General features: G+C 43.4%; 3 protein-coding genes across 5 annotated transcripts; all 3 read left to right on the top strand.

Annotated features, from left to right (window-relative positions):
- The first annotated feature begins 442 nt into the window (after positions 1–442).
- On the top strand, positions 443–5,753 carry cpb1 (carboxypeptidase B1 (tissue)). The gene is made up of 11 exons (XM_062521060.1): positions 443–507; positions 693–768; positions 1,881–2,005; positions 2,184–2,286; positions 2,470–2,571; positions 3,439–3,543; positions 3,643–3,753; positions 3,852–3,942; positions 4,167–4,369; positions 4,578–4,662; positions 5,385–5,753. Exons 1-11 carry the CDS (start codon positions 443–445, stop codon positions 5,570–5,572), a joined length of 1,254 nt encoding a protein of 417 aa, XP_062377044.1. The 3' UTR covers positions 5,573–5,753.
- A 29,938-nt stretch (positions 5,754–35,691) lies between these two features.
- si:ch73-206p6.1 (phospholipid scramblase 1) lies at positions 35,692–63,309 on the top strand. Its single transcript, XM_062521721.1, has 7 exons — positions 35,692–35,776; positions 36,193–36,278; positions 36,424–36,466; positions 37,351–37,571; positions 38,146–38,307; positions 61,421–61,579; positions 62,056–63,309. The coding sequence occupies exons 2-7, from the start codon at positions 36,210–36,212 to the stop codon at positions 62,086–62,088; spliced, it is 687 nt and encodes a 228-aa protein (XP_062377705.1). The 5' UTR covers positions 35,692–35,776; positions 36,193–36,209; the 3' UTR covers positions 62,089–63,309.
- Positions 63,310–73,133: 9,824 nt separating this feature from the next.
- Positions 73,134–110,759, top strand: plod2 (procollagen-lysine, 2-oxoglutarate 5-dioxygenase 2). 3 transcript variants are annotated; one of them, XM_062521233.1, is made up of 20 exons: positions 73,134–73,450; positions 86,109–86,200; positions 86,457–86,593; positions 88,391–88,554; positions 92,728–92,840; positions 93,149–93,212; positions 93,453–93,550; positions 95,759–95,860; positions 97,842–97,967; positions 98,136–98,257; positions 99,441–99,545; positions 100,934–101,059; positions 101,794–101,935; positions 102,968–103,030; positions 104,702–104,815; positions 105,062–105,127; positions 105,824–105,928; positions 106,642–106,788; positions 108,964–109,089; positions 109,624–110,759. In XM_062521233.1, exons 1-20 carry the CDS (start codon positions 73,357–73,359, stop codon positions 109,777–109,779), a joined length of 2,262 nt encoding a protein of 753 aa, XP_062377217.1. In that variant the 5' UTR covers positions 73,134–73,356; the 3' UTR covers positions 109,780–110,759. The 3 variants fall into 3 exon arrangements, 2 of the variants coding, with proteins under 2 accessions (XP_062377217.1, XP_062377218.1); XR_009936363.1 differs by lacking the exon at positions 109,624–110,759 and having other exon boundaries at positions 105,834–105,928; positions 108,964–109,087; XM_062521234.1 differs by lacking the exon at positions 102,968–103,030.
- The last annotated feature ends 25,906 nt before the right edge of the window (positions 110,760–136,665 follow it).

Raw genomic sequence — 136,665 nt, 5'->3', positions numbered from 1 at the left:
TAAAAAAAAAAAAGAAGTCTACAAAATATTTTATATATGTCTGTGTCTTTTTGTATGTGTACAGTTCATATGGAAATATGTATAAAAAGCAGTATATGAATAAAAGACTAAATATATAACAAACATGCATCATGCATAATGTTCCTTCCTTGTGCATGAACTGGTGTAAACCAAAATGTCAAACCTTGCGGCCTTGAGTTAAGGCTTTATTCTTAGGGGGACATGCTGAAATATCAGCAGTTAATCATTGAAGCTTTATCATTTCATACACTCACTCTCCACCCGTTAGAAACACCTAAAAATATATCACGTTTGGTTCACGCATATGCTACTCCAGATGACACATAACAAGCATGTGACTCATTCTTCTGGATTGGACAGCCTGAACTACACTGGGATTATAAAAGCTGGTGAGAAGTAACAAACCAGTCACGCAGCAAACATGAAGGTCCTTCTGCTTTTCGGATTGGTGGCTGTCGCTCTGGCCGAGCTGACCAGATTTGAGGGGTAAAAAGATTATACTTCTCTCTTGAATTTTCCCTTGGGGATCAATAAAGTATCTATCTACCTATCTATCTATCAGTGGTCACCCAACCGCAGTGTCCAGTGCTCTCTATGTTCCGATGACAAGTATGTAGCTCAGGTGTAGTGAGTGTTCCCTCTCTCTCTCTTTCTCTCCCTCTGTGCATCAGGGAAAAGGTCTTCCGTCTGAAACCCACCACTGACGAACATGTGACCCTCATCAAGGATCTGGCCCGCAACATGAAGGTAAAGTGCACGCCACACGCCAGTGGGAGCTAGAAGTCTAGTCCTTTTTTAGGGAACATTTATCTCCTACATGCAAGGAAGATCAACACACACACACAGACATTGTGAGTGTAGCCTTCTCAGGAAATGCTTTCGATACTGATTTATCATCAAGTTTACAGGAAACAGGCAACACATTTACAGATTTACGTCATAGAATATATTGCTGCTGTCTTTTGTGCCATTTACATAATCTATTTATTCATTCAACATGAAACAATAAAGCCAATTTTACCAAGGTCACTGTCCACAGCACTATTATAATTCAAACAAATTCCTCCACGTCACTGATTAAAATCAATTGAGCAATAAAACATATATATAAAAAAAAACATTATTCTCCAGTATGCAGGGATCCTACCTCATATTTTAACAAACATTTGGAGTAATGAGTCACCCATTAAAAAAAAAAACTAACCAGAAAGTGATTCTCTTTGAGGCCTGTGTACAAAGTGACTGTTTCCAATAAAAATGTATTTGTACAATGACACATGATGTTATAACTATTACCAATCTGAATATCCCTTGTTGAAGTTGGTCTAAACGCACAAATAGATCCTTTCACAAAAATACATGAAAAAAGAAAACAATGTTATTCAATGAGACCTTTTAACTGACCGATGAAAACGCATTTAAAGAAGTGTGTCGTGTTTTAGGATTTGAGAATGTATATTCACAGTTTTACCACATATGAGTAATACAACCTCTGTAGACATGGATTTGATTAGGTCTGAATGTCTCTTTTAAAAGTGCTGAACTAGTCACTATAACTGTCTGTGTGTACATGTTTGTGTTTGTTTCTGGTTATGGATTACGGTGCATATATGCTTGTTTATATGATTTACAGTACGTGTAGATATAATATGAACAAATCAGCCAGTGTGTTTGCGTTTGCTCATGCTTGCCCATGTCAGAGATCTGATTCAGAATTGTGTGTGATGTCTGTACTATTCAGAGTGTGTATCAGTACAGCATGTTTGTACCTGTGCCAGTGTGGGAGAGAAGCATATGTTCAGGTGAGGTTCACTTTGGAGTGTGTCTTTGTAAAAGTTTGAGTCTGGCGCCCTCTGCAGGTGGACTTCTGGAGACCCGAGAGTCCTGAGCTGGTGACCATCGACATTGATGTGGACATCCACATTCCCGTCGCCCACACCTCCATGGTCTACACCATCCTGAACCAGAGTGACATGGAACACGAGTAAGGCAATCCTGTTTGTCATCAGAGTTCAATCATCCTTATCTGTGCCCACTAATACACACAATTATTTGTATTTCACATTATATACCAACAAAGAGTTCAAATGGTGCATGCAAATAGTAAACCGTAAACTACACCACTAGTAGAGTTTGTACAGAAAGTTCATGCTTCCCTGCAGGATTCTGATTGAGGATCTCCAGGCCCAGATTGAGGCTCAGATGGACGGACCTAAGGTCAGCCCCAGGGCCCACACCTACACCAAGTACAACAGCTGGGACACGGTGAGCTTCTCTTTATGCATTTGCGTTCAGCGTCAATTTCATCCTTTATTTCGTTATGTCTTCTACATCTTCAAGCTGACTCTTCCACCATCTTGCTCTTCACCTACACGATTTGCATCATCCTCTCATCATCTTCTGCATCTGCTGGATGGCTGACATCTTCCCCTGTCAATCTCTCCACAGATCCAGTCCTGGATCGCCTCCGTGTCCTCTGCCAACTCTGCTCTGATGAGCAGACAGACGATCGGAAACACCTACGAGGGCCGTCCCATGAATTTGCTGAAGGTACAGACACTGTCCACTAGAGGTCTCTCTTCTCCTTATCACACCACTACAGATGGCGTATACTCTTCACTCGCTGTCAAAATGGTGCTCTAATACATTCAGCTCTGAATATGGGAATGTATTTTCATTTCTAATGAGATTTAATTCACCAGTTTAGTAGTTAGGCCTATTGGCACATTCACAGAGGCGGACATCCCGGGTTCAGAAAGTAAAAGTCCTGCCAAGTATTTGATCCAACCATTTTGGAAATAAGCTCATCCTAATTAACTGCCAGGTAGATCAGATAGTTAGTGATATCACCTGTGTTACGTGCACAGGTAGAACAAATATACAGTATGGCAGGACTTTTAGGTTGCTTTCACACTAGGTCCGTTTAGCTGGACCGGACCCGAGTGCGGTTACTTCTGCCGTAGTTGGTCTGTGTTCACATTACATGTTTGTCTGCGGACCCGGGTCCGTTTGCGTCATAAGCAACACGAACTTCCAGAATTCTGTTTACAAAATATCACTTGGCAACACAGCAAAAGGCAGTGCAATGAAGAAGACAAAGGTAAAGATTCTTTAGATTCTTCAGAACGTTTGCTTAGCAACCTGCTCCAGCGTTCTAGCGAACCGGACCCGGGACCACCTTTTCAGGCGGACCCGGATCCGGTCCCGGGTCCGCACCCGAGTTCGGTACGGTTGCGTTCACACTATCAAAAACAACCGAACCATCGGCCCAAACGAACCCGGGTCCGGTCCAGCGGACCTAGTGTGAATGTGCCCTTACTCTTTGGAACCTGGAATGTCCGCCTCTGCACATTCAAAATGGTCTTTTCTTTTCCACCGAGCCCCAGTAAACAGCACAAATTTGCTATTTGCTCACAGATTGGCAAGCAGACTGGCTCCACCAAGCCCGCCATCTTCCTGGACTGTGGTATCCATTCCAGAGAATGGATCTCTACTGCTTTCTGCCAGTGGTTCGTCAATGAGGTACAAGTACAACACACCAATTAGAAACAGCAACGGCATTCCATTGTCTACTCTGATTTTCTGCTTTTTGAATACTGACCTTTTGTGTGTCGGTTGCAGGCCGTGTCCACCTATGGAAGTGATGCTCAGATGACCAGCCTGCTTAACGAGATGGATGTCTACGTTCTGCCTGTCTTCAACATTGACGGTTACGATTACACCTGGAAGAGAGTATGTCACCTTTGTGAAATGTGAATATTCCTCCTAATGCAAAACCACAGGCATCTGTGATCTGCCTTGCAAACATTCCTTGTCTTTTGGACTTATAGGACAGGATGTGGAGGAAGACCCGCTCCAGGAATTCTGGAACCAGCTGCATTGGCGCTGACCCCAACAGAAACTTCGATGCTGGCTGGTGCCGTAAGTTGTGGATCATTTTGATGCTTGCTTCTTTCCAACGGAATCTTTACTTCATTCATTCATTACTTCATACTTCACTTCAACGTCAACTTCAGATAACTTCCCATTAACACAAAATAGTATAAAAAAACATGGATGGTTTCATATTTACTTCCCAAAGTGGCCAACAGGAGATGCTGTTTCCCAGTCTCGTCTTAACTCTCGTGTCTCGTTTGTGGTCACAGAAACTGGGGCCTCCTCCAACCCCTGCAGCGACATCTACTGCGGCTCCAGGCCCGAGTCTGAGATCGAGGCCAAGAATGTGGCCGACTTCATCCGCAGGAACAAGTCCACCATCAAGGCCTACATCACCGTCCACTCCTACTCCCAGCTGCTCCTCTTCCCCTACTCCTACACCTACAGCCTGGCTGCTGACCATGCTGAGCTGGTACAGTCACGTTACAGTAATCCTACACCTGACATGAGTAATGCCACAGTGATACACAACACTAGCCCCCCAATGTTGAACTGTAGCAGTTACTGAAGCATTACAATGTACAGTTGGGAAGATGTACAGTATATCCCAGTAATCTCAGCTTGATTAATAATTTCAGTTCAGATGTCTGTGTTAAATTTTGTCGATCTCTCCTGTTTAGATGAGTGTTGCTAAGGCAGCCACCAATGCCCTGACCAGCATGTACGGCACCAAGTACACCCCCGGCCCCGGCGCTACCACCATCTGTGAGTTCCTTATTCGACAAAGAACAGAATATTAGTCCACTAGAAAAGCACTTAGAGAGCGCAGACCTCCGCCTGTATTGTTCTTCCTAGGTTGTCATACATTTGAACCTAAACTATTCAGATCGCAAACACGTGGCCATACCATGCCATTACACCACTAAGCCTAACGCCTCCTGAATCCCAACGGTGATACGGATCACTCCCAAAATGTGATAGTTTCTTCCTTGGGTCATTTCAGTCAATTTCATCGAAATCCATCCATTACTTTTTGAGTTATCTTGCTAACAAACAGACAGACAAACATACAAACAAACCCCGATGAAAACATAGCCTCCTTGGCGGAGGTAATCAGTCATTAGCTTCAGTCAAAGGTGCAGTCTACAATTGTCTTTTTGGGAAATAACAAATTAACGTGCAGATTGGCTCAGTCTGAGCCAAGAATAATTCTAGCGATTCAACAAGTTGGAGCGGAAGGTAAGGGTATGACTTGATTGGCAAAAGAGTGTTGATCTTAGAAGTTTAATCGCCAGAATTTCAGACTGCATCTTTAATCTGCTATTATTATGTTTGAAAAATGTGATGGCATTTTAGTAACCTTAATGGGCCATCTTCAAGAAAGTTGGCACTGGATAGATTTAGCAGATTATTGTTAACTAATTGTAGTCTTTTGTGTCGTGCTGCTGATTGAAAGCCATTCTTGATTGGTGTGTGTGTTCTCTCAGACCCTGCTGCTGGAGGCTCTGATGACTGGGCCTATGACCTGGGTGTGAAGTACTCCTACACCTTTGAGCTGCGTGACACCGGTCGCTATGGTTTCCTGCTTCCCGAGTCCCAGATCAAGCCCACTTGTGAGGAGACCATGTTGGCTGTTAAGTACATCGCTTCCTACGTGCAGAAGAACCTCTACTAAACAGACAGGATAAGACAGTAGACAGACCTCTACTAAACCGGATCTTCGGCGGACATTGAAGAGTGTCTCCAGTTTATGAGGCACGACACCATCAGTCCTGCTTCATCCATTTGTCATCATTCCTGTACATGTGAATAGTAATATGGATATGCAGAAAGAATAAACACTTTCTCAATTTCAACTGCCAACTTAGTTGACCTGTTTGTCCTCTGTTACCTCACTTCCGGTTAGTGGTTTATAGATGCGGAAGTTATTTTCTCACAATTTCATTACATTACGCTATGCTGTTTCTGGCGTAGCCGAGTATAACTTTTTTCTGCCTGAGAACCTAGTTCCCTCATCATTTATTTACACTATGCTTTACAGGGGTTTCCAATCTGGCCAAAAAAAATGAAGTTTAATTACAAAACAAACAAACAATCATTTTCACAGGACAAACGAATAACAGTGTTTTCAATAATTTTTGGATGACAAGGAGGGCCAGCTTCACAGAACTCATGGACATAATTCATAATCAATGTGTATATTGTAGCCTCTGTATCGTGACACGTACAATATTGGGTGCCTCTCAACATCTCCTCGATGCTCTGTAGCACCGCATTATGCAATAACACCGCATTATGTAATAATGTAATAAATTTGCACACCATTATGTAATAATTGCCACATTTTGTAATAATCTGCCGCATTATGTAATAAACTTCTTGAACGCAATATGTAATATATTTTACTGCATTGTGTAATTAGTTATTACATATTGCGGTTGTTACTACATAATGCGAGTGTTTTTCTTTTGCCAAATGTAACAATTGGTGCAATATGTAGTAACCAACCAAAATTGACATTTTCATTGATTAAAATCAGCATTATAATGTGTATTTTACTCAAAAATGATAAGTAAGAGGACAGTATGTCAACTATCGCTCAGCTTACATTGTAACAATCCACCTTTTAACTTTGGTTGTGCTCATTTAAACGCACAAGGGGTTCTTTTCAATTAATATTTGCAGTCATATTAGTCATGAGATCATGAGAACACACATATAGCCAAACTATATCTATACTGTATATGTATATGGAGGGAAATGCCTCTTCCATTTGATTTATGCTCTTCACTTAGCCTAAGCCACTACTTGATATTGCTCCTCCTGCAAGGTACTGATTGGGACTCATGGTGTCTATTACTGGCTAGGCTAGGCCCTGTAGTGGACAGGCAATGTTTAAACGTAAGTTATTAGGGCCCGAGCAACAAGGTGCGGCCGCTGAAGCGGTTGCACCGTAGGTGCAAGGCCCTATTGTTTTTGCTCAGATTAAATTTCTTCCGGCCCACGTTTTGCCTATTTTCACCAACCTGGCATGCTCTAAAACTCTTTAAATTTGGCAGCTATGTGTGTTTTTGCTATTGCTAATCAGAGACAGAGCTTTGGCCTAGGGTGTGGCTTAGGGACTCTATAGCGCCACCTAGTGTGTTGTCTGTTGTGGTTGACACATACATTCACGAAAATGAACCAAATTTGGTGGGCACATGTGTTATTGCTATCGCTAGTCAGAGACAGAGCTCTAGGCCTAGGGTGTGGCTTAGGGACTCTATAGCGCCACCTAGCGTGTTGTCTGTTGTGGTTGACACATACATTAACGAAAATTAATCAAATGTGGTGGGCTTGTGCGTTATTGCTACCGCTAGTCAAAGACAGAGCTCTGGGCTAGGGTGTGGCTTAGCACTTCTGTTGCGCCACCTAGCACATTGGCTGTTGTGGTTGACACAAACATTCACGAAAATTAACCAAATTTGGTGGGCATGTGTTTTGCTATAGCTATTCAGAGACAGCTCTGGCCGAGGGTGTGGCCTGGGGACTCTATAGCGCCACCTAACACATTTTCTATTATGGTTGATACATACTTTCACGACAATTAGGTAGGCTTGTATGTTATTGCTGCAGCTAGTTAGAGACAGAGCTCTGGCCTAGGGTGTGGCTTAGGGACTCTACAGCGCCACCTAGTCTGTTATCTGTTGTGGTTGACATAAACATTGATGAAAATGAACCAAATTTGGTGGGCATGTGTGTTGCTCATGCACATGCCCACCAACAAGTACGTATTGCTTTGTTAGATTCCGAAATGTCACAGGTCCGCACTGCAGGTGCTCGGGCCCGCCATCGCCGCTTGCAGCTATATTTATTACTTTTAATTTTGTTTTGTTGTACTACAAACTAAGCAGGATTTAGGCTGAGATACTGTGTCCTCAATGAACTTGAAAAGAAAACCTTTTATGTTAATATGTGTTAGCTCAGTTTACGGTTAGCTTAGCTTATGTCAACACCAGCTAACTTAGCCAATAATATAATAATATCTGACAGAATGCATGGCACACCCATCTTGCCTACAGAATTGCTGTCATTTATCATCCAGTTGACCCTTAACTCATTCACTGCCATTGACGTCTTTAAACATCAATTTAGACACATACGTTGACTGCATTGTATTTTTCAATGGGGAGGGCTCCTGGGTGGGCTTGGGAACGATCTGGCAGAGTTTCAGGCTTGTAAACAGACTGTACTAGCGATCCGAACCGCTAGATGGCAGCAGTGCCATTTGGATGATTAGTATCTGCCTAGAGTGCACATGCAGAGACACATAGTCTGTCTCAAACCGACTACTTCCGTGAGTACACTTTCGTACAGCACCCTATGTGCCCTGTGTGCTTACTGGCATAGTGTGCACATTTTAACAGAAGTGTCGTCTCATATCAAACGCTAACCTCCGTGCACTTCACGGAAATGACGATCGTAACGTTTAAATATGTTTTTATTGGTGTCCTCAATTCCACCGTGACATGGTCGTACTGTGTCAAAACATGAACAGTTTATGTTGTAACTTGCTTGTACCTCTGTAAAGTGTGTTTTCCACCGCTGCTGCTTCAGATTTCTCTACCGCGATTTCTACGAGTTTGAAAATACTCCCTCCCCTTCCGTTATTTAGCCAACATGGCGTCCGTTGAGGGCGAGAAGTGTCCAGCGTTCCACATTCAACTTTTTGACCGTTATGAGTGCACCATCTGGGGACTTGCAGTGCCCTTCGTATCGTTCGAAATTTCAGTGTAAACGCCCTCACGCACTCAAATTAAGTATTTTAAGTGCAGAAGTGCGCGGTTTGAGACACAGTGACATACAACAGGCAAACACACTGAAGATCGACCACAGTAGATCTAGTTTGCACGCGATGCAGGGAATAAATATGCTTACTTCTTACATCAAGGATGGAAAACACGTGAACGGTATGATTCATTTACATTGGATATTGCTATATAGACTAACAACAACTTTGCTAGTGTTAGCTTGCTAAGTCTACCATCCTGTTCAGAGTCTATAGCGACCATCAGAGTCCCTAGCAACCTTGACGAGACTGACGAGATAACAGTGCAATCGTAGTTGACATACTACTGAAACGCCAACGTTAAAAAGTTGATTTTCACAAAAAGAACGTTTTCTCCATTTTTTGGTCAAAAACAGGTGTTTTTAGCAAAGCTAACCCATGTTCTACTGACAATTACTAAAGAACGGAAAACGATAGAAACAAACCGTTTTTTTTCCTGGTGAAAGAAGAGAGTATACTCTTTTATTTAGTACCTTCGGTGTTTACATAGTCATAAAGCTCACCGTTCGGTGGATCTTGGAAAAACAGTCAAAATGCAGTAAAACGTCTGGCAGTATGGAGCGCTCTGCACTGAAAATCGCTGCCAGCCAATGAGTTAATGGAGACATGACAATGCTCTGAGTTTCTGAACTTTTTCCAGATCTTGCAGATCCATTTCATCCCCAAATCTACGTCAGAGAAACTTTAGCCGTCACCCTAAACTTGGATTATGATCAAGACAATTCCATAAGCATAATGAGGCTTTACAAATCTGCTGGACGCAATAGTGGCCTTGCTATTAGACTGAGGGAGTTATTCAGCAAAAATAGCAAGTGGATGATGGCCTGGCTTCTGATTAAGCATATTGGCCATGGTCATTTTCAAATCAAGAATATTTTTTGGAAAACTTAGGGCTACATTTTGTTTGGCATTGTGGGTACTGGGTAGATTTTCTTAAATCTCCCTAGTTCAAATGTCGATTTTTAGATAGGTTGGTTGTGTGGTTATATGTGTGCCATGGCCTGTAATAGGTCTGGAACATGGTTCAATTTTACCTTTCCACTTTGTTATCCACTACAGTTTCAATGTGTGTGTGACGTGTTAGGCATGCTATGGCTGGATTGTTTTCCATCTAGTTGATTGAGATATTAGGCCTTTTATCAAAGATAAGAAAGCGTTTAGAGAATAAATAATTTGAAAAAATTAACTGTTCGACATCAGTCATTTGTTCTGCAACTATTTTGGGTTTGCATGATATTCGCTATCCTACATTTCTGTGTCAGAATAATACTTAGTACCATTTTGCGACACTGCCAGTGCTACATTAATACAGGTACTATTACTGTATTGGAAATATGCATTATGAAGGAATGTTAAGGTTACATGGAACATGACATTTATTGAATAAGCTAGACTACATGGGGCTGCTGTGCACAGCCCATGGTTAATTATTTGGTGCTAAATGTCTTTTCTTTGCTGCTGCTTGAGCAAATACAGAGATTTAGTTGTGGTGGTGGCATAGCCCAACATTATGGGTTAATAAACAAAGTATTTTAAATAGTCCCATTTATATAGGTACCTCCTCTGTTTATTTAAGTAAATAGCATTTACAAAAAAACCCCACACATTTCTGAAAATTCAGAGTCTGACACTGAATTTGAAGAAGGGGATGAGCATCAGCCAGGTCCAAAAAGTAAAAGATCCTCAGGACCAGCACTTCAGCAGCCTGGACGATATGAGCAGCCAGGACACCACACTAGGCCTACAGTTACCAGTTTTTCCGTATGAGAGGACGTTTGCAGCAAATGCAGTAAAGGAGAAAGGCAGGACAGTGAGGTCTGTGGCAAATTACTTTGACATGTGATGTCACACAACCCTCTACCACTTCATGAAAAAAGAAAAGCTAGACCCAGGAGAGGAGGTAAAGACCCCCAAGAGGAGCTTTTCTGAGTATAGTATAGTATAGTGTTTCTCCGAATACCTTTAAACTGCAGCAGATGTATTCTATGGTCCGAGCACCGAGGAGGTAAGCAAAAGGAAGATATTAATCATGTTGCTTCTTCTCTTCTCCTTTCCTCTCAATATATTCCAGATAGTGAAGTTGACCATCATGATGTGGGGATACAGAGGCCAGGGGCAGTGTCAGCAGTCAAAGCCTATGAGAAACAAGCGAAAGTCTTGAGGAGACAAGTGATGGCCCTCCAGCGGGCACTTGCAAAGGAGAGGAGACAGAAGTGGTCAGTGATCAGACAAAACACACAACTTCAGAACTTTTCTGATGCCCATCAGAAAACCTTGGCAACCGTCTTCAATCCAAATCAACTCAAAAAACTAACCCAGTCAAGCCCACAGGGGACGAAATGGTCAGCTGACACCATTAAAAAAGCTCTGCAGTTAAAGTTTGCTTGTGGTTCAACTGGATAGTTTGCTTCTTTCCCAAAATCTGCCTTTGCCATCCGAAAGATCCTTACAGAGACGTTTGAAAGTGGTCCCCATACATCCGGGAATCCTTCATGAGGTTTTTGCATTCCTCCAGTTGAAAATCCAGGTACTGAGAGAAGAACAGCAGTGTTGCCTCATTCTTGATGAGATGTCCATTCAAGCTGGCCACAGTATGACAAAGGCGCAAGCTGTATGCGAGGAGATGTGACTTTGCCTGATCACAGTGGTGAAACAACGCATGCCCTTGTTGTCATGCTGGGAGGGGTAACAACCAGATGGAAACAGACCGTTGCATACCACTTCACTGGCAACTCTGTAGATGGTACAAAACTAAAGCCACTCATTCTTGAAATTTTGGAAAAAGCTAAATTTGACATGGGGGCTTCTAATCATGCAATTTGGCTGAGTTTTGGAATTGTGTGCTCCAAACTTAGCATGACTGTCAACAAAATCCCGCACCCTGTGGAAGAGGGCAGGTTCCTCCTTTTCATCGCTGATGTTCCACACATATCAAGAACATGAAGGCTCTTGCCAAGGCTCTTGGCTCTTGCCAGCAGGCAGCCTGTGATTAACTCCAGCCAGTTATCGGAGGAATTCAAATTTACAATGACGTGTGAGGAGGACCTCAATAGAGTTGAGGAGTTGTTGAACAAACAACAGCAGAAAGCCCTGGTATGGTCACAATTTGTTAATAATTCTCCTTAATTCTTCACTATAATAAAACAAATGACTAAAACTGTTCATTTTTCACCTTATTTTAACTACATATCACAGTAAGTTATTCTTTCTGAAACTAGTATCCATTATGTTCTTATCTGTAGACTGCATACCTCGCAACTCTGGGAGGTTGCAACCCTGGGGATGTGGTGAGGAGGATGCTAAGGCATATTTTGGATGACGAGTTTGCCCAAAGATTCAACTGGCTGGGGCGAGGGGGGAGGAATAAGGCGTTTGCAGCCCTAAAGGTCACAGCTGTGATAAGAGGTGTGTTACCAAATCACTCTATTGCTGACATAAGTATCTTGTTGTTGTGCATCTAATGAGGTTTATTCTGCTGTACTGCATTGCCAACAGTTCAAAAAAATAATAAAAAATGTTACCTGTTCAGGTGCATCACCTGTGCAAAGAGTGACCGCCAGTCATCAAAAATTGGCTAAAATATAGTGCTGACAGGAGTGGAGGGGGAAGAGGAGAGCTGGGAGACAGCAAGGAGGTATGCACAGCCAGAGCTTCATGATCCTTCAGCTTTTAAGAAATGAAGACACAATGAGTCATGACATGCAGGTGTTGCCGTGCATTACTTGTGATGTTTTACTCCCGCACTGGGTGTTCTATTTGAATAAAAAAAAATCAAACAACTTGATACTGCAATAATACATTATATATATATATATATATATATATACAGATATATAAAATCAGTTATTACTTAGTTTGTTTATGTGCCTAGACTATTGTTTTTTATAATAATCATACATTTCTGATCAGGACGCAATTGTGCACACGCTGACTGTCTAGCTCTGCAATGTAAGCTAAAACTACAGCGCTTTCTCTTTTTATCACAGAAATTCTAATCAACCTAATATAATAATTTTCTGTCCTCAACTTCACAACATTGTAGCTATGCATTATGACAGCCTTATCATTCAATACATGCATTCTTTACAACTGTGTTCTCAACATGGTCTTGCAAACACATCCAACAATTGAAAAGTAGGCCAATTGGCTTAACCTGACTTTCGCCAGATCCTGTAGTTCGCTGTCTGCTTCACACAAGGATCTGGGACTTCTCGATAGGAGATGTATTTCTGAAGGCGGGTCCTTGTAAAACATCCTCGCATGTGATTTGATAAACCACTTGCCTGTTATCTTGAATGACGTGCTAGGCTTCTTCAAGCTCTTGCCAAACCCGGTCGGAAGAAGAGTAAAAATATCCTTGCCACCAATAAATGTATTCAAAACTATTCTCTGTTAATCTTTTAAAGAATGAATACTCGATAGATTCGACAAAACGGTTGAAATAGCAGAATCAATGTCAGCACAAGACTCCTCGCTGCGTGCCGCCATTGTTATTTGAATCAAACACTCGCTTTGGCGCTCCTGATTGGTCCTCATTTTTTGATCACTGGCACAGGGGTTTGGATTGCCCTCGCGTCCAGACCCTTGTGTGGAGCTCAGCCTCTGGTGGAGCATGGCGGAACTACAAGGGTCTGGCGAGAGTCAGGCTACAATTGGCTCCCTTCAACTTTATTAGAAGGCACAAACAAACATTACCTGCAGCCAAACGTCTGCCGATCTGTAGGTCTAATGAACATCTTCTTCACTTCAGGTGATGATCCAGCGTCCAGGGACGACAGCAGCAGCACGGACGACGAATTCATTTATTCATTCATTTATTTGTTTCTTTGTTTGTGAATAAATTATATTGCTACCTGTAGGTTATTCTGTTTTTCTTCCTTATTCCCATTTAACACTTGAAGGTCCGGGGCCTTTTCAGACACTTTGAGGCAGTCAGCTATACCTTGAGATTTGTAAGTTTTTGATCTAACTAAAAACATCTATGCCAAAGTGGTACATATAGAGAATCCAGAATGAATTTAATCGAGTCAGTACCTTTAAGGAAATGTTGCTTAAGTGTTAAAATGTTTCTCCGCTGCAGCAGTGACATTTCCGGAAGTTTTTCATCTAACTAAAAACATCTATGCCAAAGTGGCACATATAGAGAATCCAGAATGAATTTAATCGAGTCAGTACCTTTACGGAAATGTTGCTTAAAGGGATAGTTCGGGTTTTAAGACACGAAGTTATATGGGTTCCCTGTCAGCAACGTTGTGCATCAGCACTGACTTAACCCCCGACAGCGTCCTGTGAGCCGAGATCCAGCCGGTTTTTGATCGTTTTTGATGCCGGACTATTTTCTTCAGCAAGTTTCTGGGGTCACGAAAGTAAAGTGTTTTTCTTCTCAAAGCCATATGCGTTCAACAGAGTGATATATTTGCACCACAAAAACGTTGTCCAGCTGTCAGTAGCGCGCAGTGATAGGAATCGCGAAAAATAAGTAAGGTTTGAATTTTTCCTGGACAACGTTTTTGTGGTGCAAATATATCACTCTTTTGAACGCATATGGTTTTGAGAAGAAAAACACTTTACTTTCGTGACCCCAGAAACTTGCCGGACTGCTTTCTTCAGCATCAAAAACCGGCTGGATCTCGGCTCACAGGACGCTGTTGCGGGGTAAGTCAGTGCTGATGCACAACGTTGCTGACGGGGAACCCATATAACTTCGTGTCTTAAAACCCGAACTATCCCTTTAAAGCGTAAGTTTGGCGGAAATTGAAAAAACTGTGTTTTTCTGAATGAAAATACATCAACTAAGAAGCATTTTTCGTTGATCACGCAGTACCGAGATAGCACGGGCAAAAGCTCCAGCCCAAAATAGCAAACAGTGGGCTAGCATAGGGCCTGAAGCCATACGCTTTCAAATTCGCATTTTTAAGCCACTAACATTACTCAAAACAGCGCCAAACCTCGTCAGCAACTTGCTCTAGGTGTCTACACATAAAACGAAGCACCAATCAGTCTGTAAACGTCAGAATAGTTTGTATACTGTTAGAATTAGTTCGAGACAGCAACCCCGTCTGAAGCACAGAAACGTCACGCGAGATCTCAGACGGGAGCATTGCGTGATAATCACGGCGTTTCCTTCATGAGGAGCTGGAAGGGGTAAGTGTTCATAACAGTCTTCTTTTATAAACGTCAGGTTCGTGAACCAAGTTATTGGTGCTTCGTTTTATGTGTAGACACCTAGAGCAAGTTGCTGACGAGGTTTGCCGCTGTTTTGAGCAATGTTAGTGGTTTAAAAATGTGACTTTGTCTACCCTTAGTCCCTTCCGACAATAGTTCCTGTTAGGGATGTAACGATGCATCGTGACACGAATAAAAATCGATACAAATGCGTGACGATTCGCACCGGTTGATAGAAAAAATGAATCGCCATGAGTCACGTGACTTATGTCACTAGGTACGGGGCACAGAACGAGGGAAGACGACGGTAGGCAACAACTTTGAACAGAGTGTGTGTGTCAGGGTTCGTATCATATGGGTGCTTGAAATCCTTGAAAATGCTTGAATTTTAATGTGGTGTTTTCAAGGTTTGAAAAAGACATCATTTATTTTTCTGCCACGCGTTCGCGTCCAGTTTGACATGTCTGGATTTTCCGATAATGACAGCAATCTTGTGATGCTGATATTGACTTTTAATTTCTGCGCGTGTAAACTAGTCTAAGCTACTGTGCTTGAACGAAGTTAGCTGTGACAGACTAACCTACTGGTTTTCATCGTTTTAACCACAAAGCCTGTCGACCTTAGGTCTACTCAATTTAGTTAACACCTTGTCATTTCGCGTTTGTCCCGCCGTTCACCTCCGTGCGCCCCATGTACATCAGAACATATGTCGGGATAGCCATCTCACTATGAGAAAACGTATGACGATAGTGCTAAGAGATTAACACGTTTGCATGCTTGGTAAACATCAGTCTTGCACATAATATTGAGCTGATTTTTTTTAGTGGAAATGGCTTACTGTAGCATTGTGCTGATAGATGGAAAAAGTTGCCTATTTAAAGGCACAGTTTGAATTTTAATCCTAGCTCTCCATTTAGTGTGTGCACTTGAACAACTATAATGATGTAGCATATACTAGTTATATGGTTATGGTTATGGTTATTTAGCAGACGCCTTTGTCCAAAGCGACATACAAATAAATAACAATACAAATTAAATAACAGTGAACAATTACAAAAAGGGAGATTAGCAATATTATCAATAAAACAATCAATTAAGCACTAACCTAATGAGAAATAAAACAATGAAATGAGAATAGCAATCAAATAAGTCACTCAGTTAATTATATAATAACAATAACTATAGCATGGTAAGGCTAAATTTAAGGACAATAGCAGAATAAATGTAAAATTCTAACAATGGACAAATTATAATAAAACAATACTATTATACAAACCATAACACATAACAAACGCTCAAAAGATATGCCCTGCAAAGCAAAAAGGCAGTAACTATGCAGAGTGCAAACTGAAAAAAAAAAAAAACATTTTAAAGTCATGCTGTTGCTTAGCCTTATGGTTGTAGTTAATGTAGCAGTTATTGGAGGTTTATTTATTTTTTTTACTTTACATTAGCTTATTTTTGGTACTTATCAATCTTCATAACAACTTTAATGTCATGAAAATTATAATAACTAATTTTCGACCAAAAATGCATTTACTGCCTTTCTGCTTTGTAGGGCAGGGCCTGCCATTTATTTTAAGAGGAGAGGTGTAGGACGTAATACTTTGGAAGGAGAGGGAGTGGTGCAATTTGATTTTCTTTGGAGCAACCTCTTCAAACAGCATCAATATCAAAAAAAAAAATCGTGATAAAATCGTATCGTGAACAAAAAATCGTGATCCATATCGAGTCGTGAGTTGAGTGTATCGTTACATCCCTAGTTCCCGTGCTTCCGTGTGAGATCTCGCGTGACATTTCTGTGCTTCTGATGGGGTTGCTGTCTCGAACTAATTCTAACTGTATACAAACTATTCCGACGTTTACAGACTGATTGGTGCTTTGTTTTAGGTGTAGACACCTAGAGCAAGTTGCTGACGAGGTTTGGCGCTGTTTCGAGTAATGTTAGTGGCTTAAAAATGCGAATTTGAAAGCGTATGGCTTCAGGCCCTATGCTAGCCCACTGTTTGCTATTTTGGGCTGGAGCTTTTGCCCGTGTTATCTCGGTACTGCGTGATCAACGAAAAATGCTTCTTCCGTGGCTTAGATGATGTATTTTCATTCAGAAAAACAGTTTTTTCAATTTCCGCCAAACTTACACTTTAAGTGTTAAAATGTTTCTCCGCTGCAGCAGTGACATTTCCGGAAAGGTACTGGCTTGATTAAATTAATTCTGGACTCTATCCAACCACATAAAGACCTCGGGATACTTCGGTTTGGCTTAAGGGACTCTCTACTCACTACCATGTAAGCGTAATCTTGTTTGGAACAATAGAAGAGGTATAAAAAATAGCGTTTTGTAGCGGCGAAAGGACATGCCCCATTCACTTCCAGGCTAACGAGTTTTGGCTACGATTGGTAAAATCAAACTTTCTCAAAACACATCCGAATGGCATGATCTGATGTCAACTCAACGTATGTACTCCCAATCATCCGTAAATTGATCTAAAGTGCATTTTACTCCAGATAATCCCTTTAAGTTACAGTACATGCTGTGTCAACCTCCTTTTCTCTGCGCTTCGGTCGAGTGTATATTGTTGCTATACCAAAACCAGAGACGGTAAAGAGAAGTGACATTGATGAGCCCAGTGCTGTTTCTAAAAGTTGAATAGATCTTTTTTTTGAGCGATCTGAGCGCTGCGGTAAAAAAAAAACAGTCAGCGCCGAGAACTTATTTTGTCCACTGAGGGCGCTCAGCGCTGTGCTATAGATTTGATATTGGAAATAGTCGCCGTCGGCGCCAAAAAACGTGATTGGTGGACACAGCACCATTATTCCCATTTCTGTTTTTCTTACTTATCCCAAGGGGGCAGGCATATTCCCGGAAGTAGAGACACGAATTGAGCTGGTGATCAACGCTCTGCTAACTCCCATGGACGGCCATAGATTGCAGATTTTTTAGCGATCCTATAACTTCATGTAACATGTGCTCTGTGTCGCCCTTATAGCTTCTGTGTATAGGGTATCGAAGGCAAAACTAATTCACTTCTTCCCCGTATATAACGTTGGTTTCCCGTAAAGAAGTATATTAGCATGTCGGTTGGAGGGAAGCTAACGTTCGACAGGAGATTCCCCGTAATGTTTAGATAAGAAGCTCAGTCCAGCCTGCACGAAAACCATGACGGAAAGTCATTCGCAAGATCAGTGAAAAAGTGTGTAGCCTACGGTAGCCTACTGTTTGATAGGGTAAAGCATTATTAGAGACAAGTAAACATTATAATAATAATAAAAACAAACGTTAATAATGGATTGACAGTTGTTCGGAAAATCCCATCTATCAGATGAGTTACAGCTATGTACAGGATGGCTAACGTCACGAAATGAGAACGAGACTGCGCAGTACGATGGAAAGTAAACGGATTTTTGTCTCAGCCCCCTCCCATTGAGAACAACGGAGTCTGTTTGTCCATTTCTTTTAGGTCTATGACTTATCCCCATATGAATGGACCTCTACAAATATCATGCTAGGTTTAATTTTAAAAGGAAAAAAACATGGCTAAAGTTGGCAATTGGTTATAATAAGCCAACGTTGGCAATTGGTCATAAGCAAGTGACGTGGGCCCATAGTCAGTAACAACTTCATGCCAACGTCTGCTATGCCGTTGGGCCAACGTGGTGCCAACCTGTTGGCCCTACGTGTCCCCGACAGCCAAAGTGACGTTGGCCCATTGTTGGTAGGTGGCGCAAGGCCAACGTCTGTGATGCAGTTGAACCAACGTTGGGCCAACCACTGCTTGCTATCTGGGTAATTTCTAGCAGGGAGCCGATGCTGCAACTCCGCCGACAGCGCCGGAGGTTTAACGGAAGCGGCCCGCTTGTAAGTGTTGGCTGGGATAGACCGATATTTTTCAGTCTGCATACTTAAAATCTAACTGTGAAAATATTAAAGTTTCAAAAAACGTAATTGCTCTTTTCATTTCATAAACAGCTACAAGTGATGATCATGTGACTTAACCCTTCAACGTTACTCACCTAGTACGGTTTGTTTAACCTGTTAGCATTGACAATTACACTTACTGCCAGCTCTTGTGTAGGAGCACAACACAAGTTATCCCACCATAAAGGTAATCACCACCCGGTTTACATCGCTCTCTGTTACTACAAAAATATGTAAAGCCAATTTAGCAAATTGCCATTTTGATCAGTTGGAGATTAAGCGCCCAAACAGGTGACGTCACATGCTGCTGTAGTTCGTTATCACCATGTTACAAAAAAACCCAAAACAATTAAACTGATCCTTAAAAATAAAGTATGACCACTAGAAGCAATAGAGCTGACCCCATTGCATAGCATATGGAAGGCACTTAACTAAGTTCCCATTGTGGGCAGAGATATATTTTTTCTGAAAGAAAATCCCATCCACTCCCGCTAGCCTCTAGGAACGCAACCAGTAAGGGGCGATGAGATTATTTTCCCTCCCTCTAGCTACTCGACTCGAAATGAAAGTTCAATCACAAATGGCTAGAAAGGAATGGAAAGTTGGTTACGGTCGGTGCCTAGCAGGGCTTATGAAACTGGCTGCATTATGTCGGAAGGATTTTAAACTTGGGACCATGGGGATTAGAGCAGTTGAATTTCACCAACAGAGTAAAACATATTAAGAATATAGGCACGCCAGAAGCCTGCAATTGCTAGTTTCTGCTCCACCAAAACCCCTTAAGGCCTGAACACACCAACCCGACCGGCTGACCGTCGGCAGAAAAGCAGTCGGACTATCAGTCAGGCTCTCGTCTACCCTGGTCAGTCAAAAAAGTGCCACAGAACACACCGAAGCGACGCCGACTGTACGTTCTGTGCGTGCGTGAAGTTTGATACATTACCCATAACTGCAGGCTTCGGTCAGCCGAGTAGATGAGTAGATATCATGCAGGATTCGCGGAACTAATTGCCACTAGTTTTCGGACTTCTCTGATTAAGCAATAAGAAAATATAAATATAATTATATAGTGTGTATTATTTTATTGCCATTGCTTGTGTGTGATGCCAACGAAACACTCTCTTGGGCACGGAATAAATTACTTTTCGCTTGTTATCCTAGCTAGCTAGCTTGCTAGCTAATATTAGCACAGTAAACGAAAAGTGAATGGGAAATATCAAACAATCAGATTGGTAATTGAGACCGACGGCCACTGGCCGACTCTACATGTCAAGTCAGCCAAAACTGGCCAAAATTAGCCCCGACGACGACTGGCGACGGCACAGGACACACCACAGACTCGAGTCCCCGACTGCTCGACGGCCGATTATCGGGTTGGTGTGTTCAGGCCTTTACCTGACTAAAGCCTACCTTACATTGCCAGACTTTGCAAAGATTTGGAAAAGATTTTTGAAAGACTACAGTCTCAGACCCTCTCACATCTAAAGACAATTCATTGAGTTTTTAGTCACAGACTAGTCACAGGCCAGTCTCAGATTAGGATTTTGCAAAGACTGTGATCACTATTTACAAGACTGCTGCTAGATTCCTTCAAATTATTTCCATCGTGCACTAGGCTATACGTCATCATCAACAGGAACTCACATGATAGGCTACTCATATCAAAGTATTTTTTTCGCGTTTCTGCAGCATTGTTTGATAGTGTGCCATCACTAACAGATATAGAGTTGTTCTGTCACGTAGAATAGCCGACTAATAAATTATAAGAAATGAAATAACAAATAATCATACAGGCTACAGCTGTCGCCTATTTTGCCCCTTCCGTTTTCGTGTTCGTCGACCGAGGTCACTATTGGTTTTTAATGTTCACGTCACTATTTGCATGAGCCACGACTGAAAAGACTTACGATAATATCAAACATGTTTGATATTGTCGTAACGGCAAAACTACAAAAAGACTGACTCCGACGGACTTAAAACCGCTAAGATTGGCACCTTACACTAAACGATTTAGATGACGGGAGCGCGCCGAGATTCTAGTACAACTGGCAAGATTTCCGCCCGATTTTGGAAAAGTAGTCGGCGACTGTTAAAACAGACCAAAATCGTGCAATGTAAGCCAGCCTTAAAGTGTCAAGCTGTGGAATAAAAATTCCCTGACTTTCCAAAATAGCAAGATCTTGCAACAAAAGGGATCTAGGATCCTGTCATACCCGAATGTTTACACATCATGTGACCGACAGAGTAAGGCTAAATATATAGATGAAAGAGAGGAATTGTAACCTAGTAGATTGGCAAGATTCCAATAAACGGCACAAATCTTATGATTTTTTTTCTGGATGTGCCCAGCGGATTTTAAACCTGAAAGACCGACGTCCACGAACAAATTCAGCAAGAGACGCAACTCACCATTGTTAAGGCAAACGGATTTTTGTTTCAGCCCCCTCCCATTGAGAACAACGGAGTCTGTTTGTCCATTTCTTTTAGATCTATGGTCTGGACTCGAGGGCAATCCAAACTCCTTCCAGGGAGCAAAAAATGATGAACCAATCAGGAGCGCCGAAGCGAGTGTTTGATTCAAACAACAATGGCGGCACGCAGCGAGGAGTCTTGTGCTGACATTGATTTTGCTATTTCAACCGTTTTGTCGAATCTATCGAGTATTCATTCTTTAAACGATTAACAGAGAATGGTTTTGAAGACATTGGTGGCAAAGATGTTTTTACTCTTCTTCCGACGGGGTTTGGCAAGACCTTGAAGAAGCCTAGCACGTCATTCAAGATAACAGCCAAGTGGTTTATGAAATCACATGCAAGGATGTTTTACAAGGACCCGCCTTCATAAATACATCTCCTATCGAGAAGTCTCAGATCCTTGTGTGAAGCAGACAGCGAACTATAGGATCTGGTGAGAGCCAGGTTAATGTTTCGGAGGCTAAACGGCTATTATTAAAGCTACGACTACAGTGGAGACAGAGATATTTTGCGATGTCTGAAAGAACAGTGTGGAAGCTAGTGTGATGAGACGCACGGCCTGAGCCCTTCCTAATGATTAGGGCGGTCACAGCCAATGGTGTGCGTTGCCGTTCTATTTAGTCTGGAGTAGCCTTATGTTGGCAGACGCCGTGATTGGTCTCCATGTGACTTCCTGTTTTGCCCCTCCAGTCGACTTTCTACCGGTATGTACACTCTTCCTCTGTATGCTCGGACTATGGTTAAATTGTTTGTAGTATAGTGACTGATGCTTTGTTACTTGCTGTGGTGGCTTTGCAGCGCTTTCATCTGTTGCTTGGCGGTGTTCGGTCTGGGTTAGTGGTTTTGGTGCTGGTTGTCAATGTCCGTGGATTGTAGAGGCAAACTTTCAGCGGAGCTTCGTGAGCTCGCCGCTGACTAAGTGGGAAGCTGTCAACTTCCTGGTATGTATTCCTTGCATGGATTCCTATTGCCTTTGTTTTTAGCATTGTGTTTAGCAATAATGAGGTGTCCTGTATGCCTTTTTTAGGTACTTCGGGTCGTATCTGTGTCTCCTGCTGTTTTTGCCATATTCGTTGCTTACACCGAGGCGATATCTGCCCTGACCGGGCCACTACTCTGAAGATAGCGGCGAAGACGTCGGCAACCACAGTTCGATACAAATGTTGTCTTGTCCGTGTGTGTTGTAACTTGTCGGTGTCATTACGAACGCATGTCTGTGAGTGGATTTATGTGTACGTGTGTGTGCGCGAGTGTATTTATGCCCTGGGGAAAACGTGGGTAGCTTCAGGAATCTGGCTTAATGTTTTGCCTTTAGCCTTGTATTACCTACATGTTAAACCCCTGGCAGGAGGCCCGTCATAGCCGTGGATAGCCAGTAGGCCATCACGTATGTAACCATTGAAGCCTGATTTATGTCTGTCTGTTGGTTTTCTTTGTTCTTTATTTTCTCTACTTGTATGTTGGTCATTGTCTTGTTCTCTTTTGATTTATGTTTTTGACACTGGTGGGAGGCCTTCTGTAACTGCTGTAGATCGCTAGTGATCCCATTGCAGGCCACCCTTTGTCCTTATATTTTGGTTTTCTTTCTTTTTGTTTCTTTTGATTTGCTGCATGCTGTGCGTTGGATACTAGCACTGGTGGGAGGCCATCTTGAATTTGCTGCGGATCATCAGTGGTCCGCTTAGCCGCCCAATACATCTATCCTTCTGGCATTGTGTCTGCGTGTGGGTCGTGCATGTGTCTGTTGTGCATGTGTTTGTTGTGCAGGTGTTTGTGGTACATGTGTTTGTTGTGCATGTGTTTGTTGTGCATGAGTTCGTGGTGCATGTGGTTGTGCATGTGTTGGTTGTGCATGTGTTGGCTGTGCGTGTATGGTTGTCTGGTTTTACCTCTTCTCTGTTCTTAGGTGCTGAGTGCTCCAGGCAGGGAGGCAGTTACATCCTCTAGGGGGAGGTGTCCCCTTTTCCTTTGTGCGTGTGGTTCACGTGTGCCCCTTGAATGGGATTTCTACTTATTTTTGCTATTGTGCTATATCTTGTTTTTTGAGGTGTGTATGTGCAAGCACGAGTGCCTGGCTGGTGTTTTTGGGATCCATCTCCTGGCAATTCGCCCCCTGCTGGTAAGCCTCAGCCCTGATAAACTTGTCTACGCTCCTCTCCCATGGTATGATTGAAACTTGTCTTGTTTGTTGTCTTGTATGTTTGACATTTTTATCCTTGTAATAAAGACAACCTATTATTGGAACTCTGCCTCTGGTGTCTTAGTCAACGAACTTGTGTGCTAAATTCTAATTGTGTATTTATTGGTTGATATCTCCCTGGGTGCAATTCCCAGGGTGGCGTAGTCTGCTACCCCCTACTGGTAATGCCACATTTGGCGTAGTCGGGGCAGGATCGACTTCCAAACACCAGGGGCGCATGTTCTGATAATTGTTGTCTTTACTGTGGTTGTTGCCGTAAAAGCTTATTTTTCACTTCAGGCATTTTGATTAACCTGTTCTTTCTATATGTGGGTAGGTGTGTGTTGGCAAAAACAGCAGGAGGCTTAGTTTGACCCTTGCAGCGCTTGCATCTCCTTGACGGTGGAGATATTGGTAAGTCATTCTTTTTGTTGTAAATATGGAAGCCGAGTTACAGGAGCTTAGGGAGATGGTGGCTCAGCTTAAAGCTGACAATGAGAAGTTGAAGCAGAGGCCAGGATCCCTGGGTGATGCAGGCCCATCCTCTCCCTCAAATGTACCTTTGCCTGGTGAGCCTGGGCCCCCGGTAGCACAGAGATTAGTGTTTGTTCCCCGTGATAGAAAGTGTCCCATGTTTAATGGCAAGTCAGGGATGAAGGTTACTGAATGGTTTGAAGAGGTGGAAGCTTGCATGCGGGCTCGGCACCTTTCCGTAAATGATCAGGCTTTCTTTCTGTACGACCATTTAGAAGGGGAGGCCAGACAGGAGATAAAGTATCGGCCGAGTACTGACCGAAATGATCCTAAAAAGATCAAAAATATTCTCCAGGAACTGTATGGGTGCTCCCAGTCCTATGTAGCCTTGCAAGAGGCCTTCTTTTCTAGAAAGCAGCAAGATGGCGAAACCTTATTGGAATTCTCTTTGGCTTTAATGAATCTTATGGACAAAGTTAAGAATCGTGCACCCTCTGGTTTGGTGAATGCGGAGGTTTTGTTGCGAGATCAGTTCTCAGAGCATGTTATTGATGGTACCTTACGGAGGGAACTTAAGCAGCTTATAAGACGCCAGCCAACCATGACCATGTTAGAGCTCAGAGCAGAGGCTATCAGGTGGGAGCGTGAAGGCATGCCAGGTGGCACGAGGGGTCGCAGTCAGTCGGTTCCATCTATACACGGTGTCCAGTATGCAGTACAGGGAGGCCCTATGCCCGTTCCTAGCAGCTCCACTCAGGGATCTGAGTTATCAGAGCTGAAGGACATGTTGAGACGTCAACAAGAGCAGCTCAATCAGCTGTCCCAGAGTGTGGCTATGTTACAGCGTCCTCAGCACAGGCCTCGGGGTAACCCCGTCATATGCAGGCGGTGTCAGCAGCCTGGCCATTTTGCCCAAGATTGTGATGGGCCTCGGGTCCCCCCTCGCGCCCAGGGCCCCATGGCTGGTCACTCTAGAGGCGATGGACAGTCTTCTCGTCAGTTGGCGGGAAACTGGCACCCACCGAACTGCTGAGCCAAAGTTCAGGTGGGGGGTTGCCTGGCTCGAGTAATTTGTCCGTCAGATCTAGCTTAATGTCGTCATGTCCCCATTTAAATGTACTTATGGGTGGAGTCTCTGTACAATGTTTAATAGATACTGGGTCTATGGTGTCCACCATCACAGAGACATTCTTTGTAAATCACTTTGAGCCCTGGGGCTCTGACCGTTTACGTTCCTGTCAATGGCTACAACTCCGGGCCGCCAATGGGCTGGCTATACCCTATGTAGGCTACTTAGAACTGGACGTTGAACTTTGTGGAAAGTCTGTACCACGCTGTGGTGTTCTAGTTGTTAAAGACCTGCCTGGGGGGGTTGGCCTCCAGGCACCTGGTGTGGTTGGAATGAACATCCTGAACAAATGCTACTATGAGCTCTTTGGGCAATATGGTCCTGCCCTTTTCAGTCTGCCCTCTGTCTCTCAGGCCCACAGTGCCGTTGTTGAGGCCTTACAGCAGTGTCATTACGCAGAGACTCACCCCATTAGGCCAGGGAAAGTGAGGGCTCGTGGAGGTCGAGCCCATCGCATCCCAGGTGGCACTATGGTGATGGTAGCAGCTACATGTTCAGCACAGTTTTCCAACACACCTGTTTTGTTTGAACCCACTGACAGAGGGCTCCCAGCTGGCTTGTTGGCTTCGCCATCTATGATTAGAGTGACCCATGGTACTAGCTACATACCGGTAGTGAATGTAAGCACGACAGATGTATTGCTATATCCCCGCACGGAGTTGGGTAGCTTGTGTGGTGCGCAAGTAGTGAGTTTGTCAGAGAATATCACTGAGGTCAACACTATGACTGCCACCGTTTCCTCCCAGATGGCAGCACCTTCAGTACAGGCGCAGCTTGAGGAGGTTGACCTCTCTGTCTTGCCAGTTGCAGATCAGGAACAAGTCCGTGCTTTGTTACAGCGGTTTAGTGGAGTCTTTGCCAGCCATGATGGTGACCTGGGTTGTACAAACCTCATCTCTCATCAGATCCCACTAACTGACGATGTGCCAGTTCGACAACGACACCGGCGCATCCCACCATCAGAATATGAAATGGCTAAAGCTCATATCAATGGGTTGCTGGAGGCACAAGTTATTACTGAGAGTTGTAGTCCGTATGCATCCCCAATAGTGTTAGTCCGAAAGAAGGATGGTAGTCTCCGCATGTGCGTTGACTACCGTCAACTCAATGCTAAAACTCGGAAAGATGCTTTCCCTCTTCCCCGTATTGAAGAATCCCTCGATGCCCTGGCAGGAGCCCGCTGGTTTTCTACCATGGACTTAGCCAGTGGGTATAACCAGGTCCCGGTAGTGGTAGGTGATCGTGCCAAGACTGCCTTCTGCACACCGTTTGGCCTTTTTGAATGGCAGAGAATGCCATTTGGTCTCTGTAACGCGCCAGCAACCTTTCAAAGGTTGATGGAAAGGATTTTTGGAGACCAGCAATGTCAAACCTTGTTACTATATCTGGATGACATTGTGGTCTTTTCTTCATCTGTTTCCCAACACCTGGAAAGATTAGAACTTGTTCTGGAGCGTCTACAACATGAGGGCCTTAAGGCTAAGTTGAGCAAGTGTGCATTTTTCAAACGGGAGGTTGGCTACCTAGGTCATGTAATTTCCAGTCAGGGTGTGGCGACGGACCCTCAAAAGATTGAGGCAGTGGCTAGCTGGCGTTGCCCCAGCACAGTCTCAGAGGTACGGTCTTTCCTGGGGTTCGCTAGTTATTACCGCCGCTTTGTGGAGGGGTTTGCCAAGTTGGCGGCTCCCCTCCATAAGCTGGTGGCAGTGCTGGGTGGCAACAAATCAAAGCGGAGCCCAAGCCAGAGTATAATGTCCCTGTGGTCTGAAGATTGCCAGCAAAGCTTCAATGCACTAAAACAAAAACTGACTACTGCTCCCGTCCTGGCATATGCTGATTTCAGTTTGCCCTTCATCTTAGAAGTGGATGCGAGCTACAGCGGGTTAGGAGCTGTCCTCTCTCAGGAACAAGGAGGGAAGGTGCGTCCCATAGCTTATGCCAGTCGTGGTCTTCGGCCCACTGAGCGCAACATGTCCAACTACAGTTCTATGAAGTTGGAATTTCTTGCGCTCAAGTGGGCCATGACCGAAAAGTTTAGGGAGTACTTGTTAGGGCAGCACTGTGTAGTTTATACGGACAATAATCCCCTAAGCCACTTGTCCTCTGCGAAATTGGGCGCGGTAGAGCAGCGCTGGGTCGCTCAAATGGCTCCTTTCCACTATGAGGTCAAATACCGCTCTGGCAGACAAAACCGCAATGCGGATGCTCTGTCGAGGCAGAATCCCCCGGACCCCCCTGATTTGGCTAATATGGCTCTGGGTATGACCCTTCCAGCCTCCTTACAGCAGGCTGTGCAAGCACAGCCAGTAACTCTGGTGACCCAAGCGGTAGTTACAGCTTTGCCTGAAAATAATCTTCATACCTTGCGCTCCAGCCAGGACCAAGATTCCATTCTCCAGGAGGTTTTGCCACACTGGAGGCGAGGGGTTAAACCTGGGCCCTTTGAGCGACAGGGTATGTCTAAGTCGGGATTAGCCCTGTTGCGTCAGTAGGATCGGCTAGTGGAAAGGGAAGAGGTTATGTACCGTAGGGTGTTTCGTCCAGACGGAGCAGAGGAATATTTCCAACTATTACTCCCGGCTAGTATGAAGTCTGATGTTTTGACTCAGCTCCATCAGGAGCATGGCCACCAGGGGACTGAGCGTACCCTGGAGTTGGCGCGTAGACGGTGCTACTGGCCTAGCATGTCATTGGATGTGGCTCGTTGGTGCCTTGAATGCGAGCGATGCCAAATAGCCAAAGACACTAAACCCCCAGCACGTAGCTTCATGGGGCATCTGTTGGCCTCACGGCCTAATGAAGTGCTGGCCATAGATTTTACGTCACTAGAACCTTCTCGGTTGGGAGTGGAAAACGTTTTAGTTTTAACGGATGTGTTTAGCAAATATTCTCTGGCCATCCCCACCCAGGACCAGCGTGCCCCTACTGTGGCCAAGGTACTGGTCAACGAGTGGTTTTATAAGTTTGGTGTCCCCGCTCGCATTCATTCCGACCAAGGTCGTTGTTTTGAGGCAACGCTCATCCAACAACTTTGCCAGCTTTATGGGGTTGAGAAATCACGCACCACGCCCTACCACCCGGCTGGCAATGGCCAGTGCGAACGCTTTAATCGCACCCTACATAATCTCCTTCGTACCTTGCCCGCGTCTCGAAAAAGAGATTGGGTTGCTTGCCTCCCACAACTACTGTTTTGTTATAACACTACTCCGCATGCAGTAACTGGTGAATCCCCTTACTTTCTGTTGTTTGGCCAAGAACCCCGCCTGCCGCTTGACTTCTTGCTAGGAACAGTACCAGACCCGGTGGCAGGGACAGTGCATGATTGGATTGAGGAACACCAAGCCAGGTTGCAAGTTGCCTTTCAGGGAGCTGAAGGCCGGCTTCAGGCCGCAGCTGGTAAACGTAAAGAAGCCCATGATCGCCAGGTTAAAGACCTAGCGCTGGTAATAGGTCAGTTGGTTTACCTCCGTAACCACAGCATGAGAGGCTGCCATAAGATTCAGGACCTTTGGAGCCCGGTGGTGTATGAGGTTATCAGAGCCCCCCCAGCCAACGGGGCTGTATACACCATTGCCCCTGTGACTGATCGGAGCAAAGTGCGACAGGTACATCGAGGTCTCCTTAAAGCCCGTGTGGGAAGCAATGCACCAGTTGGTCCTCCTCACATTAGTCCACCGGTTGAGGAGACTGTTGTGGCGAGGGAGGAAGACTTTGATAGCGACTTGGCATTATTGCCCCCGGCACTGATGCTGCATCCAGTGGAGACACCCGTTACCTCCGCCAGCCTACCCCCCCAGGCTGAGCATACTGATCCCCCAGCAGAGGAACCACTACCATCACCTGCTGGACAGAGCCCCACTACGTTAGACACCTGTATCCCAGTAGGTCCCTCCCCTACTCTAGATGGTCAGCCTAGTACTAGCAGGGATGCCCATACTGGGGGTACACCAATTGTCCTGGCAGTGGATAATTTAGATCAAGCAGAGACCAGTGTGTCAGTGCCATCCCCAGTGGTCCCAGCCACTTCCTGTCCACGCCGGACAGAGAGAGCCAAAGCAGGCCAGCATTCAAACCTCCACCATTTACCCCAGGCAGCAAGCCGGCAGCGGATATGTCCTAGCGGCCCGGATTCAAGTTTAGTCAGTGCTGCTCTTCGGCCTGAGGGTTCGGATGTAGCTGCTAGCCTGCCTATCGTCGGGACGCCGACTGAAAAGGTGGGGGTAGATTGTGATGAGACGCACGGCCTGAGCCCTTCCTAATGATTAGGGCGGTCACAGCCAATGGTGTGCGTTGCCGTTCTATTTAGTCTGGAGTAGCCTTATGTTGGCAGACGCCGTGATTGGTCTCCATGTGACTTCCTGTTTTGCCCCTCCAGTCGACTTTCTACCGGTATGTACACTCTTCCTCTGTATGCTCGGACTATGGTTAAATTGTTTGTAGTATAGTGACTGATGCTTTGTTACTTGCTGTGGTGGCTTTGCAGCGCTTTCATCTGTTGCTTGGCGGTGTTCGGTCTGGGTTAGTGGTTTTGGTGCTGGTTGTCAATGTCCGTGGATTGTAGAGGCAAACTTTCAGCGGAGCTTCGTGAGCTCGCCACTGACTAAGTGGGAAGCTGTCAACTTCCTGGTATGTATTCCTTGCATGGATTCCTATTGCCCTTGTTTTTAGCATTGTGTTTAGCAATAATGAGGTGTCCTGTATGCCTTTTTTAGGTACTTCGGGTCGTATCTGTGTCTCCTGCTGTTTTTGCCATATTCGTTGCTTACACCGAGGCGATATCTGCCCTGACCGGGCCACTACTCTGAAGATAGCGGCGAAGACGTCGGCAACCACAGTTCGATACAAATGTTGTCTTGTCCGTGTGTGTTGTAACTTGTTGGTGTCATTACGAACGCATGTCTGTGAGTGGATTTATGTGTACGTGTGTGTGCGCGAGTGTATTTGTGCCCTGGGGAAAACGTGGGTAGCTTCAGGAATCTGGCTTAATGTTTTGCCTTTAGCCTTGTATTACCTACATGTTAAACCCCTGGCAGGAGGCCCGTCATAGCCGTGGATAGCCAGTAGGCCATCACGTATGTAACCATTGAAGCCTGATTTATGTCTGTCTGTTGGTTTTCTTTGTTCTTTATTTTCTCTACTTGTATGTTGGTCATTGTCTTGTTCTCTTTTGATTTATGTTTTTGACACTGGTGGGAGGCCTTCTGTAACTGCTGTAGATCGCTAGTGATCCCATTGCAGGCCACCCTTTGTCCTTATATTTTGGTTTTCTTTCTTTTTGTTTCTTTTGATTTGCTGCATGCTGTGCGTTGGATACTAGCACTGGTGGGAGGCCATCTTGAATTTGCTGCGGATCATCAGTGGTCCGCTTAGCCGCCCAATACATCTATCCTTCTGGCATTGTGTCTGCGTGTGGGTCGTGCATGTGTCTGTTGTGCATGTGTTTGTTGTGCAGGTGTTTGTGGTACATGTGTTTGTTGTGCATGTGTTTGTTGTGCATGAGTTCGTGGTGCATGTGGTTGTGCATGTGTTGGTTGTGCATGTGTTGGCTGTGCGTGTATGGTTGTCTGGTTTTCACCTCTTCTCTGTTCTTAGGTGCTGAGTGCTCCAGGCAGGGAGGCAGTTACATCCTCTAGGGGGAGGTGTCCCCTTTTCCTTTGTGCGTGTGGTTCACGTGTGCCCCTTGAATGGGATTTCTACTTATTTTTGCTATTGTGCTATATCTTGTTTTTTGAGGTGTGTATGTGCAAGCACGAGTGCCTGGCTGGTGTTTTTGGGATCCATCTCCTGGCAATTCGCCCCCTGCTGGTAAGCCTCAGCCCTGATAAACTTGTCTACGCTCCTCTCCCATGGTATGATTGAAACTTGTCTTGTTTGTTGTCTTGTATGTTTGACATTTTTATCCTTGTAATAAAGACAACCTATTATTGGAACTCTGCCTCTGGTGTCTTAGTCAACGAACTTGTGTGCTAAATTCTAATTGTGTATTTATTGGTTGATATCTCCCTGGGTGCAATTCCCAGGGTGGCGTAGTCTGCTACCCCCTACTGGTAATGCCACACTAGGTAGACATGGACCAGTGTATTGATTGAATGCATTTCCATACACGTTTGAATTCGTTTTGCTGGGACTTGTTATCATATCAGTAACATCTGAGGCGCAAAACAACTAGCGAACAGTCAGACGTTTTGGTGGTTTGCTACCCCGTCAGATTACAGGATAATCAGTTATATTTTTGGCTTTAAAATTAGCCTACTTCTGTATGACCGTGCATGAAGTTAGCGCTTGATTGCCGACTTGCTGTGCAGTGTGAAAGCGGCCAGTGAGTGTGTTAGGAGGACGCAATTTTAGTTGATATTTTCGTGGTTTTAGTCATTCTAATTATAAGGAAAAGAAACAAAACTATACTGATGTTACTTTAGAACAGAAGAAAGCAGAGGCAGAGGGTTGGAAGTAGGGAATATCTCACGCCTCAAACGTCATAGGCTAAGCTCTCATCCATCTCGGCGAGCAAAACTGCAAGCAGGCTACTATGCGCGTGAAGCTACTGACATGTGAACTCGTGCATCCAAAATACTCCTTGCCATGGATCCGCCGATCCGATTGGTCATTCCGATGTTTGCATGTAAACGCAGCTTTTGAGACACAGCCACTCTAGCTTTTGTGCTAGTTTTGTGGTAGCGCATCACTATAGAACGAAATGCGGTTAAAGGCTGGCTTACATTGCACGATTTTGGTCTGTTTTAACAGTCGCCGACTACTTTTCCAAAATCGGGTGGAAATTTTGCCAGTTGTACTAGAATCTCGGCGCGCTCCCGTCATCTAAATCGTTAAGTGTAAGGTGCCAATCTTAGAGGTTTTAAGTCTGTCGGAGTCAGTCTTTTTCTAGTTTTGCCGTTACGACAATATCAAACATGTTTGATATTATCGTAAGTCTTTTCAGTCGTGGCTCATGCAAATAGTGACGTGAACATTAAAAACCAATAGTGACCTCGGTCGACGAACACGAAAACGGAAGGGGCAAAATAGGCGACAGCTGTAGCCTGTATGATTATTTGTTATTTCATTTCTTATAATTTATTAGTCGGCTATTCTACGTGACAGAACAACTCTATATCTGTTAGTGATGTCACACTATCAAACAATGCTGCAGAAACGCGAAAAAATTACTTTGATATGAGTAGCCTATCATGTGAGTTCCTGTTGATGATGACGTATAGCCTAGTGCACGATGGAAATAATTTGAAGGAATCTAGCAGCAGTCTTGTAAATAGTGACCACAGTCTTTGCAAAATCCTAATCTGAGACTGGCCTGTGACTAGTCTGTGACTAAAAACTCAATGAATTGTCTTTAGATGTGAGAGGGTCTGAGACTGTAGTCTTTCAAAAATCTTTTCCAAATCTTTGCAAAGTCTGGCAATGTAAGGTAGGCTTAAGGTGTGAGGTTGTCGTGATATTTACAACGGCATCGAACGCGATTCAGTCAATCACAATCAAGGATCGGAACTATCCATTTTAGAATGATCTTTAAGGGCTTCCAGCTGTACTAAAGAAACTTCCAAGGTGGGATACAACTCAAAAGCCCTAAAATGCTCCCAATATCATGTATTTAACTCCCGCCCAATGAAATTCAAATTGTTCTCCACAACAATCTGCATGATTTCACCAAAACTTGGCAAACCACTGGAGGAACCACAACCAACAATCATTACGTTCCTATAGTTCACCCCATGAACAGACACATTCTTTGCTAGATGAACATGAGTTATGTCAGGGTATTTCAGCTTAAGATCCTCACTTTGGCATTCAGAATTTCAACTGGAACATTTGAGACACCATAAACGATCAAGTCAGATTTGCCCAAGGTGGCTGACTCCAAGTGATATGCCATCATGAACTGATGTTTCACTGCCAGAGATATGAGTCTTGAAGCATTGTGAATGTGTGACTTGCTTAAGGAGCCTGTGCTTAGCTTCAAACGTCAGTGTCCATTTCCCTACCAGAGGACCAAAGAACCCTTGACAAAAGTGTCAAGCTGTGGAATAAAAAATCCCTGACTTTTCCACTGCTTTGTCGATGTCGTCCTCGTCGACAAAAAAACAGCTTTACAGATGTGCCACTCTTCACCAGTGCAGAATACAGCTCTGCAGCACCATGAATATCAGTTCTTTGTAGACTGTGCTGTCTGTCATCCGTTTGAGTGCCCCTCCTACACCATCAGGGGCACCTTTTCCATGACTTGCCTCAAAATAGTTCCAGGTTCCTGCTTTAAATCCTCGCTTTAGAAGCTCAGTGCTGGCCAAGAACAGGTTGCCTCGCTGCCTATTCTGGACCATCACTGTAAAAATGCACTGTAATTATGTCAGAGTATGTGCTCCGCACATAGTCAAGCACAGGGGACAAGTGCTGCCAGATTGCTGGTGGGCCTTTTAATAGGGAAAACATGGAGGTGTTTGGTCGCTTCTAACTTCATCTCTGTTTGGATCCTAATGAATGCATTGGGCTAGCTAAATGCTATCAAAGCTGCGCCGCGCACCAGAGCCAGTGAGTGCACGCATTTAAACGTGAGAGGTATGTATCAACTCGTCTTAATTAAGGGAATAACATAGTCAATATGAAAAAACGGTGAAGTGTTCCTTTAAAGAGGAACTATGCAGGATTGGAGATTTCATCTCTGGTTTCGGTTTCGTTTTTCGTTTTCGCTCGTTTTATGCTTGCATATTTCTCTGCAGAGCTTCCCCGACAGCTTTAGCGTGTATATTTATACATAGGCTATATATAAATTGCAAGCGTGGTTCTTCTTGTTCCTTACGCGCCTCAGACTTCCAGATGTAAACAAGGAGCGATCGTCTCCTGCAGAAACTGCAAGGTTGCAATAGCGGATAGGGACACTGGGGGCGGGAGGAAATATTACTGTTTTCGATGAAACTGGTCAGTCAAGCAAAACAACGATTTCTGAGTGATTTTATGACTATGAAAAAGTTGCATAGGGTCTCTTTAAATATAACACACATACTGTATCTGCCCAAATATTAAATTGATTAATTTTCCAGAAATGCATGATGTATTATTTTTATATGATTATCTTGAAATATGTACTGTGATGGAAATGACTGTGTGTGGCGGAAATGACAGTGTTGTGGAGATGACATAATGGCAATACATAGACAAATTTTATATTTAAATGCATCACAATTATAAAAGAAAATGTCTGTACCATATGTTATGTAATTATGTTTTTGTCTGCTATATTTGTTTAGTTCTATGAAGCAAATAAACTGCGTTTTTTTAGCGTGGGCAATGTCATTTCCACCTCAACCAAAAAGTGATGGAATTGATATTTTGCTCCTTTTCATCTAAAATCTCATGGTATCTAGCCTTTTGATGCAAGTTGTTAGACTTAGCATTAGGTATACAAAAAAAAAAAACACAATGGCCTTGAGCTTTTCCAGCTGCTTTTCACATCTACATGAAATATATGAGCCGAGTGGAAATTACGCCAATATAAATATTTTCATTTCTACTCATCTTTACCTGGATCTTTCTTCCTTGTATTAATATGGAAGTCACCCTTTGTCCATCCATAAAACCCTCTGTGGAGTATCTATTACTGTAGTTACTGTAGTAGGTACACAAACCTAAAATCATGATCTCAGGATTCTATTTTGTGCAATGTGGTGGAAATGACAGTGAAACCATGGGACAGGGCTTCATCTTATGAACAATATAAGAAAATGTGAATAAATATTGCAATATTTAATATGTATGATTGAAATAGACTGTATTTCATAATTTGGATTTGAATTCTACATTATTTCACAGCTTGATTTAGAATTAAGAGAGGTTGAACACCCAAAGTCTGGCCTTGGGACAGGGGGAAAACAGTAAAAATGATGCATAAAAGACCTCATATTACTTAAATTAAAATAAGAATAATTGAGTTGCTCTTAGGATGTAAGTTTGTCAAAAAGAAAAAATGTTTTTTAGTTTTTTTTTTATTTCTTCCTGGGACATGAAAAGTCCCATAAAAAAATACTAAGCTATTTACATTCCTTTTGTAGTTCTTGAATGTAAACTGTAGGTGTAGGCTACAATGCCAAGCCTTTCAAAAATCTACCTGTAGGCTAGTAGCCTACCACTGGCAACTATCAGAATGAGAAAATAATACCTGTTGGATTAGTGAATACTTTAAAATACATGTCTTTGCATTTAAACATTTAAATGCATAGCCTAGGCTACTGTTTCGCCATAATGACAGATATTAGCAAAACTTCACATGTAGTTTATAACAGCCTACCATTGGTAACTACAGCAATCAGAATGAGAAAATATCTTTCGAAAACGATATCCAGCGAATATCAAACCTGCTGCTAACGTATACCGGCAGAAGGAGGGTTTAAGCCATCATTCCCGCGTTTAACATAACAGGGTTAGGAGTAGCCGATTACGATAGCTGTGATTTCAGAGTGAAAACCATTGGTCGTAGGCTATGTGGGCCGCCAACCGTAGGGTAATCCGGAGTGTACCATAGTGCTACTGCCCTACTTCTAGGCATCCACAGCGCAATCTGTGACTATTGGCCAGTCATAAGTCCCTTCAGAGGAGTTGACTGGATCAGGAGTAGCACTGGCAGTGACGTTAACCAATGGCGCACATGGCTTATATGGTGCGAAGGCACTTGCCTCAATCCGTCAGGATTCATTCCAAGGAGGACCTGGTGAGATTTATCTTATTCATGACGATTTATCTCTTATTCATTGCCAAAATACTGGTCATTGTTATTACCAAAGATCATGTGTTATTCTTTCATGCAAATGTTTTACTAGTCTATGTTTTCTAAATGCATATTATGTTACTTATCGCGATAAAATCAGATAAGGCGGGTTCGTGTTTTGTTTATGTGCTGCTTGGGGAGCCTGCTATGTCTTATGTGGATACATAGTAATAACCTCGATGATCAAACGTTCTACGCCACAGACATAAGCAGTGATGTAGGATATCTTCGTTAGCCTATGGACTTATTTCATGCTCAGATAATTTTACAGGCTACCGAACCGAGACCCTTGCTTGTTTACCACTTGCTAGTTGTCATGAACTAGCCTACTATACTCACCAACCATTCATTTCATGCAGGGAATCTCAGAGACAAAATGAATATGTACATGGTGCCTAACCCTGGTATGCCAGGCTGTCCGCCAGGGTTGGAATACCTGACACAGGTAATGCACTTTGCAATTATTTTATTACAAAGTTATTTGTATTATTTCGGGTGCAGATATTAAGACAGTAGGCTATGTGTCTCCTTTGCTGTTGAGGCCTAGTATGTGTAACAATGTTTTTGCCATTGATGTACTCTACAATTAGGTCGACCAATTGCTGATCAAGCAGAAGGTTGAGCTCATTGAAGGTATGTGAAGATATTAATCCTATTAATGTATAGCATAGATGTGTAGTGGGAAGGATACAGTAATGATATAAACTGTTGCTGGTCAGGTGGGTCTCTGTGCCAGTGTTTCTTTCTGAGGGTCACCAATATTACAATATTATAGTTGAAATTCAGTAGTACTAGATATAGGCTTATAATTCACAGTGTTTCCATAATGTTCCTCCAAAAGTGGATGCTCAGTTTTTGCCAACTGCAATCACTATCTGCACTTCTTGCAATGATGAGTTTCAAGATACATGAGCTTACCAGTGACAGAAAACTATGCAGCCTGCTTTTGCTACAGGAGCACCAGTTAACTAGTTATGCATTGGAAAATAATCATTCAGATTATTAAGTCAGCCATTGACATTAATGCCCTTGGTGTTGACACAGCCTACTGTAGCTCTGAGAGAAGATGTTTTCTGTTGATGTTTTATCAAAGGCAATCTCATTTCAATTCAATTTCATCAAAATTGAAAATATTTTTTTGCCGGTTTGAGAGACGGGGGTTGCAAGACTTGGCCATCTGGAATAGTAATTGTGTAGCAGTTGTGCAAACAAATGCTTACTTAGTGTTTTGCACTTACACTATTGAGAGTTCCTATTACGCCTAGGTCACTAAGTGAAGTGTACTGTGTGTTTGTTAACCACAACATATGCATTGAAGTTCCTTACCGAAATTCAATTACTTCTTTAATCTTACATTACCTTCCTCTGAACCTTTAACTTAATTTTCTAGATTCTTATAACATTTCATACATTGAGATGTAGTGACCAAACATACTTATCTAGGCATAAATGTGTGCAATAACTTGTAGAAATCAAAATACATGAATTGATATGTGCAATTTCTCATTTATCTGCAGCTCTTGTTGGTTTTGAAAGCAATAACAAGTATGAGATTCGGAACTCCATGGGTCAGAATGTTTTCTACGCAGTGGAGGAAAATGATTGTCTAAGTCGCCAATGTTGTGGTCCTATGCGCTCATTCACAATCCGAGTTGTGGACAACTACGGCCAGGAGATCATCACAGTCTCCAGACCTCTGAAGTGTATGTCTTGCTTCTTCCCCTGTTGTCTGCAGGAGGTGAGATATTGTGCCACCAGGGTACATACAGTATGGAAGTAGCACTAGTTTCTATTGATTATAAGCTGTGTCTTCAGGTAACTCTGTCATTGAGGCAGAACAATGATATGACAGTACTGTATGTCTGTGACTGTAATAAGGCTTGTATAAGTATAAGTATATCCTTTTTTGATCCCGTGAGGGAAATTCGTTCTCTGCATTTAACCCAATTTTAACCGAATCAGTGAACACACACAGCACACAGTGAACACACAGTGAGGTGAATCACACACTAAACCAGAGCAGTGAGCTGCCTGCCCAACCAACGGCGATCGGGGAGCAGTGAGGGGTTAGGTGTCTTACTCAAGGGCACTTCAGCCATGGACTGGCCGGGGATCGAACTGGCAACCCTCCGGCCACCGGTTCGATCCCCAACCAGTCCACGGCTGAAGTGCCCTAGCAGGAATTCTAGTGTCCAATTGAGTTGTAGCCATGGAGCCATTGAGCAATTTGTAAGAGTTGATTGTTTTTTTTTTATTATTTGAATTTGTGTGAATAGATGTAACCTAAATTATTTTCTCATTGAATGTCTTAGCTTGAGATTCAAGCTCCACCAGGAAATACTGTAGGCTATGTGATCCAGCAGTGGCATCCGTTTATCCCCAAGTTCACCATTGAGGACGAAAACCATCAGCCTGTTCTGAAACTTCAGGGGCCTTTTTGTGGATGGAGCTGCTTGCCTGATGTGGATTTTGAGGTGAGTTTTCAAATCCCACCCACCCACTACTGGAAATGCTGTTTGCTTAACAATGAATGTGATCATATGATGCAGTAGCCTAGGTGTTAGGCAAGGAGCTAGCAGCTTATACCTAAAGCACTACCAGCCTATGCTAGCTCACAATCTGACAAGATAAGGGTCATGACTAAATGTGCCTCTCTGTATTGGTAGCCTAGATGTTAATACAAAAGGATCAATTAGCTGATTAAACAGATATGACCACCTTTGTCCAGTTAATATTAGCAGGTAGAAACTGCTGTACAAATAACCTTTTCTGCAGAGATCTGCTTCTCTGGCAGTAATATTCAGAGCAACAGTTTTCAACTACAGTTTTATTTTGATTGCCTTAGTGCCACAGCTGACAGTGACTCAGGAGTTACAAGCAAATTTGCTGAATTGTTTTCTCAGTCTCTAATTGTTTGAGTCTCTAGTCACAATAATAATCACAAGTCTTTTCAGTTGATCTGTCACCTGCCAAATCAGCAATTTGAAATTCCTTCTTAATTTGTAGGAACATTAGTAGTTTGTCATATTAAGTAAACCAGATAAGCCTAACCTATACAGCAGGACTGTAAACTGGAAATAAATAAATGAATAAATACTTGTGAGGCTGTGCCATTTGTTTGGTCCAATATCCATTTGGACAGCTTGGTAATAGACAACCCAATCTGTTCTCTTGAGCGCCACTTGTGCCATTGAAGCACTGGAGCCTGAACTACTTTAAATACTTTAATTTGATAGAATCTGTGTGATACGGATGAGCTACTCGCCCCTGTGACAATTAACTTCAGTTTCCTTGTCTCGATTGCCCGTTACAATTGCATTATGTTGGGGTTTGCAGTTGACGATTACTACGACTACTAGGGAACGTTTTTGTCTCTAGTAAAATTCTGGACTCAACAAGATGGGGAAATAGGGCCCACACTTAAGACAGAGGGGGGGAAAACCCGCACAATCTGTATGCACATTTCCCTTTAAAGGTAAACTATGCAACGTTTTTCAGTTCATCAATTCGTTCCGTACTGTTATATGATTAAATCAGGCATTACCGGTCGAACAATGTTTTCTTCGGCCGCCCTAGTGGTCTGTAGCGGTAGTACCACGCTTGCAACTTCAGGAGCCCTCGGGCACGCACCCATGCTCTACTCCAGGAAGTGTCATGTAAAGTCTCATGAAAAGGCACGGCAGACTGACCGATTGAGGAGTTTTGTAAAATATACACGCTAAAGCTGTAGGGGAAGCTCTGCAGAGAAATATGCAAGCATAAAACGAGCGAAAAACAAAAAAGTGAAAGCGAAACCGGCGATGAAATCGCCAATCCTGCATAGTTTCCCTTTAGAGTCCTGTGTGAGATTGCTCACAAAAAACTGTCACATAAAGTTAGTATAGCACAACTGGTGGTCAATAAGAATGGCTGGTTAAATAGTAGCCCTTTAAGACCCCGTTTATATGACAACGCTGGTCGTTTTTGTCTTCCCCGCTTTCACACCTTTAACGATACCGGTCAAAACGCCAAGGTGAAAACGCCAAGTTGCCCCTGAAGAAGCACGCCAGTGGGTGTTCCCGACCGTAGATATGCAAATGCCCTTCCTCGTCAATGAGCGTGCTCAAAATCTAAACAGCAATGTAAGCAGGGCTGCCAAATCTCACGCTTTGAGCGTGACAACACGCCATATTTGACATTAATCACGCTTATTTTCCCCTTTCAGTATATATTATTACAGTGGGTACGGGTTGAGAATGCACCTTCTCCCGCGGGACTCCCGAAGAGATCCCGCAGGCCGTCAAGCCGATTTTTTGGCAATGTAGGCAATGTACCCAAACAACCACCAGGTGGCAGAAAGTTTCATCCCGCATTTCAAAATGATGAAGACCGCATATCCGTCAATAGTCGACTCCTTAATCTCATTTAATCATTACAATGAAGGTGATGACTGGCGAAATTATTCAAACGACGTTTCAATGAACCATTGTTGAAATGAATGAAAGTGGTTATAGAAAATCGCCTACAGCCTAACGCCGACACAGCTGATTCTTTGATTGATTCTAAGCTGTTTTGATGTAGGGGATGGGTAAACTGGCGCGCTACAAACATGTTACCAATCAAATGTAATATTAGTAGGACTAGCCTACTTAGACACTTTAGTCATAGGCAATGTTGCCATGTTAATTTGGGCTAGAAGTGCTTGGTTGTGGTGGCGCTCCTGTCCGCTGCTTCTCCCGAATTGTGTGGCAAATTTGTCAGCAATCAGCTTAAATGTCAAATCATATTTATTTCTCTTTGTCGCCATGGTATTGGGGGAAACGCGGAGAAACGAGACGGTCAGTCCTCGTATTTTTTCTTCGCGTTTCGTTATAAGAAATATATAGCCTAGGTAGCCTAATAGTTAGTCTTCTTCCGTATTGAACAGACGCCCTTTGTTCCGTATTTTAAGGAACTACTCAATGCACACACAATACAATGAAAAACACACAAAGAAATCGCTAAACATATAGCCTACAACCAAATGACACTTTAATGCAGCGTTTCTCAAACTATGGGCCGCGAAACGTGGAGACTGCTGCTGGTCCGCGAGACATGGAGTGAAATTAGGTCCGGTGATCTGATAATTTGCTGCGCAATTGACCAAGCAACCGCGGACCGACAGAAAAAGAAAGCAAACGTTGCTGCTATCGGGAGGAAATGCTTGCTAATTTGATGTGTTTAAACATAGAGCCATACAATTAGGTGTGTCTGTTATTATGATAATTTTCGAGCATAACTGCTTGTCCATAGCTCAGTGACAGGTGTTAATAGCCTTGCCATAAGCACTGCTGTGGAATGCAGGTGCTTCTTTTATTATGCGGTTAGAGCATAAGCGCTTACTCTATAACTCAGGGACAGGTGCAAAACCACCAACTGGGATGGATCGAAGGGCAAGCAAGCACTGCCACACAACGTGAAGGCCTTTGTGTTGTCAACACTTAACAGAAAGTTTCCTTCGATGGGGAGAAGTGGCCGCAAGGACTGCATCGATAAGATAAACGAATACAGTAATGTTTTACAACCCAGCTGGTATCCGCTGTTCATTCCGACATATCCCCACTCGGCGGTAGGCCTAGGCCTATTTAACTTTTTTTTTTTCAAACAACGTGCCATTGCGACATGAGGTCATTAATAGGCTATTAACCCTCTAAGCGCCACAGGCGGATATAGTCGACAAGACGCGGTACTGAATAAAACGGCCGATTTTGTCAAATAGGGTGTCATATTTCGTTCAAACTCCCTGCCACTAGTTGGCAGACATGTCATACTACATCCCCGAATCAAAATTACGTCATGCTTCCATATAAAGTATTCGAGCTAGAGCACGTTGTATCAGTGCAAAATATTAGCGAAGCAAGTGTGCCAGTGGCCATTTTAGCAGAGCAATATAGTGAACGTCAGAGAGTATTTCCATTATACTATCGTGTAATGGCATCAAAAAAGTTTACCAGGAATGAAGTGTTGGGTCTTCTGTTCGCTGATCCTGATTCTGAAGGGGAATATCTGCCTTCAGAAGATGAAGGAGACTCGTTCAGTGACCATGCTTCAGATGCGCTGCCTAGCAGTAGCGTGGCTGAACAACGTGAGAGTGTAGTCCCACACCAAGCACAAACTTTGGATCCTATACCCAACATAAATGGTCCTTTGCCCTGTGTCAGTAGTGGGAACAATGTTTCACGGGGTCGGGGTGTTCATCGGGGAGTTAGCAGGCGTGTTAGTTGTGTGGAGAATGAAGCTGGAAGTAGCGTCGGAACACAATCTTTTTACCGCGCTAGCCATGTTCCTCTGTCTTCCGACCGTACGTCTCCCCGTAATCGCGGTGACGGTAATGTGGTGGAGGAGGCTTTGTCTACTACCACTGGGTATGTAAGACGAGGTCGAAGTGTTGGTAGGAGAGCTAGGGGGCTACGTGGAAGCAGGGAGAGTCGTCATGAGAATAGGCAGAGCCGTGCTGGTGCTCTCCACTCCACAGGCGCGCGTGGCAGGTGTGCGAGTCGCAGCAGGGGCAGAGGCGGCGGCGCACGGGGCAGAGGGGCTAATAAGCATAGCCTATCTAGTCAAGATGATGGGAATGCTGGCTTTGAGTACTTGACTAACGAGGAGGAGTATCAAAGCTGGATCAAGCCGTTTGATCAGCCAATTGGATATCTGGGTGAAAGAGAATTATCCAATGCAAATTCGCCCCTAGATTTTCTGTCACTCTTTCTCCGTGATGATTTCTGGAATGTGCTTGTAAACGAGACAAATCGCTATGCCCATCAGTTTTTAGCCTCCAATCCACTCAAGCCACACTCTAGATTTCATCAGTGGTCTGACGTGACTGTCAGTGAAATGAAAGCTTTCTTTTCTCTGCATTTGAGTATGGGTCTGGTGGAGAAATCAGAGCTAGAGGATTATTGGGCTGAATATAGGCCAACAGCAACTCCTGGATTTGGCATGGTGATGTCCAGGAATAGATTTGAAATGATTTTGTCTTTTCTTCATTTTGCCAACAATGAGGAGTATGTTGACAGGGGCCAGGCAGGCTATGACAGATTATTCAAAATTCGGCCAATCATCAATTTGATCATCCCCAGGTTTGCAGCAGTGTATGGTCCATCTAAGCAGTTGTCACTGGATGAAATGACCATTGCATTCAAAGGGAAGTCAACTCTAAAAATGTACAACCCCAACAAACCAGACAAATATGGCTACAAAGTGTTTGTTCTGAGTGAAGCCAAGTCAGGCTATGTGCTGCAGTGGTCCATGTACACTGGAGGGAGCAGGCCAGATGCTGAATTCGGTGCCACGCACCTTATTGTCCGTGAGCTCATGGCCCCGTACACAGGGAAAGGTCATGAGGTGTACATGGACAGCTATTACACCTCACCAGCCATAGCAGATGAGCTGGCAAGCAAGGATTCAGGGTTGTGTGGGACTGTCAGCAGTAAGAGGAAGGGGATGCCAAAGGGCCTCACTCGAGAACAGCTGCCCTTGAGGAAAGGAGATGACCCAGTATTCATGCGGAAGGGGAAAATGTTAGCCTGTGCATGGCATGATACAAAGCGCCTCACAATGCTGTCTACACTACACAAAAACACATGTGTCAGAAAACGCATTAGGACCAAACACACAGAGAGTGGTTATAGGGACATAAATAGGCCTGCGTGTGTTGATGATTATAACACATTCATGGGGGGTGTCGACACAGCAGACCAGAGAATGAAGACCTACCTCTTTCCCCATAGGTCAAGGAAATGGTATTTCAGAATTTTCAATGCCATTCTTAGTGTAAGCATGGTGAACGCACACATCATTTACTGCCGCTGCACTGCTACTCCTCACAAGTCCCTAAAAGTCTTTGTGCAGGATGTAATCACTGCTTTACTGGAAGGCTACTCCAGGAAAGAGAGCAACAAAGGCCGAAAGTCGTCCTCATTGGGAGACATGCCACAGAGACTCACTGAGCGCCACTTTCTCTGCAAGGCTGACAATAATCCAGATTGTGTTGTTTGTTCTGATCGGACACGCCCTAAAGGCCGCCGTCAGACAACATACAGGTGTAGGCAGTGTGGGGTGGGTCTCTGTGTTGTGCCCTGCTATGAGAAGTACCACACCGTGAAACATTACAAGAAGTGTCACCTAGATGAATAGGCATTCATTATCTCTACTTCAAAAGGCCTGCTAAATTCACATTTTCATCATCGTCACTTCCATCATCTTGCCATTTATTAGTAATGATTTACTATTTCCCCCGACCATTTAGTATGGTACAAAGTGTTCATGTCCTTGTGATGTGTATGTCTGTCAACTAAAAAAAAAAAAAAAAAAAAACTCAACAACAAAAATATTTTATGAAAATTAAAAAATCCAAGATGGCCGCCACCATATGACATCATAATATGCTAATTAGATGAGTAAATTTAATCCCTACATAAACTTTGGGCTATCCTCAATATTTCTCTAATTTACAGAAAGCCTCTATCTCTTTTCACTTTTAAGCTATAGCCTTTTGAAATTAAGATGTCAAAATCGAACGTTTTAGGAAAAAACCTCTGGCGCCTAAAGGGTTAATGTCATAACTATTAGGCTATCATTAGGCTTACTATGCATGGCTGTAAGCAGCTAGGCCACTGAGATCTGGACCTCATCGGTTTTGTGAAAGCCGATTGGAAATACATAAGTTTAGAGCGAACGTTTCAACTATGTTTGCCATGGTAGACAAAAACACTCAAATAAAACAATAGCCTAAAAAATAACTGCATGCATAATGGACACGGCTCTATATCCTAAATAATTTTCGAGGTTCGCCATTTGGTAATATGACCTATCCTTACTGACAATAATTTAGATTGAGCACAACTAAAGTTGCACGAAGGCAAAATACAGTCCTAAAAACCTATTCTATATAGCCTGGCCAATATTGTAGATGTGCAAAAGCAGCATTTGCGTGCGTGCTTGCCGGTGAGGTGTAGCCTACAAAAATGAGCATAACATCTGATTATTAAAGTATGGCTATAGGATATAGGCTAGAGAAGAGTTGGTTTAAAATTCAAGTGTAGTAAAAAAGTTTGTGCACATCCCCGGTCAAGGTGCAGAACAAGAGTAGGCTAAATCATACAAAAATGGAAAAAGGTTCGCACACTTGAAATCCTTCTTTTTTGATTTGATTTTATTTTCGTGTGGTCTTCTTCAGATTAAAATTCAAGTACGTGCGCTATTTAACCCCTCGAGACCGACTGCAGTCTGCTGACACAGCCAGACGACTCTCCCAACCCATTCATTCGTTTTGGCCGATATAACCCATTCATTCGTTTTGTGCGTATATAGATTCCTGCATGCTGCATTACCGTGACCCTTAGCCTACCTTGTGGATGATTTTTTCTCATTGGAATACAGAAGGGCAGAATGCCTTTTATCTAACAAACGCAAAAGCTGAGATTGTTGGAAGGACTAGGCTACTCAACAAACTTGTTTTTCGTTTCTGGGAGATCTCGTTATCGTTTTGGATTGTCGGATTTTTATACTTATTGTTTGGACTTATGGACAATGAACTTTGAGGGGTGGCTGTTAGTGCTTTACAAAGCTTTGTGTTAATAAGTGTCGGTCCTCCTATCCTTCAGCTCACTGCGCGATGCAGTTGCGCATAGTGGCCACGAAGTCATTAACTGTTTACGACACAATACATGATATTTGTGTTTTTCGTTTCTTAGATTTAATGCATGTTTCACATGTAAACAGGCCTTCAGTCCGTTAACTTAAGGCCTTCTTTTGCATGGGGTTGCTCGCATCCGCCCGTAACCTAGACTATTATGTGCGTGGCTGCATAGCCTACTCTTGATTATAATAAGAGGCAAATTGTTACAGGACAACTTAAACTGACTTCCCCACACTGTAAAAAACAACCTATAGAATTTACCCAATTTATCGAAGGTGAGGATTTGCATCTGCTTTGGTTGGGTAATGTCAATCTATTATTTTGAGTAAAGACTACCTACATTCAACAGTTATGAAATACTTAAATAAATTAGGTACAGTTTACCCAAGATTTTTTCAATAAAGTTACTCAAAATAATAGTGTTGTATTAACTCTAGATTGTTAGGCATTATTAACCTACTTAATAATTACTAGTAATAGTTCGCTAAAATGAATAGGCTAATTAATTATGAGCCTACCTATTCAGGGAATGTTAAGTTTTCAGACACAGCAGACTGTATTGAGAAAGTTAACTTGTTTAATCAATCAAATGACAGAGAATATACAAAAAGGATCATACAAAATATTCACAATATATTCAAAGAGTTTGCTCAAACAAAAAGTATACTCATACAACTCTGCTTTGTGCTTTATGTGTCTGTGTGCACCTGATCACTTCACAACTGGTTTTCTGAAACATAAGGCTAAATAACAAAACATTCAAAAGAATGTACACAGTTCAGTGCTTCTGCTGTGTGTGTATCCAACAGACGTGTCCAACACCTGCAATGGACAGGACAGAGACAGGCAATGATTGTTATGTTTGCATGATTCACAACAGAATGTGTACATTGGTTATGTTAAACTGACGATAGAAAGTTAGCTAGTTAGCAACCTAATGAAGCTACCATCGAATATTAGCTTCCAGTGAAGTTTGTCATCAAAATTGGGAAATTGAGAGTGAATTAAGTTGTTGGCATACACTGGACAGTTAAGTAAACACAATTCCTTCAAATCCTTGTGCTCAGAAACAAGCAGAACTACATTTGAATGTTAAACGAATATATAAAGTGTAACTGCTAGCGAGTTCGCCCATTGACTTTCAATGTGTGATGTTAGCATGCTAGCTTTCACCCACAGAGGGGGCGAATTTCTGAACCTTCTAAACGAACGACCGTCCAAACTTTCTGGTTCAAGCATGCATGTGTGGGTACCCACACATGCACGTTACCCCGACTACACATTCCCTTTGATACAGCAAAGCAACGTGACAAACAGGAATCAGAGCTTACCTTGAATTCAGCAGCTCCACCATAAGCAGACAATCAAATGAGCACACGTCCCTCTAACCGTCAAGTAGTAATAGAGCAAGAGTCTTTGGGTATATTTTATGATCGTTTTTAAGGTAGAATTTGTTGCTGTTAAAAGAGGTAATGTGGGTAGGATTTACCCTTTATTATATATTTCAGTTGCTGATCAATATACGTAAGTACATTTTAACCCATTCGTAGGGATTATAATTACCACCATCCCTTAGGTAGAATGTGTTACTGCTAAAAAATAGGTAATGTAGGTAGAATTTACCCTTTATTATAGATTTCAGTTGCTGATCAATATACGTAAGTAGGCTAAATTTTAACCCATTCGTAGGGATTATAATTACAACCCTCTAAAATCCTTTTTTACAGTGCAATGCTTCCCCGCAGCACATTACATTTTAATATAGGCTAATATAGGATGAACAAAGTCTATGCTATATTAAATCCAGTAGCCTAATAATTCTATGTGCCACGTCCGATTTCGCAAGTGATGTAGTAGGCTACGTTTAAACATCGACAAACGTCTGTGAGACTACCCATTTCATGAAGAGCAATTGTCTTGTGCGATCATTCCCCCTCCCCCACACTAACCAGTTCACTAGACATTATAGCCTAGGCATTGAGGACGATTGCCTCCCTCCCCCCTCTCTCTCGACAGACACCCGACAGGGCTCGGGATCATGACATCAAAACTTCGCGGGCACAGCCACATTGGCAGCTTCACTCCTTAGTTTACTATGGATTACTATGGATTTACTCCCGCCTTTTAGTGTGTTCCTGTTACTTAGTTTTTGCCTTCTTGGTAGTATGTTGCTGTGTAGTGGGGTGTAACAGTGCAACCCACGATCGCAAGAGGAAAAGAATAAATCGCTACTATATTTCTGCTTCTTGTCTTGTGCATCTGAATGAATGGATATTACGTTCAGTGCGCTACCAAATGGCGGCGACATTCCTAGAATGCAAGGCGTGTGCCCGAGCCCTATTATGTAAATGTAAAAATGTGTGTGTGTGTGTGTGTGTGTGTGTGTGTGTGTGTGTGTGTGTGTGTGTGTGTGTGTGTGTGTGTGTGTGTGTGTGTGTGTGTGTGTGTGTGCGTGCGCTGAACCACGAATTCACATATTAACTTTTCTTTTCAGCAGACATCGCAATCATAAAAAAATCGCAAAACTTTTTAATAAAATAATGCCCCTTGTCTTAATGGGTTCCGGAGGTGCGTAGAGTAAGTTTTGAACCCCGGTCGCTGACGTATGATTAAGATGCTTCAACCAGTTACGCCACAGTTCAAGTGTCAATCTCTTCGCACTTAGCCAAGAAATATAAAGGATTCAGTCAGTCATGTTCATTTACTCGCGGCATGCATTTGAAACGCCGATCAAAAGTTCTGACATGTTAAACTGACGTTAGTCATTAGGCTAATTCACCACATGATAAAATGCTGTTATATTGACGCACAGTAGCCCACGGTAGTCTATGTCTATCTCTGAATCAACATGAACATGCATAACGAGATCCATATATTCTAAGTTGCTAGAAACTTCTTTTGCGGAGCTAGGCCTACTAGTCGATGGTTACAATGAATCACCCTCACTGCCCTATCGCATATCTGACCATCCATTGTTACAATGTTACAAAATGCGTGATCTTCTCCATGCATGTAGCCTACGGTTATAAGTAAAGTGACATGATAGGCATGTAGGCATATTAAAGATATGTCTGTAAAATACATTTTATTTTCAGTTGTCAAAAGTGGTGGGGACAAAATCTGTGATAAAGTGCTGGGTAAGCTACCCAGCGTCGCCGGTTAAAATGAACATGCCTCCGTTTTAAAATAGCCTATAGGCCTACACATTTCTAAGTATTCCTAGCATAAATGTAGTCTAAATGTCCATCTTGTCAATCTCTTTCGTCTTCGCCTTGACAATAATAGCCTATTCACGGAAATGCGGTCTTGTAACCGTAATGAATTAATGAATTAATCTAAGGTTGCCTATATCGAGTCTTTCAGGTTGAATTGAAGGCTTCTAAAACCATTTTCATTAATTTCAACAATGGTTTATTGAAACGTCGTTTGATTATAATTTCGCCAGTCATCACCTTCATTTTAATGATTAAATGAGACGGATTAAATGAGACGGATATGCGGAGCATTTCTCTCCCTCTCCATTGACCAAAACGTTGCTCTGGCATCTCTGCTGGACTGACTGAGTTATAGGCTACGTCGAGTGAGAGAGCCAGCTGTGAGGTACGCTGTAAAACATTCGAAAACTCTGAAACTGCAATCTGACATGCCGAGCGTGATGTCTCTTTTCTCCGCTTGTCACCAGCGCGGTGTCTTCGGGTTTTTCCGTGTTTTCCGGTATGAGCCGAACCTTCATTTTAATAAGGCGGTCTTATGTTGCCCCCTTGCGGTTGCAGTTTTAATTAAAGTCCCGATGCTTCGGGAGTCCCGATGTGCGGGAAAGAAAGGAGCATTCTCAACCCGTACCATCTGTATTTTCAGGATAATAAACTTTGGTCCTTGTCTTGCCTTGCCGTAGTTCGAGCAACACTGATTGACTGACTGCAATAACCAACCACGGAAGGCAAAACGCAATATAAACCAATCAGAAGCAACGTAAGGCGGGTCTTGGCGTTGAGCGCTGAGTTCCACATTTAAAAAGTTCTCCTACTTGCTAGATTTTGTTCACTGATTATTCGCTGTTTCTCCTTGAGTTTCCAAGTGAACATGTAGCCTACTGTTGTAAGGCTGCTATAAGTCTATCATTGTCCTATATTTGTTGCAGAGCTGTGTAACATTTATTTGCCTCTCTTCTTGGTCAGTTAGCCTAACACTTGAAAATTTAAAGTGACTCTAATCAGAGCTGCCAAGTGTCACGCTTTGAGAGTGACAGTCAAAAAATGTTTCGCCTGGCAGCCCTGATGTAAGATATGTCAAGCACATTCTACATCGTGGATGTTTGCACAATCATTGAGAGCTAATGCACAGTATTGCTTTTCAGTTTCTGTCTTGTAATGTTATTGTATATGGCCCCCTAGAATAATATCGAATGTCTATCAGAACTGCCCGCCGCCAAACACCTGAAGCAACCCTGTATTTCGCATGCACGGTTAATATAGGCGACGGACATTCGCCCACATTATTTACTGAAATGTAAAGGAGGCCAGCATGCCAGTAGCTATTGTGGTATCAGACACTACAAATGATTCAGGGTAGGCTATTTTATTTACTTGGGCTACGCAAAGCACAGGGCAGTCTGTGGGGCAGTGTATTTCGAGGCATTTGTGAGATGTTTCGTTTGGATTATTAAGTTTCATGTCGTTGAAAGTGTCGGGATTCCCACCAGCTGTTTGTGAGAGAATTCGTTGAACATGCTCTGTCTGTGCTGAATTAAATTGAGTTATTTGCATCGCGGCCACAAGTAGACTATAGGCTTTTGCTGTGTGCGTATTAGACTTAACTCCTGAACAAAGTGTGCGCGTAGGCTCTGCATTAAGTTGATTACGGCTATGTGTTCATTAACTCTTCTAGCAGGGGAAGGTGGTGGATTTAAAAGTAGCCTAGAGACTATTTTGGCGCAGGTTATTGTTAATGTGTTGTCGCTGGTCGTCGAAATCGATTTGTTCCACCATTGTCAACAAATGCAGCAGTGCAGCAGCACACACACGGCTCCGTGATCCAGCATTGTAATTGTTGTTCTGCCAAGGGTTTAGTCAGGTGAGGTCAAGCGCGGGGGCTGGACTAGAGGTTCGAGGTGAGGCTATGTCGTCATAAAAACCCCAGATGTGCATTTTACACGGAAAAACGAAAACGGGGTTTTCAAAAACCTCCACCCTAGAAGATGTTTTCAAAAAACATAATTTTCAGCCTCCAAAACGGCGTCGTCGTGTAAACGAAAGGCCTAACTGATGAAAAAAAACACAGTTTTTGAAAAAAAACGTTGTCGTGTAAACAGGCCTTAAGTGTTTAAGTGCTCTCTCATGCAAATTTAGACTGACAGACACCATCCTTGTTTACCACCCCCTGCCAGCAGAAATAAATGAATCTTTGACATTTCAAAAGCTACATGCTTTCACAATTATTAATATTCCAAAACAGATGTGCCCGTTGGCACTTAAAACCTCTCTCGTGAATTCCATGGGTCTTCCTCCAAGTGTAAAGGAGTGATACTTCTCTGCAAATGTGTCCTTGCTGAGGCCTTTTGTCCCATGCCTTTTGTCTCTACTGTACATCATAGATCTAAAGCAGTGTTGATTCAATTTTATTTATTTTATTTATAGAGCGCCAAAACATTACACATGTCTCATGGCGCTTTACAGAGTGTTAAACCTTCAAAGAGAGCCTATGAGCAACAGGGGCAAGGAAAAACTCCCTAGAATGATGTTGCCACCGTGGTGTTTTCCCCCCTAGTTTCACTCCAATGCGCAGCTTCCATTGCAGAGTTTCCAATGCATTATTTCTCTATATAAATATGTAAACAGTCTAACTTATCTTAAAGCGCAGCGTGCAGGTTGGATTCCCCTATACAGCATAGTGTATACTAATGACCAAACAACTAGAATATCAGAACCGGAGAAATATATAACAACGATATTTGTAGATAACGTTGTAATCAAGGGGGCAGCGAACGTTCTGAGAGTGTAGACAGTATGGCGGCCGCCATGCTAACGAGAAGACCGTGGCTAGCTGGCCATTCCATTGAATCCTATGGGGCGTAAGCGCCACTTTGACATCAAATTACGTTAGAGCTGAAGCGTTTTATGCCTTTATATGAACATTTTCTATTGTCGGGGTACATACTACATTGTGAAATTGACATAATAATCTCGTAACTGTCTTATCGGCTGAGTAATTAACGTTTTTCCGAAGTCAATGCTAAAGTGTTAAAGGCGCATGCGTCCAGCGAGAGTAAAGCGTCGCCATAGGTCAGACTCGGTCAGACTACGTGCCTACGTCACATGTACGACAACTGAGCCTGCGCAGGAGACCTATGACGGAATAAGAAGACCTAAAAAAACCGTTGAAATTTGCTTCCTCGGTCTCTGCTGCCGTCTACGTGATAGCTCTGTCCATATCTTTTACTGTCTATGGTTGTAATCAAATAACTTCCGCATAATAGCCCTGACCGGACGTGACGACTCCCGAGGGAGTCCGGAAGTTCGAATTCAAATAGCTATGGATGTGTACGATGAAACCTATGGATGAAACCGACATCAATGAGCAGATCTATGATGGCCCACAGGCCTATAATTATGAACCTCCACGGCGAGATCGAGGCGAGGGGGAGATTAGGGGGCAGGTCAGGGGAAGGATCAATGGGCAAAGGAGAGAAGTAGAAGTGTGGTGTCATGAAAACAACTGGCGAATCGGGCAAGTGACTTGGTGAGTTAGCCTACAGTAGCATGGTGGCTACGGTGGCTGCCGCAGCTTCATCTACGGCGAGTACCTTGTGTTATAAAAATAAATCTGCTTTGGCAAACATATGTTCGACCTTGTTTTTCATTAAACATCCCTGTTTGAATTTAAGCCAGCAATGTTGTGTTGTCATATTCTACAACCTAAGATTTTAACGCTGAAACACGTTAAGCGGGATAGCGCGATCTTAATTGACTATAACGTTAATGATGCCATAACGGCATGAATAAATAAGCTATAACAGTGACGTGCGGTCAGGGTAGGCAGGGTAGGCAGTGCCTACCCTGAGTAAATTTCATTTTAAAAAGAAGGACGACACGTATTTTTAAAAAATATTATTAAAAGCTCACACTGAAGTCACAAACAATACAATTAGAATGCAATTTCAATTCTAAAAAGTAAATTTACGTCTTATTTAAGGTCAAAAACTCAAACGTGAAGGCTTACGCAAACAGCGATTCACAACACTGAACTACGCAGCAAAGCAAACATGCCTGGCTACCGTGGGAACGCCCAAGCAAGCAGTCCCAAAGCTTGCTTTGATTCCAAAGGCCAGGGTAGGCTTGTAAGGTCTCTGCCTATCCTCACCATTCATTTCAATGCTGCGAATTTCGGAGGTTGCGCATGCGTATTACATGATTCATGCGAAAGTTTATGGGGAGAATAAGCATGCTTATTCCCGCCAAGCGCTGCCTTTAGAACGCAGATAAGCCAATGGCAGTCCGGCTTCAACGGGACTCGGGACATCAGCAGCTCGAACAACTCCAGATAGGAAACAGCAGGGAGGAGGCATACAATTACAAATGAATGGTGGATTTATGTAGTTTAGCTAATTAAAAACCCAGACGGATAACCATGGTCAACCAAGTACACCGAGAGGCTAGAAAACGAGGTTATATTTCATCAACAGTAGCCTACAAGATGTCTCACGTTTGCAGCAGGTCTACTAAAGAAGCCAACAACGCACCAGGTATTCACTAGCCTATCCAGCATGTCACGGGCAGAAAAAAAAGTTTGGGTCTCAGTTAAAACGATTTCCCCCCTCTTAATCCCCCATAAATACCAGTAGGTCTAGTGAGGGAAATTAGCTTAGGCTATTTGTTATTAAAAATATGATGAGGACCCCAACGAATTTTCTTCCTTATTTCCTTCTCAAACTACGTTGAAACTGCATCTTTAACAGCCCAATTTTAAAAATTTCCCCCAGACCCCCGTAGGGTAAAAAAAAAAAAAAAAAAAATGTTTTTTAAAAATGCACACCTAGTGACGCCTCTGAATCTGTAAAATGACTAAGTAGGAGGAGTATTACCATGAAAATATAGTAATATTTGCGAGTGTATGGATGGAATTTACACATGTGAATGGCCACTGCCTACCCTGCCACAGACCTCACCGCACGCCACTGAGCTATAATAACAGTCTATCAGTCATATCACACAATGTGTGTAAAAATCCGGTAGGCTACGCGGTTTGGCCTGCGAGTGGGCAGATTAGTAATAGAGGCAAGACTTTCTCCGGTGGCTGATAAACGGTTTGTTGACTAGGTGCTCGTGTGGACACTGTGAGGCTATGGCGTCGGCGGTGGACAGCATCTGTTGTCGCGAGGTAGATGCGTACTGGGCACTAGTAGATGGTTTAGTCCCGGCCACGGACATTACCTGCCTGACGCTCCATCCCGGCTTTGATGCCTGTTGCCTCAACCCCTTTTCACTTCAAGTTGCATACCTCAATTTCAGACAGGAGCACGGCCCACTCCAAGCCAACAGACCAGAGTATGTACACAATACTAATTTCTAACACTACTATTATATTATTACACATTTAATATATTATGGTTGTCTGTTTCTACACAAACCATATACATTTTGGCAAAACAATGCATTGATGCTGGGTTTAGCAGATTTTCACTCAGATGTGCATACTTGAGGCTGCATATGATGCTTATTGTGTTGAATAGAATAACATAAAATGTTGCGTTAAATACCTCTATCACTCTTGATCATATGGATTATGTTAACAGGATTATCAATATCAAGATTGAACCAGTCATTGTTCTATCTAGGCAATTCCGATACACAGCCTACAGGCAGGTGGTCCGATGGGCACATGGTTTTCTAGGCAGGGAGATAAGGAAGGCGATACCTGCTTGCGTTGTGGCGGAAATAAGGAGGCAGTTTCCAGAGGAAGGAGGAACGTACAGGGGCTTTCAATGGCCCCATATGGGGGGGAATCAATAAATATATATTTTGGCTTTTTAAAATGAACACAAAATCAAAGTGTCTTGGTGTACAAAATGTGTTTATCATTTCATTATAAATTAGCACTTAAATTAGGCAATAATAATTAGGACTTGAAACGTGAATGACGCTCAAGATGGTGGGCTACAGCCTCATCCTTGTCTATCTTGTGCTGTGTGGAAAGAGGGGCAGGTGCCGCTGAGGACAGGATGGCGCTGTCTTCTTTGAGGGCCTGTGGTGACCTCATGTATCCCTCTCTCAGTGAGACCATCAGGGCCGATGCATATTCTTGATGAGGGAAACAAACATTGAGATCGCATTCAGAGAACTAGTTATATCATTGAGTCACCTAATAAAATCTCTTCAGGAACTGAATGAAACTGCTCACCATATGATGGATTTTCTTTTATGGGTCGGACAACCCAGCCACCCTTACGAAAGCGGGGGTAACGTACTGCATAGCGTGCCTCACCATCGTTCGTCCTGGCTACGTCTCTGTCTGCATTGGCATTGAAGTGGAGGGCCGCTAACAGAAGTCTATAGAAAAAAGGTACACAAATATTAGGTACCACAACTGAACCAATGTTGAGTGATACACCAGCAATACAACACATTCCAGCATGAGGTTAGTGAGGTTAGTAAGGTTAGTAATGTTTCAAGAAGCAAAGTTTCTATTTCATGACTATTTCTACAATTTGACCTTTTCCAATGAGGTTTGAGCTGCTATGTTAGACTGCATTAGCTGGAGCCATATTCATCCATTCACCTCAACCAACATTTACCTGCTGTACATTCCAAGAAAAGAGAAGCCGGTGTGCTTTGGTGCAAAGTGCAGCATTAAAGAATGGAATGCCTCCAAGGAAAAGGTTTGGTGTTTCGGCAACAGCTGTCGAATGTCCTTCAGCAGGGCCTTTCTGGAAGCAACACTTTCCAACTTTATTGCAGCTGTTGATCCTGTGTAAAATAGTATATTTTAAATTCACTATTATTATTATTCCAAACACTGGAGGCACAAGGCATGATTGCATTTAGTTCACATTTTGTACTTTTCATCTTGATTTAGGCTGTTGAACAAATATATAACTCAGACGAGATGAGATTGGAAGAATGTATCATTCTTCCTGTATAAAAGGTCATATGTTGATCTCTAAAGCAATTAGTAGCATACTCAACAACTTTCACAAGCACAATGCAAATGTAACTGAGCCCAGTTGTACTCTATTGTACCTGGTTCAAGCCACTGCTTGTTTCTTCCCTCTCCTTCCAGAGGTGGGTGTGCACATTGCGGAAATGAAGGGTAGTGGTGTTCATGTATATCCTGAACATGATTCAGCATGCTCTGCCACTTGGCCTCCATCATATCAGGATCTCCATTTGCAGTGGAAGACGCAGTCCAGTATAAGTGGTTGATGATGGCGGGTCTCCATAGCTTCAGGTCCCCACAATCCTTCTCCTTGGCCACAGTATCCAGTGCTTTTTGTAGACCTGTTCCAGAGCAGAAACATGAAATATTGAACAAATATTGTGATAGAATCACAGAAAACATCCAAATTAAGCAAAACTACGGAACCAACATAATGTCACATACTTTTCCCAATATGCCAGATGTCGTAGAAATGGCTTGTTCCTTCTGGGCACAACTCCTCACGGACCCACTTAGCAACCTATAACATGCAACACATGAATGAGAATGAGAATAGTTAAGTGATTATGTGCAAGTAAAGATTGGCAGGGGTAAATGTGGCATGTTTTCCTTTTTTTACAGTAGTTATGATAGACCATCTCTACCTGGCGATTTCTGTCAGTTATTAGGACTGACACCTGCATGCCTTGGTCCTTCAGGAACTGCACACTGCGCTTCAGACCCTCGATTTCACACCAAGTGCTGCTTGGGACTTCTGAGCTCTGTAACCCAAAAAGCATATTGGTCATATCGGTAGCCTCTAAACCGCACACCTGATTTATGTGTCAAGGATATTAACCTACCTGGACAAGTTGAAGATCCAAAACCTTGTTTATTCGGTCTTCAATAAAGGAATACGTTCCATATTTGGCACAATGTCCAGGAGAGTCTGATCTATGAATGTCAAAGACATCTAGGTTAATGGAAATAAAAAATCACAGACACTTTATGTATCTGCTAATACTGTTTTGGCCTGTTTTCTGTATCAGCAATCATACTACCTGCAGTCTCCAGAAAGGATCAGTCCACCCCCAATCTCCTTCAGCTGTCTGATGATCCCTCTCTGCTCTTCCTGCCAGGCCTGCACGATGGTAGGAATTGTGTAGAGGCGCTGATGGCGGAAATAAGTGCTGGTACTGATGCACTGCAGCCCAAACAGCTTCAGCATTCTGATGGTCTGGGTGGCCATGCAGCCCGAAAAGTGAATGGCACCACTGAGCAGGAGATTGCAGGCTGGCATGTTTCGGTGAAGCATATTTTGATTCTGCCAGCAACGCTGATAGCCACATGCTGTGCAGGCCTAAACAATGTATATGGAACAGGAAATTAATTAAACTAGTAATACCAATAATACTCTAGATTTCTAGGATAAGGCTCCAGACAAACAGTTAAAAATCATTCTCTTACCTGCTTGATTTTTATGTAGGTCCCTTCCTGGTACTGTATTTGTCCCTTGGTTTCCCCACAACAGACCGAGCAAACAGTGAACAGACACATCAGTTGGCTTAGGCAAACAATGAACTTGTCAGCCACACTGGAAAAAGTAAAGGAAAACACTCATTAACGCTGACAGACACAATGTGTGGACACACGATCAAAATGAAATTAGGTATTCATTTGTTTTACTTGTGGTTATTGAGAGATTCTTGTACTGGCTCTTCTGGATTCTCCTCATCAGACTCACTACTCATGTCCTCGTCTGGGATCCATGACAGATCAGAATGGTCCATGACATCAGAGGATGACTCTTCCTCACTTTGGATAGGACTGGGCATTGGAGTTGATATTTGTTGCCCAAACCATTCAGTCTGAGTCCCCACACTAACCATTTCAGGCTTTACCTGAACAGCTAAGATGAAAAGAGATGCATGTTGATAGTTGCACAACATCACATAGGTAGCGGTCACAATGCATGCACAACCTAATACAGTCCAATATCAAAAGTGGGTCATTCCACCTCAATTCATGTTCAAAAATGTTTTTCTCTGGATGTATTAGGTATATCAAGCTAATATTTTCAATGGCTACTCTAACGTGGTAAAATTTTGAAGCAAATCTGAAATGGTCAAGCAGAAGGCATTTGTTGAATTGAGGTGGAATGATCTAAGTGTTCTTTCTACCATGTTATTGGTAAATGTTTATGGGTCATGTACAGCTAATGATAGATACAAGGCCCACTACCTGATGAGCATTGCAGAACTTTGGTGTTGCACTGTGACCCATGATGAAGCACTAATGGTCCAGGATCCTGAAGAGAGAGGTCCTCTGTATCTTCCAAATCTACAGTGCTAGGTGCATCTATCCCTTCACACTCTGTCACACTCGCTGCACACTCTGCCAAAAGCTGAAAACACAACAAAATCACACAAGAAGAAAAAAACCTAGTTACCAAATAGATCAGTGATAAAAAAAGAAAAGAAAAAGAAAATAGATTCAAAACCAAATTCAAAATATCTAATCAAACACATTACTAAGCCTAAACTCACGAATAAATGCCTTTGAAATAAATGCTTTCTGTACAGTCATTTCGACCCTCCCTGAAAATATAATCGAAATCCATTCATAACTTTTGAGTTATCTTGCGAACAGACAGACAAACAAACAATTCCTGCTTGGCGGACGTAATAATTATGCATGATTTGATTTATGGTGAGGAGATTCGTAATGACAGCCTAATACCTGTCAGCATGGTAGTGGCAAAATCTACGGAATCTCAGCATATCGATGAATAAATCTATTAGGACCTTGTAACTTACGTGAGAGCATATGGGGTCTGAATCGAAATGAGGGGGAAACGGGAGAGTTGGTCTAGCAGCTAGCTGCCTGCCAATAGCTAGCTTTGTGAAAACGGCTAGCTACATTGATGTCAGAAGGCAAGCAATTATGAAAACCTGTCCGAAAGCTCAGTCTCCCTCTTTCTGTGTCTCTCTCCCTCTCTCTATAGTACATACAGAGGCCCTGACGCTACCTTCCGTAAGCACATTAGTAAACCAGATGACAGAATGGTTTCAGACTAAACTTCAGCTAAATTTCTCCTGTCGTCAAACGCAACTTCAGCTAACGTTACTCCTGTCGTCAAATCATCAGTTACCAAATGTTTGCTAGCCTAATGCAATAGCCATGCTATAATATGTTTGTTACGAGCAGATATGGATTGGCCAATACGCTGGAATCACTGACATTATTATTAAAACATTACAAAATATCTAAAATTAAGAGTAAAAAGAATTAAAAGAAAGACTTACTCTGCTAACAGCTCGTTTGCGGTGCACCGAATTTCTGCTAGTGCTAGCACTTGGTCCTCCAGTCCCGCCCGCGCCAGATTCAGGTGGATACCCTGTTGTTGGTTGACTTGAATCAACGGAGTGAATCGAGGGAACAGCATCGACAATCAGCCTCACATGGTCATTCCTTCGAAATCCCATCCGACACTCCAACAAATCTCCAGGTCGATAATTCTCGGGAGTGAAATGAGCGCCACAAACGACCGAGTGTGTGCTGACTCATGCGGCAGTGAAGTCTCCCCTTTTCACCTGCACAAATCGCACCCAGGATCGAAAAGTCTTGCTTTTCCTGCTCGGGAAATGATGGACTCGATGCCCTGAATGGCAGGAATTAGTGCAACCACCACAAACACAGTAATTCACCATCTCAATATCTATTAAAAACTTTCTCTGTCGCTCACTCTGTCTCTCACAACTGCTGTCTAACTACCATCTACAGCCACAATGATAGAGCTGAGCGTGAGTTCTTATGTCCCTCGCCATACGTCATATGACGTATTCCTAGCGGGAACGGCGGTTAGACTAAAATGGCTATTTTCGTCAAAATTCCTGTCTTAGACTTTGTGTAACATCGTGATTTTTACATATGTGTTTTATAAGACCTCTTTAGACAAGAACATGTATTAATCTAGTTATTATTTCAACCTGCACGCTGCTCTAATGGATAGTTAGTGGTGTCCCTAGAAATTTAGTCAATGACAGTGAATATTTCCTTGTAGTGTCTGGAAGGATTAGCATGGCCATTACTGTCGGACTGGCCATTCCTGCAGCAGTGTCTCAGATCTTGAGTGTAAGATATGTAACTGGGAAGAATTATTTATCTATTAGTGAAGTCGCACAGGTTTAGACTGAAATGAAAATGTCTAGTTGCTGACTATATTCACTCTAGATTTGGAGACAGTTACAGTTGTGATGCTTAACAGACGCTTTTGTCCAAAGACATTCCTAAGAGATTGTAAGCATTGATATGTTACAGACCACACAGTTCTTAATGTGAGGCTCATGGACTCCCACGATATATGTGGTTTTTGTTAATGTAAACCTTCATATTCTGAACTTCTGGAGCATATAATCTCATGTCGTTTCTGTTTAGTCAAGACAAAGGCCTGCACCATATATTGAGTGGGGAACCCAGCCATACAAAACATTTGAACTATTTTAAGCTAAAAGACTGTGGTACAGTATATGTTTTTGTCAGTATACTATAGTCAAGTCACTTTATTTATGTAGCACGTTTAAAACAACAGGAGTTCACCCAAAATGCTTACGATATATTCTTTATACCGCATGTACACACACACACACACACACACACACACACACACACACACACTCACTCACTCACTCACTCACTCACACTCACACACTCACACACTCACACACACACACACACACACACACACACACACACACACACACTCTTTATATCTCTATTTGAAAATAATTGTGTTTTTTTAGTGTGGGGAAATAGAGTTAAATGGTTTCTAGTAAGTACACTATTGGAAAATAGAATGATGACACGAGGGCATCTAGACAGTGTTAGCTAGTATCCAGCAGATGGCGCCAGATGCTCACTTTAGATTTAACATGGGCGACCCATACTGGTCTGGGCACATGAGCTTAACATATGCAGTCGTGTACCACTAATTTTTGACACAGCTGAATTCCTATGCATATCAACCGTCAAGCATTGTTAACTGTCAACTGTGATCTCATTGTTTCAAAAGCTTTTATTTTATTTAGATTTTTTTTTTCAAATCTGTGTATAGTGCACAGATTTGAAAGTGTGTTAGCTTAGTAAGATTCACTAGAATAACTTCCATATATAACTGTACCGTATCCTTTCCTTATATGACCTTTGGACAGTCAGCATTTTCAGTTAAAGCCATCACGCAATGGAATGTCATTCCAGACAAAGACCTGTGGTTCCCTCAGTAACTTTTAATTTCAATGAAAACATTAATTAAAAAAAAAAAACACTCAACTCCGCAACCACTAATAAGCCCAAACGTTATGCTTTTCTTACTTTTATTCTCTTGTCTTTCAACATGGTGCTGTGTGTGTGTGTGTGTGTGTGTGTGTGTGTGTGAGTGTGTGAGTGAGTGAGTGAGTGAGTGAGTGAGTGAGTGTGTGTGTGTGTGTGTGTGTGTGTGTGTGTGTGTGTGTGTGTGCGTGCGTGCGTGCGTGCGTGCGTGCGTGCGTGCGTGCGTGCGTGCGTGCGTGCGTGCGTGCGTGCGTGCGTGCGTGTGTGCGTGTGTGCCTGCATTGTATTCATGTAGGATATGTGATTTGTCTTGTTTGTTAAATGTTGTCTGATGGATATTAACTGTGCCCTGCTTAGGGACTACAGATGTAAATTAGCCTGAGGCTAACTCTGGTACATTGCATCAATTGTCCCAATAAAATAAAATGAATAATTATTAATACATGTTTCTTCATCCCATGGCTTTATAGATTCTGACCATGGATGAGACCAAAATTGGGAAGATAAGTAAACAGTGGACAGGACTACTTCGAGAGGCGTTCACAGACTCAGACAACTTTGGGATCCAGTTTCCCTTGGACCTGGATGTCAGGATGAAGGCTGTCATGATAGGAGCCTGCTTCCTCATAGTAAGTCCTGAACCTGTGGAACTCCTTACACTTTCACACATTACAACATTTTAATCAATATTGTTGTCTAGCCTGGGTGTTCCCATGCTGCCTTGCGCACAATTTCATTTATGCTGCTAAGGCAGTCTGGAAACTACCGCCCTAATTTTTGCCTGAGATAGGGAGCAAGATGATGATGAGCTATGTACAGACGCATTTGATAGACATGCATGGCGCCCAATGAACGGATCTGGGCATTTTTTCAAATACGAGAAATGAATGTCTGGTTGCCAGACCACGTCTCATTTGAGAAGTGGTAGGCTCCAGCCAGGCTAATTATTGTCTCTAGTTCCATTCAAACAGTGTGACAGTGACAAAACACCAGTGCAGTTGTTTTATCTGCTCCATTCAGTCAAGCATCTTTCAATAAAATGTACTTTTCCCCTGCTGACAAGCCTACCCATCATTCATCATTGTGTCATCGTTCCTCTGTGCAGGACTTCATGTTTTTTGAAACCACCAATAACTAAGGCAAAATGACCATGGCGGCTCACACTTCTGTGGATGGTTTCCATGAAGAGTCAGACGCAGCACGACAGTGCCCTGAAGCTGAATCCGATGAGGTGAAAAACTGGGAGCGTCCGGAGAGAGGAGTTAGGGAAAAAAGGGAGAGTTTGGGAATGTAGTGCATAGCTTGTCTGTGTTAGAGAGCATTCTTTGGAAGGGAGCAGGAGGTGTTTCACCTTTGGATCAGCTCTTTGAAGCAAAAGTAGATTGCTAAGAGCCCTTCTTGTGTCTGTGCCATGTATACTGTGTGTGTCACTTCAGACGACATCAACATTTTTTGATGAAAGGAATGTTGCACATAACATATCTGAACATATCTGAGTTATGATACTGGGTACTTACAATAACATGACAAGAAGTTTTGCAAGAACATAATTGTGACCAAACAAGTCATCCTATTCTGCTCAACTTTAGCACATAGATGGGCTAAGTTACATGCCTTTAAGAGGAAGTCAGTCATTTAAATGCAGAGATTATATTCATAGGTTTTGATATTAATATTTCACGTTTTTGTCTTTTGACCTTTTTTTTTAAAAACATTTTTAACATGAATAATGTTTATTTATTTTAATTACTGTGTGTTCTAAATGTGTGTTATAGGTCAAGGTTTAGTTTTAGGATCTAGCTCTGAAACTACCAAGCTGTACAAATGGACTCTTAAGCCAGACTAGAATAACAACATCTGCCATTATTTTGTTACCATATTCCTTTCACACTTGAGTGTAATTCATAAACATTGGTTTTTTTAGTCATTTTAAAAATACAAATGTTGTTCACAATGAGATGTGTGATGTTTGCAAACAGTGTTAGCATGGTGAATTGTTTTGTGACCAAGGGATAAATGTAAGTGAATAAGCAATGCAAGAATTCATGTGACAATGGTAATATGCTTTATATATTATGGAACATCTGTTTATGACATTACATCCCTAATTACAGCATGTCAAAAATAAATGTCAGCCACTTTTTCTTGGTATTTTTTTTCACATGAACAAATTCACTTTCAGTTCACATATAACTGCAGCTCAAAGCAAACAAAACTCAAACTGAAATGTAGGATAACTATTTACATTATGACTCAGGTGAGCTTCTGTTGTCATGGAATTGACACTTGTGGATGTTATGAATGTAGCTCCAATGTGCACTGAATGTTTTGTTATTAAAATATATGTATATTTTCACTCTTTTTGTGTATCATGAGTTTCTCAAGATTGACAATGACACTGGACACTAAAATAAACAACTGCTTAACATACATGACCCAAAGCCATGGTTACTTTGTGCTGATAACCAATCACATGGCTGGATATTAACATGCTGAAATGTGATTAGGCCACTCACAGCCTATGACGCAATGGAAATCCATGGGAAATACACAATCATACACTGAGAAGATGGGAAATTACTTCAGACCCTCTGTCATTTATCGTTGTTCGCAACCGCTTAAGCGAACCTCGTCTTCATTGATTATATGAGTGGTTAGTGGTCCCTTCAAAATGAAATGCATAGGGCACATGGGTCCAGGGGTGTAGCTGGGAATTTGGCCATCTGGAAAAAAATCCCAAGGAGTTCCACCCTATGAACGTGGCATAGGGCCTTGGTTTACTTCTCTGCCCCTTGAATCATAACAGTTTTTTATTGATTGCTTTGACCCGCTTAAAGAGACTGGGAACTACTCGGTTTTCGTCATCAATGTCGCAGCAGAGCTGAAGACACCTCTAGCAAATGTGTTAACCCTTTCTCATTGGATTGGTACATTTTCCCAACCCTTTTACAGAACAGTTAACACGATGTCATTCAAGCAGTCCAAACTCGATTGTTTTAGCTATGGTAACCAAACATAAATGATCTGTTCCTGACTATTAGAATCTACCTATATCAGTATGAAATCAATGAAGCAGCTGTTTGACACTCCTTCACACAAATCTTCAAGTCATGTTGATTTGCTTTTTATCACCCTGTTTACATTGTAGTGTATGTTGTGTGTGGTGTCTTACTGTCAGCTGCTGGGACCTTGAATTTTCCCTTTGGGATCAATAAAGTATCTATCTATCCATCCATCCATCTATCCATCCATCCATCCATCCATCCATCCATCCATCCACCCACCCACCCACCCACCCACCCACCTACCTACCTACCCATCCATCCATCCATCCATCCATCCATCCATCCATCCATCCATCCATCCATCCATCTATCTATCTATCTATCTATCTATCCATCTATCTCTATCTACAGTATCTATCTATCCTTAAAAGGTACAGCGTCTGTGTTGTTATACTTTACTGTAATAGCTTTTATTTTTTATTTTTTATTCCTAATAGTAAAAAGCTACATACAGTAATAGGCTACAATGATAAGCAATGGCACACACTGATTCACACTGAGTGCTGTATTTTGTTGTCACCTGTGTAATGGTTATTTGGAAGAGCACATACACTTGTAAGTTGTGTTGTTTGAGGCCAAAGTGTTTTGGCACAGTTAGAGCCTTTTGCAAACAAAATGTGTCATTTTGACCATGAGTGGCACTGTCTGGGCCTGTGTGTTAACTGTTTTGAAAAATGTTTAGTTTGAGTTGACTGCTGCATCAAAGCAATCAAGAAAAACGGTAAACCAACCATCATCCAAACCTTTACATTGGGTTCCAGAACGGTCTTTGGTATTATTTGCCCTCAACGGTGCCTTCCAGGCAGCGCTGCCTTCAAGGCACTACTCCCCTCAGTTTAGGGGTAGGATGAGGGTTGAGGGGGTTAGGGTTAGGAATAGGGTAAAGGTAGTGCCTTTTAGGCTGTGCTGCCTGGAAGGTGCCGTTGGGGGCAAAAAACACCATTGAGCTTCCAGAACACACAAGGGACACTGGCAATGCCAGGAGGATGTATTTGAACACGTCAAGCCTGTCTCTGTCTTACCATCCATAAAGCAGCAGAAATAGATCATTGTTCCCCTGTGGTGTTTTGCCACAGCATAGCACTGCCCACAGAGCTGCAGTGTTCTTTGCAGGGGAGTTTGTGGAACTGATCAAATCCAGGCTGCGCTGAGAGCTTACGGATAGGATAGAACCAAGTATTTAGGAGCATATAGATAATAGGTTCTCTGGAAGTGATGACGACATTTTTCGGGAAAAGCTGGCTGAACTCAGGCACCTCCAACACACTCGGCTCTCTGTGTGTGTGTGTGTGTGTGTATGTGTGTGTGTGTGTGTGCGCGCGTTTTCAGGAGTTCTCTGTTCTGAGGCAGGATCAAGGCATAGCACACAGCTCAGCGTGTCACTCCCGCTGTTGCCTTTTATTTTTTATTGTAGTGTTTCCCATGCGTGCGCTTTCAGGTCCTAAGAACAGGGAGAGGGCCGCAAGCTGCCCAGATGACAGGGAGAGCCACTGCAGGGTCCAGAGCTCTGCACTAACATTTGGCTGCCCTCCGGGGATGAAGGGCAAAGCCCAAGCTGTCGGCAAGCCATTTATTTCCTTAGCTGGTTGGGCTCGAGCAAACATTACAAACCACCCCTGGACTTTTTGTACTGTGTCCAGTGGCATTGCCAGCCGAAAGTCTTGTGAAAACAAATACCATGATCCGTGACATTGTATACAATATTCATGTGTGATGCAAATAAACAGACTGCCTCTAAAGTAAGGCGCTTCCTATAAAAACTAACCCTAGAGGAGTAGGAGAAAGATTGCTACTTTGCTCCATTGCTCAATAGAAACGTCAAATGTGCCATATTCCTTGTATTCTCGAGTCACCAATATCGTTGAATTTTCCCCTGAGCTGCTTTTAAATCTCAATTGTTCGCAAATGCGTAACCACTGATGATCAGGGTCTGCTGCAAAACAGTTGCCAGTACACATGCAGCAGTCCTTAATTGCAAAAGTGTAATTTATCATGTTGACAGTATTCTAGTCCTGTTCCATATTCATCTTAGTTTAGAGACATGAGCAAGAGACCATCGGGCCAAAACGAATTCCTGTTGTGTTTTAACTCATTTTGCCAAGTAAATAAGTGTCTGATTCTGACTGTGAGACAATGGGGAGTTGGGTTTTAAGCCATTTCCCAAACCCACACCCCAACTTTCACTCGTTTTCAATCATTCTTTTGAGTGGTCTGTCCAAGTAATTGCCAAAAAAAGGCAAAACATGTAGGCTTTGTTTGTGCGAAGATGTGCAGTATGTGAATAAAGCATAGTCAGAATCGTCACTCTGAATTTCAGATTTCTACCTCACCCTTTCACCACAAAAATACTAATATGGGGAACTGTATACTGTACGGACATACGCTGCAGCGTCTACACCCAATCGAGTCGTTGAACTGTAACGTAAAGTTAATGCATTATAATATAACAGATTAACATTCCGTTATAGTTCACCGATTTGTTGTGAGACTGGGTTGCTGTAATACATTCAGGCCTAAGTACCAATGCAGACCCTAGTTTGAATGCTGCAGACATTAAGGATCGCACCCCATCTCTCTTTCTCACACTTGATTGTTGTCACTCTTCCATGTCTTATCTACATAAAGGCATAAACCCAAATACATACTTAAACAAAGCAGTGGAAGGGTTAGGAGAATGATAGCCTGGCACGCCCTCCCAGTGACGCAACGCCTTCAGGCTTTTGCTGCTGGTCTGGTCAACTGCTCATTGAGAAGGATTTCTGAGTTCCCGAAATCCGCGGAACTGCCCCCTTTGGTCGAGAACCAATCAACTTTGAGCAGCTCCAACGGCTCTGGGTAGAGGCGTGTTCAAGGCAGAGGAAAGAGTGTTGTTATTGGTTTAAACTCGGCAAACCGCTTTCTGACATCTACCAGTAGCAAATCGAGGCACTGAAAGGAGGCGGGTCAACCAGCGCTTGCAAGAAACCGTTTTAGCACAGGCTGTTGGTCAGACTAAAGTCTCGCAGAGCCTTTGAAAGTCGATGGTAATCAGGCTAGGAGAATGATCCCTGTCCGTTATCCGCTAGAACCTGCTATTGGTCAAGGCAGATTGTGCTAAAATATGCCTTAGGGCAAATGTGGATGTCATTCACATCTCTGTGCTCAGCATTTCTTTTAAAGTTCATTGATGCATCAGTGCACTGCATCTGTTTCACAGAAAAGAAGGGAGAAAACTCCAAGAACACACACTAACAAATATTTCCTTTTCACAGTTGGTGATCTTTTACAAAGTCTGGCCCGGTACTCAGGTTCAGCATTTCTCTTGTTGATATAGTGAAACTTTTGCTATGAGTGTCTGATGTAGACACCATGAAGAGTTCAAACTCAAGAGAGTTCAAACCCAAGTCACCCTGTCTTGAGTTTGAACTCTCTGCTTTTACAGCCTGTGGTGTTGACTGGTTTATTTATTGTCCAGTGTGCTGAAGCACAAATATTTAATCTTGACTTGAAGTCAAGCTTGTGTTGCACAGGAATTATTTGCCTAAGACATCAACAATTCCTAGAGAATTAGGAATTAGGCAAAGTTCCCTTTCTTTTAATTTTCCCAATATTCATTGTAATGTTGGTCATTGTAAGGGCCATCTTTGCATGATAAATCTTAAATTCATTCGATCCCCGTTTCTATAGTGATAGCCTAATAATAATTTCCAGTCAACTGCAACTTTGAAGATTTTGACATTTAATGGAGCTAGTTTTAAAACCTGAACATATTTACTGGGGCACATGCTACAGTAAACTGGATCTTGGGGTGAGGAGACAGATGGCAATACATTTTTAATTTTTATTTTACACTCACTTCTTAATAAAGACTTGCGTCTGTTTTGTCTCACCTTCTTAAAGACTGCCTATAAATCCAAACCACATTTTTGAGTCTCTCTGGATTACTGTGCATAAAAAGTGCAGACAATGCTTTCATAGACTTGTAAAGGAGAACAGTTCACCATGACGTACATTGTTTATATACTGCAAAGCAGATTTCCAGGCCCTGTAAACTGAAGTAGGTATGGGGTTCGCTCCATGCCTCATTGCACATCCAGGGTCATTAATGTTATGTGTATTGATAAATATTTGGAGAAGTGAGGTATGCCGTATGCATATGTACCGGCTGGCTAGAGTGTTGAACGGGCTGATGTCAGCCCCACCTCTTGGGATTCTTTAGACAAAAGTCTGACTGGAATTTCCTGTGGCCGGGCGTGCAACGTCTTCACAGGCATGAGACTAATCTACAAATATCTGTACCGTCCAAGTATAAGAAGCATTCCAAGGAAAAGGGTTCTACACTAATAATAATAAAAAAAATACAAGTCTCTCCATCAAAGCCTCAAACGTTTTTTTTCCCCCTTCATCTCCAAGGATTTCTTGTATTTCATATTCACCACAAACATTTATTTATTTATTTTCTCATCCACGGTATCTTAAAATGCGTTTGACTGTTTTAATCCAGCTGACAATGCACATGGGGTGGTGCATATAAATAGATCTTTATGACTTTTTGATTTCAGGCTGGGCACCCTAATGATCACATTTGGTATTACACTAATTAAAGGCCAATCCTGCACGTTCATCCTGTGTAATTTAAGAGAGGCTACCATAGGCCATCAAGCTGTCCACTTAAAGTTTCTACCTTAAAAAAAAAAAAAAAACCTCAAGGGCTGCGGACCGGACTGTGGTTCATCTTTATCTGTCTCTCCCCTCCAATTGGGTCTCAAGAAATAGCTGGCCTGGATAGGCGTGGGTACCCGTGGGCAGCCGTGGCCCAGCAACCTCTCTGGCAGCCACCCATACTGAGATCATGTTTACTTTCACCTTGAAACAGACATTCAGGGTGCAATGAGCAATGTGCTTCCTGTCTCTTAGATCTTAATGGGTTTAAATGCAGACTGGGTCTGGCTGGCTGTTTCAGATGGGGCCCCCTATCCCATGCCCCATCCTCCTCCACACACTCCACCCTTTCCCTTTGACAGGCCACAGATGGGAGAGAGGGAGGAGAGAGAGAGAGAGGGCGAGGGAGGAGGGAGACAGACAGACAGTCTAAGTTTAAGGAGATGGAGAGACAGTTTAAGGAGATGGAGAGACAGATTGTCAGAAGGAAAACAGAACAGAGTTGTATTCCATTGATCACAGCTAGCAATTTAACCCAAGGAGAATGATTAAAGGCGCCCATTCAAAATAGAAATATTTTTTTTTTTTAAAAACGAACCCCAGAGGCAATTATGTGCCCATTCCGCAGGACTAAGCCAGTGAGGCAGGGTGACGTGCTATTGTAATGGAGAAACCAAATGGCCAGGCCTGCCTTAAGTACCAAGTCAGACACAGGGAATGGTTACAGCGGCTTTCCTCTCAAAGGGAAAATGCCAAGAGGTCCCATTTCTCTAAAGATGCCTTGTATTGTTATTTGCAGGGAGAGGCCAGAGTGTCTGCTGGGGGATTTTATTACTTTTTAAAAAGCATATTGCAGTGGTGGCGCCATTAACCTGAATGAGGAAGCTCTCTGAGTTATTTTCAATCTGAATGGGAAGCATCTGAGCAGTGGAAATGAATGCGGACAAGCTAACGCAATAGAGGCATGAATCATGCCTCTGTGGTTTTCATGAACCCGAGGATATTCCATACTTCCCAGTGTCCAACTTTTGGGGTCGGCCTGACTCTCAGATTCCCGGCATTAAGACTTTGAAGCAGTGTAGCAATTCCACCGAAGTCCGTTCAGACTAATTTAGACATTAAAAAGTACAATCCAATCCAAATTACTACACCAGTGATGGAATATTAAACCGCATAGAAATTCAATAGTCAGTCATATTTCACTGTCTAGGACCTCACAGTAGTTGAACATGTCATCATACATTTAATATAAATACAAAAGCTTTGCGCCATCCTACTTTATGAGTTTACACAATGCCTTCATTCCCTTCCTTGTTTAATGAGTCAATCTGACGAGAAACTGTCTAATAAAGTCAGTAATATATTCCAAACATCTGCTATGCACACAGGCACATGTGCACACACAAACACGCACACACACACACACACACACACACACACACACACATACACACACTTGCCATCCAGTCAGAGCAAGGTCTATAACATCTTCAAGCAGATTCAGGAAGCAATGTAGCACTGCCTGTAATACTACTTTGATACTTGAAGGAAAAGCCATTTAAAGGAGATTTTTCTCACACAAGTCTCTGTTTCTCGAGGTCACCGAGTACTGTCAGTAAGGGAAATCAGAAATCAGTTTTACCAAGCTTGAGTTGATACAGCTAGCAGCTAATGCAGCCAGGCAGCTACAGTGCTACATTCTGGGGGCATGTGGGAGCTCACGAACATGGCCCCAGAGTGTAACGCTGTAGGTGCCTGGTTCAAAGTTCAAAGTTTATTGTCATGTTCTCATAAATAAGCATTTATAAGTATTGCAATTCCTTGTGTTCAAGTGTCCATTCAACTACAGAAATAAATTCAAAAGAAAAATAAATAGATACTATACGAAAGAGGGGTTGGGGAGCACTAAGGGTTTTTCGAGGTTTTTTCGTACCGACAGTATCGGTGTAGCCTAACGAGCTAGACCGACATCAAGATGTAGGGTCTAGAAACTCACGATAGCAGGGCTCAATCAGAGGGGTGGGATAAACGGTTGTCTTTCAAATTACCTCTCCACGCAATAGGATAGCGCTAAACAAATCATCTTCTTGTTTGCAAGTAGCAGGATGCTTAGCATTTGCAACTTCTGGTCACAGGTCAGTTGTCATTATATTAAGCCCACCTACCGACTCTATACATGATATGATGGGCCCGGCCGTCATTGAAAATGGCAAGCTCCCAAGTCAACAGAGAGTTGCTAGACTACCCCGGCAGCTGCCGCAAGGGTGTCTAGATTTCTATAGTCGGTGGCCTTGAGAAACAGATCTTTGAGAAAACTCGCAGGAATCAGGATTCCTCCTTTAATGTCCCTATGGCCAATAATCCTGGGGAACATCTGGAAAACAACAACAATTAATCCTTGCTGTTTATTGGAGTGCAAAACCAGTGCAGTACAGAGACTGGATTAAATGGCCTTATAGACAATAAGCTGTGTGTGCATGAGGGGTGGGGTCTTGTTTTCTAGCTAATCAGCAGCACAACGACAAACGCTACTGTGCAACCACATATTATTAGTTTCCCAGATGGCTGCTATTGCCCAACAAGTCAGCCACTGCCTTCCTCAACAGTGGGTAGGGGCCAAGGGCCAGGGGCATGAATACCCATGACCAACCTCCATTTTGAGGCCAAGCCGCAGTATGTCTAGATAAACCTAAGTTAACTGGAAGATTAGGATGCCGTGTGCTTCTAATGGATAATGAAGTTTAACTTAACTGAAACCAGAGACATTTCCAGGCATTATCAAAATGTGCAGTGGTATGTTCTCTGAGCTGCCTGACCACAATCTGTGACAAAACACAGAAATACAAGAGTGATTCTGGGTAGAGGTGTCTCTGATGAATCACACATTTTAGCTCAGTGTGCATGTGGGGGGAAGAGTGACTAACTCCAGAATGCTGTGTGTACACTGTGTGTGCTTGTACAACAGCAATAACATTTTGTAGGCTCTAACGGCATAGTGTATGTGTGTGTGCGTGTGTGTGTGCGTGTGTGTGTGCGTGCGTGCGTGTGCGTGCGTGTGTGTGTGTGTGTGTGTGTTCGGAGAGACACCAAACAAATCCTGAGCCCATTTTATTAGGAGCTTCTACTTCCTCAAATCTCATAATGAAAAGCAAAAGTCGTGTGGTCATGCTCTATGTGAGCCATATGGTATTAATGAAAAGGCAACAAGCCCTTTACAACAACCTCTCTTCAAACTAAATCTCCATGGCTCATAAATGTGATTCTCTCAAAACACCTGTAACAAACTATGTCATGTCCTATGCTACTCTGGAAGTTGTTAGGCAGACATAGGGCAAACAGATCTCAACACAAACCCGCCCATTTCCCTCCAGAAGCAAAAGGGGTAGGGGACAGACAAAAGACCAAATAAAACTTTCAAATATGTAGTCACAGGCGGCCAAAAGCATGGGATTTGACAAAGAATATTAAAGGCACAATAATAAGCCAAGTACCAGATGCTGGAATCATTAACAAATTCAGTTCAAGGGACTCATAAAAACAAACTCATGCACAGAGGATAAGTCTAACAACAGTTCTATGGCTCCACTGGGAGAGGACGAGCCTGAAACTGGCAGCTTTTTGGCACTGTATATTTTATTTATTTATTTGTTTAAGAGCGAGACTGTTTAGTGATATTTAAATGAGCTACAAGAACAACTGCACAATTGCAGTTATACACAATTTCCCAAGTGCCACACCAGTTCATTCATTCATACATGCATTCATTCCCCAATACCTTTCATACATCACCATTTCATTCTTTACAGTTTTCTTAGATAATCAGTCATCAAAACGTTTCACTTCGGGCAGTATGAATGACTTTGGACGAGCGATTATTTCAGTGCATTTGTCATGACACTGAAATATAAGAAAGCTTCTATATCTGTTTAAGGGGTAGCTTATTATTTGCGGGACATCCTCCAGCGATTCAGATCAGACAATCAGGCTACTGTATGTCGAGGAAACAAGTGCACACAAGGAAGTTCCAAGTTCCCTCTTGATTGATCAATTCAATTCAACAATCCATTAATCATGCATTTGAATAAAAGTAAAATCAAACAAATCTTGTTGAATTCTCCTTCATTTCGGCACTTGAAACAGCCACATTCGAGCAATTCTCGCTTACGACATAAACATCATCGTGTTTAAAGGAACGTGTGAAGAGGGATGGGTGGAGTGGGCTTAAGGGTGGGGGTTTGTCAAACACAGCTGTACTTGTTCAATCAAACTTATAGAGTAGCCTACGTGCCCCGGTCCACCTCCCTCCCTCTAGAGCAGTTCACATTCTACACCGTTATCTTCACTGGTTTCCATTCCTTCGGTAGGGAAGTGGCAAGTGGCTACACTTACAATTAAGGAACCACGCCTTTCGCCTGGTGCTCTCTCAGTGGGCTATAACTGTATCTATTACAGTTTATTCTCCAGAGCTCCGGCTTGGACAACTTTGTCGCTTCCTCTAACTCCCGGGCACCGTCCTCTCGGGAGAAGTTACCATAAAGTTTTTCTTCATTATTTAATTATCGCGAGAGCCTTCAACCCCGAGGGTGTACGAACAAAGTGTGCACTGACCACTACCTAGTTGCCGAACGAGGGACAAACACACAGTGTGGCTTTACACTCTGACTTCTGTCCGGGAGGCATACGAGACAGTGAGAGCGACGATGGAGTACCCCCGGAGGCTTCTCTTAATCTGGTTACTTGTTCATGTATTTGATAACGTCCATGGTTTGAACAAGAATCAAGATATTCCTAAAGGTAAGGACCTATTTTATTGGTGGTCATTCAACTCTTCACACCATAATAGTTATGTAAAGCTTCACTAATAAGGCTATTACAGTAATTGATGAAATGATTAGTTGTTTTCGAGCTGGTAGATTAATGTTAAGGCTGTTGGAAAAATCTGGAATGTTGTATACTATGCTTAAGCGGGCTATCAACTGTGACTGCCAGTTAAGTTATAGGCTAAAGCAAAATAACTTTTTACGCAAGGCTGTCATTATTATAAATTGGTCAATATGGACTTTAGTTGAGTGTTTTGATGCGTCACAGAAGTTCACGTTGGCGACAACATACACTTGCGTCTGAGGACATAGAGTTCACTCACTGTTTCACGGGCTCAAAGTGTGTGGGAAAATGAGACGTCTTAACGCTTCTGCGAACTGGAACACGGTGATGTCAAAATTACACGGTTGCGTTATAGTCTCATGCTCTGCCTGACTACCAAGGAAAAGGAGCACGATTTCGCACAATTCACAGATTATTTAACCTCTGCTTTGAATTTCTCATATAAGTGTATAAAGCAAGCATGCCAGGTAGATCTTCGACGAATTGGTGCAGAGAAAACCAAATGATTTGCACTGAACTTCGCACCATCTCGAGGCTCTAAATTCTGTTAAGCAACTGAAGCGATAACTTTAAGAGGAATAGGCCTGGTATTTGGTTTTACGCGACTGTGTGACCTACAGTACAGACAACTTTTGGGTGTTAACATAAAACTTCAATACACATTATTATCCATTTACAAGACGTTGTGGTCAGTGGTGGCTCATGCTTAAATGGCATGCTTTATTTTTCATTATTAGCATGCCAGAAATACAACTGGGTTGCAGACTAATGAATTTCAGAGCATTTTTATTTCCGAATATTCAGATGTAATTACTCTGTTATTCTGTGGCATAGACACAAACTAATTAAGACAGAATGTTCAGGTGATATATTTCCTTAAACTACATTAAGGAAGGGTTGTTTGTAGTATGATACAGCATGTATAGGTAAATGTGGGTTTAGAAAATCCATAGATAAGCAGAATCTGCATAGCAGTGGTGAAGTGTGAACCATGTCCAGCTGCTTCTCTTTCAGCTGGTCACTGTTATACTGTAGGCTATACTGTATGTTTAGAGATGCGTGAAAATCCTCTTTGAATGTTAAAAGAGGGTTAGAACTTTACAGCCCTTGTTTGAATAATCCCAACCTAGCTAAAGTGGCAAGTGTCACTAAAATTGCTTTCTCATTAACTCTCAAAATCATTTAAGTAGACCACAGCGTATGTAAGGCTTGTGCCAGAAGCTGAGTGAAACCATATGGGCCCTATAGGTTTGCTTTCCAGGATCTGGCATTTTCTTGGGTGACAACCTAAAGACTGCAGTCAGTAGGCTATGTGTTCCCTTGAAACAGTGAAGTGAATACAGCACTAAGAATGGAGGGCTGTATGATGGCAAAATAGCTCAATCCTGCATGCAGTTTCAGAGGGTTTTTCTGTGACATATCAAGCCAAATTCCTCTGGTCCCAAGGGCCACACATATCTAGACACCACAAAATATACGACTTGTACATTGCCAGAGTATGGTTCTTCTCCCCTATTCTTGATCCGCACTATCACTGCATACTATCAAACTGTACCCATGCATGGCTGAGCTGCTGTGCTCTAGAATCTTTGTATAGGCGTGCGTTTCATTGCCATCATAAACCCAGCCGTACTGTAAATGAGGACCTGGGCACGGTTCACTTATGTGCTGAGGTATGGTGTGATCACACTGGTCGAATAAACTGGACCTTGACGGTCAAATGTACTTGTGTACAGGTATGGATGTCATAGTGTGACTACACCCTATGACAGTTGCGTCTATGGGACTCTTAAGGCCTCGAATATACTAGTCTGCGTCCCATGCACGTGGCACAGGTGGTGAGGAGAACTACGTCATTCTTACTGCATGCGTGGCGTGTTTTGTGTCTCGAGAAATTTAAGTCAGTGCGTCAAAGTGCCCCCCACACATAGACGTTGGATTACATTAGATTCCATTGTTTTCAATACAAACCTGCGTGCACATCACAGCCGAAACCCACCACCACTGCTGTGTAGACTAAATTACGATTCAGTTTTATTTTTGCCATGCAGGGCCGCTGAATAAAACCTATTATTCGTTGTGTGTGGCCAGGTGGCAGAAAGTGTCTGTGTCTATGTGCACAGGCCTTCATTGTGGCTCTCACTATCATGATTATATCAACACGCTGCTAGAAAGGGAGAAAGAATCCTCTCTGTGTCTCTTAGTGCCTCTCTGAGGTTTTGTGTATATTACTGTAACAGTAGACTTGCCAGCTGGTTGCGTGCAGTCTTTAATCTTAAACTTTTTAACTTTTTTTGGGGTGGGGGGGCACCAGACCAGAGACTCTCTGAAAGACCATAAAGTTCACATGTTGTGTTATCTCACATCTTTGCTATTCATAATAGGCACCAACCTCCTTAGCTAGACTTAATGAGCTTTTTGAACCATCTGGGTTATATAGCTAGATAGTTTGAAATCTCTGCCATTAATTGGGAATCACACATCACTCATCATCTATGTATGTGTTACGTCATGGGTAAATGTCATCATTCATCCTGCGTTGAAAGCACAGTCTGTATTTGCAAGCAACATCGAATGCTACCCAGCTCTTAGTGGTGCAAGACACTGCAATCAGACCTCACAAAATGTGCATATTTGCTCTTTCCTGTTACATTTATGTTTGGCAGTCAGCGGCCTGCAGCAAACATACAGTAAGTCCAACCATATGCAGGCCGGATTTGATCGAAAAAGTTGACAAGTTATTAGAACTACCTTACATTTACTTAAAAAACATACTTTACCTGGGGGTCGCTCTCTGCAGAGTTGATTGAAGCACACATACTGTATGAACCTGACTCATATTGTATACTCTTCAGTAGTGTGTCCTTTTTTTGTTAGAATTTGGCTTTATATCAGCATGGACCTTTTAGTCTCTGCTCTCCTATGCAACATGTCTTTGTTTGGCCATATTCAGTGTCTCATCTACTGTATTATGTGATTCCCCACTTTAGATTGATTTCCGTGGGCATCTTTTAAGTATCAGTGGAATGCTGACTACACCCAGAGTGCTTAAAGGCTGACCAGAGCCCAGCGAGCTCAGTAGAATGCTCTGTCTCTCACACACTTACACATAGCCGGAAGTCCCAACAAATTATTTGCCAACACAGCAGGCCTTTAAAGCAGCATGCCACAGCAGTTTAAAAGGTGATTGTTTTTGATGGCCAAGGAACATGGTGTGACTGTGTGTGACTGTGTGTGTGTGTGTGTGTGTGTGTGTCTGTGTGTGCGTGTGCATGCTTGTGCATGCTTGTGTGCGTGTTTGTGTGTGTGTGTGTGTGTGTGTGTGTGTGTGTGTGTGTGTGCATGTGCGTGCATGTGTGTGCGTGTGTGTGCGTGCTTCTACTTTTGCTAATCCATGGTAATTATGCCATAGTCATTAGCAAAGACCGCTGTGAGACTGCATCTGGTTGGTACTACCGGTCTACGTGGAGGGCGTTTTATTGGCACTGGCGATTTACATCATCACAGCTCTTAAAACTACCCAGTACTGCTGATGTGTTATAGGGAAGGCTTAAAAAACCTCCTGTAGCTCGGTTGCTGAAGGATCTGGAACTTGTCTCCTCACAAATGCTTGTGGCCAACTGGCCTGAGAGGCCTTGCCCTCCCTTCGAGGTCTGGATACTCCCTTATGCTCTCTCTCTCTCTCTCTCTCTCTGAAATTCTCTCTCTCTCTCTCACACACACACACACACACACACACAGACTTTCTCTCTCTCTCTCTCTCTCTCTCACACACACACACACACACACACACACACACATACGCAATTCCTTAGCCCTGGGCCACCAATGGTCTGGACAGCTTTCTCTGCATATGAATCACTGTGCTATAGATTTTGGTCACAGGCTGACATTCATATGACAATAAATTGTATGTCTATATGGGAGAGCAGCGATGGATTATAAGCTTTTCATCCGTGCTAACAATCCGGCTTGGCTGGCCAAACCTGTAATTGGTCCTCGGGAGCTGGCTGGCATATCACCATGCCCTTGATGAAATGGCCCACTTACTGTAAACACATGTGATAGGCTATGGTCCTGTTTTCCTGTTTTGTTTTGGTGTTTTCCGTTAAACCGCCGAGTGTTCGTAAGCGGCATGATAACGAGCTGAGTTGGGTGTGTGCCTATTCTCTTTTTCAAGTTTGGGCACACAGTTCAAGTGGCAAGGTTGAGTTTGTGCCATTCCATGACAGTAATGTACTGTATGTTGTTTTCCCTATTCTCCTTCTCATTTATCTGCTTTCTTTCTTTCTTTCTTTCTTTCTTTCTTTCTTTCTTTCTTTCTCTGCTTTTCTTTATGCATTTATTTGTTTTCCTTCCAATCTGTCTGTGCAACTATCTGTGTGAAAAAAAATAAATAAACAGCTCATCAATTGTAATGTACCACATGCTTTCACTCTGGCCTTATTTTGGTTTACACAAGTCAGTACACCAACCAATGCCACATTTTATTCTTTGAGTGTTGTCCCTAAGGCAGCCACTGATTAATGAGCCAACCAGCAACCTTCAGTCGGCTGTCTTTTTTAGATGCCAGAAGCTAGTTTTCTGGTTCAAATTATCATTGCTTTAAAACAGTTGTTCAGTTCAGTGTTCTGTTAGACAAATTAGACAACATCATTTTTTTTTACTCTGGTAATAATTATGCCAATTTAGCAGTATTGGTAGAGGCAAGACGCAATTTCGATAGCTTACTCATGAAGCTATATCCTAAATGAAGCCCTCACTCTCTACTGACTGAAATGAGGTCACCCTGTATTAGCCTGAATGTCTTCGGACAAAGTGTTATGTTTGTAAATAGTTCTTGGAGCCATATTGATCCTGTTGCATATTTAGAATATTTGAGAGCTTGCCGAGGCACACGTAATGTCTCCATCCGCTCCTCACGCGCTAGTGCTCTTTGTGAGGGGAGATGGGACAGCATGCTCTCTAGCACTCCTGATGTATTTTAGCTATTCCTCAAAACACTCCAGGCACGGCACTATGGCAACAGACCAGCCTGTCTGCCGCAGGAAGTGACCACAATAATTGCTATCATTACCTCTCTGAATGGGTGCGTGACATCACCCAATTGCCCATACACTTTCTCGTTTTAACCCTGTTGATTGTTTTTCCACTATGGGAAAAGTAAATAAAAGGACACACCAGTGTGTGCTAACCCAAGTCCTGCATTTTGCGGAGAGAGAGAGACTCGTAAGTTACAGCCTGGGCAGATGCCGATGATGTCATGCAGTACTCCAAGGTTGAGGTTTCTACGGCTGCGATGCAGACATGTAATCTGAGGCCCGCTGCCCCACTGCGGATGTGCAACAAGCGGCCCTGGATCAGACAGGAGCCCTGTCTCTGTGTGTGTGTGTGTGTGTGTGTGTGTGTGTGTGTGTGTGTGTGTGTGTGTGTGTGTGTGTGTGTGTGTTTTACCCATCATGGGGAGAGCACTGTGGGCCCGCGAGAAACGGAATTCTATTTTTTGCTGCGGACAGCTGAAATAATGTCTGACTAACGACTGCCATCCTGCCATCTGTTTTGTTCGCTCCCAGGTTAGTCCAAGTGCCGAGACGTCAAAGTGAGGCCTTTTTAGTGTAGGCAGTGGCACCAAGCCACTAGACAGCTCACTTACCTTGCTAAGAGATTGGGGTGGTTGTTACGTTACGAGAAGGAATGTCTGTGCCCCCATGTCTACTTTCCAGGCTCACAGGTACTGTGGCTGGCATTCGTGTGCCACTGCTGCCCTGTGGTCACGTTAAAATTCTTCCCGTTTTGAGGCTGTGAGGTTGTTTGCCTCTCGTTGTAATAGTAGGGTGAGCTCGAGTCTGGCATCTTTTTTTTTTTTTTTGTCGGGGTGGGGGTGAGCAAAGAGAGAGTCGTTCAGCATACATGCCCATATATAGAGAAAGGAACGGCGGGTATGTTCTTAAGGTGCTTTCGAGCCCTGTTCTGTTCTCTTTCCAAAGCTGCGACACAAAATGGGAAGAAATGCCGTTCAGTTCTGAAGGTGGTCAGATTTTCTCCCTATTCGCTCACTGTAGGGAACCGAGCCATTCTTGGTATGTTTGTATGTCTGAGTACGATTCTTACATCGTGGTCGAAATAGAGGTTTATATCGCCATATAAACCTGCAGTGGTGCCCTAATGAGCCTAATTATCATTGTCGGATTTAATTTATAGGAAAGAATTTCACTTCTTTACAGCAAGTGTTCTCCCATAGAGTTCCATGCCAGGCAGAGGTGGGTGTTTATGTGTAACACTTTATTACCTGGTCCTGGAGCAGTGCTCTCTGGTCCCTCCGACGAACGGGCTGAAGGGAAGCCCAGTCGGATTTGGACGGATTGGTGAGAGAGCCATTCTCTAACAAACAGCTCTCTGTGCCAGAGTTGATCTCATGCCATACCAGGCTTTACAGGGCTGATTTATGAGACCACCATCAGTGTAATAGTGCTAGTAAGTCACATCCATATAGAATAGTCATCCCCTTTCCTCGGCTCCCGCTGTGCCTTCTTATTTCACTTTGAATTATAACTCTTGGTGGTTGCGAGGACTGGCTCTAATACATGGGTTGCTTTACATCTGACACACCGATGAAATTTCAGAAAAGCAACACAAACACATTGTAAATCTGAGACAGGTCATGTTAGCGTCAGCGGCTGAGTCCATGATGAATGGCAACAGGTGGAACATAAATTCTACTCTCACATGTTGATCCTAATCCCAACTGCCCCCCCCCCTCTATCCTCCATATCCTACTCAGAGGAGAGATAATTTGTGAAGTAGACCTAGAAAGAAATTCACCTGCCACCTGGCACAAATGCGTTCTTGGCCGACTGCGTCCATGTCAGTGCTTTCTGAAGAATGGAACACGGCGACTTGGCCATCTGCACCCCGAGGACAGATGCAAAGAAGAGAGAGCAGAAACTTGAGCAGACGTTTTTTTTTTTCTCGAGACTCATTCTGGGTTTGCCAAGGTGCCCTGAGCCAAGACATAATAGACGTGAGAGACAAGACTCGTACTGTTGGCCTGGCCTGTAGTTCTTATGAGATAAAGGAACAGGGGGACTATAGTTTTAGCACTTTCAGTAGGACAGGAAGCAGAAGTCTACCCGTGGGCCGTGAGTCATAGTATGAGTAGCATAGTCCTTCTCTCTGTGTCTGAGAATTCCTTTGGATTTTGGAGCTGTTGGCAGGAGGATGTCAAGCACTCTTTCTTGTCTGCTTACACTAACAAGACAAAGTTGCAGAGAGTGCACGCACATCCAACTTTTTACAGGTGCAGGATAAAACAGAAACGGAAAAATTTAAAAAGTGATTCATTTACTCAACGTTTCGACCAAAGCTGGTCTTCGTCAGGTGTTAGTGTCTTGTTAGTGTTAGGTGCACTAACGAGACCCTCATTCTTCAAAACTGCAGCTGTGCACAGTTTCAAATGATAACATACAGTATCTGACTTACTGTTGATGCTTGAATGTGAACATGATCATTTTGTAGAATTTTCAATAATGCTGAGGGGCACAATTTGAGACTCTAATGACACTTTGTTATGTACTGGGTCTCTGGGTCTTTTTTAAAAAAAGATGTCTGGTGAGTGCATTTTCCAACCTCAAAAGACATAAAATACCAGAACTGCCTGTGGACTCCATCAACACATGGACAATGTAGCCTATGATATGGAGGCTTATAAACACGCCGCTGCAATAGAAACAGTAATGGACTCACATATGGAGCATGGGAAAATCATCATATATCACAGACCACATGAGAGAGCGCATTAATATTTAATGAGTGAAAAGGCACTTAGAAATTAAGGTTTACTTTTCTGGCTTAGCATATTCAGCATAATGTTTTATTTGTGTCTTTCCACCCAAAATTGTGACTTATTTCTGGTCTCTTGTTTCATGCTTCAGAGGTTGGAAAAAAAAAACCTGACCCAGAAAACAATATACTAATAGAAAGCTAATTGTGATTTTATCCTCTGGGGATTCTTCTGTGTTGCCAGTCTTCAAGAAACCATAAGGAATAAAGTCACACAGCAGTTCACAGAGTATGACCATCAGTAAATGCAGGCCTGGTGGAGAGAGGGGATCCAATTGGAGTAAAAACACAAATTCAGCTGCAGACGACCTGGCAACCAAATATAGCATTTTTCTCCTTAAAGTGTAAGTTTGGCGGAAATTGAAAAAAAAGCTATTTTCTGAATGAAAATACATCAACTCAGCCGTGGAGGAGGTAATTTTCACTCGGTCTCCGTGTATACAAACTATTCCAAAGTTTACAGACTGATTGGTGCTTCGTTTTATGTGTAGACACCTAGAGCAAGCTGCTGACGAGGTTTGCCGCTGTTTTGAACAATGTTAGTGGTTTAAAAATGCGATTTTGAAAGCGTGTGGCTGTTGGCCCCATGCTAACCCACTGTTTGCTATTTTGGACTGTAGCTCCTGCCCGTGCTAGCTCTGTATTGCGTGATGAGCGAAAATTACTTCCTCCACGGCTTAGTTGATGTATTTTCATTCAGAAAACAGCATTTTATTCAATTTCCGCCAAACTTACACTTTAATGTTTTGAAAGCTGATTTATTGTTGAAAGAGAAAAAAAAGGGTTAGCCATCTTAGTACTTGGGGCTAAATCCTGTTACACCCTGGTACAGTGGCCCTGCCAGAAACTCTGTGTTTAGTGTTCTTTTACTTGTGTCCTAGACCCTACAACATTTTGAAAAATCTACTGTACAAAAACAAGATCTTCCTTTCCCTTCTTAGCCTGGCAAGTACACACATGTAAATCCAAAAAAAGGCTTGGTGGTTAAATCTGACCCAAAATCATTCAAGCATTCTTTTTTAAATTAGCGGTGTCTACAAGGAATTTGATTGCTGAAATTATGGTGAAATTTGATTGCAGAAAAAAAAAACCTAAACAAAACAGTGTGTCTGCTTTGAACCAGCCAACCAAGTTGCCAGTGGTTTTGTTTGTTTACGATGAGACAACAAGGAGGCAAAGAGGCAAGAAGGGGTCGCAGAGAGGTCAGGAGTAATTTGTCGTCTTATTTCACGAGCTGTGTAGACAACATTTGTCTCCAGGGGCTCTCACAGACTTGCTGCCCGACACAGTGGAATGGCTTACTTTGCATTCTTTGAATTCCTGATGTGAGGAGGTGGTACAATGGTACAGTTCCTTGCAAGGCAGCGAGAAGCGATCCTACTCAGCTGCGCTGAGTAATGGCTGGCAAGCCGACAGCCTGGCTCTGGCAAGACGAAGAAGAAGACAAACTATGTAGGGAGCCTTGTAACCTTTGGGTTCTCTGTGGTCTTCCTCAATCCAGCCTGTCAAAACTAATAACGGACAGATGCCTCTGACGGCTCAACCTAAAATACTAAATGCCACATAGGGATGGGTAGACATCATGTCATATCCACAGCTCTAGACGGCATTATAACCATAGTGTATGTTGAGGCAATGAAACACCAGTGATGAGGCGATCAAGAAACCAGACGTTTTTTGAACATTGAGAAAAATTACAGTTTTGAAAAGCTTAAAATCATTAGTTTGGTATTTCTGTTGTTTGGCTACCAGTGTACAGCACACATGAAAATACTTTAGCCTGATTTTTGAAAGTAACAGAAAGAAGCTGCTTAAGAGAAATATGAGAGGCGTGCAAATGTGGAAATCGTTATTAACATGATTAACAAAAACAACTTTTTCCAAATGTAGGTTGCAATGAGTTGACATAAGATTGTAAGAAAGGAATATTTTGTAACAAAACTAGATCAATATGCAGCCCTAATGGCTCTTACAGTCTACATTCACTCAGACAGGAAATGATCCTTAGCAGTTTTGGAGAAATGAACAGAGTGAGTTTAGCTTCCATGTTTCCCTCCAGCTGCCTCATATTCATTACAACAAAAGAATTCCAGACTGAAAAAAGACGGTGCCTCAGGCAAGATTTATGAAACTTCCACTGACATAATGTAGTCGAGGGGTACCGGTGTTATCGGCATGTTTGAGGGAAGGTGTCTGCAGCGTGACTCTTCAGCTCGGTCATAATGCTATGGCACGGTAACAGCCCCCTTATGTTTGACTCTACACAGCTGGTCCATGGTGAGGGTTACAAACGAGCTCCACAGATGTCAGCTAAGCCCCCCTCCTTTCATACACACACACACACACACACACACAAACACACACACACACACACACACACACACACACACACACACACACACACACACACACACACACACACACACACACACACACACACAAATAGACTTCTTTCTTTACTGCTCTTCCACTACTTTCACTGCCTGTTGTTGGTTCTACCCTCACCGATGGCACTACATCTCAAAGAGAGGGAAGTGGTGCGGGGGGGTTGGGGTTATTTGTGAGCTCATTATGTGATCACATCCGAACAGTCACGTCTCAGTGTTCTCCTGGCTCGCGCTGTAGCGCTCAGCGGGTATGACTCGAGTCTTTCCCGTCCAGATTCGCGCTAACTCATGGTCGGCTGCCATCCCAGTGGCCTGGTTACAGGTCTAGACGGAGTCTTAATACACCCCATAATAGAATCATGGCAGAAAAGCAGACCGGCGTGAGCGAATGGTAGAGCAATGCAGACAGGGGGTGTGGGGGCCGACCTTCGGGGTGGAAATGAGAGGCAAAGGCTTGTTTCTTTTTGGAATACCCACTGGACCTTGAGTCACGAACTCCCTGTGTCTGGCTTCACTCAAATCAGTTCCCCCGTTGGACAACTCCCCATTCCACAGCACTGTTCTCTGTGCACCTTGATAAAGTATTCCAACAGCCTTGGCTTGAACTCCCTCTTTCAGAAAATTACGACTCTCAATATTAAAATCCCTCGACGCTTTATAACACACGATAGCACAAGTGTGATGAATGATGCCAGTGATCTTTCCTATTTAATCTGTGTTGCAATAATTTACCAATGAATTATTAGTTGTTAATAAACAATTATTATTTAGCAATTATAAATGATAATAATTCAACAAAGCTGTCTCATTTCTTCAAAACAACAATACTCTGGAGACCCGGGTTCAAGATTGAATGGGGTCACTATCTGTCCCACTCCCTTCACTACAGTCAGCTTGTGGAATTTCACTATATATAACACAAATACTCGCTCTTAGAAATCTGGCAGAAATGGAAAAAGAATCCCTGCCCTGGAGCTGAATAAATCAATTCTCAGGTTGATCAGATAAGCTGTCGTACAAGGTGTCAGCTGTCCACCTCTTGTTTTGAGAAAGCCCCAAGCAGTGTGAATCGGTAACAGCTCGAGTCTACATTAAATTGTCACGGTTTCCTTATCTCCCCCTGTGGTATAGCTGTGCCATGACACAGTGTCATGTTTTATGACTCCGCAGCTCTCAGAAATGGATTCAGGATTCAGCCGGGATATCCGTTACCCCCTCCCCCCAACCCTACGCCTGTTGAAGTGATTTATTGTTGTTGAGAGTGAAATCACGGTTTCCTGCAAGTGATCAAAGGAGAGAGCACACAAAAAAATGGTTAACGGCAAAAATATATTAAAGACTCTTACGGCTTCACCCTTAAGTTTTCCACCCATTTTTTTTTTTTTTTTTAATGAGTGTTCCTGGAAGTCTCTGGAAGACATAGTAGTGTGATGGTTACGTCAAGAGGAGTCATCTCGTTTTTTCCACTGGTCATGCTTGAGTCGGAAGTTTTTTTATTCCGCTTGTGAAAGAATAGAGAAAGCAGAGACAGTATACTTACTTTACTGTACACAGTATACTACTGGGAGAAAAACAACGCTGTAAAGCCGTTTATGATACACTACTAGTACGGCTATGTCTTTCCCTTCTGTCCATGTTTCTTCCTCTCGCACTCTGGAGCTTTCCTCCCCTACCTCCATCCCTCCATCCCTACCCCTCTGAAAAAAAACACTCCAAAGACACTCCTCACTGGATAGTGTTACCTGTGATGTATGGTGTACACAACCCTCAGTTCCCAAACGCCACATTGCTGTTTTCTTAAGATTTCTCTGGGACTGTTCCCTAGCCGGTTCTTAAAGGGTGATTTACGATTGCCCAGGCTACAGTATGTCCAGATCACGTCCTTGGCCCTTGGAGTTGTTTTCTCGTGAGACTGTGCCGCCCACTTCCCTTTGGTCTTCCGTGTTCTCCAGATCCTAGCGGAAATGTTGCGGGAACCTGAGATATTCCTTTATGTCGAGATGCTCTTGTGCTGCGAAGTAGCAGTTTGTGACGTGTTTACATAGGTCTGAGGTTCGGTTGTGGTCTGGTTTGAAGTAACTGTATACCCTCTACTTCAGGAGCAAAAACATAACAGCATATATACATTTTGGTGGAGTGTCTCCTGGAAATGGAGCCAGGAGTTTGGTTAGAACATTTTTCCTGGTTTCTTGTACTCAAGAGTATGATCTAGTATCCATTCATGCCTTTGGTTAGGCCTGTTGTATGCTTCACAGGGAGCCTGGAGAAAGTTGACAGGCTTTGGATGTGTTCATTTATGACTTGTCTTTTTTTTTCTCTCTGTGTCTCTTTTATGTCTGAAGAGAAATTGCTTGTACTCACTGTTGCCACTCAAGAAACCGATGGCTTTCTTCGCTTCATGCAGTCTGCAAACTACTTCAACTATACAGTGAAGGTAAGCCAAGCCTATATTCTGGCTCCTACATAAAACTCGCCCCAATACGCTCATTAGTCCCAAAATAACCTTCCAATTTCCAGCAATCAGTTCTATCATCCAGGGAGAATGTTAAGCGAATCCATATGCGGTTTGTTTGCCTCTAATGAACTTCCCCTCACACTGTGCCCCACTGTCGCTGTGTTTGATGATGGCGAATGGAGATGCACCTTGAACCCGAAGGATTTGACCGGCAGCGCTCTCCATGTTGTTACAGGTGCTGGGCATGGGTGAGGACTGGAGAGGCGGAGACGTGGGCAGGTCCATCGGCGGCGGGCAAAAAGTCAGACTACTGAAGGAGGCCATGGAGAGCCTCGCCGACCAAGAGGACCTGGTGGTCTTGACCGTGGACAGGTGCGGAATGTGGAGGTGTCATGATCAGGAAATGGGATCCAGTTGGGGTCAACGGAAGAGCAGGCGGCACCCGCTGCAATCATTTGTTTAAGCTTGCTTTCCTCAGACTAGCACACATCTGCCAACGTTCATAGGCCATTCACAGCAGCCATACAGTATTCCATGGGGTGTTGCTAATTAAGAATTAGAGGGTTCACAAGGGCAGAAGTACATTTTTTTGCACTATTTTCACTCTTTATTGAAACCAGATGGCCCTTTTATATATCATTCTGCCATGACCAAAATGGTTATATATCAGGATACTTTTTCACTGGAACTGCTTCACTGACACAGGAAGTAAAAGAAATTCCACTTTCTGCCACACATTTTTGGTGTGGACTTTTTATTGCCATTTGCAAAAGGTCATTGGTATTACCAGAGCGTCAATTTAAGCTCTTGTTATATTTGTGCGAGCACGAGAGTGCGTGTGTTTGCGTGTTAGTGCTTAGGTGCCAGCCAAACTAAAATAAAAGATCTAAAGCTTTTTTTTTTTTTTTTCAGATGTAATGCAGTGATAGTTATGGGCTCTTGTAAACGATTGCCTCCACCCAAACGTTAGCGTTTAGGTCAATTGACTTAATCAGGCATAATGAATGCTCCTTCAGTAATATCCCGTAGTTATATACCATGCAAAATTGCAGGACGTTCACATATAATGAGAGTCTGAAGTGAGACGCCTCCCATTTCTGCCTCTGCAATCCAGAAAATGGAGCATAACCGTCAATTATAACGATCTGAGTGTGAAATGGTTGAAATTCAGCACAGCAGTGCTTTTTTACCTGCTGCACAAGCTGCTTGTTGTTGATGATAGAAAGTGATAAATGATGCCCTCCCATACACACGTTCTTATTATAGGACTCTGACCAACCACGAAGCCAGTAATTACACGTCAAAAGGTAAATGAGAGGTGAAGGCAAGCTACTTTATTTATGGTTACTTAAAAAAAAAGCTCCCAGATCAGAGCTTAGTTTATACTGATAACAAACTGAACGCATAGGCCTACATTAATTTATGAATTGTGGGTTTCTTGTGCACGCCCAGCAACTCACTTCAACTTCACATCAAAGTGAAAATTCACTCCAGTGGCCCTCTATCCTCCTTTCAGCCTCTCAGGGAGGAAAAGCTGTGGAGAGATTTTCTTTCTCGCTACGGATAATTGGCACCCACCTCTACAGTGCTTCACCACTGGCTTTTCCATTGACTTTAATAGGCTTATTCTGGGGGATGAGACTTTGTCTCATGCCAATGACAGAGGAGCATCAACATGTCTGCTGACTTCATATGCTCTCCAGATGTACTGTACCTCACCTGGATTGGGGCTGATGAGTCTACCGGTAGCCCTCACGCTGAGGAATATTGATGGTGCTTGTAATGTATGCCCTTAAGACCTGCACCTGAACACCTCCACCCCCTGTCCAGATTATACTGTACAGTATGTGCGTGCCTCTGTTGATACAGAAGATCAGGCTGAGCGTATGGAGATATTTGGGCCACAGCTCTCTACACGTTTCTTACTATCTATCTTCAGCTGGCATTAAGTAAACTGGTCCAAAGGACTGAGTGGTTCAGCATTCCTTTTCACTTGTGTAATACTGTAAGTGACTCTAGGGGGTTAGAGAGACAAGGGCAGCTTGGATGTTCCCAGCAGAGGCCTATAATGATTAAGATGTTTTTTTCTCTTTCTCTTTCTCTCTTCCTCTCTCACTCTCTCTTCCTCTCTCTTTCTCTCTCTCTCTCTCTCTCTCTCTCTCTCCACAGCTATGATGTTATCTTTGCTGGCAGCCCCGAAGAGCTGCTGAGGAAGTTTCAGCAGGCCAATCACAAGGTTATGTTTGCTGCCGAAGGCCTGATTTGGCCCGATAAGAAGCTCGTAGAGAAGTACCCTCCTGTTCGCAGTGGGAAGCGCTTCCTCAACTCTGGAGGTGGGTAGAACTACAAACTCTGTCTGTTTATTTCTTTAGAGGCCCCAGAATGTGTCGTGCGCCTCAAAATGTTTGTATATTCCTGCTGCGGACTGACAGACCATCAGCGGAAATGCTCTCAAAGCTCTTTCCCAGAAGCACCACCACCACTGGTCAACTGTAGCCAAAATGACAATAGCAGCAGTTTAGCAGTCTCTTCCAATTAAAATCACTCTGATCTTTGCCTCTCCAGCAATTATACAGACATCAGTTGGTCGATTGGTTAAATACAGACTGGTTGATTCCTGTAATGAACGTTGAAGCTTGTGAGAACACTGTTGTTGGTGTGTCTCATGGCTCCCCAGGACTGTATTTGAATCTTTTCCTGTATGATCAATGCTCATCACTTAAGCGCCCAGTAATACAGTACTTGAGAGTATTCTGTTGGGTGAACTGAATAGTGAATGCTAGAGAGAGCATTTGTTCCCAAGGTATGCAATGAATATAAGAGCTGTATTCAGAACACAAGGATGTATTAGTTTTCATTACTCATGTGTAAAACACTGAAAGCTATAAAAACATCTTCTCTCCCCTCCCTTTCCCTGCGACTTTGATCGATAGACATCCTTTGAGTCCGGTGGTGTGCTTCTGATTGTTTAAATGCAAATGTTGAGAGGAATGGAATACCTCTGTAATGCTGTTTACCGGCTGTTCAGTGAGCCTGGCATACATACAGCACCCTGTGGAATCTGTGCTAAGCTGTTCTTTTGAAACAAGCCTTCTGTAGCGTTTCTGTTCACAGGACTGGGTTGGGTTGGCTGTGTGGGCTTGTAGAGTGCTCTGCTGCCTACAGCATGAGCTCACAGGTGATCCATCTTGTGGTTCCCTAAAGCCCAGATACTTCAGCGCCTCTGGAATCCCACCGGCTATGGGAAATGTTCCTCCGTTGACCCTTAAACCACGCCTCTAACATGCTGTATGTCATTCACACTCAAACACACACACACACACACACACACAGACACATACCCACACACTCACACACACGTGAAAAAGTGCATGTCGACACATTCATCCAATAATGATAATAGAAATAATAATTTATCTGAAGAATTACAGTCCCACGAGACAGTAATCATCTAACGCATTATCCCTCTTTGTACTCTCGCTCTGGACTACAAAAACACACATATTCCCACTCCAATGTTTACCAAGATCCAGATACACATGTACCTCTCTCACACACACACACACACACACACACACACACATATAGAGCACACACAATGCAAACACAGGCTTACACCCTATTTCATACAGATATACTTATCCTCTCATGCCCTTGACGAACCTTTGTGTGTATGGAGAAATCCGGACTGATCAGTCAGAGTATCACCGCCCAACCAACACTATGAAGGACAGGACCTTTTCCACTCTGAGCTGTCAGCCCAGCCATTGTTTACCTTCTCCTCCATATTGCTGTCCACCATTGTTTGGTCAAGGCAGAATTTAGAGCGCTGGGTAAGCAACAAGATTATATACAGTGCCGCCAGAAAAGAGGGGGGTTTTCATTATCTTCGCTATTCCAAGGAAAACAGCAGACAGAGAATGTGTTTGCTCTCAAAAAGCCGGTTGCAATTGGCCCGGTTGCTCCGTCGCGGAATTTCCTGGAGGACATTTGGACATACTGGGCCATTCAGGTCTTGAGGATTAGGTGAATAGTGCATTCATTTATGTGGACCGCTTTGAACTCCCCCACTTCTCCTTTCACCCTCGGTTGATCCTCGCGTTCAGGAAACTTAAAAATGGGCTGCACCACACTGAGCTGCGTGTTTATTTATCGATAAGACAATTATCAAACTGTGGTTGCTGGTGCTTGGAATACCCGTAGCTCAGTTGCCTTGCTATTTGGAAGGGCAGAATTGCTACCCTGACGGCCGTAATGGTCCCTTTGTGAGTCATACTCCTGTTAGCCTTGTCAGAGCGCTGAGAAATCGATGTCATTAACATGACATGTATGTTTGTTTTGGTTTCGGCGCCCGAACCGGTCCTTACAAAATTGAAGGTTGGTCGCGGCATAGTCGGTTTGACCGTCCAAATCTCAGCGGTGGCTGTTTTTCGTCTCACTCGTCTCGGACATTCACTTGGACTTTGTGTAAAGGGATAGGCATTTGTAATCTATAAGTATCCAGGGCGCTGGGGGTGAGGTGACAGAGGGAGTAGAGGAGAGTGGGAGTGGGCGGTGAACTTGGCATGCTGACCTTCCCCTGAGCCCTGGAGCCGCATGACCTGCCCTGAATGAGATGAATTACTTCCGAGAAACAAGGGGAGGAGCTTCATTATAGCCACATGCTAGCTGGAGTCTTGTCACATTCTACTTTTCTTCATAATATTACCTCATGAAATAGGGCCTTCGGAAATAGGGCTTGTATTTCACGCCCATGGCAATAAAAAAAATAAAGCCCCAGTAAGCTGCATATAGTTATTTATCGGCAACTAAGGATGAAGAAATCACGCCATCATAAAACCATAAAAATATGAAGTCACACATATTTGCCAAGTCTTCCGATTGTGTTGCCTCCAACCACTTCTTACTGTAGTGCACTGGATTGGATCTGACCGCAGAAGATGTCCAAGTTATTTATTATTGTCACATGAAAAGGATCAAGCTGGACATTTTCCATAATGTGGGGAGAACAATGATTTATGGCTCCCTCGTCGTAGCCCTTAGCAGCTAGCTGGTCCAGGCATCCAACCTCTGAGGCCCACACACGCGTGTGCGCACACACACACACACGCACACGCACACGCACAGGCACACACACACACACACACACACACACACACACACACACACACACACACACACACACTACTGCTGTTCTAAACACTGATCTCTTTAAATGCTATCTTGGGCACAAATCAAAGCCTGCAGTAAACCCCAAATGCATGCAGTGATGTCATTCTCATTCGCCCATACCCATTTTATGAGTTGACTGATCGTTTCTTCTCATTCTTTTTATAGCAAAATCAGCCCACTTTACTTCCTCACTTGAGAGCCCAGAGGGTTTTCTTTCTACTAATAATTTGGTAGCTACCAGTTGAAGAGCTCTCTAATTCGGTTTGCTTTGCAGAACGCTCCAGATTCATTCATAGTCTTCATTTGAAATTAGACAACATGGCGAACTGACATGTCAGGATGTATAAATATTTAGTCGTTTCAGGTTTGTGCAGACAGAGCAGTTGTAATTAGCTTTGGCACAGAGGTTGGTGTTTGCGATGCCTTGGCTCTGTGGTCACTTGCAGGGAAACAAATAGAAGTTAACACATCGCTTTTGCCAAACAATTGGAAAAAGTTTTCTTGGTCTCCACTTTCTTTCTTTCGTTCGTTTTTTCACAAGTGCAGTGTTTGTCCCCCTCTTTGTGTTTACAGTGTCTGAGGGCATTTTAATGACGGTACCTAAAACTGCACGGAGACCAGTGACATAGCCAAACCCTGCAATTTTCTGTTGTGGTCAGTGTGTTCCAGGGAGGGATATGACAACGATTGAAAGCTGTTAGAAAAAGAGAGAAAGATAGAGAGACATAGGCAAAGTGTTAGAATATGTGTGTGTGTGTGTGTGTGTGTGTGTGTGTGTGTGTGTGTGTGTGTGTGTGTGTGTGTGTGTATGTGTGTGTGTGTGTGTGTGTGTGTGTGTGTGTGTGTGTGTTGGTTTGTGTGTGTGTGTGTGTGTATGTGTGTGTGTGTGTGTCAATGTATGTGGGTTTTGAGAGAGGTTACAGATGCAAGTATCCTATTGAAATTCAAGGGAGCCAAAATCTAGCTCATGGGCCTCTGAGAAAAGGCAGAAAAGGCCTGAAAGTCCAGCTGTCCCTCCTCTGTGGTTTGCCGTACTGTATGAGGGCCATGGTGCTGCCCATCACATCACATTGCAGCCTGTGTATCCGAAGCCCTTGCCAGAGGTCGCACTCTTGTGGAAGGTGCTCGGCACGGAGCCATGCTAAAGCCTGCCTGCCTGCCTGAGCCCTGCTGCACTTTTTTACAGTCCCCCCCCTAATTGACACATAGGAGGGCCACAGCCACTCTGGGTGCCCCAGGAACGTCAACTTCTTTACATACTCTGGTTTTTGCAGCCTATACTTTTGACTTTATTGAGCCATAAGTGTTTTGAGAGGGTCTGATTTCTTTCGCAGGCATCGTCGGCTTCGCCCCCTACATCAGCCGGCTCGTTAAGCAGTGGGACCTGCACGATAATGATGATGACCAGCTCTTCTACACCAAGCTTTACGTGGACCCTCGTCAGCGGGTAAGAGGCATTTGCGGGTCAGAGACAGGGGCGAAGGGTTGGGCTGCGTGCAAAAAAAAAAAAAAGTTACGAGCACCAAAGTTACAAGCGAGCTTGTAATCCCGTCGTATGTACTTATAAAATGCATGGAAACACATCACACCCTCAGAAAACAAACAAACAGGTTAAAAATACTCTGCGCATCGGTCACTCGGGGACAGACAGTCTGAGAATTTCCTCCATCTCCCTCTCTTTTTTTTCTCTCTCTCTCTCACTCTCTCTCTTTCTTTCTGTCTTGCTCTCTCTCATTCTTTTTCACTTGCTTCTAGGAGAGTTTAAACATGACCCTGGATCACAAGTGCCAGATTTTCCAGAATTTAAATGGAGCAATTGGTGAGCAATATTAGAAAAATCTACCATGTCACGTACTGAAAGAAAATGTCCTTCTTATTTTAAATGTGTTGGTTGTTTCGCGTTTTTGTCAGTGCAATTATCCTCTCCCTTGTCATGTAAATTAAAAGCTGAGCTAAGTAATTTACAGCCTTGCTCTTCCAATGACATTACTACAAATGCCAAAGCTATGTGCAAGTATTTTGAGATCCTATCATTGTCCTGTTTTCATGTCCCTCGCAGATGAGGTTATGCTCAAATTCGCAACAGACAGGGTGCGTGTGAGGAACACCATGTACGACACCCTCCCCGTGGTCGTTCACGGCAACATCAACACTAAGGTCAGTGGTTTCTCCAACACTCTCTCTCACTCTCTCTCACTCTCTCTCTCTCTCTTTCTTTCTCTCTCCTTTTCTCCTCAAGAGAAGGGAAAGATAAACAGCTCATTTGAAAGATGTTTGACTGATTTTCCTGTTTGGTAACTGTCTGATTTTCTGTGGAAGTGCGTGTCCATATGTGTTTGCTTTTCTTGGGGTTTAGCTTCCAAAGAATTGTTCACTGTTACTTTCAGAACGCAGTCCCGATAGGCTTTGATATTCTTATGAAGTCTCCTTGGGGGGTAGGACTAAGGGTTTTGAGGAATCCAGATGGTTACTTGGCGAATGAGGTCAAACTCGGCCAAACCTCGTTATTGCCTCACACATTCAGCGGGTTTGGCCCCAGACAGCCAGTGGTGGGACGGATGTCTGCCAGATAGGGTAATTTCCCCCTCCCGCCTCACCCTGTCCTATCTATGGTGTTCACATGCAGTCACTGCCGTCCCCCTCTCCCCCGGCTCCAGTGCTGAGTCATTCTCTCCACAGGCTCTAACGGAGACGCGTAATGAGTAGTCAGCAGCCTCATTAGCGCGTCTATCTCTCTCTCTCTCTCTCTTTCTCTCTCTCTGTCTCTCTCTTTCTCTCTCTCTCCATTTTCCTTCTCTCTCTCACACTCACTCTCTCTCCCTCTCTATTTCCCTTCTCTCTCTCTCACTCACTCTCTCTCTCTCCATTTCCCTTCTCTCTCTCACTCACTCTCTCTCTCTCTCGCTTACTCTATCTCTCTATCTCTCTGTCTCTCTCTCTCTCGCTGGCACACTCCAGGTTTAGTAGACACTTCGCCACCAAGTAGAGTCTGTGTTGTCTGCTCGGGCTTGTTTGGCTCAGGCTCACACACAAGGCCTTGTAAAACTACTGTGCAGCAGATCCGTGAAGAATCGCTTTGTGTCTGCTCCCTCGGCAGACAGCTGTCTGCTGAAGATGCCCTCCTTAATTTTGGGAAGGGAAAAGAGAGAGGGAGAGATTCTTTCCACACCAGCCTCAGAGTCATTTTTACTGACCTGTAAACTGGCTGCATGGAGCAAATAGCAATAGCTTAGCGCATCATTTAGTGTAATCCAGGCTCTTGTTTAAAGGGCTTTGTTGGGAGTCAATTCGGAGAAGCATGCATACATCTGGGGTCCATCTGCTGCCTGTATCGGACTGTGCCCCCCCCCCCCCAGCTTCACAATTTTGGCAAGCAGTCACCAGATGCAGCATGCTGAAATGTCTGTGACTGTTGGAGCAGGCTGTGTGTATTCCTCAAGCAGCTAAATTAGCAAGATCTGTTGTCACTTTATCAAACTCAGAGATTTAATTGACTGAAATTGGGTGACAGACAGTTCTACTTTCTGCCTTGTCTGTCGGTCTCTACATACAGGAGTCTAGTCAGAAATCTAACCAAAAAAAAGTTTGCTGAAAGTTGATTGCTGGCATGATCTGATGCATCTGATGCACATCTGGGTCTCAGGCCTTCACTCCCCTTTGGCTGCCTCCACTTACAAGTGTAACTTCTGTTAACCTAGTGGAGAGACGGAGGGAGAGAGAGAGAGAGAGAGAGAGAGAGAGAGAGAGAGAGAGAGAGGGAAAGAGATCCCACTAATATTGTAAAACATAGAACCTTGCTTTACGAGAGCCCACAAGCAAAACAGGTTGATGAATGGAACTGTCTTGCTGTATAAGGGTGTACCCAAATCATAGGCTGGTGGAATATTCATCTTTGAGTGAGTTTCCACTAACGTCCCTCAAATTTGGGAAAGTTTTTGACGTCTGACGTCTGAGATTGGACAGTCTAAAATAACCTCTTCTGAGATGTCATCTGTGATAGGCTACTGTCAGGCATATTTTATGACTAGGACGTGGGTTCAGAGGAGTAATTACTGTCCACTCCGTCAATGTATATTTGACTGGCTGCCTATCTTGGTTTACCCTTTTTGGGTCTGACCTGTGAGTGGCCTCTCTAACTCACAAGGGTGGACACATCTCTTCTCCTCCCTGAAGCAGGAGTGAACAGAAAGGCAAAATGTGGAATTCCAAGAGATAAACTCACTGTATTTCATGCGTCCACTGGTTTGCTGTGCTTGGCTTTGTGTAACGGCCGGGCATGCTGTCTTGTGTGCTGTTGATAGTTCAAATCTTTCCCCTCGTTCTTTATTTGATCTTCGCTCTCGCTCTGTTTTTATTTCCTTACAGATTTACTTGAACCACTTGGCCAACTACGTACCCGATGCCTGGAATTACGAACAAGGCTGTGGCAACTGTGACCAGAACATGATGGACTTGTCTCAGGCCAACGTGAGTCAAACAGTGAAAAAAAGCCACTCCGGGCTTGATTTTCGTCTCTCTCTCTGCAAACACCAGGGTTTATAAGTCTGAATAAAGGTTTCCAAAGTTAACACATGAAAGGCAGTTCTAAACTTCAATCCCGTGTTTTGTGCTCCATCCATGAATGCATCAGTAAATCTCCCTGCCTGCCATTTTAAAGAGAAACAAGCAGGGATGGGCATCAGCAGTCCAGACTTTGGCCTATCTGAGAATCTCTCTGAAAAATCTTCCATTCCCTGAACATATCCTTGTCTCTATTTCACTGTCCAACAACAACAGTCTGTGTGCCCTGTGTGGACCCTCATTAAAAGTGCATAAGTGTCTCAGCCGAGCGGCTTGAGGAAGACAGAAGCACATTGCGACTGTGGCCCAGGAAATGGCTTCTCTGGTTTTTTGAAGGGTTCACTTAAAGGGGTGTCACTGTCAACCAGACTGCTTTTTAGTGGGCTTCTCTGTATGGGTTTAACCCGCTGGGTAAGTTACCGCGGTTGCCCCGAAAATTTGTCAAAGGGTTCAGCCAAGGCTGGCAAAGCAGGGCCCGTCAGACCGTCTTGGCACTTCCCTCTACATCCTTCCTGTGTGTTTTTTTTTTTAAACTCTTTCTAGACAGACAGCCCTCACCTCCAATCATTCTTGCCAGGATGATTGCAACCACATGTACTGTAGGTCAGACAGAAGGTGCAGTAGGACTGTCGAATTAAAGATTGGACTGCCGCGTTGACGTTTTTACAGCACCTCTTAAACCAAAGCCATAAATGTGTCGAAGGTCATATCGCTCACAGAAATGATGATACTCCGCAGTCACACCAGCACCAGAGAACCACTGCGAGCTAGCCATGATCCTTTGATGAGAACATTCACAGCTCCAATAAATAGCGCCTTTTGCATAACCAAACACAAATTACCGTTTCAATTTAGCACATTCTGGTGAGATAATGAATGTTTTTTAACATTTTGATGTTGTCAGCATTCAGTTGCACTCAGTCATGTTTCTCATCATCATCTTTTTTATTCTGAGTGAAAGGATATATTTTGTGCTAAGTGTTCCTCTGTTCCTTTGAAATTAAAATAATGATACTTGAATTGCCATACTCCATATTCTCCTAGTTGGACCTAGTGCACTCTTGATGAGGAAAGGACTTCTGCTAAAGTAGTTGCATCAGCCAATGGATCACCCAGTAGGAGCCTTGAAAGTTCTCTGTTATTGTGGAGGCTCCGCATGGGAACCCTCCCCATTCAGGGTTAGCGCTGCTTGTGAGCTTTGCCGTCTGTGGTTTCTGGCTTGGCTTCGCCGACCAGGATGGGTCTGCGCCTGAGGCCCTTTTGAAGGGACAGACAGCAGCCGTCCGAGTCTGTCTGTCTTCCGTCTCGTCCCTTGCCTCGTTCAGCGACCCGTCTCCTCCCCGCCATGGTTTTGTCCAGCAGTACCAATTTTAAAAGGCCCACTGTCTTGATCTTTGCAGGGGCACTCCCTCCGTCCCCGGGATGGCCGAGCCATCACGGAACTCGCAAATTACATGCTTGAGCTCGGCCTCTGTTTCATCCAGGCGCTTGGCGCTCTGTACGTTCTGGTCAAGGCCAGGAAAAAATGGCCCTCGCTGACCATGCTATACTATCTCCAGGCCTACACAATGTCATGGGAAAGTGCTGTGCGTAATTGATTTTAGGGCTGCACGTCCAGCACTTAGGGCAACGGTGAGGATTGTCCATCTCCCTCCCGGCTGTTCTCTGTGTTTATCATTTAGCGGAGTGCACACCAAGTTGAAGGGTAGCATATATAACGGATGCTCCAGATTGCCTACATTGTTTGGCTTGAAGCGTGGTTCTTTGCAGTGCTAAAAGGTCAGTGGAGAAATTAGTCTTAGTCCTGCCATGACAAAGAGGGAAGATCTTAAGCTTTTTTTTTCGGTGAGATCGTTATGGTAAACAAACTTTTGCTTTATCCAAACAGGAATTCCCAAGCGTCACGGTTGGTATATTTATCGAGCAGCCAACTCCATTCCTGACTGAATTCTTCCAGAGACTTCTTGACCTGGATTATCCGAAAGATAAACTGAACATCTTCATCCACAACAACGTGAGTGTCTGAGTAGGGGGCCAGAAATGGGGTTTCAGCAACCATATCGAGCTGTTTGACACAATCTATCACCTGTCAACAGTCACTGCATTTGTGTCTTTGTGTATATCTTCTATGGCTGTATATGTATACATTTCTTTATATGCATCTCTCTTTTGGCGCCGGCAGGAGGTTTATCATGAGAGGCACATCCAGAAGTTCTGGGAGGACAACAAGAATACGTTTGCAAGCTTCAAGGTTGTGGGGCCGGAGGAGTACTTGACTGAGGGCGAGGCGAGGAACATGGGCATGTGAGTTGCTTCCTCCACGCATAATTTCAGTGGGACGCTTTGAAAAAGAGGGAAAAAAACACACACACACAAACACACACAGATTGCAGGTCTAAATTACAGTGTTATGACGGCAGAGTAGCAGTCGAATTCCAGATCAAGAATTCCAGATCCAAACCAAAAGAAGTCAGACACTTCCTGAACGGCACTTTAAAGTTTAGCTTGTGTCTGCTTAGCCATATGTAAAAGAACACGGCATCTTCTCCCTACAATACACAGCATTATATCATGATAGCATAATATGTGACCCAAGCCTAGTGGCCCAGGCTTATCTGAGGATGAAGCCTTTCCTATCCTCAAATCCTGACAAATCTTTTTTATATTTTTTATATTTTTGGGGCTTTTTTGCCTTTATTCATAGGACAGTGAAGAGTGAGACAGGAAATAAGTGGGAAAGAGAGGGATCAGGAAATGGGATCGGACTCGTTCATGGCATGAGCGCTGTGGCCTGTTCGCGCAAATCCTGACAAATCTACATGATGTTGTGCTCCCACTGTGAGTGTCTGTTTGCATATGCTGGTGTGTGAGAGGGATGGGTGGTCATCACTCCCTCCAGACGCTAATACTGATTTATGACGTCCTGGGTCGCTGACTGTGGTGTACACAGCAGGTAGGGGTCACACCTGCTGAGCCTATTCCGTGCCTAAGGCCCCCACAGCCATAGACACAGACACAAACAGTACACCTTACCCCTCAGTGTCTCCAAGTGTTGATTGAGCGATTGCCTGCAGACTTGGCAACACATATATTGCTGCTGTCAGCCAGAAGAAAAATGGAGCGACAGGGAGATGAGAGATATAAGAAAGAGAAATAGAGGACTATAAGGGGTAAATGCATTTCCCTTTGAGTTTCTGTAAAGGTGCCAAGGTGTGGGACATGATAATGCAGGACTTAACAGGAATCTTTAATTTTCAGATGCCTGCTTTGTCATCTGCGGTGCCTGAAGCTTGGTAATTGAGAAGGAGATCTCTCCTCTCAGGAACTCGGCCGGTGTATATTTAGGGTTTATGCAAATGTGTGGCTCCGCAAAATGTGCATGTCAGGATATGCATTTGAGTGGGCCTGTCACTTCCGTTTGAGCTGCTCTGAAAGCTGTGATGATATGATTTCCAAGGTTGTGTCGTTGTGTGTTGCTCCCACGCAGGGATCTGTGCCGGAAGGACGTGCAGTGTGACTACTACTTCAGTATCGACGCCGACGTGCAGCTCACCAACAAGCAGACCCTGAAGGTCCTCATCGAACAGAACAGGTATGCATCGCGACATGCCCCGGCGCCACGGCATGGGCAACTCAAACCATTCCAGAATGTTCTACAGTCCCCTGGAGGCTGCCTGTTTGCCTTAATGTGGCGAAGCCACAAGAACATTATAGCCGGGTGAATTAAAAAAAAAAGATTCCGCGTGGTTTTAAAAATAGGCCCGCATAGCTTCCTGTTTTTCTTGACTCTATGGAAGCAGCAGCTCTAGTACGGGGCAACCCAGTTGGAAATGCCTGAGAAGGCCCTTCCGTGTTACACCAAAGACAAAAGAGCTTGTTTCTGTCTCGTTCCCATGTTAGTCTTTTTTAAAAAAGGGTCGCTTTAAACAGAGGTCTCCGTGGCACACTCTCCCTGTTGTTCCCTCAAGCATTCGTTGGCTGTCGTGCACACCCTTGGAGAAAGCCCGTGCCGAGATATTTAAAGACAGCATGGGAATTCTCTGGCATTTGGGCTGGTGTTGCGTTCTGTATATGTGTGTCTGCAAAATACGTTGCAGAGGGGAAAGGAGATCTCAACAGCAAAAAATGCCGTTTTATTGTCGCATACTCTGTTCACGCTCTGTAATTTCCACAGATACTTTTTCAGTGACAGGCTTGACTGATGATAGTTTCATTTTTCATCACTAAGCAATGTGGTTTCATAAGAGTTCGCTCATGCAGTCTCAATAACATTGATCTTTCTAAGAGAGCATAGTTGTTAACTAAACTGAATGTGTACTGCTGGCTGCTGGCAATATCATTGGCTGAATTGAGTATAACAGTAATCGAGGCTAAGTACTTTATCATATTATCATGAATTCTCAGACTAGTGCATATCAGCCATGGGCATAGAAGCAAGTTTGTTAAGCTTATTGGAGGAACTTGTCAAGCACAAATGAGATGCACAAATGAGGAGTTTGGTTCCAAAAATGCTATATCCAGTCCACCATTTTAATGAATTTTCAGTAGAATTTGTCATTTCAGTAGATATGTTTTTGGATATTGTTATTTGATTTATCTTTACTCAATCAAAACAACACAACTGCAATTTGATAGACATTTCTTGGAACACACAATTAAATAACATGACTTTTTGTAATGTTTTAAAAACGGATATATAGCGTTTTGGAATCAAACTCTTCAAATGTACACCGATTCCAAGCTGCTCTGTTTGTGCTGTACGTGTAACTCCACTGAACACTTGTGGCTCTTCATTATGTCGGATGCGTAAATTACAAGTCTTGCATTTCTTAGTTTGTCTGGTCTGGTGTTAAAGTTTTCATAAGGCTGCACTTAACGTTGTGCCACAAAAAAAACAAAAAAGAAATGGATTCCACCCCACAAGACATCACTGATTTTTATGCTTCCTGACAGATACCTTCTTTCTCCCTCTCTCCTCAGGAAAATAATTGGTCCCCTTGTCACTCGCCATGGCAAACTGTGGTCCAACTTCTGGGGAGCCCTTAGCTTGGATGGTTATTATGCACGGTCAGAAGACTACATTGACATTGTGCAGGGCAAGCGTGCGTAAGTAAACTTGGCCAGCATCCAAACAAACAAAAAAAAGCACATGCTTATAGCTTATAGACTTTTACATGTGTGCCTCTGTCTACATTATCCATGATGATGGAAATTTATGAAGCTTTACATAGTTCAACATATGTCTGGGGAGCGTGACCACAGTGTGAAAATCACAGGCTCTCCTTCCCATTAGGGTCCAACAGACTTACATTTGGTTACCCAGTCAAGCGAGGCATAGAGAGTTTATGAGCACCACTGTGTGTGTGTGTGTGTGTGTGTGTGTGTGTGTGTGTGTGTGTGTGTGTGTTTGTGTGAGAGAGTGAGAGTCAGACAAGAGGATAATCTGTGATCATAGCAGTCGCATCCTGCCGCAGACACAGGCGGCTTGGATGGATAACATGTGTTTCGTGGCTGACAGACACACACATACAGACACACACAGACAGAGAGACACACACACACACACACACACACACACACACACACACACTCACACACACACACACACACACACACACGCACACACACAGTTGCAAGGATTTCCACTGTTGGTTTCTGTCCCTCACATAACAATACTGGATCAGTTCCTCTGTCATGGATGAGGTGGACAATATAATGAAAAGCCAGTGTTAGCTCTAAGTATACATTTTAACCTCTTTCCCTCATTCTCTCTCTCTCAAACACACACATCCCGCTTCCTCCCATTTGTCTGTCGTTCCCCGACCTTCCCTCTCTTACAGTGGCGTGTGGAACATTCCATTCATGGCACATATTTACCTAGTGAAGGGTGAGGTGCTGCGTACAGAAATGAAGGAGAAGAACTACTTTGTTCTGGAGAAACTGGACCCGGACATGGCTCTGTGCCGAAATGCCAGGGAGTTGGTAAGACCTCATAATGTGTGGGCTGTAAGATTTTATAGAGTTAGATATTATCCATGTAAGTCGTTTTAACCGTATTTAATTTCTATCTATTGTAATTATAATTATATTATAATTATAGTGTAATTCTTGAATTTCCCCTTGGGGATCAATAAAGTATCTATCTATCTATCTATCTTATAATATCTAGTGTATTTAGGTAACTTGTCTGTTCAATACATTTCTTATGTTAGCTCAATAAAAAGCTGAGGCCGAAAGCCTCTGTATATTCATCTTAGCTAGACTGTTTAACTGTTTAGCCTGTTTAGGTGTGACACATGTGCCTTGTTTAATCCTTGAAGTTTCGCAGCTCCTCTGGCATGCCATGAGCTGTTGGGCAAGTATTCTCTGTGTAGGAACGCTCACTGTCCTCCTAAGGGAATGATCCCCCCCCTGTCTCTCTCTCTCTCTCTCTCTCTCTCTCTCTCTCTCTCTCTCTCTCCCTCTCTCTCTCTCTCTCCATCTCTCTGTTTATGGTAGCCTTTGTGGTGTGCCTCCAGCCATGTCCCACCATACCCCCACCTTCCCCTGGTCCTGTGTTGTCTTGAGCCCCCATCTTGTAGCAGCCATCCACGAATGCCCAGAAGGCTGTTGTGTATTGGCTATTCCTTCTCTCCCTCCTGTCCCCCCTTTCTACCGCCTGTACTCTTGTCTCTCCTCCTAAACACGTCCTCCTAACTCCTTTAACACCGACCAGCATTCACACTGCTTGGGCCCATTTCAAATTTCGTTTGGTTTTTCGTTCCGTTTTCCTGGGGTCTTATTTCGCCAGCATGCAGGGTATCAGGGACTGTATCCTCCCCACTTCACTGGCTTTCCGTAAGGGGAATTTCCGTAAGGGCGCATCCTCTGTCAATCAAGAGCTCCGTGTTCTGTGACGTTCCTATTTTTTTTTGTTTAATAATCCAACCCTTCCACCTGTCGCTCTCCTCTCCTTCTCAAAAGAAAACATTAATGTTAATGAGGTCTTATAATGGTGCTTTTCCTTTATTTTAGACGAGACAGAGAGAAAAAGACTCTCCTTCTCCGGAATCATTCCATATGCTCAGGCCCCCCAAGGTTCCGTTCTTGACTATTCTCCTTTGCTCTGTTTTTACTCTTTGAGATTCAAATAAGCAGCCAACAGCAGATTTCCTTAAGGAAGTTATCTGACTCTCTCAAAAGGCAGACATTAAAACGAGATTTGATGTGATTTGAGGTTTTGACGAACAGTTCCAGAACCTGATTAAATCAGCAAAGATGTTTGAAATTATAATATGCAACACCATATGCTTTTGCTTAGGGTTTTAGCACAGTGTATTGTAAGCACTCTCCAGTATCAAAACTTGAACTGTGTTGCCTGGGAAGATGGAAGCCTCACTTCCCTTAGAAGCCAGGAACATTCTGTGACATGTGTTTGAAAGTAGTGGCTGACTATCTCCTCAGAATTAATTCAGAGTATCAAAGATCAAGATCATCTTATCACAGCTTGTAGATTTGATTTCATTTGTCCGCAATCCAGAATAGTAAAACAACACGGGCCTCAGACTCAGACTACACAGTCCCTGAGTACGCTGATTGAGGAGTTTAGATGGTGATTGCAGATCATTGCAGTCTCGCTCAAAAGATACTTTAAATGGGACTTGAGGAGAACCAGTGCTGTCTCTAAATTGAAGAGAATGGATATAATTGCTGAAAGATTGTTGGTTCTCCTTTGGAACACGTTGAAGCCCCAAGTGTTGTGATTCGCCACGCCAAGTCCAACCCTTCTTCATGGTGTATTGAGGATAACATTAAAACGTTTCAGAATACAGTCTGCTTCTTCCCGGCGACAGATGTACTTCTTCAAGTCAGGAGGAAACCTTTTGGAAATATGCTGTTGGCTCACTGATTGTGATAGATTCCATAGCCTGTTACACCACTGAGTGAGCCTGGATGTAAATGAGGGACAGAGCAGATGGAAGCACCTTTTAGACCGTGTGACTGTGAGTGTGACTCGCAGGAATTCTGAGAAGGATGAAGCGATAACGCCCACGCCTGCGTTCCCAGGAGCCCCTGGCAGTAATCCAAGTCGCTTATGGTCCCAACAGTGCCCCCCCCCCCCCCTTCTAAGCACACAAGTAACAAAAACTGCCCCCCCTTGCTCACCTCATCTCTCCAATTGCCTTGACCATATCTCAGCCTAGGCTAATCCCGACACTTCCTGTGAAATCTCTCAGAAAAACAACATCTGGGCCCATTCCTTGCCAAAACATGTGCTGCACCAACTATTGGAATATTTAATCTAAAACCTTGAATGAGAGAAAAAAAAAGAGAAAAAAGCCTAGGTTGACACATATACTGTACTTACCCTAAACCCTTGTACGGCCCTAGTGATGCTTCCTCATATAGGGAATATGATTCCCGGAATCGGCTGTATCCTCCAACTTCCCAGCATCTTCCTGATCCTATTCCCTGACCTACCCAGTCTCTCCACTGCATAAATAATCACAGATTATTTATTTACTTTTAAAATCTCTCTGATGACCACTCGGTCAGTTTAAACTCCCACATACAGACCCATAGCTGTGCAACATACAGTAGGGTATTTTTGAAAGCTAATGTCAGTTTCTGTCTGTTCTTGTTTTAAGTTATGTGCCTCTTGTACATTCTTTAATGTTAACAGTTATGTCTTCATTGTTCTTCATTGTTGTGGTTGTTCTCTTTTTTGTTTGCTCTGGAAGCTAACATTGTTTTCCTTGGGGGCTGTAGGGGATTTTCATGTATATTACAAACCGCCAAGAGTTTGGAAGACTGATATCCACAGCTAACTATAACACTTCGCACAGAAACAGCGACCTGTGGCAAATCTTCCAGAACCCTGTGGTAAGTCTGCCAAAAAAAAGCCCCTGTTACTCATTTTATAGTCATTCTGGAGGGGAATTAAAGCTGTGTTGGACAGAAAAGATAGAATCAGAGATAAGATACGTACTGTATATTTTAAGGAGTTTGGCTGTCTGAGTATGTGTACTGTGGGACACAAGCCAGGAGCCTGTGCATGAAGGTCAGCTATAGGACAAGTCAGACATGTTGCTTTACCCTCCCCATCAATACCTCTCTAATTTACCATAGGACTGGAAGGCAAAATACATTCACCCAGACTATGTGCGCATCTTCACAGAGAACATTCTGGAGCAGGTAAGAGCATGCCTGAAACAAATGATGGATGAACCGTGATATTATCAAGAAATGTTTCATAACCCATACAGTACTATACTGTAATAGTACACAGCAGTGGGATTAATCCTGAAAGTATTAAAGAGTATGACACAGCTAAGATTGTTTTTTTGCATTGTGTTTCTGAAGTGGCACCTTTCTGGTATCCTATTTGATGTATGCTTAATAATAGACATGGGGTGCCTCTCATTTGGGCTTTTATACGTACTCCCTCGCTACTCGGGCCTCAATCCTCACTGATCTACATAAAGAATGATGGGGCAGCAACAATGGGATAGTCTATCCAGTGTTAGTTATAGATCAGTGGGAACGCCCCTTGAGGATCGAGGATCGAGGATTGAGGAGAGATGTTGAGAGGCACCCATGGTGATTCATAAGTACTATACTGTAATAGTGCTTAGGAGTGGGATTAATCCTGAAAGTATTAAAGACAAGATGTCTGAGATTGTTTTTTGCTTTGTGTTTCTGAAGTGGCACCTTTCTGGTATCCTATTTAATGTATGCTTGACAGATTGACGGTGATTCATGAGTATCGTTTGATCTGATCAGACTAAATACTCTCTCTCTGTGTGCGTGTATGTGTGTGTGTGTGTGTGTGTGCGTGTGTGTGTGTGTGTGTGTGTGTGTGTGGGTGTGTGTGTGTGTGTGTATTTTTAGCCATGTCCAGATGTGTTCTGGTTCCCGGTGTTCTCGGACCTTCTCTGTGACGAGCTGGTGGAGGAATTGGAAAGCTTCGGCTCATGGTCCGGGGGCAAGCATGAGGTCAGCACAACACGTCCATTAAAATAGAAGAGAGGAGGGCGGAAAATAGAACAGATAGGATGACCGCAAGAAAAAAAAAAAAAAAGACTTTTTGTCATCATCTGAGAGGCAGAGCGGAGAAAAAAAAAAAAAAGAAAAACCCTGAAATATATGCGTTAAGGAGTATAAAATTGTTAAAAACTCATTACTTCCATAATATGAAACGGGGTGTTTATTATTGTTCCGTATCCAAGGAAAGAGCTAAGCTCTAAGCCCTCTGACACTTGGATGAATGTGGATGAGTGAAATTCTGTAATTATGGAAAAGAAAGCCTGCTTTTCATTTTTCATTCGTCTCTCCTGATTACACTTGCTCAGCTCAGACATTGAGCAGACGTGGATGATGGTTTACTATGTAAAAGAAATACACGCAGAGACGCACAGACAGGCACTCTTCATAGAGTTTTTTTTAACTACATTTGTATAAATAGCTTTATATACACGCACCTATGTGTCACTTAACCCTGAGTCTCTCTGAGGACAATGGCCTTTGTAGTATTATTGATAAATGTATGTCGCTTTAGATAAAGGCATCTGTTAAATGAATTAATGTAAATATAAATGTAAATTAGTTACAGACTTTGCCCTAAAACCTAAATGCTGTCTTTCGATATTGCCTATATGATACTGTCTTTGATATTGAATAGCTGACTGTTGGTCTGTGTGGTCCTTCAGGATAAGCGTATCACGGGCGGCTACGAGAGTGTCCCCACAGACGACATCCACATGAAGCAGATCAACTACGACAAGGAGTGGCTTCACTTCATCCGCGAGTTCATCGCGCCCGTTACGCTCAAGGTCTTCTCTGGCTACTACACTAAGGTGAGGCCAGCGAGTGGCCAGACCAAAATGAACTCAGACCACTGGTGGGTCTGTGTTCTAACAGATGGCCAAGGATAGGACCCAAAGTACCATGAGATCATGTCTCTCTGTCTCCCTGTCTGAGGCCCAGTTACAGGCCATAAAAGCATCCCTTGACACAGCATACTGACTTACTCCTTCCTGGAACATTTGCCCCTAACCTCAGATATTTTTACTCTTAGAGTGCTGTCAATGTCTGCACGCTTTTTCTTTGGCTGTATGGTAGACTCATAATGAGAGGGAAAATACCCTGAGATATTTGAAACTGTTTTAGGCTCTCATGGTCATTCCCTTGTCCTGCTGAATGTGTTCCAACGTGTTGTGAACATTCCTCGATACAGAGTACTGTACTGTATGTCCATAGAGCATCACAAACTTGCAGTGATGTATAAAGTACTAGAGATCCAGACTTGAGTAGAAGTACAAGTGCTCTATCAAAAAAGTGACTTGAGTAGAAGTAGAAGTGCTCTTTAAAAACCGTACTTAAGTGGAAGTACTAAAGTATTAAACATGTTTTGTACTTAAGTATTGCAAGTAGTTTATTTTTTAAAATACTACTCAAGTACTGAAAGTAAAAGTAGAAGTATTATGTAATTAGCTGATTTGCGAACAAGATGGGTGCAAAAGGTATCAGCACAATCGTTCAGTGCAGGCCCCTTGGCAGACACACGGGGGCCATAGCCTAGGCCCTAGACTAGGCTATGTAGCCTAGGCCCTATAGGCTATAAACATGTGGTAGTAGTTAAACAAGGTGAATAAATATAACTGTATGGGTTTCCCAATGTCATTTGTAGGGGTGTTATGACCGATACAACTCACTTTTAATACAATAGGTATACAGAATCATTGATCGTCTGTAGCCATCTATCTATCTATCTATCTATCTATCTATCTATCTAATGCATCAGTCGTAGCCATAGCATGAAAAATACATGATAAGACTATAGTGTCACAATTGTTTTAACATAAGTTAAGAATTTTGATACTGATTTGATATGGAAGCCCCACCACACCAGTGGAGACCAGACATTACAAGGCATACTTCCCCACACTCAGTGAAAAGGTGGCTTCATAGCATATGTTTGTATTTCAAACATTTTGAAATTCATATGAAGTTTACATTAGGCCTATTTATGATCTGCACAATTAGTTAAAATACATAGTACAGTATGTTGAGTATTTGATATAGGTTTTTTTTTATTTTGACTCACATTTTACACGATTGTCATATTGACATTTATCTTTAATGTCAACTGTCTAATTGAGTGCCTGTCACTTTAAAAGAACGTGAGAGTAATTAGGCCTCAGTCATGGTTATCCGGCTAGTTTAGAATAGGCATAATGCATAGAAATATGTGGAAGCAATGCTTATGTTTTCTATGTAATTTATGTAGTTTAAGTAAATGTTCTAAAACCAAACAAGTGGAAGAACACAATATCCAAGTAGTAGGCTTATTGTGGGGTACTACACAGACTGAAGTCGGAGACCAAGAAGAAATGTTGCAATTTAAAAATGGGATTAGGCTACTCGAGAATAACTTATTGTACAAATGAATGCTTCTCATGTAGCCTAACTTCACCTTGATTTTCTCGCGAACCCTTAATTACAGCAACTATTTAATACCATTGGAAAGCTAAGATCGTGCTGTCAACAAGTGACACGCATCAGTGTGACTAGGACTTCGTGAGCAATCCGGAACGGATTTGTTCGTGACCGACACACCAGTAACGAGTAACGATAGAGCACATAAAAAATGTATCGGAGTAAAAGTACTACACTCATCGAAAATATGTAGTGAAGTAAAAGTAGAAGTAGCAGAAAAAAATAATACTCCAGTAAAGTACAGATACTGCATTTCAGTACTTAAGTAGAGTACTTAAGTAGTTCTACTTCGTTACTATACATCTCTGCAAACTTGTCAATTCAAAACTCCTCAGCAGTCACTATTGGAAGGTGCCCTGCCCTCTCCCATGGCTTATCTAGGCCATGAGGATCCTGTTTCACCATGCTTCACTTACTGTGAAATTCCAACATGTTTTAGGATAACAAAAGACCCATCTTTCCACTAACATTTAACCGACTTCTCTCCGTGTCTCACCACCCATTCACAATCTGTCAATCTCTCCTGCACACAGGCCTACGCCATCATGAACTTTGTGGTGAAGTACACCCCTGAAAGGCAAGCCTACCTGAGGCCCCACCATGACTCCTCCACATTCACCATCAACATCGCTCTCAATAGCAAAGGAACTGACTTCCTGGTAAGCTCTTTTAACATATCATTTCTGATTCAGTTAGAACAATCTTGTGCAATTTGATCACTACAGTCGGTAATGTTGTTGTTACATTTTTGAGTTTAATAAAAGTTTGACTTATTTTAGGTAAGACATCTTATCAAGATGAATTTGCTTAACACACTAGCAGCCAAATTTGCATGTTTTTAAGACCAATTTACACATTTATTTGATAATAATGTCTCAAGGCAATTTAAACTCTTATAAGTCATATGATTTACGAGAAAGCGCTAGATAAGGTTAACAATGCTCCATTCAAAATTCCATTATCACACACACACATATAGCTGCTTATAGACATGTTGCTTCAAACTCCCGAAGGCCTGACACTGTGCCAAACATCTACTGACAAGTCTTCATCACTGAGCACACATAACGTTCTCCACAGAGCAAACATATGCGCAAAGGCATAAATATTTAGGCTGAAGTGGTTCGTGAATGATGACGGCTGCTCCCCTGCTGCTTGTGCTTACTCCGGGCCGTGTTTTTTTTTTTATCCAGGGAGGGGGCTGCCGCTTCCACAGGTATAACTGCTCCATAGATTCCCCGAGAAAAGGATGGAGCTTCATGCACCCCGGCCGCCTGACCCACCTCCACGAGGGGCTGCCCACCACCAACGGCACGCGCTACATCGCAGTATCATTCATTGACCCTTGAACCTCGCCTCTTTTTTTTTGACTTAGATAAAAAATAGAATCTTTATGAAAGTCTCATGTGAGAGTGTGAATATTTTTTTTTTTGTAGCTGTATTTCATTTCTTTTCTTTTCTTTTTTCTTTTTTTTTTGTTAGACAGTTTTTTGAACTGCTGCAATTTACTGTAAGAATTCACGGGGAAAAAAACACAATAGTGAAAAGTACTGCGCACACAAGCACACAGTCCGAAACGTCTTTCCAACCAATCCCATGTACTGTAGTACTGTCTGTCCGTTTCAACTTGTGTGTTAAGCAACACAAATGGGAAAGACTAGACTCTTCTGTCATCGCTGTTAGTCTTCCGGGCAGAAATTGTCAATGCTTCATTCAATACCAACAACCGAGGGATGTCACGTCTCCCACTAATGGCTGTAACATATCCATCTCCATCTGTCATGAATATCATAAGGTTGAAAAGTTCAACTGCTGTTGAGTCCACAAAAAGGTTTTGTCAGTTTTATGTAGTTTTTTTGGGATTTTTTTTTTTTTTTTTTAATGTTTGAAGTTGTAACTGATGTTCCTTGTGCTCCCTATCTGTTCTTTTTCTCCACAGAAAAGAGCATCGTTACTTGTGTGTAAAGAGAGAAATGTTATATTTTTGTAAATTTGCACAGCAGGAGAAATACACATGACAGCAGGATTTAATATGAATTCTGTTTTAATGAAGTTCAATTCCAAGTTTTACTTGAAATGTTTTTCATCACGAGAAATACATCTAAGCCCTTTGAAGGTTTCTGAACTGAAAACATTGGTGGAGATGCCTCATGTTTACTTTCTCTGAAAGTTGTAGTATGAATGAACTTTGAGCCTCAGACCCGTGGAATCTCTTAACTTATTTTTGAAATGGACGAAAATGATGAAAAATAAATATTTTAAAGAAATGTGATAGTTGTACCCTCTGTTAGATGCACTCTACACACATGGACTGTTTTCTTTATGAGGTATGCCGTGCAATTGGCAAATCTATGCTTTCGTTCAAAGTATTAACATTCCTTTGTACCATGATGTCAGGCTGACTTAACCATATGTAAACAACCGTCAGGGACTCGGTTAGCTGAATTGCTAAAACAATAAATCTTTAAGAGGGTTACGGCTTGTTGATAGTCTCAGATCTGACCAAAACAAAAATGTAACAGAAAAATGGATAAAATGATTAAGAATAGCCACAAAGAAAATATGGATTTTTATAGAAAAAGTAACCGATACCCTTCCAAAGTCAGTGGATGAAAGAGTAGTTCTGTGATCTTGTATACTCATTTTCATACACAGCATGTGCTCTCACACACACACACACACACACACACACACACACATAAAACCACTGAAACTATATACGTTTTTGGTGTTTTAGCCTCCCTGAAGATTCCTGGGCTTCAGAGGAATGGCGCTGCGCAGAGAGGCGGTGGGCTCTCTGTTGATGTACATGTCTGAGGGAGACTCAGGGCCGAGTTAGCCAGAGTGCTACCCTGTCACTCCACACGGCACAGCTGCACATGTGTGCACAGCCAAGATTGATGACGTGGGCCCCAGTCCAGCAAACAATAGGGGGACTGGTTGTTATGTTTGATTTTCTGGTACATCTGGAGTTTAAGCTGCACTTATTTATTTGTTTACTCAAGTTTGCAGGATGAGGTCAGCACAGTTGGTTTCAGCTCAGATCACCATTCAGTGTATATATTCGGTTCTTAAATCCGATGTCACGGGCCCAACAGATTTTTTTGTGAAAAATGTTTACAGGACGGTTTTTGTAACTTGTAAACTTTGTCATCATCACCTCAGTTTTAGTGAGTAATTACCGTAGCAGCCAGATGATACATTCAAGGGAAACGTCCAGGCTTCCGCGAAAATTATGATTTGATTAGGCTGAGGTAACAAGTCAGTAGTAAGATGACAATTTTCTTAAAGGCTACTCAGAATAGTGGAAAAAAATATTTAAAAATGTTTATTTTACCGCCTATGGAGAAAAACATGTAAGTCTGACAGCCGTTGGACCCGGAAAGAGATTTGTTATCCCTTTATTACATCATCACAAAAAAACTGAATAGGTGCCCAATATTTTTTATTTGCATGTAAGACTACCGTTTATCTTCCCAGATATTACAGTTTTTTCCAATTGCTAGCACACTAAAATGACATTCATAGCACAATTATTCAAACTGACACACAGAGAGCAACACATCCTCTCAAGTCTCCAAATGTCTAAACACATTTTCAGCTTTACACACATTTTGCAATGCAAAATGGCACTTTTTGCATGCACTGAACACGGTTTTCTGCATAAGACACAAAAATCTAACATAAACTCACATGTTTGCAGTTTCAAAACAATGCCATCCAAGATAACACACATGAGCTAATTGACCAATACGTGTGCCACCTAGCCAAACACCTCAATGCTTACAGTAATTTATACCACTTCCATCAGGACGTAAGCACTATGAAAAGACCACAGGTAAGGTAAGGCAAGGAAAAAATGTATTTATATAGCACATTTTGTCCAGCAGGGCAACCCAATGTGCTTTACAAAGATAAAAACAATACAGTAAAACCATTGAACAACGAGCACCTTCTTTACAACAAAGATGGAAGACATTACAGGGAGAGAGAAGAGGGAGAGTGAGAATGAGAGGGGAAGGGAGAGTCCAATATAAAAATACTTGCTGTGCATATATATGTTGCACTGACTCGGTGAAAAGAAAGTTTGAACAGCATGCATCTGTATCTGCAAATATTTATGTGCACATAAAGAACTTTCTACAATTTATACTACTTTAGTATTATGGCAAAACATACTAAAGATAAGAGTGTTTTCCATTATGACCAACAGTGTGTATTTGCTGAGACAAAAATCTTGTGAAAGAATGAAGTGTGTGCCATGTGGTGCAAAAGTTTGATTTTGGTAATGTTATATGCAGTTTTGGTTGCAGTGCTTAATTTTGCTAGGTAGATTGAGGTGTGGTTTTGTGAATTGTGTGTGAATTTTCAAAATTGTGTGCGAGTTTTCAAAATTGTGTTTTAGCAATTGGAAAAAACTGTAGTGTCTATATGTGTGTGGTTAGATTGGATAATGGACAAGTCTGGGGATGTCTTTGAGGTGAGTGATTTGCAGTGGTTTCGGAGATGTCTTCCAGAGAAATGTATGAAATGCTTCGGGGAATCTTCTAGTGAACATGAGCGTGCGTGTGTGTGTGTAGTACTGTACTGTATGTTCCATTTGTGCATCTGAATCTGGATCTTTGTTAATACTGGAATGTGTGTGTGTGTGTGTGTGTGTGTGTGTGTGTGTGTGTGTGTGTGTATGTGTGTGTGTGTGTGTGTGTGTGTGTGTGTTAAAACATGTCTAAGAATAGGTAGTGTGAAGTGTATGTGCATGTGCATGTGTGAACGGAATGTGTTGGAATGGTGTTTATATGTCTGTGTGTGTGTGTGTGTGTGTGTGTGTGTGTGTCTGTGTGTGTGTGTGAGTATGTGTGTATTTGTGTGTGTGCGTGCGTGCGTGCGTGCGTGCGTGCGTGCGTGCGTGCGTGCGTGCGTGTGTGTGTGTGCGTGTGTGTGTGTGTGCTGTTATATATGCTGCCTACTGTACCTGTTTATTTACATGGGAGTGTAAGTGTAGGTGAACATGGGTGCATGTGTACGTGCATGTGTACGTGCTCCCCCAGACCAACCCCCACACACACACACACACACACCCCTTCCCCTTGTGAAGTCGGTCCCTGACTGCTCGCACGTTGTCCCACTCGGCCGGCCGTGCGGCAGGCGGGGGATCTAGGTCAGCTGCGAACAGAAAGGGCTCTTTGTGGCCTCCGGCCACTGCCCCAAAACCTCCCCCGTCTGCTGCTCTCAAAGCTGACATTGATCCAGGCCAGCGGCACAGGAAGCCAGCCCAGTTAATAAGCTGGCCCGTTTCTCAGAGGACAAGCTATCAAGAGTATACCGAGAGCAGGAAAGGGAGAGTGAGGGAGCAAGAGAGAAAGTGAGAGAGAGAGAGAGAAATGGAAGTGTGTTCTCACTTCTAGTTTGCCACAGTCCTGAGAGCAGGAAAGGGAGAGCAAGGGAGCAAGAGAGAAAGTGAGAGAGAGAGAGAGAGAGAAATGGAAGTGTGTTCTCACTTCTAGTTTGCCACAGTCCTGAGACCAGGAAAGGGAGAGCAAGGGAGCAAGAGAGAAAGTGAGAGAGAGAGAGAGAGAGAAATGGAAGTGTGTTCTCACTTCTAGTTTGCCACAGTCCTGAGACCAGGAAAGGGAGAGCAAGGGAGCGAGAGAGAGAGAGAGAGAGAGAGAGAGAGCGAGCGAGAGAAATGGAAGTGTGTTCTCACTTCTAGTTTACCTTGTAATAGCACAGCATGAGCGTTGAAGCTGTGATGTCAGTTAGTCACTGTAGAGGGGACCTGCATGGACCTTAAGCTCACCAGCTTTTCCTTCTGTCCACTACTTACTGCATTGGGTTGCTTTGAAAGAATCTGTTGCCAACGCTCACAGAAAGATCACAGACGAGAGAATCGTTTGAAGGTTTATTAAAGCGCGTAGATTGCGTGGAGCCAGGAGGCTGCCTGACAGACGGAAAGCCGTACAGCCCACGCACCAGTCAGGTAGCACAGTCAGCAAAAACCAATTAGTCATGGTCCTGACAGATGACAGATTAGTCAGGGCAAAGATGAATGACGTCTGCACAGCTGGTTGCAATGATGACTCTGGGAGCTCTTATCTGTAAACAGCGCCGGCAGTGTCGGGTTGTTCTTCCTGACTGTCGCTTCTTAAGAACCAAATGAGCCCTTGGAGTTTTACCCTGGGGACGATAAGGCAGCTGGGCAGAGCATTACTGTTCTGCTTCAAAGCAGGAGAGATATGTTATATATACTGCAAGAGACTGTTTGCTAATACAGCACTTCATATTTCAATGGAACAGTAAAAACAGTCGTGGTTGAACTCTGTCATGACACTCATATTTTGTTGTTCGGTATCTTGTGCAACTCGACCACACTGAAATGCTTGTGTGGTTCAGTTGGACTTGGACTCGATCTCTAGAAATGTTTTCTAAATACAACTCAGCTTGCTTATCTCCGCGCAGTCTGAGACCAGTGCGTCTGGGTATCATTTGAGGTCAAAGGCGGCCTGGGCTGCTTGGTATGGGAAAGAGATGTGAAACGTGATCGCTAGCTCGCGGGGGCCCGGCGAGTGTGGACTGTAAGTGCAGACTGCCCGCTGACAGACGGTGATTATGTGCAGTGTGGCACACACAACCGCCCCGACCACGCGGCCACGCAGGCCGCCCTGTGTGTTTACAGCGCGCTGGGAGGGCGAGGGGAACACACACACACACACACGTGCGCATCCAAAAAGCTTGTCCACACACCTGCAAGGGTGTTTGCAAGCTTATGCACGTTGCCATGTACACAGACCAAAACATTTGATGAAATACTCTCTCTCGCTCTCTTTCTCTCTCTCACACACACACACACACACACACACACACACACACACACACACACAAACACACACAAACACACACACACACACACACACACACAGAGATCTGCAGTGAGGGGCTATTTATTGTGGTGCCAGACCTTCAAAGCTCGCTGCAGGAGGTGCCACCCTGTGGTCCATCCTCTTTGTGGCACTGGGCTCGCCAACAGAGGGATGGGGAGCGGGCGGTACCCAGCAGGCAGCGCCACCCATCGCATCCTTAAGCCGCCACAGGCCTGGCGCACATATGCCCAGACGTCGGGGGCGAAAAAAACAAAACAGTCTCCTGCCGTCCAGTCTTATCATGCTGAGAGACCAGTCCAGCTGTGTTTAGCAACGCACAAGCGTTTTAAGGTAATTACTGTGAAAATTTCAACTTATTACTTCTTTCCGTCTCCCGGGAGGATTGGAACTGGAGGTTTCCGCCCGTGAGCTCCACCAAAATGTGTTTAAGTAGACATTTTCACATTACAGCAGTCGGTGGAAAACGGTCTCCGACTTCCCTGTTTTGAGTCTTGGCACTACAGGTTTTCCGAATCACACGATACCCCCTCGTTCCCCCCCTCACCCGGCTCCTTCCCCAATAGCATATGCAATATCCCTACATCCCAGAGTCCTCAAACAGAGGTTTTTGCTCTGAGGAGCGCTCGGAGAAGATGTGTGGAGATAAAAAAAACCCGAGGAAGACCATGAGGGGAGGTTTGTGACCTCTCCTGCTCAGATGAACTTGCGGTGCCGGGGTTTGTTGGATTTCCGGGCGTGGGCATGTAAATATTTGTTTGATGAGGGGAGGCCTTGTGGAGCATCTGAGTGGAGTTTCTCGCCACACTTTGGCACTCTCGCTACTGGGGCTGAGGCTCTCTGGGCTAACGGGAGGGAGGGAGTGGGTGAGTCAGCCCCTATTTCAGCTGGTGGAAAAGTACTGGAGTAAAGGCATAGTGAGAGAGAGAGAGAGAGAGAGAGAAAAGACAACGGATGAGCAGATAGGCATCAGATAGAGGGAGGTGTTCATGACCTGAGTTAACCTAACCTTTTTGAAGAGGCTACAGTATTGTGCAAGGGTGTGAGTGTGAGTGGGGTTTTTTTTGTGCTTAAGATTTAGTGCTGTATCTCAGAGAGTGATGCCTTGGAGCAGTCATAGATCTTTCAAATGACTATTGCAGTATGTACTTGTGTCTGTGTTAATTAGTATCCTGCAAGTTAAATTTAATTCCCCATTTATATTAAAGAGTATAATTTTTGGCACTGGCAGCACTCTGCTGCAGTCTGGATTTCCTTCCTCCCTGTTGAAGATGAGTTTTAAATTGAGGAGTGTCGGGCAGAGGATTAGCCCATCCATGTAATTAGAGTTCTTTTCGGCATGTTTGCGAATTTGTTTGTGTGCGTGTGTGTGTGTACAGTATGTGTGTATGTGTAAAACGTGTGTGTGTGTGTGTGTGTGTGTGTGTATGTGTGCGTGTATGTGCGTATGTGTGCGTGTGCGTCCAATGCATGCGAGTATGTGTGTGTGTGTGTGTGTGTGTGTGTGTGTGTGAATGTGTGTGTGGTTGAGGGTGAGAGATTCTTGTCCTCGCCCCGTATAGGCAACATGCCCAGGAGTACAGAGATACCATTGTGAGGGTTTTTTCCCTCTTTCACCAACGTCTCTCACGGCAACACAGCACACTACACCCAGGTCCCAGCCCTCCATATCAGAGCAGTCTTTCATTAATCTGAAATAAAGCGTGTGAGAATCAAAAAGTGAGACTCAACAGGCCGCCTACAGTCCACAATGCCCCATTGCCTCGCTTGCTTGAAATGCAGCAAAATGGCAATCCTGGCACCCACAAGACCAACAGCCTTGGGGCCTCGCGGGCACAGTAGCCTCACACCCTATAAAATCCCTGCATTCTCATGGCAGGCTTGGCTGTGAATGTAAGGAGGCAGACCAGCATGCGTGGAACTTCAGCCCCTCTTCCTCCCGACCACAGCGTAAACAAGTCGGGGCTCGGGTGTTTAGAGCGAGAGCAACAGAGGGTGTCCCATGATCCCTCAAATAGCCCCCTGTGTTAGCGCGGCTCAAGGCCCCGACTCGCAAGCTAATTCAGGTGTGTGCGCGGCGCCCCTTGCTTTTGCCAAATAGCAATTACCGTTGATTGTACAGTTGCGGCACCTATCGGCACATTTATTTTTTTTTCCTGCAGAGAGACTGTTTACCAGGCCACTGTAAGCTTGGGGGTAGACTCCATTTAGCCAAATTACACAGCAGTGCGCTGGAAAAACAATCAGAGGCCTAGCCCTACCAGACAGACATTGATATTTGGAAAGTAATGGTCCCGAAGAGGAGAGAAGAAGAGAGCGCCAAGGGATGGGAGGAGAGAGAGATGAAGGGATGGAAGGAGAGAGAGGCCATGGTGGCAAACGTCTTCCTCCGAAAAGGAAAGTGTGGCGGTGTCTAGATTTAACCTCTTTTTTTTTTGAGGGGCGGTTTTCCTTCCTGGAATATCCGGCGCGGGATTTATGGAGCCAGCTCACGCTCACACTATAGAGGGCAGAGCGGGGGGTTTAACGATGTTGATGCTGGTGTGACTGCTCGGGAATGTGTGTGTGTGTGTGTGTGTGTGTGTGTGTGTGTGTGTGACAGGGGGTGTCTGTGTATGTGTGTGTGTGTGTGTGTGTGTGTGTCGGTGAGACGGGAGACGAGAGACTAGGGAAGGAACAGCAGGGAGCCTGGGCACTGCGTACGGACATGTCCCGGCCATGTTTGTTCGTCAAACAGTCCTACTCAACTGAGCGTGAAGGGGACACATCACACACATCTCTCTCTCTCACACACACACACACACACACACACACACACACTCAAACACAGATGTGCTCACACACCCACACCACTGTGTGGTTTCAAGAGATGAGGGGGAGCAGTGAAATCATTGCTCAGCACTGAGCTCATCCTTTGCACAACCCCACATGATGAAGGCTGAAAGCCTCAGGCTGAAGAATAGTTGACTCTGGCCTGAAATATTTGCCATCTGATCTTTTCAGCCTATCCATAGAGAACAGAGAGTAGCAAGCTTGCCTGAAGATGAATCATCGTCATGATTTAGCTGAAAACAAAGGTGACTGGAAACTACAAACAAGTACTCTAATGGATTCTATGGAAGTATGCTTGTGATAATTAATGTCACCTTTATGAAGATAAATGTGGTTGTGAAATGGAAATTATACAATCATAAACCACAGCCCGGAATTAATCACTGTACCACAGGTAAGCATATAGCCCAAGGCTCTAATCCTACTCAAGATACATATTTATTTATAGTTTTTTCACTCTTACTTGTTCAAAGAAGATGAACCACCTCTAGTAGAGAATGTTTTTATGAAATAGAAGGGGGGCCCTCTTAAATGAAAGGTAAATGAATAGATATCTCTCTAATAATCAGATAATTTACTGTCAGACGTTGACACACAGAAGTTTTGTTTATTTTGACAGCATAAACGTTGCTGCCACACCAGTATCCCTGCCTGGTGTGTGCTACACGCAAATTATTGATGTGCTGTTGACCACAGTGCGGAACAAAATCTCATTTCCTGACAAGATTTGGTCTCCAATCAGCGCTTCCCTTGTCATGTTTATTTACAGTCACTGTCTGACGGAGCTGCTTTCATCTAGCGTCTCTGACAGCATGAAGCCTCATCTGTGTTTATTAGCAATGATCACTGGCCACCCATGAGCTGTCTGTGAAAACCTCAGAGGAGCCAAACGGTAGTCGTGCAGACCATCCCTTTTGAAAGAAACCTTTCAATTAAAACGGATTGGCGTCATAAAACTTTCACATGGTGGGCGGCTATGTGTCTCTGTTCGTAGCCTACGCTCAGCTCCCATGTTTTTTTTTTTTCTGTGCGGGAAACTCAAGACCTTTGTGGATGATGATGATCTAGATGATGAATGTTTTGTTTACGTTACGTTTGTTTGTGACTGATCTGTATCACGGCGGTAGTCAGAGTGAGGGATCCCCACCCAACCATCTGCGGTGCTCCTAGAACACCAGATACCCCTGACCATCAGCCCCACTCCGAGCCACAGCTATGATTAGAGCCACCATCACACGGCGGCTAAAGATAGCAATCAGGGCAACCAGTGGTTTGCAAGCCATTGGTGGTGCAGAGGGAATGATGGTGACAGAGAGAGAGACAGAGACAGAGAGAGAGAGAGAGCTAGAGAGAGAGCTAGAGAGAGAGAGAGCTAGAGAGAGAGAGATAGAGAGAGAGAAGTTGAATGACTAAAACAAAACAAAAAACAGAGACGTGACAGAGTGAGGAGTGAATGAAAAATAGCTGGGGGGGTGAAATGCAAGAAATAGATGCCACTGTTTACTTCTCTGCCCCTGTAAACAATCCCGAGGTTGTGACTTGGGAATTTTTCATTTTTCGTTTCGCCCCGGAGCTTACCCAGACGCCTGTGCCCACAGCTGGCCAGTGTTGTTGGTGCGTGGTGCCCTCCCATCCAATGACATAATTGCACGCTACCCCGGTAACGTGGCTCTCGCCGGGATTTGTTCTTAGCACTTCTTCAAGTCCCCATCGCATGCATGCTCGTCCTCGGAGGCCGTTGTGGTGGGACCAGCGCTGTTGCCTGGGGGAACGAGTCTCGAGTCTCTCCATACGGGCAGAGGGCGTGTGAACCTGCCTGCCCTCAGCTCTTACAAAACGAGGCGGCCACATCCAGCTCTCTGCCGTTGGCTTGCCCCAGAGACGACAAAAGCAGCCACAGTCCTGCTCTGCGGTGGCAGCCTAATCCCATGCCTCCCCTGGCTAGCGATTAAAAAGGTTGCCCACAAGTGCTGTGTGATTTTTTTTCCCTCTCTCTCTTTCTCTCTCTCTCTCTCTCTCTCTCTCTCTCTCTCTCTCTCTCTCTCTCCATCTTTCAGCTTTCTTTCAGTCTTCCTTTCTTTCTGAAAAAGGGTCCTCATTTGCGTGTCTCCATAAAATATGGTCACTGTGGATCCGGGAGCCAAAGCTTGAGGTTCTGTCTTGTGGCAGTCAGCGTTTACTTTTCGAATCCCAGTCCATCGCTCTCTTTTCCTGCCAATCCTTGCCAGTATACTCCTGTGTCTGTGTGAATGTGTGTGTATGTGTGTGTGTGTGTGTGTGTGTGTCTGAAATACAGTGTGTATTACATTTTAATATGTCTTTTCGGGTATGAGAGAGATGAAAGGTAATTTATGGCATAAGTTGATGTGCTTTAGCAATTGCTGACAGTTGATGCAATTTATGGCCGAGGCCACCGGCCACAGCCACATTGTCGCTACATTTGTCTCACGACTTCCATTTTTCTGTCATTTGTGTCCAGGAATGATATTTTTAACCCGGCCTGGCCACTCTGCGCCAGACTGGGGACACATGGACAGTCAGGGAGAGTCATGATGTCTCTCGCCAGGTCCTGTAAACAGAGCACAATGGCTAATGGCAACAGTCGAAGGCTTCCAGGAAAGCAACCACATGGGAACAAAATATGGAGTGAAGAGGCAGAGAGCATGCCAGTCTTAGTGAAGGACCATGAAGAGCAGAGACTGGAGGAGGAAAAAGGAAGAGAGGAAGAATGGAAGACAGGGAACAAAAAAGAGAACAAAAGAAAGGGAATAATGAAAGTAAAGGAGAAAGGTGGATACAGAAGAAAGGAGAGATTGTTATATGTATTGTAGCGTGCCAGAATAGGCAGCCCCTGAGTAGTGAGCTCCCACAACGCTATGTGAAGTATACATGAATGTTAATGATGATTGACAGCACTGTTGTTTACGTTGATGCGTTATCTTGAATGTTGTGGTTGTGTTCTGTAGTCACTAGAGTGCTTAATACCAGGGTCAACCAGTGTGTGCTTCCAGCACAGCCTTATGCAGAGGTAGGCCTACAGTCCTGGGGCATGAGGGCCGGGTCTGGCCCGGTGTGTGAATACTCAGTTTCATAGATAGAGAACCAATACAATTTCTTATGAAAGCATTCTCGCTTATTCTTGAAAACTCTACAGTATTTCATTTGGGCAATCATCTCAAACAGAGATTTGTTGAAAAGGGTAATTGCTTAATAGTTGTTCCTAGACAACGTTATGAGATTTCTGAGATTCTTGAGGCTTTTCCATCCGCTCCAATGATTTCTGTGCTGGTCAGCTCTCTTATCTGAGGCTCAGAGTAGGTCAAACATGTGAACTCAGCTCAAACACAAAGCGACAGTACACTGATGATTGGAATCAGATGAAGGTCTAAGTTCCTTTGTATCAACTACCCACACACACACACACACACACACACATACACACACACACACACACACACACACACACACACACACACACACACACACACACACACACACACACACACACACACACACACACACACACACAAATGTCATGTATGTCCTCACATACAGTATGCTCATTGCTCATGTTCACCACAAACTTTCCTCAAGAATTTCAGTTTCTTTGGAAAACATAAATCGCACACTTGAAAGACATCCCTAGACTTGCCCATCCCCCCCCACACATATGGATACTCTTTATGTGAAGATGAAGTAGTTTTTCATGCTCATATTGAATGATGATCTTAACTACAAGCAACTGTGGTGATACACACACACACACACACACACACACACACACACACACACACACACACACACACACACACACACACACACACACACACACACACACACATACACACACATGCTACCAATGTGTATTTTTCATGTGCTTTTAGTTTTTATTTAATAATTGTTTTGCACACAATGTGCCTGAGCCCATTTAAACAATAAGAGAGAGACAGAGAGAGAGAGAGAGAGAGAGAGAGAGAGAGAGAGAGAGAGAAGTGAATAGCAGTGCTCACACATACTGTAGTCTGGCCAGAATGATGAGTGTGGTCCTCTTTACTGTATTCCCTCTCCATCTCTTCCTCCTATTCTTTCACTAACAATTCCGCGGAAGAATAAACAGACTGCAAATGGGCCGCAAAAAGGTCAGACAATTTGAGACGAGCAGAGGCCTCATCTTTCTCCTTGCCCAGAGTTTCAACACCATCTTGCTTTCCTCCAACTTGACTCCATCCACCCAGAGCTGCTGGGATCTCACCGCTGCCTGCCAGACCTTCCTCTGTAGGGGTCTGGCCCACTGCTATTAGAGTAGTTAGACTCTGAGTTTGAAGTATAGTAGTTCTCATGACAGGCACATTTTTGCCTGTCAGCCTGTGGGTCTAATCAAAGCAATGAGTCACATTCCACAAAGTCATCACCTTTAACGCAGTTTCTCCCTCATCCTCTTATGAATAACATTAACTGAAAGCAATCACGGCTAGCCGCACTTTTGTGGAAAAATGTTTTGCTGATAAATTCAAATGATGTCATTTCATCAGTATTTACCACTTCACTTTTTCATTTAGATGCATGGGAAATTGGTTCTGGATTGTTCACAATACACATAAATACATATGCCGTTGGATGGTGGTGAGTGAAACGTTTAAATTGCTCCAAGGTAGTGATTTTCGTGGATAGTAAGATGTGCAGTCTTAGAAGTGGGGCGAACTCAGTTTGCAGTTCTGTGAAAAGGCCGACTGAAAATTCCCAAGGCCTGGGAAAATGCTTGTGTAGTAGTGGTCACTTTTGACGGGCACGTATTATAAACACATACACACATGCTCACACTCAAACATACACACATAAACATGCCTACACAAAAAACACATACAGTTGCGCTGAAAATGAGAGGGCGAAAGAGAGAGGGAGAACAAAAGAAGAAAAACCACTGCGGCCTTTTAAGAAGCAGGGCCTCGCATGAGACTACAGCGAAGCCACAGGCCTGGGTTCACAAGGTCAGGGGCCGGCACACACACCGCGCTGCAAGGACGCGGCAAACGAGTCCAGGGAACGTTCTAGATGGCAGGCGCCGCTGCCCAGCAGATGTGTAGATGGAACAGCTAAGAGACCAGCGAAGGGAGCACCGGCCAAAGGATCGCTGAGAAAATTGCAGTGCGGTTTACAAAGCTCAACTCAATGTTCAGCACAACCTCAGGCTGCTCAACTTGAGCTGTCTGGCTGGAGCCTTGATGGCAATGTTGATACCGGGAGAAGAAGGGAGGTGTACATCTGTGCATTATGTGAGTGTGGGAGCGAAATGGTGCTCATTAGCCCCTTGAATTCTGAGCATTCTTCATGAAAATGTTGGGTGGAGTGCAGCTATTCATGAATGAGATCATTACTGTAATGTTTGAGAGCCAATAATCTGACCCTCATTCTTTCTACCTACAAAACATCTGTTGGATATCGTGCAATGCTAACTAATACTCTGATGATGGAATGTTGGAACACTGAAAATAAAGCTTTTGGGGCCCCATGAAATCAATTTTGGTGAACATGCCATAGCTAACAAAAAGCAAATCTGACTGTCATAGAAGCAACATACTGTAAGTATAGTCTGTACGCAAGACACTGCCATGACACATAAAAACCCTAACCCTAACTTGTCATGACAAAAACAGAATGACACTTAATAACAGAAGTGTTATGCCATAAATGTTTATGACGCGTTCATGACAGTGTCAAGTCACTCTTATACCTTCAAGTAAAGTGTAACCGATGTTTCTTGTCACATAAAAAGTCACATAAAATGTCTCTTCCTAACATCTGAAAATCAAACCAGATCACACTGGAACAGGCTAAGTTGGACAATAGTATTAGTCTCATCATGAGGTTAAGGAGGTTGCTGGTATACAGCTAACAAAATGTGGCTTTGCTCATTTCCCTTAATTCAAACCTGTGACACATTTGACTTCTGTCACACGCTGCTGTTTGAGTCACTCATCACACAGCTCAACACTGAATTCAAAATCTATGGGCACAAAAAATATGGCAGCCCAAAAACATTTTTACAAGCGCCTTTTAGCGAGTGTTTTCGGTTAGTCTGGGTGAAAAATGAGACGCAGAGCAAAACAGCAACTGGCGGTGGCAGCGTCTGCATTGCATCTCACCCGAGATCTCTCTCTCTCGCTCTCTCTCTCGGATTCGCTCCGCCAAGCAGTGGGCACGGCTGCTTATGATGCGTAAAATGGCACTGGGTGTAAACGGGTAAACCTCTGACCGTGTCAGGGGTCAGGGAGTTGCGAGCACGGCTGGAGCGTGCCAGGCGACGACGGCGTGCAACCCCGAAGCACAGGGGCATGATGGGAAAACAACTGTGCCGCAAAACAAACAAGAGTAGAAGTAGAGAGAAGAGAAAAAAAACACAGACAGACAGACAGTTCAGGAAAAGAAGGAAGGAGAGACGGGATCAGAAACGACGCGCTGGTTAGGGTGACAGCATCTCCTCGCACTTGTGTGAGGACTCCTGCGCGTGCCGTGCGGTTCTTGCTAAGGCTGCGAAAGCAATAAACGCCATCCCAGCCATATTTTTCAAAAAAGGACTCATCGCTCAGGTTTCCCCAGACAGATTAATCAGACAGGGATTTCAGCGTGGTCGTACAAGCGGGTTAGTGTGTGTTTCAAAGACGGAGAGAGAGAGAGAGAGAGAGAGAGAGAGAGAGAGAGAGAGAGAGAGAGAGAGAGAGAGAGAGAGAGAGGGAGAGAGAGAGAGAGACAGACAGAAAGATAGAGAGATGGACAGAGAATGAGAGAAATGATGAATTATTCCCCATATGTGGCATGCTTCACTGATGCGAGCAGCGAGTAGAAATCACCCTTAGGGCCTTATTCGCACTCCCTCCCCCTGTGGGCTTAACAATCACTGATATTTACGGCATGGCCCTAACAGCTGCTGGACATATAACACATTTCCACTTTGGCATCACAGAAAAGACAACCCAACAGATGCATCGTTTTCTGTGGAAGTGAGAAAGAGTGTCGGGAAGAAAGAAAAACAGAGGGGGATTTGAGGTTTTTTTTTTTCTTTCTTGAATCTAAAATGCGGACCAGAACAAAGGATTAGAGTCTGTGATCGATCATGAATGGATGGTGCCAGTGATATTAAAACCCCACGCAAGAAATCAGAGACAAACCCTGTCCTTCCAGAAGACAGTGGGTCTCCTCCTTTTCCGCGTGGGATCAAGCCGGCTCTCCTAATAGAGTCTGTCATCCCCAGCGCGCCGAGAAGACATCTGCCGCCAGTTTCCTGGATGGTTGCTTCGTATTTCGTCTCACACACTCACTCCACACACACAAAAGGAGACGTCATGAAAGCTTATGGGGGAAAGGCTCTAATAGGGCTAATGCACTCTCTGGCACTCATGGTTGGCCTGGCAGAGTGCAACACCACACACACACACACACACACACACACACACACACACACACACACACAGAGTGCAACACGACGCACACACTGCAGGCAAACCAGACACAACATGATGTCACTGGTTGACTTCACTCCCTTCCTTGTAGACAGGATTCCATTTGTGGAATCTATAAATCAGATAGAGCATAATCCGGCTTGATATCTGTCAATCTTCCGACCTCTGCATTTCACACGAATGAAAGCAAGAAATTAGACGCATAACATGCCAGTGATATTTAATTTCACATTCAGTAAACCACTTAGTGTGAATTAGTTGTGGCACTTCGGTAAACAGTGCAGTCATTTACCTCGTCTTGTGCAGAGATAATTTTATTACACGAAACACTGCAGTCATTTAAACCTGTCTTGCGCGGCGATAATTCTATTACATGAAGGGGCCTGACTAACAGAGGGCATATTTATGTCGTAACCAAATTCCACGGAGCAGAATGGAGGACACCACAGTGCTCATTGTATACTTTCTCCCAGCCTGAGGCCTGGAGGAGGTCTTCTCAATGTGTATGTGTGTGTGTGTGTGTGTGTGTGTGTGTGTGTGTGTTTGAGAGAGAGTGTGTGTGGGGGGGGGAGGAGGTTAGAGATGTTATGAATGGTGAGTTTGTTTAGTTTAAAATATCAGCTGCTGCCGCTCGTCCTGTCCTAAGGGCTCTTGAGAGCAACGCAGGTTTACCCAAACACCTGCACTCTAACTCGTAGCTCCCAGCACAGACCAACATCCACAAGGTGTCACTTTTCTGTAAACATGGCGGTGAGGAGATACAGTCGTCCTCATAGAAGCAGTCCTATTCCCGTGGCGAAGAGAGCTATTTTGGATCCCCTTTTTAGAGTGCAGACTAAATATGTCCCGAATGTTTCTGGGTATCAAAGATCAGCTATATTTGGCAGGTACCTTGAGTCAACAGCCGGATATTTCAAGTGACACCTGTTTGAGTAATGAGTTTAATTTCTGTACGAACCACTCCTGGTCCTGGTTCAGTGGCTATGCGTATTTCCCATGAAGACAAAAAGTCCCAACGACTGGGTATCCAGTCCACTCACCTGCCACTTTGTGGTTGGAGACAGAAAGGAACCCTAGTTCCAGTTCTGGGTTGAACACGTACACACCCAGCTGGGGGATAATTGTGAGTTTAAGATACCGAGATTATACCTCATATACAATACATAATGCACTTTTATTTCTCATCCAGCTGAATCTGAGCACGTACTGTGCACAAGTACTATTCATGGGAAAGTTTATTTATACAAGGAGGTCTTACCAGAAGACTATATTCATCATCTCGTAAAAGTTTTTTTTAATACTTCTATTCAGAAATGCTATCCCTCTGTGTTGGACTGCTGACAACTTACACTTTGAGCACAGGGCCCCATGAGTGTGCTATGTGATTGTCACCATCTAGTGGTTTTACACGAAAAAAAGTTGCAGCCTGATCAATTAGTACTGCATAAGTGGTTTGGATTTGAAAACATTCTCTCTTGCCTGTCATTCTGACAACTAAAAAGAATTAGGTATTGTTTTTTTGAAAAAATATAGATAAATCATTCAAATGACACAAAACGCAAATACAAAATGGCCTTTAGAGTGCATACTTGTTATTTTTTTAGTTATGTTTCTGTGTTACATTTGAAACATGTAACCACCAATACAACTGAATATGCCAGACATTATAATAACAGTGTATAAGGTGTATTTCACATTTTGAAGAAAATGGTCATACCATTTTACACCACACAGTGGCAGCATTGAGCCACACACAGGAGCTGAGACGCCTCTTGCCAAGATGCCTTATGCCCCACTCCAACTTCATAACTAATGACTGCTCTAGTTATAGCTGTAATTGACTTAGTGGATTAGGTATGCCTGAGCCATTCATTGGGTGTAAACTAGGTCATAAATCGCAAACATCATTTAATAATAATGGCAATTCATTAGGAGGAGAGACCTGCACAATCTCTTTCATCAGCGGGGTGCCAGAATACCACCGGGGCTTCAAAGCTGGGCTAACCGGGAAAGATAAACATTGTCGGGTTGGCCGGGTTTGAGAAGCATCTGCCTCCAGAATTTTAGTCTGTGTGAGAATGTGAGTCAACACAAACGCACAAATCTGTTTCATCTGGTGGATGGTTGACATTACTGTGGGGAAGAATGAGCAAGGGGAAAGGTAAACAACCTAGGAGAGGGAGAGAGAGAGAGAGAGAGAGAGAGAGAGTGGGTGGCATGTGACAGGTATTGTAGAGGGAGAGGCTGTTCCATTAGTTTCTGTAAAGTTCTTTGATGTGAGCCAGATTTAACAGCATATTCTACACACTCAAAGTCCTCAATCTCAAAGCACTTTGGTAACAATGTCTTATTTGTTTCAATATGCATGGGCAATGAGCCATGTGTTAATCGTATACCTCAATAAAATGAAATGATTGTCAGACTAAGAACTGCAAAAATGTTTTCAGTCTTCACTTTGTGATATCTCTGAACCTGAGTAGTGTGATGTAAATGATCCTTCAAATGAAATAATAGAATTACTTGGTTGAAATGATCAAACATTGTAATGATAATGTTGACCTTAAAAATGGAAAAGTGAATGATAATGGACTGTGCTGGAGATCATGTTTTAAGCATCCTTGTGGAAGGTCACGGAGTGTGCTGATGACATCACAGATTAATGGCCCCACAGCTGCCTGAGAGCAACCTTTCTCTGTCTCTGACCCAACAGGTAAGATGGATGACTACCACCGGCCCGGCCATAGGCTGCGGCACAAAATAGAAAGTGAAGGATTCTCCCAAGGTTGATTCTGCGCTGCCACGCCGAATGTGCTGGAGGGGGTAGTGGTGGTGTGCGGTGGTGTGTGTCTGTCTGTGTGTGTGTGTGTCTGTGTGTGTGTCACATCACTGCACACCCAAGAGCATCACCAGACGCCGGCGTCCCCTCCAAGATCTCCCGCTCTCACGCCACCGACTGCCCGGAGAGACAGACGCGTCGCGAGGCCCTGTTGCCGCGCCAGGCGAGAGGCTGAAATTGGCCTCTTTCGGTTCACTCTTTGTGCCTGATAAATGTCACTTCTGCCGGCGTTTTGTTCATAATAACCTCTCAGTGGAGAAGAGAGGTTACAGTTCCCGGAGGGCCACGCCGCTCACAGACAGACAGAGACACAAGGAGCAATCAGAGCCAGGCGGCCAGAAAAAGTATCAAACTCGCCGAGCGGCTATTGTTTAAGGCGCCGGTCAGTGATAAAGTGTTTTCTCTATCTTGATAAGCCCTGTGCGGTATATCGGATAGCAGGGGCAGGCATTGTTGCAGGAAGCTTTGGAGAGTTGTTTCCGTGAGAGGCTTTATCGCCGAAGTTTGCTAGTCTCAGGGCTTGAACCCAGACAGTAGACTGGGGTGAGCGTGCTTTCTCGTTACGCCTAACAAGTGGAGGGGTCAGCTGGTGGTCAATTGTCCATCAAATAACCTCGTGTCTGCCTTGTCTGCCTGTTAAACAACTGAGCAGCTGAGCCTGTACCAAAAACCTTCATTTTCAGGTGCGGGATCCTTTAGTGTAGAGAGGCTTTCGTTTCACCCATTTCTTTTTTTTCTCTTCTTCCCTTTTTCTTTCTTTTCTTTCGTCTTTTGTTCGTGCTCACCCTCTTGTGGCTGTCTTTTCCCTTGTTACCCCACTGCAGTGACAATGCTAAGGGAAAAGTCATTGACCATTGAAAGGGCCTCTATTCACACAAAGAATTACCTCTTGGCTTTCTGAAGCCAAGAAAAGGATGAGCTCTCTCTCTCTCTGCTCAGAATGGACTGATAAATGAATCACCTTGAGACAGAGCAAAAGGGAGGAAGAGGGGGGGGGGGGGGGAAGAGAAATCGATTTGTCTACATTTTTGTAGGCAAGCATCACTTGCATCTTCCTGTCCAGCTAGAAAGTGGCCCGATTCCCCGTCTGCATTTTAAATATCCATCCACTCCACATAGTGCCATGAGGATACAGTATGTAGCCCGAGATACAGTACAAACGAGCAAAACAAATCAAATGTCATCTGAGCCAATTAAGGCCTTATCACGCGGGAGAAAGTGAGCAAGGATAAGGATTGGAGATAAGATTTCTACCGAGTGGCCTTGTGAGACCGTATTGGATTAAACTCCTTCACTTGTTTCATGAACGATTCTCAGATGCCACACCACAACGGTTTGAAAAGTCCACTTAGAGCCGGCACTCGCATTCTCTCTCTCTCTCTCTCTCTCTTTCTCTGAGAGCTTCTGAGCGCATCCTTTCCCGGTTTCTTTGATAATAAAGAGGAGCTGTGATGGTGTACTCGGTGCGGCGGTGCAGGAGGAGGGAAGCAGAGGGGAACTAATCCAGCCGGAGCCGGAGTCTGGGAGCCCGCCGAGCCCGTCGAGCGCCTGGCGCCGGGCACCACCGGCAAATCAATCGGGAAGCCACCTGCACCTCCCCACGTTCAAAGCCTTCAGAGACGGACAGAGCTCCGTGGTTTGATGAGGGAAGGGCGGCTCATTGGTACTGATAACCAGCAGTGATATCACATTGACTATTGCTACAGTATATGGGCAGAGGTGTAGTGGTAAAATAAGAGGTTTGAGTGTGTGTATGTGTGTGTGTGTGTGTGTGTGTGTGTGTGTGTGTGTTTCAGTGTGAGTTTGTGTGTGTGTGTGTGTGTGTGTGTGTGTGTGTGTGTGTGTGATCTGCTTTGTGTAGTGGTAAAATAAGAGGCGGTGAATTCTGTGATCACTGTAAGGTGGACTGCGCCATACAGTACTGGAACGTACTGTACTGCATGCCATTCAGAACATGTTTAATGATGGTGGAGGTTATATGTCTAATGGTTAGAAGAATACCAATGGTATTAAATGATTCCTAGAGTGTTGTTGATGAGCGTACAAATTGTGAATATGGATAATACAGTGTGATTTTCTAATGTTAAAAGTTGCAATTGGTGAATAAACTCTTTTGAGAGGTGGATAAACTCTAATAAGAAGTGGACAAATCAGAGATAGAAGAACTGCATTCACTTGTGTTGAGCCTCCACCACATCCCTGTTTATGGGATGAAAGCACGTGCAACTTTTGGCAAATACACAATTTGCCTATGTCACATATACTGTACCAAGATGTACAGTAACTTGTGACAAAAAAAAAAATCAGGGATCCCAAGATCTTCAAGGGGGATTTTATGGATCTTCTACTGGTCTGTCTGCTTTACGTTGTAGGAGCCAAAGCTTGAAATGGCTATGTCTCTAAGGAGCGTGTCAGATTTCAGCAGCAGGATGAAATGAAGGAGAGGGTGGTAGAGAGAGAGTGAGAGAGAGAGAGAGAGAGAGAGAGAGAGAGAGAGAGAAAGAGAGAGAGAGAGAAAGGTGGGATGAGAGAGATAAAGAGGCAGGAAGAATAGTGTTTTCCTGAAATACAGGCATTTCACTTGAGTGTTCTTCCCTCTCATAAACGCTGTTGTCAGCCGGCGACGCTGAGGCAATTAATCTCAGCGAGTGGATGGAAAAAATAGAAACAGCCCAGCACAAAAGCTATCAAGATGACACGACGAGGCAGTGAAATTTACTGGGTTTTCATAGCCGTCAAGGATACGGACGCCGATGATAAACTTGTTGTTGCTCAGCAGAAACAGATTGCCATTGTGGGGGATGTGTGTTGGTATTTCCATAATAGAGATTTCCAATTAACCAAGATGAGAGATACCATGCATACATTATTCAAAATGGAGAGTGGTAATGTACTGCGTCCAAGTAGAGAATGACTCTTCTTCTTCTTTTTTTTTTTTTTTTAAAAAGTGGACTTCATTAAAAACAGATGAAAAAAATGAGGGAAGAGGAGATAGTTTACTTGTGAACTCTGGTGCTAATACAAACGTGACTTGTGAAATCTTTCCAACACTTTAGGGTATAAAGCTCCTGCATAATGTATGGCTAGTATTACCTGACTGTAGTCCACATATGGAGATCCATAGCATTGCAGAGGGGAAAGAGCTCTTGAGAAAGTGCTAGCTAATTTACAGGGTAAATTAGGTCAATTGCTTGTAAGTAACACCCAACCAGTGCTAACAGTCCAACAGGCCCAATTTATCTCTCTCGCCTCTGAACTCTCAGAGATTAATCAGAGACTCTATAATAAGTCGGTTGTCACCATTAAAGTAACACTCTTGAGTTCCTGAAACAGTTTTAATTGCTTGACCTTAAAACACTTTTTTGCTGTAGTCCTGAAAACCAAGATAGATGGTGGTATATCTCTACCATCTCTAACACACACACACACACACACACACACACACACACCTACACACACATGTGCACGCACAAACACACACACACACACACAAGGTAAACCAACAGAGAAGCTTACAAACACCACTCATATCTGGTATTGAATCCTTATCCTACCAATATGGTACCATGGCACGAATTATGCCAGTAAACATCTATCACTCATTTGTCAATGCCATTTTTTGGCTTCATTAACTTTCTTTGGCATATCACAAAATGAAGCAAACTTGTATCATGTTATAGTTTGAAAGGGAGCAAATGTTATTATATATCTTAGCACACAAAGTAAGAGGGAGAAATCTTTCAACTATACAATGCTAATATTAAAGTAACTCCCTGTATAATGCAATGTTTTAGCTAGCCTGTTATGCATAGGTTGGTCCAGTACCGGGTCAAATACCCCCCTCCCCCCAACATTCTAGATAATTTTCGTACATCAGATTGCTATGTTTCATAGTCATATTATACATTATTTGAAGGTTTGGACTCTTGGGAATCAATACATGACAATATTTGACTGACCAAGATTATGCTTCTACACAAAGGGGTTCATGTGCAGAAAGCATTTGAATGTCAGTATGCATATTGGTTCCATTCGGCATTTTAAAAACACATGAGCATACCGTGGCAAATAATAGTCTACAGTAGTCATATTTCATGCTATATTGATCTACTTTTGCACCCAGCTTCACAAGACCTGGTGCTAGGGCTCAGTTGTGTTTCTAGGTCACTTCATATGACTTAGAGGGCTGATATGTGGTCAGTTCAGAGATGCTTGTAATCCGCCAGGAAGAAAAAACTATATTCTAGCCTCTGTGGCCCTGGGTCAGTACATCACACAGTTATCTTAATGGTCTCTACTGAAACTACTGTCTCTCAGCTGTCCAGAGAGGTCAGCCATTTGATTATAGGCCAAAGTATGTAGGAGCAATGCCCTCCAAAGTAGATGATGTGCAATGTCAGGCAAAAAAGTCAAAAAGGGGGGGTAAGCATAAGAGTCTAGAAAGGAGGGCTTTAAACAGTCTTAGGTGTTTTCATGTTGTCTCTGAATTAGTTATGCCTGACAGATTTGTTATCGCTACATATTCAGATCCACCCACTCCAGTGATACATTCAAAACACGTGTGAGGAAAGACACAAAAGACTGTTTCACTGAAGTGCCATATTGTACATTCCCATCACTGCGATGCATGTTAGATAGTATGCCTAGAAATCAGGACTTAAGTGGAATATACAGGTTGACATTGCACTGATACATGTAAATATCTGTTATCTCATTTTCTATGCAAACACCTGTATTCGTTTGATGTTCAATATGGTCAGAGCCCATTACAACAAGCTGCGCCGATTAAGGAGAATTTGAGGCACATTATACATGACAATTGCCAGTAACATAACCAGTGGTTAGAATATTCATTGAATATAATTTTGTGATGGGAGTCTTTTTTGTCCAAGATATGATCATGAAGCATGGAAAGATCTGTATCTGAACAGAATGCACAAGAATCATTTCCCACCATAAGCTAATTGCTGACAAGCTTTCAGAAATCATGTATGTATGTATGGCCTACCTGGTCCTACAAGCAGTAATTGCACACAAACAGAAACAGTATACCACGACTATCCATCCATGTGATATAACTATGGTATTCATTTTGTTATGGCTATTTATGTCTGTCTCCTTCCATCAGCGGTTGAGGTTTGTGTGTGTGTGTGTGTGTGTGTGTGTGTGCATGTCCACTGACCCAAGATACAGAAATACTGTAAACAATACCAACACACACAACTCCCACACACACCAATGTGTACATAATGCATAGCCGTTCGTTGAGTTGCCGATATCATGTAAGTCTCTCACTTCATGCATTTCACATGGTTCCATGTCATTTTGATGTCATCCATTCACAGAGTAAAGCTAGCCTCAAATATTCATGAAACTCCGACTGGCATGGCAGATGTTGTCTCAATGCCCTTTCAAATTGGTATTATTAGTATTGACAGCCACGTTTAATTTGCTTGAAGTATCTGAAGTGTGCCAACAGCACTGCATGAGGTGGCATTAAAGCCATAGAAAAGGCCCCCACTTCAAGGCCCCCACCCCCAAAAGAAAAAAAAAACAAAAAAAACCCCATTATTATCTTCCATGCTCTTGAGCATTAAACTCAAAATCTCAAGATGGCTTTATTGTGTGGAACTGTGTGTTATGGATGAAATGCCCATGACCTCTAACATTTCTATGCAGTCCACTGAAAAGGTAAAAAAAAAAAAAAAGAAAAGAAAACCCATATATTTGTATCAAGGCTGTTTTTTTTTTTTAAGGTTCTGGTTGTGAAACAGTCTCATAAGAATTGAACAACAAGAATGGCAAGTGTCCTTCCCTCTCAATCCTTTTGTTATCGTTTTAATAAGCCATAGGGCCTGGCTGGGAGTGAAGAGGGCTAAGACTGAGTGGTGTGGGAGAGCGCATACGAAATAAGAAGTCATTATTTCTGCCCTTCACAACAAGGCAGAACAAGGAGTAACTGTTTTGCCTCTACATAGTTAGCTTGTTTTGAGTGTGTTGAGATTAAAACAGTACACTTTACTTGAAGGTATCTACATAAAAGTGACCTGACACTGTCATGAACGTGACATAAACATTATAAACAAGTCATGAACATCATTAAGTGTCATTCGGTTTAGGTCATGACAAGTTAGGGTTAGCGTTAGAGTTAGCATTCAGGTGTCATGTGTCTACTCTTATGTAGATACCTTCAAGTAAAGTGTTACCATATAAACGTATGTGTGTTTTTTAGGTCTACCATGGTCTCCCTTTGCCACTTTGTGCCTATTCCACGATTAATGTTGTCCTGTCTCCATTCTGATTTGGGTGTAATAGAGTATGAAATACAACAATTAGCAGGGCCTCAAAGTGAACCCCGATTTAGTCACTTACTCATTGGTTCAATCACTCACTCACTCACTTGTTTAAAAAAAAACCCCCCTCTCCTACATACTCACACTGTTCATCAGCACCTTGGTCAGCAACTAAAAGCCCACTGTAATGTTACGCGTTATGTTCTGCTATCTGATGGCTAGCTGAACCATGTGGACAGCTGCTGCTACGGTGTGAGGATGGAATCCTCCCTGGCCACTGTTGTGGTCCCTCCTCGCCGTGCTCTCTGAGGGTATGGTGACTCAGGCTAGCAGATGGTGGCAGTAGTAGCACTAGGCTGCAGATTGCTATTTGCATACAAAATCACTCCCAAACCTTGCAAAGGAACTTGCTATGCTATCCTATCCTGTTTGCACATAATCATCCATATTTGTGGCTCATGTGTTTTCCTTATTGTGTGTGTGTGTGTGTGTGTGTGTGTGTGTGCATGCCTGTGTGTATGCGTACTTGTGTATGTGTATGTGTGTTTCAGAGACAGAGAGAGAAATGGTGTGTTTTTATATAAGCTCATCCTCTGGTCTTCAAAAATATGTAAATATGTAAACTCCTGTCTATAATTCCTCTATTCCTCATCGGTTTGCATACTGTCTGATTGTACTTCATTGTAGTTGAGAATATATGTCAACTTTGTCTATAATTCTTCTTTTCTTCCACAGTTTGCATACTGCTTCATTGTGCTATTCTCCAAGATTTGCATAATGTTCGATTGCGAATACAAACAAGCTCTCTGTGCTCTAGTGGTCAAAACCTTAAATACATAAATCCTTTCCAGACACCGGCGGAGACTTCTGATGTGCGTGAGTCCATGTTTGCTGAGAGATAGGCTTTCCGTTCTCCCATTTGTTACAGCAGAGTAAGAGCAGAGCCCTGGGACAGTTCTGAATATTTCCACAGAGCCGGCCTCTCCTGACAGAAACGCCTCTGTCAGCAAAATTCTGCCGCTAAGCGGTTTCAATCACACATACACAAAACGGGGCGAGAGCCAGCCATTTATCACAACCACACTTAAGTGTGATCCTGGCTACTCTCCTGAGGGGCAAAAGGGTCGCCATCACTCCTCCCTGCAGCCCCCGATTTACGCTCCTCCACAGTCACAGATATGCACCATAAGGGCCTTAATCAGGGCTGCCTGAGGAAGCCTGTGCCATCCCCTGTCTACTCCTCCTTCTCTCCCTCTCCACGGCAGTTCCGCCGAAGCCTGGAAAAAATAACGCCTCCCCCCTCTCTCCAAAAAAAATGAAAAAAAAAAGGCAACAAAAATGCTTAGGCGACAAAAGCTCCGTAAATTCCATAAAATCAAAGGGAGCATAATTCGTCCTGCCTCGGATGGCTCCTTCTGGCTGCCTCACTGGGAGAACAGCGAAACATAAACAGGAGGCATTAAAAAGGTCTGGCCGTGCCCGAGAGGGAGTATTACACAGTGAATCAGTTTATTAACAGCGGCTGCTGGTCCGGTGTCTGTGGTGGCGAATTTATTCATTCATAAAGATGTGTTTACAGCATTTATCTTGCTGCGCTGGGGCCAGCTCCTAAAATGTAACTGGACCGCCGAAAATGAAGAGGTTATGAGGGAATGCACAGGCCCTTTGTGAGACACAGAGGCTGTGTTTTATGTTAATATCTTTTCTTGGTTTTGGGGCATTTCCTATTTATGACTATATGCAAAGTTAGAAGGTCTTTAAAAAGAGGCATTGTAGGGCAAAGTCAGGTGAAATTATACCAGCAATATTTTACATTAGGGTTCTATAACTAATACTAATTAGACCATCAATTAGACCAATCCACAAGTAACTCTGGATTTTAGCAATCCATAAGTGCAGTATATGCTATAGCTGACAGACTGATTGAACTTGACCTTAGGGA

The sequence above is a fragment of the Sardina pilchardus genome, chromosome 19 (assembly GCF_963854185.1).
Source record: "Sardina pilchardus chromosome 19, fSarPil1.1, whole genome shotgun sequence".
NCBI lineage: Eukaryota > Metazoa > Chordata > Actinopteri > Clupeiformes > Clupeidae > Sardina > Sardina pilchardus.
The sequence above is the reverse complement of the archived record's forward strand: the minus strand, read 5'-3'. Positions and strand labels throughout refer to the sequence as shown.

What these genes read in the sequence shown, in the direction of transcription:
- cpb1 (XM_062521060.1), top strand. Translation starts at nt 443, where the DNA reads ATGAAGGTCCTTCTGCTTTTCGGATTGGTGGCTGTCGCTCTGGCCGAG. An exon ending in ACGATTACACCTGGAAGAGA is followed by an intron (nt 3,754 to 3,851) that starts GTATGTCACCTT and finishes TTGGACTTATAG; the next exon opens with GACAGGATGTGGAGGAAGAC. An exon ending in CTGCTGACCATGCTGAGCTG is followed by an intron (nt 4,370 to 4,577) that starts GTACAGTCACGT and finishes TCTCCTGTTTAG; the next exon opens with ATGAGTGTTGCTAAGGCAGC.
- plod2 (XM_062521233.1), top strand. Translation starts at nt 73,357, where the DNA reads ATGGAGTACCCCCGGAGGCTTCTCTTAATCTGGTTACTTGTTCATGTA. An exon ending in GAATCAAGATATTCCTAAAG is followed by an intron (nt 73,451 to 86,108) that starts GTAAGGACCTAT and finishes TTATGTCTGAAG; the next exon opens with AGAAATTGCTTGTACTCACT. An exon ending in GGTCCGGGGGCAAGCATGAG is followed by an intron (nt 105,929 to 106,641) that starts GTCAGCACAACA and finishes GTGGTCCTTCAG; the next exon opens with GATAAGCGTATCACGGGCGG.
- si:ch73-206p6.1 (XM_062521721.1), top strand. Translation starts at nt 36,210, where the DNA reads ATGAATATGTACATGGTGCCTAACCCTGGTATGCCAGGCTGTCCGCCA. An exon ending in TGCCTGATGTGGATTTTGAG is followed by an intron (nt 38,308 to 61,420) that starts GTGAGTTTTCAA and finishes ATGGCTTTATAG; the next exon opens with ATTCTGACCATGGATGAGAC. An exon ending in TAGGAGCCTGCTTCCTCATA is followed by an intron (nt 61,580 to 62,055) that starts GTAAGTCCTGAA and finishes TCCTCTGTGCAG; the next exon opens with GACTTCATGTTTTTTGAAAC.